Raw genomic sequence first — 144179 nt, 5'->3', positions numbered from 1 at the left:
AGAAGGTTCTGAGCATAATGTAGACCCTCGTTCCAAAACTGTAACTCCTGTTGGTGGAGACAATGAGGAAGATGATGATGAGACTGAGATACCTGATTGGAACGAAAACTTGACTTTTCGGTCAGGGCAGGAAGAGGTTGGCTCTGAGGACGACGGGTGTGAGAACACACAGGATGATGATGACGAGGTTGGAGACCCCACTTACTGTCAACCCACAGGCCGCCAGTCCATGAGGTCAGCAGAGGAGGTGGAGGAGGATGCTAGTGATGAGTCTGACGACAAGGTTAGGTTGCTCCTTCCTGGACAGAGACGGAGTACTGGAAGCATGTCAACCACTGCATCCTCAACCCCAACTGTGCCTCTGAGCAGAAGTCGTGGTGGCTCTTCAGGTCGCACGGGCGCTAAGCCTTGCATAGCCTGGGCATTTTTTGACATTGCAAAGGATGACCCAACTCATGTTGTCTGTAAGATTTGTCAACAAAATTTCAGTAGAGGCCAAAAAATGACTAGCTTGAGTACTTCATGCATGAACCGTCACATGGATATGAGGCACAAGTTGCAGTGGGAAGCTCACTGTGCTACAATGCGGCCTAGTGGGCTGGGTCAACCACCGTCTACCCCATCAAGTGCATCCGTGTCCTCTTCATTCTCTGTGACTGTGGGGACAGCAGTCGCACATGGTTTTGGACGCAGACCTTCCACCTTTTTACCAGCAGCAGTCAGTGTGATTGGCAGGTCATCAGGACATTTGCAAGTGGAAACACCTACTGGTGTTGAGTGCTCTCCGACATTGAGACCACATTCTGATCAAGGCAACGTAACACCTCCACCTGCACCTTCCTCACAGACCAGCAGTTTGCCGGGGACACCCTACTCAACTCCGTCTAAGCACGGCAGACAGCCCTCAGTCCCTCAGATGTGGACAAGTAAAAGACCATTTCCTCCTAGCCATGACAAAGCTTAGAGGTTGAATTTCACCATCTGCAGAAATTCTGCCTTTCCACCTGGTGGACACAGAGGATTTTCGAGACCTTATGTCCATCGCAGTGCCCCAGTACCAGATGCCCAGTCGCCATTACTTCTTAAAGAAAGCTGTGCCTGTGCTACACCAGCATGTCGCACACAACATCACTACTTCATTGAGAAACTGTGTGTGTAACAGGGTGCATTTCACCACAGACACTTGGACGAGTAGACATGGACAGGGGCGTTACATGTTGGTGACTGGGCACTGGGTAACTATGGTGACATCAGGAGAAGGGGCTGCTGTCCAAGTCTTGCCATCCCCACGAGTTGCTCGTCGATCCTCTGTATCTAGAATTTCCTCCACTTCTTCTGCCTCCTCAACCTCCTCTCGGTCCTCCACCTGCACCCAAAGCCTGTCTGGTAATGCCACCCGCGTTATAACTGCGCGGAAGGAATCTTGCACACCTCCTTACTATGCGTCACCAGGGCTCAACGGCATCAGGCAGTGTTTACATTGAAATGTCTGGGAAATGTGAGTCACACAACTGAGGAGTTGTGGTCAGCTCTGGAGACCGCAGGATAAAGTAAGGTTCATTTTGACTTTTAATAGCAAATGGACAACAATGAGAGATTGCCTTTACAGACATTAGGATGTCTTACTCACTGATCCCTGTCTGTCCAAACATGTGTCGCATTATCCTCTGATGACGTACCGCAGGAGCCCAAACTTAGGCGATATGTTTGTGCATAGCTATTACATCCCTAGAAAGAAAAATCCCTTTAATTCCCGTGGTCCCCCCGTGGGTTGTTTCCCATATGGAAATTGTGTATCGTGCAAGAACATTTTACGGTCCTCCTCCTTTACTGTAGGTCACCACAGAACCCCTGGCCAATAATTCATTTAATCAACCCAAGTATATTGAGAATGTATTCAATTATTCTATTTTTTATCCTCAATATACTTGGGTTGATTAAATCAGTTAATCAAACCAAGTGGAAGTAGTGTATATGCATATGACATTATGTGTACTATATATACTGTGGTAGATTGACTCACTCGGCTTCATAAAGAGGTAGACACAGGAATCGTTTCCATTTAAAGTCTGGCTAGTTTATTGCAATCCATATAAACCATGTCACCAGAAACGTAATTACAGCCACAAGGTAAAACAAAACGTAACAAGTCCATACAAAAGTGCTGGTTAGCCCACCTGGCTTAGAGTCCAGCTTCTTAGTCCTTTTAGCAAAGGCATTCAAATCCAGGAGATCTGCAACCTCCACACAGACCACTCTGAAGTTCACAACTTCAGAATCACCCACCACCAAACTGGCACATAATGTAACAGTTAAATGTACGGTAATTTTTTCTCTGAGGAAGATAATCAGACTGATACATATATGGATAAAGAAAGTGACACTATGATTGACAATATTGAGATGTTGAATGAACAAAAAACCTTTTTTGGACTTAAAAGTATTAGAAAAGGAATCTTTTGAAAGCACAAGTTCACTTAATAATACTTTTCATACACGGAATCCTTCTTTCTATCCATTAAAATCAAGACCACATGTACTAGATCAATTCCAGGACTTGATAGAAAAGAATCTAGTAGATTTAAATAAAAGTATTTCTGAATCCATAACCTAACCAAAGTTGAGAGAAATACATTATGGAATTTGAATGAAAATCATGATTTGATAATTCGGCAATCAGATAAAGGGGGTACGATAGACCTATTAGATGCAGGTTTATATAAAAAATTAAATTTGTTGGATTTGGAAAATGAACAAGTTTATCAAAAATTAGATGTAGATCCCACTTTTGAATTTAACTTATTTTTAAATGACCTGCTGCACTAAGGATTGGATATGCATGTTTTAGATAAAAAGCTATTAGAATATCTTAAAGTTGATCATCCAATCATACCAATATATCATTCCTTTCACCAAATCCACAAAGGGGTTCTCCCCCATGAGACCGATAGTAGCGGGTATTGGTTCACTAGGAGGAAAATTAGGATCATGGGTAGATCATTATCTACAACCCTTAGCACAAAGTACTCCCAGCTACATAAGAGATTCTAAATATGTAACAAGCATTTTTGACTAATTTTTCGGGAGAGAAGATTATGCTTGGTTAACCTGTGATGTTGTGGGTTTATACCCATGTATTCCTCATCCTGTTGTGTTATCTAGTTTCTCCCATCATTTGAATACCTTTAGTGTTTATGATGATGAAGCAAAAAGTGTTTTGATATCTGCTGTGGACATAGTAACATAGTAACATAGTTAGTAAGGCCGAAAAAAGACATTTGTCCATCCAGTTCAGCCTATATTCCATCATAATAAATCCCCAGATCTACGTCCTTCTACAGAACCTAATTGTATGATACAATATTGTTCTGCTCCAGGAAGACATCCAGGCCTCTCTTGAACCCCTCGACTGAGTTCGCCATCACCACCTCCTCAGGCAAGCAATTCCAGATTCTCACTGCCCTAACAGTAAAGAATCCTCTTCTATGTTGGTGGAAAAACCTTCTCTCCTCCAGACGCAAAGAATGCCCCCTTGTGCCCGTCACCTTCCTTGGTATAAACAGATCCTCAGCGAGATATTTGTATTGTCCCCTTATATACTTATACATGGTTATTAGATCGCCCCTCAGTCGTCTTTTTTCTAGACTAAATAATCCTAATTTCGCTAATCTATCTGGGTATTGTAGTTCTCCCATCCCCTTTATTAATTTTGTTGCCCTCCTTTGTACTCTCTCTAGTTCCATTATATCCTTCCTGAGCACCGGTGCCCAAAACTGGACACAGTACTCCATGTGCGGTCTAACTAGGGATTTGTACAGAGGCAGTATAATGCTCTCATCATGTGTATCCAGACCTCTTTTAATGCACCCCATGATCCTGTTTGCCTTGGCAGCTGCTGCCTGGCACTGGCTGCTCCAGGTAAGTTTATCATTAACTAGGATCCCCAAGTCCTTCTCCCTGTCAGATTTACCCAGTGGTTTCCCATTCAGTGTGTAATGGTGACATTGATTCCTTCTTCCCATGTGTATAACCTTACATTTATCATTGTTAAACCTCATCTGCCACCTTTCAGCCCAAGTTTCCAACTTATCCAGATCCATCTGTAGCAGAATACTATCTTCTCTTGTATTAACTGCTTTACATAGTTTTGTATCATCTGCAAATATCGATATTTTACTGTGTAAACCTTCTACCAGATCATTAATGAATATGTTGAAGAGAACAGGTCCCAATACTGACCCCTGCGGTACCCCACTGGTCACAGCGACCCAGTTAGAGACTATACCATTTATAACCACCCTCTGCTTTCTATCACTAAGCCAGTTACTAACCCATTTACACACAATTTCCCCCAGACCAAGCATTCTCATTTTGTGTACCAACCTCTTGTGCGGCACGGTATCAAACGCTTTGGAAAAATCGAGATATACCACGTCCAATGACTCACCGTGGTCCAGCCTATAGCTTACCTCTTCATAAAAACTGATTAGATTGGTTTGACAGGAGCGATTTCTCATAAACCCATGCTGATATGGAGTTAAACAGTTATTCTCATTGAGATAATCCAGAATAACATCCCTCAGAAACCCTTCAAATATTTTACCAACAATAGAGGTTAGACTTACTGGCCTATAATTTCCAGGTTCACTTTTAGAGCCCTTTTTGAATATTGGCACCACATTTGCTATGCGCCAATCCTGCGGAACAGACCCTGTCGCTATAGAGTCCCTAAAAATAAGAAATAATGGTTTATCTATTACATTACTTAGTTCTCTTAGTACTCGTGGGTGTATGCCATCCGGACCCGGAGATTTATCTATTTTAATCTTATTTAGCCGGTTTCGCACCTCTTCTTGGGTTAGATTGGTGACCCTTAATATAGGGTTTTCATTGTTTCTTGGGATTTCACCTAGCATTTCATTTTCCACCGTGAATACCGTGGAGAAGAAGGTGTTTAATATGTTAGCTTTTTCCTCGTCATCTACAACTATTCTTTCCTCACTATTTTTTAAGGGGCCTATATTTTCAGTTTTTATTCTTTTACTATTGATATAGTTGAAGAACAGTTTGGGATTAGTTTTACTCTCCTTAGCAATGTGCTTCTCTGTTTCCTTTTTGACAGCTTTAATTAGTTTTTTAGATAAAGTATTTTTCTCCCTATAGTTTTTTAGAGCTTCAATGGTGCCATCCTGCTTTAGTAGTGCAAATGCTTTCTTTTTACTGTTAATTGCCTGTCTTACTTCTTTGTTTAGCCACATTGAGTTTTTCCTATTTCTAGTCCTTTTATTCCCACAAGGTATAAACCGCTTACACTGCCTATTTAGGATGTTCTTAAACATTTCCCATTTATTATCTGTATTCTTATTTCTGAGGATATTGTCCCAGTCTACCAGATTAAGGGCATCTCTAAGCTGGTCAAACTTTGCCTTCCTAAAGTTCAGTGTTTTTGTGACTCCCTGACAAGTCCCCCTAGTGAAAGACAGGTGAAACTGTACAATATTGTGGTCGCTATTTCCTAGATGCCCAACCACCTGCAGATTTGTTATTCTGTCAGGTCTATTAGATAGTATTAGGTCTAAAAGTGCTGCACCTCTGGTTGGATTCTGCACCAATTGTGAAAGATAATTTTTCTTGGTTATTAGCAGAAACCTGTTGCCTTTATGGGTTTCACAGGTTTCTGTTTCCCAGTTAATATCCGGGTAGTTAAAGTCCCCCATAACCAGGACCTCATTATGGGTTGCAGCTTCATCTATCTGCTTTAGAAGTAGACTTTCCATGGTTTCTGTTATATTTGGGGGTTTGTAACAGACCCCAATGAGAATTTTGTTACCATTTTTCCCTCCATGAATTTCGACCCATATGGACTCGACATCCTCATTTCCTTCGCTAATATCCTCCCTTAAAGTGGACTTTAGACAAGACTTTACATAGAGACAAACCCCTCCTCCTCTTCGATTTTTACGATCCTTTCTAAACAGACTGTAACCCTGTAAGTTAACTGCCCAGTCATAGCTTTCATCTAACCATGTCTCGGTTATTCCCACTATGTCAAAGTTACCTGTAGATATTTCTGCTTCTAGTTCTTCCATCTTGTTTGTCAGGCTTCTGGCGTTTGCGAGCATGCAGTTTAGAGGATTTTGTTTTGTTCCAATCTCCTCGCTGTGGATTGTTTTAGAAATGTTCTTACCTCCCTTCTGAGTATGTTTTCCTGGATCTTCTTTGTTCAAGTCTAATGTTTTTCTTCCCGTCCCCTCTTCTTCTAGTTTAACGCCCTCCTGATGAGTGTAGCGAGTCTTCTGGCGAATGTGTGTTTCCCAGGTTTGTTGAGGTGTAGTCCGTCTCTGGCGAGGAGTCCATCGTACAAGTAATTCACACCGTGGTCCAGGAATCCGAATCCTTGTTATCTGCACCATCGTCTTAGCCAGTTGTTTGCATCAAGGATCCTGTTCCATCTCCTGGTGCCATGCCCGTCTACTGGAAGGATAGAAGAAAAAACTACCTGTGCATCCAGTTCCTTTACTTTCTTCCCCAACTCTTCAAAGTCTTTGCAGATTGTCGGTAGGTCCTTCCTTTTTGCTTAATCATAATTACTTTAGCTTCGATAAAAAGTTTTTTTTTTTCAAAAGTCAGGTGTAAGTATGGGAGCCAAATTTTCACCTTCACTGGCTAATATAGTAATGTCAAGATGGGAGGAATGTTATATTTTTGATGAAAAGCATGACATCTGTAAGTATATTGTGTGGTATGGTCATTATATAGATGACGTCCTCCTGGTGTGGGGGGGGGGTACACAGGAGGAGGCCGTCAGATTTTGTGAACATATCAACTGTAATATTTTTAATCTCAAGTTCATCTCATCTTTTGAAAAAAATACAATTAATTTTTTAGACCTATGTTTATTTGGTAATATTCAAAACCATAAAGTGGAAATTTCCCCCTTTAGGGTATGTTTCCACGTGCAGGAAACGCTGCTTGTCTGACGCTGCATAGAGCCGCAGCGTCAGACACGCAGCGTCCAGATGTTACAGCATAGTGGAGGGGATTTAATGAAATCCCGTCTCCACTATGCGTGGTAACACGCACGCGGCGGCCCTGCGACTCCGGACATGCTGCGCGTCTTTTCAGATCGCAGCATGTCCGTATATCTTGCGGCGACGCTGCGTCGCCGCAAGATATAGCACAGGGCCCTATGGTGGGGAGCGATGATGCCGGATGTGTGCTGTGAACACATCCGGCATCATCGCGTCCCAGAAAGGGGGCGGGGCTTACCGCAGAGCGGCAAAGCCTCTCCGACGATACCGCCGGCCATCCTGAACATGGACACGCAGCCTAAGAAAACCTACTGTGAGTAACTCTGTTCTTAGGGCCAAATCCTGTCATCCATCTCACATTACTAAAAACATTCCCTATGGGGAGTTGATTAGAATCAGGAGAAATTGTACCGATAATCACAAATTCTGAACGGAAGTTGACAAAACTTGTGAGAGACTTGCAGCAAGAGGTTATCCTAAATGGAACCTGACTAGGCACGAAAAAGAATTTTTGACAGAGACCGCAAAAAATTACTAACATCGAACAAAAATGATAGGTCTAACTATAGTGATTATCAGAAAAACATAAATGTAGTTTTTAGTACCTCTTTCAGTTCACAATATGGTGACATTGTTAGAACTATTAAAAAATATGTACCTATACTAAATCAGGATGACAAACTTAAACAAATACTGTCAAATCTGCTATTAATTTTGAACCTAAAAAAGCCCCGACATTGGGCTCTATTTTGTCTCCTAGTCTCTATGTGAGCAACCAACAACAAAATACCAGTCATGCAAACTGGCTTCATGCCACAGGTTTTTTCAGGTGTGGAGCTAACCGCTGCAAAAATTGTGAATATGTAAAAAAAAAAAAAAAAAAAACAAATTCCGTTCTCTATTTAATCATTCACAATTTACCATACATGATTACATTAAAGGGAACCTGTCACCTGAATTTGGCGGGACCAGTTTTGGGTCATATGGGCGGAGTTTTCAGGTGTTTGATTCACCCTTTCCTTACCCGCTGGCTGCATGCTGGCCGCAATATTGGATTGAAGTTCATTCTCTGTCCTCCGTAGTACACGCCTGTGCAAGGTAATCTTGCTTTGCGCAGGCGTGTACTACGGAGGACAGAGAATGAACTTCAATCCAATATTCCGGCCAGCATGCAGCCAGTGGGTAAGGAAAGGGTGAATCAAACACCTGAAAACTCCGCCCATATGACCCAAAACTGGTCCCGCCAAATTCAGGTGACAGGTTCCCTTTAACTGCAATACGGAAAATGTTGTATATTTAATAGAATGCACTAAATGTCAGGTTCAATATATAGGATGCACTACATGTCCATTAAAAGTAAGAATCAGAAGACATTTATCAGATGCAGTGCATTCTAAAATACTCTGCTCAAAAAAATAAAGGAAACACTAAAATCCCACATCCTAGATATCACTGAATGAAATATTCCAGTTGTAAATCTTTATTCATTATATAGTGGAATGTGTTGAGAACAATAAAACCTAAAAATTATCAATGTAAATAACAACTAATATCCCACTGAGGTCTGGAGTTGGAATGATGCTCAAAATCATAGTGGAAAATGAAGTTACAGGCTGATCCAACTTCAGTGGAAATGCCTCAAGACAAGGAAATGATGCTCAGTAGTGTGTGTGGCCTCCATGTGCCTGTATGACCTCCCTACAATGCCTGGGCATGCTCCTGATGAGGCGGCGGATGGTCTCCTGAGAGATCTCCTCCCAGACCTGGAATAAAGCATCCGCCAACTCCTGGACAGTCTGTGGTGCAACGTGACATTGGTGGAAGGTGCGGGACATGATGTCCCAGATGTGTTCAATCAGATTCAGGTCTTGGGAACAGGCTGGCCAGTCCATATCTTCAATTACTTCATCTTGCAGTAACTGCTGACACACTCCAGCCACATGAGGTCTGGCATTGTCTTGCATTAGGAGGAACCAAGGGCCAACTGCACCAGCATATGGTCTCACAAGGGGTCTGAGGATCTCATTCGGTACCTAATGACAGTCAGGCTACCTCTGGTGAGCAGATGGAGGGCGGTGCGACCCTCCAAAGAAATGCCACCCCACACCATTACTGACGCACTGCCAAACCGGTCATGCTGAAGGATGTGGCAGGCAACAGATCGCTCTCAACGGTGTCTCCAGACTCTGTCCCGTCTGTCACATGTGCTCAGTGTAAACCTGCTTTCATCTGTGAAGAGAACAGGACGCCAGTGACGAATTTGCCAATCCTGGTGTTCTGTGGCAAACGTCAAGTGTCCTGCACAGTGTTGGGCTGTGAGCACAACCCCCATCTGTGGACATCGGGCACTCAGACCATCCTCATGGAGTTGGTTTCTAACCATTTGTGCACACACATGCACATATGTGGCCTGCTGGAGGTCATTTTGCAGGGCTCTGGCAGTGCTCCTCCTGTTCCTCCTTGCACAAAGGCTGAGGTAGCGGCTCTGCTGCTTGGTTCTTGCACTCCTACGGCCCCCTCCACGTCTCCTGGTGTACTGGCCTGTCTCCTGGTAGCGCCTCCAGCCTCTGGACACTACGCTGACAGACACAGCAAACCTTCTTGCCACAGCTCACATTGATGTGCCATCCTGGATGAGCTGCACTATCTGAGCCACTTGTGTGGGTTGTAGAGTCTGTCTCATGCTACCAAGAGTGTGAAAGCACCACCAACATTCAAAAGTGACCAAAACATCAGCCAGAAAGCATTGGTACTGAGATGTGGTCTGTGGTCCACACCTGCAGAACCACTTCTTTATTGAGTGTGTCTTGATAATTGCCTATAATTTCCATCTGTTGTCTATTCCATTTGCACAACAGCATGTGAAATTGATTGTCAAACAGTGTTGCTTCCTAAGTGGACAGTTTGATTTTACAGAAGTTTGATTTACTTGGAGTTATATTTTGTTGTTTAAGCCTTCCCTTTATTTTTTTGAGCAGTGTATTATCCTCTTCTGCGGTTTCAAGACACTTTGCCAGTGTGCACAAAGATAATGTGATCCATTTTAAATTCTGTAGTATTGAGAAGGTGCAAAAACAGCATAGAGGAGGAAATATACAACAGAAACTGTTAAATCGTAAGTCTTATTGGATGGTCATGCTTGAGACTCGTGTCCCACATGGTCTCAATGCGAGACAGGATTTAATCAAACAATATTGATTTATATATAGAAAAAAAATATTTTATTATATGTTATGAGAAACTGGAATTTTTATAAAAGCAATATGTTTGTAATGTGTCCTATTTTGGAAGTGTTGTCCTTATATTGTTTTCTAACGTCATTAGCATATACACACATGTTTTTAATTGTTTGTCCAATCACAATTGTAACCATAATATATAAGTGTGTTTTTTCTTTCTATAAGGTAGATCATGAGTAAGACTTTAGGGCTCCTTCACTGGTGTGCCTGCTGCATTATATGTATTCTATGGAGGTACATTATATTCTATGGGGAGGTTGGCAGTATTATATTCTGTGGGGGGTACATTATATTCTATGGGGAGGTTGGCTGTATTATATTCTATGGGGGTACATTATATTCTATGGGGAGGTTGGCTGCATTATATTCTATGGGGGTAAATTATATTCTATGGGGAGGTGGGCTGTATTATATTCTATGGGGGCTGCATTATGTTCTATGGGGGCTAGATTATATTGTATGGGGGGCTTCATTATACTATATGAGGAGGGTTACATTGCATTCTATGGAGGGGCTGCATTATATTCTATGGAGGGGCTGCATTATAATCTGTGGGGGTAAATTATATTCTATGGGGAGGTGGGCTGTATTATATTCTATGGGGGCTGCATTATAGTCTATGGGGAGGTGGGCTGTATTATATTCTGTGGGGGGGGTACATTATATTCTATGGGGAGGTTAGCTGTATTATATATGTTCTATGGGGGCTAGATAATATTGTATGGGGGCTTCATTATACTATATAAGGAGGGCTACATTGCATTCTATGGAGGGGCTGCATTATATTCTGGGGAGGTTGGCTGTATTATATTCTGTGGGGGGTGCATTATAGTCTATGGGGAGGTGGGCTGTATTATATTCTGTGGGGGGGTACATTATATTCTATGGGGAGGTTAGCTGTATTATATTGTATGGGGGCTTCATTATACTATATGAGGAGGGCTACATTGTATTCTATGGAGGGGCTGCATTATACTACGAGGGGGGCTGCATTATATTCTATGGTGGGTTAAATTATATTGTATGGCGGGGCTGCATTATACTCTGTGGCGTGGCTGCATTATACTCTGTGGGATGGCTGCATTATGCTCTATGGGGTGGCTGCATTATACTATATGTGGGCTGCATTGAGGACTACGGGGAATACATTATACTATATGAAGAACTATGGGGTGCATTATACTATGGGAAATTAAGTAAATTGTACTACATGGATGACTATGGTGGTGCATTATACTATATGAAGCACTATGAGGAGTGTATTAAGCTATATGGAGGACTGAGCAGTGTATTTTAATACTTGGAGGACTATGAGGAGGGAATTATACTATCTGGAGGACTGAGGAGTGTATTATACTATATGGAGGACTGAGGAGTGTATTATACTATGTGGAGGACTGAGCAGTGTATTTTAATATATGGAGGACTATGAGGAGTGTATTATACTATATGGAGGACTATGGGAAGTGTATTATACTATATGGAGGACTATGAGGAGTGTATTATACTATATGGAGGACTATGGGGAGTGTATTATACTATATGGAGGACTATAGGGAGTGTATTATACTAAACAAGCAAAACACAAGTCTTCCTTATCTTCAAAAACCTTTGTCCTTTATTGCAAACATCGTGATGTGGACATGGTTACAAAGGGCAGGACGGCTGCAGATCAAGCTGGTGTAATCAATAGCAAGGCCGTTTCGCGTATTGCATGCTTCAACGGGTCCAATAAGCAAAACAGCCGTCGTCCATTGATTACACTAGCTTGATCTGCAGCCGTCCTGCCCTTTGTAACCATGTCCACATCACGATGTTTGCAATAAAGGACAAAGGTTTTTAAAGTTAAGGAAGACTTGTGTGGTACGGCTAACTTCTTCTACTCCTGGATTGATTATACATGTTCTTTCAAGCAAGCACACCAATTTCCCATGGAGTTACCGCATGGGGTGTTGTCGACTCAGCTAGCCTGCTTCATCAGTGAGTATCCACCTTGCTCCTAGTGCCATTCAGTTTACTCTTGTTTCTTATTGAATAAACAAGCAAAATGCTGCATATTCATCGAGTGATTGGATTGTTTATGCAGAAATCATTGTTCTCAGCAGCACATCGCCGGTGTAAACTGCAAATATGCTGCTGATAACATTATACTGTATGTGGACAGATTGATCTAGTAGTGATTGTTCTGTTCCCATCATTCTTTCTCAGTTCGTGTACTGTGGCCAGGAAACAAGCATCGAACGACTTCAATATTGTCGATCACACTCGTTTAGCGGCCTGAACACAGCGCACGTAAATGCAACAGACATGCTTCTGTGTAATGTGCAATATGTTAGCATTTGGGGCCCCATTTCAAACTTTTGTCACCTGTAGAACCTGTTGCGGGAAGAGTCCCATCAGTTTGGCCCACATCTGTTCCAGAATTCAGCGGTCCTCCTTCAAGCCTCCAGGCGGATGTTCCAAAGTCATCATGATGGCTACGGTCCAGGGTTCCCCTTACATTGCTGCTAATTCTACGGCCTCTAGTTGTATCAGCTCTTCCAGCATTCCCTGACCTGAGCCACTTCACTTTTAGGCGAGAGGGTGAGATCATCTTCCCCGAGATTGATGCTCCACACTACCATGCTACCATCATGGACTGAGGCTAATATCTGAGCAACGAGGAGTCCCGAGGGTATCTGATCCACTACGGTTGGCTCAATCTTTATTTCCACCCCTTCAAGAAGCCTACAAGCTCGTACTAGCAACGTGAGCATGATCTGACCAGGTGATAGTAACACGGCTAGTTGAGTGCAAGGAAGTGGAGGCCTGACGGTCTCGGAGGCCTACTGCTACAGGCAACACGCATGAAAGAGACCTAACCAGGAGTGTTCACATTTCCAAAAATTATTGGCAGACACCACAAAAGTGGCATCAATTTCACCACAGTAGAAATAGTATAATAGGGACCAACAGGTCTTTCACTACACCCAATCCAGCAGATGAACACCCTATCAGCAGAGTTCACATTTCCAAAAATTACTGCCAGACACCACCAAAGTGGCATCAATTTCACCACAGTAGAAATAGTATAATAGGGACCGACAGGTCTTTTACTACACCCAATCCAGCTGATGGACACCCTACCAGGAGTGTTCACGTTTCAAAAAATTATTGGCAAACATCACCAAAGTGGCATCAATTCCAACACAGTAGAAATAGTAGAATAGGGACCGACAGGTCTTTCACTACACCCAATCCAGAAGATGGACACCCTACCAGGAGTGTTCACGTTTCCAAAAATTATTGGCATACACCACCAAAGTGGCATCAAATTCACCACAGTAGAAATAGTATAATAGGGACCAACAAGTCTTTCACTACACCCAATCCAGAGGATGGACACCCAAGTTCACATTTCCAAAAATTATTGGCTGACACCACTAAAGTGGCATCAATTTCACCACAGTAGAAATAGTATAATAGGGACCGACAGGTATTTCATTAAACCCAATCCAGCAGATGGACACCCTACAAGGTGTGTATACATTTAAAGAAATGAGGGCCTTACACCACAGAAGTGGCATCAATTTCACCACAGTAGAAATAGTCTAATAGGGACCAACAGGTCTTTGTCTACACCCAATCCAGCAGATGGACACTCTACAAGGAGTGTTCACATTTCCAAAAATTATTGGCATACACGGCCAAAGTGGCATCAATTTCAACACAGTAGAAATAGTAGAATAGGGACGCATGTCCAAAATGATGTCACCGCCCCCACCATGCGCATAAAAAATGCAAACGCATGCCAAAACGCATTTAAACGCATGCACACGCAGCATTTTTGTTTGCGTCATGCACAAGATGATGCGCAGGCGTAAGCATGCTTTTGCATGCTTTTTGACATGCGTTTGTGCATGCAGATGATATGCTGCGCACAGAAACTCTAATGTGAACCTAGCCTAAGACAGCTGTCTTTAATGCAGGTAACGAGTTGATTAGGAGAGTGTAACTGGTCTGTAGGGGCCAGAACTCTTAATGGTTGGTAGGGGATCAAATACTTATTTCTCACTGTAAAATGCAAATACATTTACATAATTTATACAATGTGATTTTCTGGATTTTATTTTTGATATTCTAGCTCTCAATGTTAAAATTAACCTCCCCTTATAATTATAGACTGTTCATGTCTTTGTCAGTGGGAAAAGTTATAAAATCAACAAGGGATCAAATGCTTATTTCCCCCACTGTATTAGTGAGTGAGTCCTGGTGGCCATTGTAGGACTGAGGGGCTAGATTATATTCTATGGGGGGCGGCTACATTATATTCAATGTGGGGCTGCATTATACCCTATGAGGGTCAACATTATATTCTATGGGGGGACTGCATTATACTTTGAGGGGGCTACATTATATTCTGGGGGGCTGCATTATATTCTATGAGGGGGCTGCATTATACTATATGAGGGCTGCACTATATTCTATGGGGGGATACTTTATATTCTATGAGGGGGCTGCATTATACTCTATGAGAGGGCTACCCCAACCCCTGCTACATACAGTAACTAAAACATGTACTACCTTATATTATACCCTGATATTAGCATGTTTTACCGCACAATTGGTGGTCTTGTATTTATTTCTACGTAGGCACATAGTGGGCCCCAAGAATGATTTTCTCTGGTGGGCTCAAGGTGCTCCAGTCTGACGCTGGTGCTCAATATTGCATAAACACAAATTAAGGAGTTTCTCTGAAGTTGTTTTTCATTGTCTTCAATCTAAATTCCAAGTTTGTTCTTCTGCAAATGTAAAATGTAACATACTTGCTATTTATTGTGTATCTTTGTAAATCCAATTTTCTTACTCACCTTAAAAGAATCAATTATGAATCTACCGTGTATGGCTACTGCTATCCATTTTCTTTGTCTGCCAGATGGCCACAGCTGGGAACATACTTTTGACGAGATGACAGAACAAGAATTTGAATTGTTGAAAAATTCCTTATTTTTCTGCACCTGAGCCCATCTGCAAGTCACATAAAATGCAACATATTCAGCACTTATCAACTAATTATGTTTTCAAAGTGTCTTCTAATTAATCGATAAGAAAGGTATATTACCTAGTCTATTACCATCATTCTCACCAGCTGGAGTAAGGAGTTCCCACTAAAGTTTTACAATGTCAGCAGCATGGTGCCCAATTCGTTTTTTATATACTGAAGTCCCTTTTCTTTTTTGTATTCTGATATTTGATGATGTTTTTCTACCAAATTCTTTAAAATAGAGCTAAATAAAAAATGCTTTTTATTTTCTCTTTTACAGTAGTGCAAAAATTCACAAACCCATTAAAAAGTAATTTGTTTCTCCAAAAAGGTGCTAATTTGAAATGAAGAGAGAAAATGATCCAGCTTCCAGGCTTGCAAAAATGTATTTGATTAAAAAATATTAATAGATTCCATCATGAGTGTAGACTCAGCTACGCGTTTCAAACATCCATTGCGCGCTTTAACAAAACTAAACGTGCTGAATGCAGAGTAATTTATACAACTATAAACCAATTGGAACACAGATGGCCAGTCACATGATACAGTGTCATAATTGAATAAAAGCACCATATGGAACTCTGCCAACAATGTCACATTTGGAAAAAGTCACATTTTATGAATCTGTCTAAAACATCTGAACAAGCAAAGTTATCAAAAAAGCATAAAAAAAATAAAAAAAAACAACTTAAAAAAAGGCACAAATCTTCTAGAGAATAAGGCACCTATTTAAAATCCACTACAAAAGATACAATTAGTCCAGACAACTGCAGAAGCAACAATGATGAACTGGAGCCTATGTGTTGCAATGGGACTAAAAGACAACCTTTCTTCATTTTAATCCATGGCTTAAAAATGGCCAAGTTTAGGAAAGATGACAATCCACATACTACCAGTTGTTAAACACAGCAGTCACTGTATGGTTTCTGAATCGGAGACTTTCTCTACATGTCTACACCCTTCTGTGGTGTATAAGGGAGGCCTGGGAGACAGGTATTTGGTAGATATGGCTTTTCCCAGGAGAACGGGGCTTCCTTGGACCTTGCTAACGTAGCAAGGCATAAAATATTTACAGCTGGTGACAGATCAACGTCAATAAGAGTGTAACTAAACAGATTTGTACTTTGACTGTTATCTCTTTTCATCTTTACTTTTTGCGCACTGGTTCTGTGACTACAGAATTTATTATGTTCACCCAAATATAATGCTAATCTAAAACAAGATAAACAGTGCTCCTACGACAAGCACGTCATTATTAAAATACTGCTGTTTTCTCAAAAAGTGTATTGGCTGTACTACTATGGAACTGGAATTCCCTGTTGTAATTTTAATTCATTAGGAAATCATTGAGAACCTCCAAACAAGCTCCGGATATACAAAAGTGCCGACAATGGTCTACTCTACATATATATGACAGCAGCAGTGGTATTGAGATATACCGTATATATACAGTATATATATACTGTATATACAGTCATGGCACCCTTGACATTGTTACAGAAAATTAAGTATTTCTCACAGAAAATTATTGCAATTACACATGATTTGGTATACTCACGTTTATTTCCTTTGTGTGTATTGGAACAACACAAAAAAATAGAGAAAAGGAGGTAAACTGGACATAATTTTACACAAAACCCCAAAAATGGTCTGGACAAAATTGTTGGCACCCTCAACTTAATATTTGGTTGCACATGCTTTGGAATAAATAACTGCAATCGCTTCCTATAAAGGTGAACAAGCTTCTTACACTTCTCAACTGGAATTTTGGACCATTCTTCTTTTCAAAACTACTCCAGGTCTTTCATGCTTGAAGGGCGCCTCCTCTCAACAGCAATTGTAAGATCTCTTCACGATTGTTCAATGGGATTTAGATCCAGTATAATTCCTGGCCACTTCAGAACTCTCCAGCGCTTTGTTTCCATCCGTTTCCAGGTGCTTCCTGAAGTATGTTTGGGGTCATTGTCCTGCTGGAAGACCCATTACCTAGGAAGCAAACATATCTTTCTGATGTTGGGCACTACACTGCGACTCCTTTGGTAATCTTCAGATTTCATGATTGCTTGCACACAGTCAAGGCACCCACAGTGCCAAAGGCAGCAAAACAACCACAAGACATCTTTGATCCTCCAACTTTTTTTTACTCTAGGTAGTGTTCCTTTCTTTGTAGGTCTCATTCCATTTTCAGTAAGCAGTAGAATGATATGGTCTACCAAAAAGCTCTATCTTGGTCTCATCTGCCCACAAAATGCTTTCCCAGAAGGACTTTGGCTTACTCAGGTACATTTTGGCAAACTGCAATCTAGCTATTTTATGTCAACAGTGAGGTCCTCCTCGGTTTCCTTCCATAGCATTCCATTCAAATATCAATGGATAGCTCGTGCCGCCACTGATGCACCCTGAGCCTGCAGGAGAGCTTAAACCAGACGCAATGATCTTTACATATATACAACAGCAGCAGTCTAGTAAGCAACAGTGGCAATAGTGGCATAATTTATACAACAGCAACAGTAGTGGTTTAGATCAGGGTTTTACAAGCCTTTTTCTATTCAGGACTCATCAGAGGATCAAAAATAATGCTCAGACCTTACAAATCAGACTTATTTGGTGCCTGAATCTCACATGTATTGAAAATCCATACTGAAATTACTAAAATGAAAAAAATTCTCAATGTTTCCTTTTCAGTCTTATACACACAAAACAACACAAAATAAGTAAACTATGTTGCTAAACAAAATATTGATATAGCCATAGAAAGACTGCATAATATGATAATTTCTTAGCTGGGTTCCATCAAAAATGGGTGGGCTTCACTCGTGAGGCCAGCCAGTTTTAGAAGCACTGATTTAGATATGTAACAATGGGAGCAATAGTCTAGATCGGACCAGGGCAAAGTGTGGCATGTGGGCCACATCCAGCCATCTGCTTCTTCACCAATCAGCCTGTGATACAGCTGATGCTCATACTGTATATAAAAGGCTATGTGGGGATCATGGTGTACATAGGGGGCTATGTGAAGCTCATACTGTATATTAGAGTCTATGCCAGAGCTCATGCAGTATTTAGGGGGTTACGTGGGCCACATGATGTATATCAGAGGCTACGTTGGGCACATGCTATATATCAGAGGTTACATGGGGCACATGCTGTATATATGAGGCTAAGTAGGGGCTCTTACGGTATATAGGGGGCTGTGTGTGGGCTCTTCTGGTATGTAGGGAGCTGTGTGTGGGCTCATATGGTACATTGGTACATAGGGGGCTGTGTTGAGGCTCGTATGGTATATGGGGGATGTCAGCATACTTAATTCTGCTCAATATTAAAGCATAGTTAGTATTAATATTAAATAATTAGAAGTAACATTTTAGTATTAATATTGAGCAGTACTGGTCTTGATATACATATGCAGTGCACCAGAGATCTGGTCGTTGCAGTATGACGCTCTGCCACTAAGGGGAGTGATGGTACATCTGATGGCACTAAAGGAGTTCTCCTGACCAGGTATCACCAGAACACATTACACTTCACACTCCGGCCACTAGGGGGAGAAAAAGGCTTTATTTATTGGGCCACTCCTCACACTGGTAAAACTAGGGGTTGGGGAGGAAGTTAGGCAGAAGCTGACTGGGTTGGATTCAGGCAACATCCCGTGGCAGGGGGTGTTGCAGGGAGAAGACACAGGGGGTCCCTGTCAGGCGTGGGAACCTGGCAGGTGCCTAGCGAACAGAACAGAACATAACGGAACCGCGCCTGCACTACCTTGCGGCGGTATCCTAAGAAAGAGACACGAAGGGAAGGATATTGTGGAACAGTGTAAACGAGATCAAGCACAAAGGAGAGCCAGTAGGAGTCGTGCCATGAGACCGAGGCAACATCCTACTGAGGCGCATAGCCGGTGGCCGGAACACCGCGGGAGTAACTGACTCTAGGCCTTACTTCGAATTCCACAGGACAGTTAATTATAGGTTGGCTGTCTACCTTAAATTTCCTAAGAAGACATAGGGGGCAACAGTGGGAGAGGGGCATCTCTAGCGTCCCGGAAGACCTCCAGGCCTTCCCGTCATACGGGTGCGTCCTAGCCATAACATACTGGGGGACGAGAAACTAGCAACATCTGGAACTAAAGAGAGAGAGAGAGTTGTAGAGAACGACGAACGAGAACAGCAGTTGTGAGGACTATTCCGAATGCTCAGCAGGGTAGGACTAGAACACAAACAGGCGCTAGTGGTAGGCAACGATTTCCATCTGTGAAGGAAACTCTGGAAGTGCCCATCGGACCGGCCAGTCTCTGATAGCCCTGTTAAACGTGCTATGGATTGAGGATCCTGAAGTCTGCAGTAAAGAGGTAAAGAGACTGCAACCCTGTGTCCTCGTTATTGACTGCACCTCACACCATCACCATCCACCGTACTGGGAAGCCCTGGGGACATACTTCACCTGTGGGAAGTTATACCATCCAGCTGCCATTCCATCACCCCAGCGGACCCCACAGCAGCGTCGGTCGCCCTGACCGAACACCACAGGTGGCGTCACGAACCCCTGACAGACTGCACCACCTTTATTGGACGCCCCTTAGCAGGGTCGCGGACCGGGTCTAGCCACCGTGACAGCCTCAGAACCGAACCAGAGAGGCCCGGTACTGAGAACTCGTGGCCCTGTGTCTGGGGGCGATCCACATAAATGGTAGGAATGATCAGTAAATGCACCAACTAAATGAGCACTCTGTGAATGACACAATAGAGGAGCGCTCTGTGAGTGGCAGAAAGGAGGAACGCTCTGTGAGTGACACAAAGGATAATCGCTCTGTGAGTGGCATAAAGGAGGAGCGCTCTGTGAGTGACACAAAGGATAATCACTCTGTGAGTGGCACAAAGGAGAAGCGCTCTCTGAGTGACACCAAGAAGGGGCACTCTATGAGTCAGGAGACTTTAAGCACAGGAAACCTGGTAAATTCATTTGTTTTATCTTAAACTGTGAATAAAATGCAAAATCTGTAGTAAAAGGAGGCAATAATCTAATGGACAGACACTGTACTCACAAATCTCATCTTTTGTGTGGGCCAGCTCTTGTGTTTTAAATTATACCCTCCATCCAAGCATGCCAATGGTGCCAGCAGTTGCCAACATTCGGGACTACTGTTTGTTATCTGATCTCAGCCCTCAAAATAAGGAGTTACATTGCCTTGCAAAAGTATTTGGCCCCCTGGAACTTTTCAACCTTTTCCCACATATCATGCTTCAAACATAAAGATACCAAATGCAAATTTTTGGTGAAGAATCAACAACAAGTGGAACACAATTGTGAAGTTGAACGAAATATATTGGTTATTTAAATTTTTTGTGGAAATTCAAAAACTGAAAAGTGGGGCGTGCAATATTAATCGGCCCCTTTATTTTTAGTGCAGCAAACTCACTCCAGAAGTTCATTGTGGATCTCTGAATAATCCAATGTTGTCATAAATGCCTAATGATGATAAATATAATCCACCTGTGTGTAATCAAGTCTCCGTATAAATGCACCTGCTCTGTGATAGTCTCAGGGTTCTGTTTGAAGCACAGAGAGCATCATGGTGTTAGAATGGCCAGGTGTTAGAATGGCCAAGTCAAAGTCCAGACCTCAATCCAATCGAGAATCTGTGGAAAGAGCTGAAAACTGCTGTTCACAAACGATCTCCATCCAACTACACTGAGCTCGAGCTGTTTGCCAAGGAAGAAGGGGCAAGAATTTCAGTCTCTCGATGTACAAAACTGATAGAGACATACCCCAAGCTGTAATTGCAGCAATAGGTAGGGCAACAAAGTATTAAGTTTAAGGGGCCAAATAATATTGCACGCCCTACTTTTCAGTTTTTGAATTTTTACAAAAATTTAAAATAACCAATACATTTTGTTCAACTTCACAATTGTGTTCCACTGGTTGCTGATTCTTCACCAAAAATTTACATTTGGTATCTTTATGTTTGAAGCATGATATGTGGAAAAAGGTGGAAAAGTTCAAGGGGGCCGAACACTTTCACAAGGCACTGTATCCTTTGTTGGCAATGACAGAGGTCAAACATTTTCTGTAAGTCTTCACAAGGTTGGCACACACTGTTGGTGATATGTTGACCCCCCATTCCTCCATGCAGATCGCCTCTAGACCAGTGATGTTTTGGGCCTGTCGCTGGGCAGCACGGACTTTCAACTCCTTTCAAAAGTTTTCTATGGGGTTGGTAATTTTCTGGATTTGTTTTCTCAATTTTGACTCTCATAGTTGTGGTCTACCTATGATGTCAATTACAGGCCTCTCTCATATTTTTAAGTGGGAGAACTTGCACAATTGATGGCTGACTGAATACTTTTTTTCCTCACTGTACTTGCCTGCCTGCTATTAGGTCACCTTATAGGCTTTGTCTGATCTTCTTGACCCTACTTTGTCTAATCTGTACCCGTTTGCATTTTCAACCTGTCTGTTAACCAGGAGCTGCACAGCTTGAACCTGTTCCAGTGGCCATCCTGTCTTCTTTCAAGAACCCACACAGTCCCAGTGCCAGTGGCCGACCTGACTTCTACCCTGAAGCTGCACAGTTTAAACCCATACCAGTGACCGTCCTGTCCTTTCTGGGACACAATCCGAAGCAGCATCTTTGACCCTTGGGGTCAGCTGCTACTATTCCAGACACTGCCTTGGAGTGGTACTTGGCAGCTACCTGCATCACAAGCCTGACCTCACCATCAGAGGATCCGTTGAATACCAGGTAGCAGCTTAGTTACGCCCCTCCAGGGTAAGCCCAGCTGTAGTGCAGTGGGTCCACGATCCACAGTCGTTAAGTTTGCTCAGGCCATGGACTCCGTTGGCCCCAATACCACTCCACTTTCCAAATTATATCAGGAAAGACTCGGCAACATGAGCTGCAGAATCAAATTCTGAACTATCTTCTGTCAGTTAACCCCCGCCTTAATGATCTGGCGCCAGCTGCCTCACCCGCTGCAGCATCTATTCAAAGTTTCTACCATCATGGCGGCTGTCATTCCTATGCCTTGACTTGATCTGCGTCTATCTGTCCCATCACGGTTTGGCGGCGATCCCAAACAATGACAAAGTTTCATCAACCCGTGCATGCTGCTTAACGAACCGTTAGCTTACCATGTCCCCTCTGACCGTTCCAAGGTGGCTTTTCTTATGTCCCATCTGGGAGGTTCTCTCGCTTGGCTCAACCCTCTATGGGAGAAGATGGATCTAGTGATCTCAGACCAACAGGCCTCCTAGGAGCGCTCTGCAAGTTCTTTGATGGGCTGAGCCATGTCACCTCAGCCGTATTCTCTCTTCTTAGACTATGTCGGTAGGTCAGTTTTCTATATGGTTCCGCACCTTGTCATCCAAGCTCAGCTGGAACAATGATGCTCTGGTAGCTGCCTTCCAGCTGGGATTGTCCCATCACTGTGATCCGTAAAGGTGCCAATTCCAAGGTTTGGACTCTAGAGGCTGAGAAGACGTTTATCTCCCTGAAACAGGCCTTCTCTAATGCTCCTGTGCCTCACAGACTCCAAATCAGGAAGCAATTGTTCATGGAGGTGGATGCATCTATTGGGAGCAAGTGTGGTTCTCATGCAAATATCTTCCTCCGGTTGAATGGTAACCTGCGGTTTCTTCTCCAAGATCTTCTCTGCCCGCGAAAGAAACTACTCTATTGGCAACCAAGAGTTGCTGACGATCGAGGTGGCTCTGGAGGTATGGTGTTATTTACATGAAGGAGCAGTTCATCCGGTTATCATAAACACCAACCATAAGAACCTGGCCTACCTGCAGTCTGTGCAAAGGCTGAATCAATGCCAAGCAGGTGGTCACTGTTCTTTGCCTGCTTTGACTTTGACTTACATTTTTGCCCAGCTGACAATAACGTCAAGGCAGATGCACTCTCTAGGTCTTATCTACTACCTGATCAAAAGGATGAATACTCCAGTATGGTGACTGTGCCTTTTGTGAACTTGTCTCGGATTCCTCCCGTGAAGACTTTAGTTATAGAATTGGATAAGTTTGCCGGGCAGAAGAAGACTACCAGAAGAAGAAAGATGTCCAGCTCCACCCAATCCGTGAAGGAAAAATTTCTTTACTCACAAACTTTACCATAGAGGGTACAAACTTCAGTACAAACCATATGGGTGTGAATCTCAACGCGTTACTGGAGACTAAGCTCCCTTAATCATGATTGATCATGCTCAGGAAAACCCGAGCAACGAGTATACTCGCTCATCACTAATTCAGACCCTTTGCTCAGGATTGAGTAGACGCACCCTTTTGAGCTAGTACAGCCATGAGTCTTCTTGGGAATGATGCAACATGTTTTTCACACCTGGATTTGGGGATCCTCTGCCATTCTTCCTTGCAGATCCTCTCCAGTTCCGTCAGGTTGTATGGTGAACGTTGGTGGACAGCCATTTTCAGGTCTCTCCAGAGATGCTCAATTGGATTTAGGTCAAGGCTCTCCCTGGGCCAGTCAAGAATGGCCACAGAGTTGTTAGGGTCATTGTGTTGTTGGAAGGTGAACCCTCGGCCAAGTCTGAGGTCCAGAGCGCTCTGGAAGAGGTTTTCATCCAGGATATCTCTGTACTTGGCCGCATTCATGCTTCGTTCAGTGACAACCAGCAAACTCTATGCGGGCTTTCATATGACTTGCACTGAGGAGAGGCTTCTGTCGGGCCACTCTGCCATAAAGACCTGACGGGTGGAGGGCTGCAGTGCTAGTTGACTTTGTGGAACTTTCTCCCATCTCCCTTCTGCATCAATGGAGCTCAGCCACAGTGATCTTGGGGTTCTTCTTTACCTCTCTCACCAAGACTCTTCTCCCTCGATTGCTCAGTTTGGCTGGTCTAGGAAGACTTATGGGGGTCCCAAACTTCTTCCATTTAAGGATTATGGAGGCCACTGTTACATAGTTATAGTTATTAAGGTTGAAGGAAGACTATATGTCCATCTAGTTCAACCCATAGCCTAACCTAACATGCCCTAACATGTTGATCCAGAGGAAGGCAAAAAAACCCCATGTGCAAAGAGTAAGCTCCACATTGGGGAAAAAAATTCCTTCCCGACTCCACATACGGCAATCAGACTAGTTCCCTGGATCAACGCCCTATCAAGGAATCTAGTGTATATACCCTGTAACATTATACTTTTCCAGAAAGGTATCCAGTCCCCTCTTAAATTTAAGTAATGAATCACTCATTACAACATCACACGGCAGAGAGTTCCATAGTCTCACTGCTCTTACAGTAAAGAATCCGTGTCTGTTATTATGCTTAAACCTTTTTTCCTCCAACCGCAGAGGATGCCCCCTTGTCCCTGTTTCAGGTCTATGATTACAAAGATCATCAGAAAGGTCTTTGTACTGTCCCCTCATATATTTATACATTAAAATGAGATCACCCCTTAGTCTTCGTTTTTCCAAACTAAATAGCCCCAAGTATAATAACCTATCTTGGTATTGTAGACCCCCCAGTCCTCTAATAACCTTGGTCGCTCTTCTCTGCACCCGCTCCAGTTCAGCTATGTCTTTCTTATACACCGGAGACCAGAACTGTGCACAGTATTCTAAGTGTGGTCGAACTAGTGACTTGTATAGAGGTAAAATTATATTCTCCTCATGAGCATCTATGCCTCTTTTAATGCATCCCATTATTTTATTTGCCTTTGTAGCAGCTGCCTGACACTGGCCACTGAATTTAAGTTTGTCATCCACCCATACACCCAGGTCTTTTTCATTGACGGTTTTGCCCAGAGTTTTAGAATTAAGCACATAATTATACATCTTATTACTTCTACCCAAGTGCATGACCTTACATTTATCCCCATTAAAGCTCATTTGCCATTTATCAGCCCAAGCTTCTAGTTTACATAAATCATCCTGTAATATAAAATTGTCCTCCTCTGTATTGATTACCCTGCAGAGTTTAGTGTCATCTGCAAATATTGAAATTCTACTCTGAATGCCCCCTACAAGGTCATTAATAAATATGTTAAAAAGAAGAGGGCCCAATACTGACCCCTGTGGTACCCCACTGCTAACCGCTACCCAGTCCGAGTGTGCTCCATTAATAACCACCCTTTGTTTCCTATCCCTGAGCCAGCTCTCAACCCACTTGCACATATTTTCCCCTATCCCCATTATTCTCATTTTATGTATCAACCTTTTGTGTGGCACCGTATCAAAAGCTTTTGAAAAGTCCATATACACTACATCCACTGGGTTCCCTTGGTCCAATCCGGAACTTACCTCTTCATAGAAACTGATCAAATTAGTCTGACATGAACGGTCCCTAGTAAACCCGTGCTGATACTGGGTCATGAGGTTATTCCTCTTCAGATACTCCAGTATAGCGTCCCTTAGAATGCCCTCCAGGATTTTACCCACAGTAGAGGTTAAGCTTACTGGCCTATAGTTTCCGAGGTCAGTTTTTGTTCCCTTTTTGAATATTGGCACCACATTTGCTATACGCCAGTCCTTTGGCACAAACCCTGTTATTATGGAGTCTTTAAAGATTAAAAATAATGGTCTATCAATGACTGTACTTAATTCCTGCAGTACTCGAGGGTGTATCCCATCCGGGCCCGGAGATTTGTCAATTTTAGTGATTTTTAGACGCCGCCGCACTTCCTGCTGGGTTAAGCAGGTGACATTTAATTGGGAATTTTTATCACTAGACATTTTGTCTGCCATGGGATTTTCTTGTGTAAATACTGATGAAAAAAAGTCATTTAGCATATTGGCTTTTTCCTCATCCTCATCCACCATCTCACCCAGACTATTTTTAAGGGGGCCAACACTATCATTTTTTAGTTTCTTACTATTTATGTAGTTAAAGAATATTTTAGGATTATTTTTACTCTCTCTGGCAATGAGTCTCTCTGTTTCAATCTTTGCTGCCTTGATTTGCTTTTTACAGAATTTATTTAATTTTCTGTATTTATTTAATGCCTCCTCACTACCTACTTCCTTTAATTCTCTAAATGCTTTCTTTTTGTCCCTTATTGCGCCCCTTACAGCTCTATTTAGCCATATTGGTTTCCTCCTATTTCTAATATGTTTATTCCCATACGGTATATACTGTGCACAGGTCCTATCCAGGATGCTAATAAACGTCTCCCATTTTCTCTGTGTATTTTTGTGTCTCAGGATATCGTCCCAGTTAATTGCACCAAGATCCTCTCTCATCCGTTGGAAATTTGCCCTCCTGAAGTTTAGTGTCCTTGTAACCCCTCTACTACACATCTTTTTAAAGGATACATGAAAACTTATTATTTTGTGATCGCTATTTCCCAAGTAACCCCCAACCCTTATATTTGATATGCGGTCTGGCCTGTTGGTTAATATTAGGTCTAGCAGTGCCCCCCTTCTTGTTGGGTCCTGAACCAGTTGTGAAAGGTAATTGTCTCTCATAATTGTCAAAAACCGATTACCTTTGCTGGAACTGCAGGTTTCTGTTCCCCAATCTATTTCAGGGTAGTTGAAGTCCCCCATAATAATGACTTCTCCTTGAGTCGCAGCTTCATCTATTTGCTTTACTAGGATATTCTCCATTGCTTCCATTATTTTTGGAGATTTATAACAAACCCCTATCAGTAATTTATTATTTTTTCCCCCTCCCCTTATCTCCACCCACAGGGATTCTACATTTTCATTAAATTCACCTATATTATCGCGCAGGATGGGTTTTAAGGATGATTTTACATATAGACACACCCCTCCCCCTCGCTTATCTGTACGGTCATTTCTGAACAGGCTATAGCCCTGCAAGTTAACAGCCCAGTCATGGCTCTCATCCAGCCACGTTTCAGATATCCCCACCATGTCATAATTATGCTCCAACAACATTAGTTCTAATTCGTCCATTTTGTTGGCGAGGCTTCTGGCATTAGTATACATGCACTTTATGTTCCTCTCTGTACTTCTATTTCTTAAATTATTAACTGTTCTGACCCCACCCCCCATGCCACCGCCACCCCCAACTTCCTTATTTGTGCCCAGGACTCTGTCTGCACTATCTTCTCCTCCTATAAAATGAATACCCTCCCCCCCAATTCCTAGTTTAAACACTCCTCCAACCTTCTAGCCATTCTCTCCCCCAGCACAGCTGCACCCTCCCCATTGAGGTGCAGCCCGTCCCTAGCGTAGAGCCTGTAGCCAACTGAGAAGTCGGCCCAGTTCTGCAGGAACCCAAACCCCTCTTTCCTACACCAATTCTTGAGCCACTTATTAACCTCCCTAATCTCCCGTTGCCTCTCTGGCGTGGCACGTGGTACCGGCAGTATTTCGGAAAATACCACGTTGGAGGTCCTTGCTTTCAGCTTGCAGCCTAATTCCCTGAAATCATCTTTAAGGACCTTCCACCTACCTCTAACTTTGTCATTAGTGCCAATGTGCACCATGACCGCTGGGACCTCACCAGCCCCTCCCAATAATCTGTCCACCCGATCAGCGATGTGTCGGACTCGAGCGCCAGGTAGGCAGCACACCGTTCGACGATCCCTGTCTTTGTGACAGATTGCCCTATCTGTTCCCCTAATAATTGAGTCGCCCACTACCAGCACCTGTCTGGCCTGCCCTGCTCTCCTATTTCCCTCCTTACTGGAGCAGTCACTCCTCCGGCTTTCAGAGGACATGCCTGGCTGCAGCAGTGCTACCCCTGTACTGGCACCCCCCTCATCTGCCAACTTAGCAAACTTATTGGGGTGTTCCAGATCAGGACTAGCCTCCCTGGCACTCTTCCCTCTACCCCGCTTCCTAACTGTCACCCAGCTTGCTACTTCATTGTCCTGCAGCTCCATCCCACCATCCCCCCCTCATCTGTCCCATTGAGCGTCTGCTCCGTGAGCAGAAGACTCCTCTCCATGTTGTCTATGGATCTCAGTGTTGCCAGCTGCACATTTAGAGTCAGAATCTGGGTTTCCAAATGCACAACGTGCTCACATCTCGCACAGCAGTATGCACCCTCGATCGGCTGCTCAAGGACTGCATACATGTGGCAAGATGTGCACTGGATGGCATTAACAATCGTGGAGCACATTTCCTAATGGGGATTGCACCAGACAGAACAGTTCAATAAAAAAAATAAATAAATACAAAGAATTAATAAAAATCAGACAGCAATTCAGTAATTCCTCCCCTGAAAACTCCCTGACTCCAAAGTCACTGAATCACAAGTCACACTTACCGCCGTCCACACTTACACTCAGCTCGCTCACACTCGCTCTGCTGAAGATTTATAGAGATTTTTTTTTTTTTTTTTTTCCTAGTTCCCCTCAACAGCAATCAACCTTGCTGTTCAAATGCACTTCCAAAGGAACCTTGAGTACTTAAGAAATTCTGTTGTAACCTTGGCCAGATCTGTGCCTTGCCACAATTCTGTCTCTGAGCTCCTTGGCCAGTTCCTTTGACCTCATGATTTTCATTTGGTCTAACATGCACTGTGAGCTGTGAGGTCTTATATAGACAAGTGTGTATTTTTTCAAATCAAGTCCTATCAGTTTAATTAAACACAGCTGAATGCCAATGAAGGAGTAGAACCATCTCAAGGAGGAGCACAAGGAAATGGACAGCATGTGACTTAAATATGAGTGTCTGAGCAAAGGGTCTGAATACCTACGACCAGGGGTGTCAAACTGCATTCCTCTAGGGCCGCAAACCATGCGTGTTTTCAAGATTTGCTTAGCTTTGCACAAGGTGCTGTAATCATTATGTGTTTAGGTGATTAAATTATCACCTGTGCAGTACAAGGAAATCCTGAAAACATGACCTGTTTGCAGCCCTTGAGGATTGCAGTTTGACACCTCTGCCTACGACCATCTGATATTTCAGTTTTTCTTTTTTATTAAATTTGCAAAAAAAATTTCAGTCAAGCTTAATATATGCAAAACAAATTGTACTTTTGAATGACACTACTTTTACCACATAGCATACTGGAAAACAGGAGAAAAATTCCAAGTGTGCTGAAATTGTGAATAAAACGCAATTCTAACAAAGTATTTGGGGAATTGTTTTTACTGAATACATTGTGTGGTAAAAGTTACCTCGGAATATAATTCTCATCAATACGATTATGGCGATACCAAAAATGTCCCATTTTCATTATTTTAGTGGTGAAAAAAAAAATCAGTTTTGCTGACATTTTCTTAGACCTGTAACATTTTTTATTTTTAAGTCGATAAAGCCGTGTGTGGGCTTATTTTTTGTGGGTCGAGACAACGCTTTATTCATACCATTTTGGTATACATATTTTTATCACTTGTCATTGCATTTTTATTGTATTGTAGAGACTAAAAAATTCCAAAAATTTAGATGTTTCTGAATTTTTTTCTATTTATGGTGTGTACGAATCGTGTTAATTATTTTTTGTATTTTGATAGATCTGACTTTTCTGAACGTGGCGAAACCACACTTGTACTTTATTTATTTTTTTTATTATCTTTATTGCTAATGGGGGAAAAGGTGGGTGATTTGAACTTTTATTTTTTATTTTTAAACTTTTTTTTAACTTTTCACTGTATTTATTGATTCTCTAAGGGGACATGAACCTGAGATTGTTTGATTTCTTGTGCTATATACAGTAATACCACAGCTTTGCTGCATATAGTAAAAATCACAATCTTCCTTGAAGCCCGGCCACAGGCAGGGTTTTAAGGGAACTCAGTAATGACAGTCACAGAGGTTTTCAACACATTGTTGGATGTCATAGAAACTAGAGATGGGTGGACCCATTGACATTCAGGTCCGAACTTTGTAAAAAAGTTTTGTTGGGGAACCAGAAAGATACCCGAACTTGATCCCGAACCCTGGTCACATGCAGCCGCATTCTCACGCTCAGCTCAGTATGATCTGGCTACCTCGTAACATTACTGATGTAAATGCTCAGCAATGTAACCAGGTGTAGCAGAGTTGATGTTCGCTGTGGAACATCATCATTATGGATTAACGGCGGACAGGTGAGGATTAGTTTGATTTTTTATTTTTATGTTGTAGATTGTGAGCCCTCGCGGGCAGAGTCCTCTCTCCTCCTGTACCAGTTGTGACTTGTATTGTTCAAGATTATTGTACTTGTTTTTATTATGTATGCCCCTCCTCACATGTAAAGTGCCATGGAATAAATGGCGCTATAATAATAATAATAATAATAATAATAATAATAATAATAATTAGGGAAAAAAGAGGATTTGCTGGGGAGTGTTTTGTTCAATTAAATACTTTTTTCTGTGTGTGCCTTTATTACTTTTTACTTACTTAGAAATTGGGATATCTGATGTCAGCTGACATTACAAAGCTGGCATCAAACTCATAATATTGCTTGTCAATGCACCAAGGCAAGCAGGAAGAGCCGAGCAAAGCTCCAGAATTGATGCATTTAATGAATGCGCCTTTTGTTTGGTGGCTGAAGGCTGATGTTATTACTCTAGGAGGGGGCCAATAGTCCTGGCCCCTTCCCAGCATAATAATATTAGCCCCGGCTGTCTGCTTCAGCTTGGCTGGCTATCAAAAATGAGGGGAATCCATACCGTTTTTTAAAATTGTTTAAATAATTTTAAAAAACGTTGCAAGTCCCCCCCTATTTTTAATAATCAGCAAAAGATAAACAGAATGCTGCGGGCTGATAGAAACTGGTTCACGACATGTGCCATACATGTACTGCACATATCGCATCTCTCCCTTTGATGTGGGCTCTGGCACTGAACCCACATCTTTCCCGGCACATGTCAGCTGTTTTGACCTGCAATATATGCTCCCTTAATGCATACGCTAAAAATTGACTCTACGCAAATAATTAATTTTTTTACAAAAGAAATACGAACGTCACCAAAAATATGACATACACTCCCCTAATGCACTACCTAAACTTTACTCAACGTAAATAATTATTTTTTTACAAAAGAAAAACAGACGTCACCAACAATGTGGTGTATGCTCCCCTAATGTACTACCTAAAACTTTACTCGATGCAAAAAATTATTTTTTTTTACAAAAAAATGGACATTACCAACAATGTGACATGCACTCGCCTAATGCACTACCTAAAACTTTACTCAAAGCAAATAATTATTTTTTTACAAAAGAAAAACGTATGTCACCAACAATGTGATGTACGCTCCCCTAATGCACTACCTAAAACTTTAGTCAACGCAAATAATTTTTTTATAAAAGAAAAACGGACGTCACCAACAATGTAAACTACGCTCCCCAAATGCACTAGAAGTTACTTGGCGATATGAAAAAAAAAGACACTACCTCTAAAAGTACGCTGTATGATTTTTCTTTTTTTCTAAAACAAGATCAGTCATCACTAACACTGTGACGCCAGCTATACTATCACGCTACCTCTAAAACTACGCTGTACTACTATTTTCTAAAAACCCAATTGGTTATCACTAACACTGTGATGCCGGCTACGCAATGTTAGGGCTAGCGGAACGCACCAAATAATTAGAGAAAAGGAATAAGGTGCATTCGCAGCCCGGGGTCCGCCGTGCAGAGATGGTACCTGCTGCTAAGCAATGAGGGACTATATGGCGGTACAATGAGGATACACACGGATTAGCTTCACCCTGTGTGAAAGAAGCGAACCCTGTTGCGTCACAGGGCCGCAGTACCGCACGTAACAAAACTAATAATTAAATAGCACGAGAGTGCGAACTGTGCCACTAACCACTCAGACTTGGGCTAAAGAAGCACTCTAATGGCGCGTGGCGCCATACTGGCGGTCACAGCAGTAGACGCTGTTTCGTGTGTTAACGCTGTGAGTTCAGCCGGGCGCTAGATTGCAGCCATACACCTTATGCGAACAGTCATACACAAGGGATGTTTTTTTTAAGGAACAACTTGCACGCATCAACACACACACGATTACAATTGTATACTAGCGCATGGCCATGCGGCCATGCAAACCTTTTATAGCTGCAGTATGTACAAGACCTTCCTAGAAGAACCAATGAGAGGCTGCCACAGAAGTTGAGCACCTTCAGGACCTTCCTGGAGGACCAATGGGATCTGCTGCAGTATCTGAGCATGTGACCCTCAATCTCCAACGGGAGATCTTGCCCTGGGCATGCTCAGAAGGGGAAAAGCAGGACTTTATTATTATTATTATTTATTTATATAGCACCATTAATTCCGTGGTGCTGTACATGAGAAAAAGTTACATACAGGGTTATAGATATTGTTTACAGTAAACAGGTTTACAGTGACAGACTGGTACAGAGGGGAGAGGACCCTGTCCTTGCGGACTTACATTCTATGGGATAGTGGGGAAGAGACGGAAGGTAGGGGTGAGGCGGCGGCGAGGCGGCGGCGGTGAGGTGGCGGTGAGGCTGAGGCGGTGGTGAGGCGGCGGTGAGGCGGCGGATCTGGCGGCGGTGAGGCAGCGGCTCTGGCGGCGGTGAGGTGGCGGCTCTGGCAGCGGTGAGGTGGCGGCTTGGTTATTGTAGGCTGTATGCTTTCCTGAAGAGATGGAATTTTAGGTTCCGTCTGAAGGATCTGAGGGTGGTGGATAATCAGACGTGTTGAGGCATGGAATTCCATAGGATGGGGGATATTCGGGAGAAATCTTGGAGGCGGTTGTGTGAGGAATGCATAAGTGTGGAGGAGAGTAGGAGGTCTTGGGAGGATCGAAGATTACGTGAGGGAAGATATTGGGAGATTAGTTCAGAGATATAGGGAGGGGTCAGGTTGTGAATGGCTTTGTAGATCAGTGTTAGTAGTTTGAACTGGATTCGTTGGGGAATTGGGAGCCAGTAGAGGGATTTGCAGAGGGGAGAAGCAGGGGAGGAGCCGGGCAGCAGAGTTAAGGACAGACTGGAGTGGTGCAAGAGAGTTAGCTGGGAGGCCACAGAGGAGGGTGTTGCAGTAATCAAGGCGGGAGATGATGAGAGCATGCACAAGAGTTTTGGTAGATTGTGGGCTGAGGAAGGAACGGATTCTAGCAATATTTTTGAATTGGAGGCGACAGGAGGTGGCAAGAGCTTGGACGTGAGGTTTGAAGGACAGGGCAGAGTCGAGAGTTATGCCGAGGCAGCGGATTTCAGGTGCGGGTGAGAGCGTGATGCCATTTACCATAATAGATAGATCAGGTAGGGGGGATACATGAGGTGGGGGAAAGATGATGAATTCGGTTTTGTCTACATTGAGTTTAAGGAAGCGAGAGGTGAAGAAGGAGGATATGGCTGACAGACATTTTGGGATTCTGGACAGCAGAGAGGTGACATCTGGGCCAGAGAGGTAGATCTGGGTGTCGTCCGTATACAGGTGGTAATGGAAGCCAGGGGGCTTTATGAATTGTCCTAGCCCAAGGGTATAGATGGAAAAAAGTAGGGGCCCTAGAACAGAGCCTTGAGGGACTCCAACAGAGAGAGGGCAGGATGAGGAGGTAGTGTGGGAGTGGGAAACGCTAAATGTGCGGTTGGATAGGTATGAGGCAATCCAGGATAGGGCAAGGTCTTTGATGCCAAGGGAAGAGAGAATCTGTAGCAGTAGGCAGTGATTGACTGTGTCGAAAGCAGAGGACAGGTCAAGAAGGAGGAGGATGGAGAACTGTCTGTTAGCTTTGGCTGTGACTAAAGGTACCTTCACACTAAACGACGCTGCAGCGATCCAGACAACGATCCGGATCGCTGCAGCGTCGCTCTTTGGTCGCTGGAGAGCTGTCACACAGACAGCTCTCCAGCGACTAGTGTTGAGCGATACCTTCCGATATCGGAAAGTATCGGTATCGGTTTGGATCGGCCGATATTCAAAAAATATCGGATATCGCCGATACCGATACCCGATCCCAATGCAAGTCAATGGGACCAAAATATCGGAATTAAAATAAACCCTTTCTTTCCTTGTAGGTTCATTCTACCTGAAGGAAAACAACTAAGAATAATGTAGGATGTATGGGGGAGGTGGCGGAGACATTAAAGGCAATGAGGATTAGTCCAATCAAATAGAATAGCATGTTTTTTTTTTTTTTTTAAAGAAGTTCGGATTGAAAAAGATATTGAGTATGTAAATTTTTTTTATTTTGTCAGATATTGATGTTTCACTATTCCACGCCCTTCCCCTTCTTTTTTTTCTTTTTTTTTTTTTTCTTTTCCCACACTTTCATCTTCATCATCATCAGCATCCTTGACATCAACTTCTTCACCTTATTCATCTTCTTCTTCATCTTCTACCTATTTTTTTTTTTATTACATTCTTCATATTCATTTTCTTCAACTATTATTATTCTTCCTATTCTACATATTCTTTTTATTCCACTGTTATTATTCTTCCTATTCTACTTCTTCATCATATTCTCATTTGTGACAGGCATTCCCGTAGTTGTTATCTATAAAAGTTGGAAGATTACACCTTCCGTTCTGCCAGTCACAAAAGTTACATTTGTCCGCGTTCAGTTTGGCCTGCAGCATCAGGCTTTATCCAGGGGCACCACGAGGAGGAACGGACTCACCCCCATACACTGCTTAGTCTTCTTCTGCATATAATTTAGATAATATCTTTTGCTCTGATATTAAGTCTTATGCTTAATGTTCTTCTGCTCTTTGTTCTGCAGCCTCTTGTTCTTCTGCTTCTCGGTCTTCCATGTTGTCGTCTCCAGGGTCTTCGTCTCCAGTGTCGTCATCTCCGCCGTCGTCGTCTCAGCCGTCGTCGTCTCCGCCGTCGTCGTCGTCATCGGGGTGGTCTTCCGGGTCGTCGTCATCGGGGTGGTCTTCCGGGTTGTCGACGTTAGGGTCTTCAACTTGGAAATGTAGCAGAAGGTACAAGAAGGCTGAGAAAATGCCAAGAACCAGCTGATGGAACTGGAACTCGGATGGCTACCCGAAGGTTCAAGAGCCTATGGAACTACCGAGGACCAGCTGACGTTACTGGAACCCGGTTACTAAGCAGGAGGTACCCGTGCTAAAAAGCACTACCAAGGACCGCCTGACGTTGGCGGAACTCGGATACCCAGAAGGAGGCACCTAAGCCAAAGGCTCTGCCCGGAACCAGATGACGTTACTGGAACCAGGATGGGGAGCAGAAGGTACAAGAGCAAAAGACACTGCCGAGAACCAGCTGACGGTACTGGAACCCGGATGGGTAGCCGAATGTCCAAGAGCCAATGGAACTACCAAGGACCAGCTGACGTTACTGGAACCCGGTTACTAAGCAGGAGGTACCCGTGCCTGAAAGCACTACCAAGGACCACCTGACATTGGTGGAACTTGGATACCCAGAAGGAGGCACCTAAGCCAAAGGCTCTGCCCGGAACCAGCTGACGGTACTGGAACCAGGATGGGGAGCAGAAGGTACAAGAGCAAAAGACACTGCCGAGAACCAGCTGACGGTGCTGGAACCAGGTGGTGGACCCGAAGGCCCACAGGAGAGGAGAGAACAGCTAGGCCGCGAGGCAGCCGCAGTTACCGAACCCCAACAGTCCTACAGGGGGAGCTGGGCCTACTGGCACTACAGAACCAGCCTTGACTACCAGTTCACGCAGCCCACATAGGAAGCTCCTAAACTGGAGGCACCCTGGAGTTGGCTAACTCGACCGCCCCACGACGGGGCAAGCATAGGCGTCTCAGTGAAGTTGACACAACCCGGAAACAGCTGACGGTGCTGAAACCAGGCTTGGCACGAGGGAGTACCTGTGACAAGAACACTGCCGAGAACCAGCTGGCGGTGCTGGAACCCGGATGCGTTGCCCCAGTGTGCAAGAGCCAATGGCACGACCGAGGACCAGCTGACGGTGCTGGAACCCGGTTACTAAGCTGTAGGTGCCCGCGCTTAAAAGCACTACCAAGGACCGCCTGGCGTTGGCGGAACTCGGATACCCAGGAGGAGGCACCTAAGCCAAAGGCTCGGCCCGGAACCAGCTGACGGTGCTGGAACCAGGTGGTGGACCCGAAGGCCCACAGGAGAGGAGAGAACAGCTAGGCCGCGAGGCAGCCGCAGTTACCGAACCCCAACAGTCCTACAGGGGGAGCTGGGCCTACTGGCACTACAGAACCAGCCTTGACTACCAGTTCACGCAGCCCACATAGGAAGCTCCTAAACTGGAGGCACCCTGGAGTTGGCTAACTCGACCGCCCCACGACGGGGCAAGCATAGGCGTCTCAGTGAAGTTGACACAACCCGGAAACAGCTGACGGTGCTGAAACCAGGCTTGGCACGAGGGAGTACCTGTGACAAGAACACTGCCGAGAACCAGCTGGCGGTGCTGGAACCCGGATGCGTTGCCCCAGTGTGCAAGAGCCAATGGCACGACCGAGGACCAGCTGACGGTGCTGGAACCCGGTTACTAAGCTGTAGGTGCCCGCGCTTAAAAGCACTACCAAGGACCGCCTGGCGTTGGCGGAACTCGGATACCCAGGAGGAGGCACCTTAGCCAAAGGCTCGGCCCGGAACCAGATGACGTTACTGGAACCAGGATGGGGAGCAGAAGGTACAAGAGCAAAAGACACTGCCGAGAACCAGCTGACGGTACTGGAACCCGGATGGGTAGCCGAATGTCCAAGAGCCAATGGAACTACCAAGGACCAGCTGACGTTACTGGAACCCGGTTACTAAGCAGGAGGTACCCGTGCCTGAAAGCACTACCAAGGACCACCTGACATTGGTGGAACTTGGATACCCAGAAGGAGGCACCTAAGCCAAAGGCTCTGCCCGGAACCAGCTGACGGTACTGGAACCAGGATGGGGAGCAGAAGGTACAAGAGCAAAAGACACTGCCGAGAACCAGCTGACGGTGCTGGAACCAGGTGGTGGACCCGAAGGCCCACAGGAGAGGAGAGAACAGCTAGGCCGCGAGGCAGCCGCAGTTACCGAACCCCAACAGTCCTACAGGGGGAGCTGGGCCTACTGGCACTACAGAACCAGCCTTGACTACCAGTTCACGCAGCCCACATAGGAAGCTCCTAAACTGGAGGCACCCTGGAGTTGGCTAACTCGACCGCCCCACGACGGGGCAAGCATAGGCGTCTCAGTGAAGTTGACACAACCCGGAAACAGCTGACGGTGCTGAAACCAGGCTTGGCACGAGGGAGTACCTGTGACAAGAACACTGCCGAGAACCAGCTGGCGGTGCTGGAACCCGGATGCGTTGCCCCAGTGTGCAAGAGCCAATGGCACGACCGAGGACCAGCTGACGGTGCTGGAACCCGGTTACTAAGCTGTAGGTGCCCGCGCTTAAAAGCACTACCAAGGACCGCCTGGCGTTGGCGGAACTCGGATACCCAGGAGGAGGCACCTAAGCCAAAGGCTCGGCCCGGAACCAGCTGACGGTGCTGGAACCAGGTGGTGGACCCGAAGGCCCACAGGAGAGGAGAGAACAGCTAGGCCGCGAGGCAGCCGCAGTTACCGAACCCCAACAGTCCTACAGGGGGAGCTGGGCCTACTGGCACTACAGAACCAGCCTTGACTACCAGTTCACGCAGCCCACATAGGAAGCTCCTAAACTGGAGGCACCCTGGAGTTGGCTAACTCGACCGCCCCACGACGGGGCAAGCATAGGCGTCTCAGTGAAGTTGACACAACCCGGAAACAGCTGACGGTGCTGAAACCAGGCTTGGCACGAGGGAGTACCTGTGACAAGAACACTGCTGAGAACCAGCTGGCGGTGCTGGAACCCGGATGCGTTGCCCCAGTGTGCAAGAGCCAATGGCACGACCGAGGACCAGCTGACGGTGCTGGAACCCGGTTACTAAGCTGTAGGTGCCCGCGCTTAAAAGCACTACCAAGGACCGCCTGGCGTTGGCGGAACTCGGATACCCAGGAGGAGGCACCTTAGCCAAAGGCTCGGCCCGGAACCAGCTGACGGTGCTGGAACCAGGTGGTGGACCCCAAGGCCCACAGGAGAGGAGAGAACAGCTAGGCCGCGAGGCAGCCGCAGTTACCGAACCCCAACAGTCCTACAGGGGGAGCTGGGCCTACTGGCACTACAGAACCAGCCTTGACTACCAGTTCACGCAGCCCACATAGGAAGCTCCTAAACTGGAGGCACCCTGGAGTTGGCTAACTCGACCGCCCCACGACGGGGCAAGCATAGGCGTCTCAGTGAAGTTGACACAACCCGGAAACAGCTGACGGTGCTGAAACCAGGCTTGGCACGAGGGAGTACCTGTGACAAGAACACTGCCGAGAACCAGCTGGCGGTGCTGGAACCCGGATGCGTTGCCCCAGTGTGCAAGAGCCAATGGCACGACCGAGGTCCAGCTGACGGTGCTGGAACCCGGTTACTAAGCTGTAGGTGCCCGCGCTTAAAAGCACTACCAAGGACCGCCTGGCGTTGGCGGAACTCGGATACCCAGGAGGAGGCACCTAAGCCAAAGGCTCGGCCCGGAACCAGCTGACGGTGCTGGAACCAGGTGGTGGACCCCAAGGCCCACAGGAGAGGAGAGAACAGCTAGGCCGCGAGGCAGCCGCAGTTACCGAACCCCAACAGTCCTACAGGGGGAGCTGGGCCTACTGGCACTACAGAACCAGCCTTGACTACCAGTTCACGCAGCCCACATAGGAAGCTCCTAAACTGGAGGCACCCTGGAGTTGGCTAACTCGACCGCCCCACGACGGGGCAAGCATAGGCGTCTCAGTGAAGTTGACACAACCCGGAAACAGCTGACGGTGCTGAAACCAGGCTTGGCACGAGGGAGTACCTGTGACAAGAACACTGCCGAGAACCAGCTGGCGGTGCTGGAACCCGGATGCGTTGCCCCAGTGTGCAAGAGCCAATGGCACGACCGAGGACCAGCTGACGGTGCTGGAACCCGGTTACTAAGCTGTAGGTGCCCGCGCTTAAAAGCACTACCAAGGACCGCCTGGCGTTGGTGGAACTCGGATACCCAGGAGGAGGCACCTTAGCCAAAGGCTCGGCCCGGAACCAGCTGACGGTGCTGGAACCAGGTGGTGGACCCCAAGGCCCACAGGAGAGGAGAGAACAGCTAGGCCGCGAGGCAGCCGCAGTTACCGAACCCCAACAGTCCTACAGGGGGAGCTGGGCCTACTGGCACTACAGAACCAGCCTTGACTACCAGTTCACGCAGCCCACATAGGAAGCTCCTAAACTGGAGGCACCCTGGAGTTGGCTAACTCGACCGCCCCACGACGGGGCAAGCATAGGCGTCTCAGTGAAGTTGACACAACCCGGAAACAGCTGACGGTGCTGAAACCAGGCTTGGCACGAGGGAGTACCTGTGACAAGAACACTGCCGAGAACCAGCTGGCGGTGCTGGAACCCGGATGCGTTGCCCCAGTGTGCAAGAGCCAATGGCACGACCGAGGACCAGCTGACGGTGCTGGAACCCGGTTACTAAGCTGTAGGTGCCCGCGCTTAAAAGCACTACCAAGGACCGCCTGGCGTTGGCGGAACTCGGATACCCAGGAGGAGGCACCTTAGCCAAAGGCTCGGCCCGGAACCAGCTGACGGTGCTGGAACCAGGTGGTGGACCCCAAGGCCCACAGGAGAGGAGAGAACAGCTAGGCCGCGAGGCAGCCGCAGTTACCGAACCCCAACAGTCCTACAGGGGGAGCTGGGCCTACTGGCACTACAGAACCAGCCTTGACTACCAGTTCACGCAGCCCACATAGGAAGCTCCTAAACTGGAGGCACCCTGGAGTTGGCTAACTCGACCGCCCCACGACGGGGCAAGCATAGGCGTCTCAGTGAAGTTGACACAACCCGGAAACAGCTGACGGTGCTGAAACCAGGCTTGGCACGAGGGAGTACCTGTGACAAGAACACTGCCGAGAACCAGCTGGCGGTGCTGGAACCCGGATGCGTTGCCTTGCCTATTAAAGATTGTCTTCCTAGAGCCCCAACTAGCGGTGTTGGAGCAAAGGGTAAGCAGGGGGAGATGAGTGTAGGCCGAAGCCTGCACTGGAGGCAGCTTTGTGTCTGCGTTGCGTTTGCAGGACACTTTGCCGGCTACACACTGGGGGAACAGCTGGCGTTGCTGAACCCCACTAACACAATGGCGTGTGTTTTTATCTGTGCAGCTAGCACTTGCGGGCAAAAACTTGCGATGTTAGAGCCCGTGTTGAAGCAGGAGGAGGAGGAGAGGAGCAGAGTGTAGGCCGAAGCCTAGTTGAACCAATTTCAAAGGAAACCTTTAACCCCCCCCTCAGGTGTTACAAAGTACAAGAGACACACCTTGTGCAGTATTAATGCTGCACAAGTGAAAGGTTGCTCTATTAATTTGTCTACTTGCACACGCTGAATGAAAGACATACACAATTTACCCCATTCTACAGTCAAACTGTAGTGGATGCGTGACTTGGTTTTTTGATGAGACGCAGCACAGGTGTCCAAAATAACGCCTTGGTGCTTGGCGCAGCTTCCTGAGCGTTGTTATTTGCTGTACAGGAGTCTGCGCTCTTGTGTTATCCCTTGGCAATGCCCTGTTAGCGCTGCCCATCTTATGACCTCATTTCATGTTGGCCGGTGCGGTTAACGATGGCCATAAATCCCAGACCCACAGTGTCTTTTCATAAAGCCACACTGCGGTGCTGGGATTCGTGGCCTTGAGCAGTAAATATTTTGGCCGCTCACACACGTCCTTACACCTGCTTCAGACTGGGCGGCCTCTGCTGATCCCTTCTCGCATGCCGCGGCCATGAGGCTGCACAGTCTGAAGAAGGCGGAAGGAGATGAGTTAAGACAGGCGAAGATATGCACTGCTCGTGCCCATCAATCACACCCTCGCAGTCAAAATAATTAAGACAACGAGGAGCATTTTATTCAGGCAGGGCGGACGAACAGGCGCAAGTAGCCAACCAATGATGTCAGAAGACGGGAAGCGCTACCAAGGGGGGTGCTGCGTATCATTAGAAAGGAAAGTCACACCTCAGGGACAGTGGAATGGTCTCAAAGAGACACATTTTGTACGTGTTGAGTTCCACGTGGGCAAGGAGAAAACGTCAGCCACCTTGTACAAATGCAGCAGTACTGCTGTACAAGGTGGCTGTTATACATAGAAACACCTGGGGGTGGTGGCCAGGCTCCCTTCAATTTCAGTTCATGTGCCTGCGTGGCGTTTGCAGGTCACGTTGCAAGCTGCACAGCAGGGGAACAGCTGGCGGTGCTGAACCCCACTAACACATTGGCTGGTGTTTTTCTCTGTGCAGCTAGCATGTCCGGGCAGAAACTGGCGTTGTTTGAGCCCAGGGTCAGCAGGAGGAGGAGAGGAGCAAAGTGTAGGCCGAAGCCTGCACTGGTGGCAGCTTTTGTTCTGTTGTGCCAGCGTGGCTTGTGCTGGACACGTTGCCGACTACACAGCAGGGGAACAGCTGGCGGTGCTGAACCCCACTAACACATTGGCTGGTGTTTTTCTCTGTGCAGCTAGCATGTCCGGGCAGAAACTGGCGTTGTTTGAGCCCAGGGTCAGCAGGAGGAGGAGAGGAGCAAAGTGTAGGCCGAAGCCTGCACTGGTGGCAGCTTTTGTTCTGTTGTGCCAGCGTGGCTTGTGCTGGACACGTTGCCGACTACACAGCAGGGGAACAGCTGGCGGTGCTGAACCCCACTAACACATTGGCTGGTGTTTTTCTCTGTGCAGCTAGCATTTCCGGGCAAAAACTAGCGGTGTTTGAGCCCAGGGTCAGCAGGAGGAGTAGAGGAGCAGAGTGTTGGCCAAAGCCTAGTTGAACCAATTTCAAAGGTTACCTTTAACCCCCCCCTCAGGTGTTGCAAGGTACAAGAGCCACACCTTGAACAGCATTATTGATGCACAAGTCAAAGGTTGCTCTATTTAATTTTGCTCCTTGCACACGCTGAATTAAACACGTACACTATTTAGCCCATTATACTGTCAAACAGTTGTGGAGGCGTGACTTGTCTTTTTAACGAGACGCAGCACAGGTGTCAAAATTTGCACCTAGGTACTGGGCGCAGATTCCTGAGCGTTGTTATTTGCTGTACAGGAGTCTGCGCTCTTGTGTTATCCCTTGGCAATACCCTGTTAGTGCAGGCCGTCTCATGACCTCATTTCATGTTGGCCGGTGCGGTTAACGATGGCCATAAATCCCAGACCCACAGTGGCTTTTCCTAAAGTCACACTGCGGTGCTGGGATTCGTGGCCTTGTGCAGTAAATATGTTCGCCGCTCACACACGTCCTTACACCTGCTTCAGACTGGGCGGCCTCTGCTGATCCCTTCTCGCATGCCGCGGCCATGAGGCTGCACAGTCTGAAGAAGGCGGAAGGAGATGAGTTAAGACAGGCGAAGATATGCACTGCTCGTGCCCATCAATCACACCCTCGCAGTCAAAATAATTAAGACAACGAGGAGCATTTTATTCAGGCAGGGCGGACGAACAGGCGCAAGTAGCCAACCAATGATGTCAGAAGACGGGAAGCGCTACCAAGGGGGGTGCTGCGTATCATTAGAAAGGAAAGTCACACCTCAGGGACAGTGGAATGGTCTCAAAGAGACACATTTTGTACGTGTTGAGTTCCACGTGGGCAAGGAGAAAACGTCAGCCACCTTGTACAAATGCAGCAGTACTGCTGTACAAGGTGGCTGTTATACATAGAAACACCTGGGGGTGGTGGCCAGGCTCCCTTCAATTTCAGTTCATGTGCCTGCGTGGCGTTTGCAGGTCACGTTGCAAGCTGCACAGCAGGGGAACAGCTGGCGGTGCTGAACCCCACTAACACATTGGCTGGTGTTTTTCTCTGTGCAGCTAGCATGTCCGGGCAGAAACTGGCGTTGTTTGAGCCCAGGGTCAGCAGGAGGAGGAGAGGAGCAAAGTGTAGGCCGAAGCCTGCACTGGTGGCAGCTTTTGTTCTGTTGTGCCAGCGTGGCTTGTGCTGGACACGTTGCCGACTACACAGCAGGGGAACAGCTGGCGGTGCTGAACCCCACTAACACATTGGCTGGTGTTTTTCTCTGTGCAGCTAGCATGTCCGGGCAGAAACTGGCGTTGTTTGAGCCCAGGGTCAGCAGGAGGAGGAGAGGAGCAAAGTGTAGGCCGAAGCCTGCACTGGTGGCAGCTTTTGTTCTGTTGTGCCAGCGTGGCTTGTGCTGGACACGTTGCCGACTACACAGCAGGGGAACAGCTGGCGGTGCTGAACCCCACTAACACATTGGCTGGTGTTTTTCTCTGTGCAGCTAGCATTTCCGGGCAAAAACTAGCGGTGTTTGAGCCCAGGGTCAGCAGGAGGAGTAGAGGAGCAGAGTGTTGGCCAAAGCCTAGTTGAACCAATTTCAAAGGTTACCTTTAACCCCCCCCTCAGGTGTTGCAAGGTACAAGAGCCACACCTTGAACAGCATTATTGATGCACAAGTCAAAGGTTGCTCTATTTAATTTTGCTCCTTGCACACGCTGAATTAAACACGTACACTATTTAGCCCATTATACTGTCAAACAGTTGTGGAGGCGTGACTTGTCTTTTTAACGAGACGCAGCACAGGTGTCAAAATTTGCACCTAGGTACTGGGCGCAGATTCCTGAGCGTTGTTATTTGCTGTACAGGAGTCTGCGCTCTTGTGTTATCCCTTGGCAATACCCTGTTAGTGCAGGCCGTCTCATGACCTCATTTCATGTTGGCCGGTGCGGTTAACGATGGCCATAAATCCCAGACCCACAGTGGCTTTTCCTAAAGTCACACTGCGGTGCTGGGATTCGTGGCCTTGTGCAGTAAATATGTTCGCCGCTCACACATGTCCTTACACCTGCTTCAGACTGGGCGGCCTCAGCTGATCCCTTATCGCATGCCGCGGCCATGAGGCCGCACAGTCAGAAGAAGGCGGAAGGAGGGGAGTGAAAACAGGGGAACATATGCACTGCTCGTGCCCATCAATCACACCCTCGCAGTCAAAATATATGAGACAACGGGGGGCGTTGTGTCGGGCAGGGGGGACGCACAGGCACAGCCAGCCAACCAATGATGTCAGGAGACGGGCAGCGCTAACAATGGGGGTGCTGCGTGTCATTAAAAAGGAAAGTCACACCTCAGGGACATTGTAATGGTCTGTAATGAGACACATTTTGTACTTGTTGAGTTCCACGTGTGCAAGGAGAAAAAGTCAGCCACCTTGTACAAATGCAGCAGTACTGCTGTACAAGGTGGCTGTTATACATAGAAACACCTGGGGGGGTGGGGGGCAGGCTCCCTTCAATTTCAGTTCATGTGCCTGCGTGGCGTTTGCAGGTCACGTTGCAAGCTACACAGCAGGGGAACAGCTGGCGTTGCTGAACCCCACTGACACATTGACTGGTGTTTTTCTCTGTGCAGATTGCATGTCCGGGCAAAAACTAGCGGTGTTAGAGCCCAGGGTCAGCAGGAGGAGGAGGAGAGGAGCAAAGTGTAGGCCGAAGCCTGCACTGGTGGCAGCTTTTGGTCGGTTGTGCCAGCGTGGCTTGTGCTGGACACGATGCCGGCTACACAGCGGGGGAACAGCTGGCGGTGCTGAACCCCACTAACACATTGGCTGGTGTTTTTCTCTGTGCAGCTAGCATGTCCGGGCAGAAACTGGCGTTGTTTGAGCCCAGGGTCAGCAGGAGGAGGAGAGGAGCAAAGTGTAGGCCGAAGCCTGCACTGGTGGCAGCTTTTGTTCTGTTGTGCCAGCGTGGCTTGTGCTGGACACGTTGCCGACTACACAGCAGGGGAACAGCTGGCGGTGCTGAACCCCACTAACACATTGGCTGGTGTTTTTCTCTGTGCAGCTAGCATTTCCGGGCAAAAACTAGCGGTGTTTGAGCCCAGGGTCAGCAGGAGGAGTAGAGGAGCAGAGTGTAGGCCGAAGCCTAGTTGAACCAATTTCAAAGGTTACCTTTAACCCCCCCCTCAGGTGTTGCAAGGTACAAGAGCCACACCTTGTGCAGCATTAATGCTGCACAAGTAAAAGGTTGCTCTATTTGTTTTGCTCCTTGCACACGGTGACTAAAACACGTACACTATTTAGCCCATTATACTGTCAAACAGTTGTGGAGGCGTGACTTGTCTTTTTAACGAGACGCAGCACAGGTGTCAAAATTTGCACCTAGGTACTGGGCGCAGATTCCTGAGCGTTGTTATTTGCTGTACAGGAGTCTGCGCTATTGTGATCCCTTGGCCATGCGCTGTGAGCGCTTCCTGTCTTCTGACCTCATTTCATGTCGGCCGTTGCGGTTAGCGATGGACATGAATCCCAGACCCACAGTGTGTTTTTAAAAAATCACACTGCGGTGCTGGGATTTGTGCCCTGGTGCACTAAATATGTTTGCCGCTCACACATGTCCTTACACCTGCTTCAGACTGGGCGGCCTCATCTGATCCCTTATCGCCTGCCGCGGCCATGAGGACACCCAGTCTGAAGAAGGCGGAAGGAGATGAGTGAACACAGGCAAACATATGCACTGCACATGCCCATCAATCACACCCTCGCTGTCCAAAAAAATAAGACACCGAGGGCCGTTGTTTCGAGCAGGGGAGATGCACAGGCGCAGCCAGCTAACCAATGATGTCAAAAGACGGGCAGCGCTAACAAGGGTGGTGCTGCGTGTCATTACAAAGGAAAGTCACACCTCAGGGACATTGTAATGGTCTCTAATGAGACACATTTTGTACGTGTTGAGTTCCACGTGGGCAAGGAGAAAAAGTCAGCCACCTCGTACAAATGCAGCAGTACTGCTGTACAAGGTGGCTGATATACATAGAAACACCTGTGGGTGGGGGGCAGGCTCCCTTCAATTTCAGTTCATGTGCCTGCGTGGCGTTTGCAGGTCACGTTGCAAGCTACACAGCAGGGGAACAGCTGGCGTTGCTGAACCCCACTGACACATTGACTGGTGTTTTTCTCTGTGCAGATTGCATGTCCGGGCAAAAACTAGCGGTGTTAGAGCCCAGGGTCAGCAGGAGGAGGAGGAGAGGAGCAAAGTGTAGGCCGAAGCCTGCACTGGTGGCAGCTTTTGGTCGGTTGTGCCAGCGTGGCTTGTGCTGGACACGATGCCGGCTACACAGCGGGGGAACAGCAGGCGGTGCTGAACCCCACTAACACATTGGCTGGTGTTTTTCTCTGTGCAGCTAGCATGTCCGGGCAGAAACTGGCGTTGTTTGAGCCCAGGGTCAGCAGGAGGAGGAGAGGAGCAAAGTGTAGGCCGAAGCCTGCACTGGTGGCAGCTTTTGTTCTGTTGTGCCAGCGTGGCTTGTGCTGGACACGTTGCCGACTACACAGCAGGGGAACAGCTGGCGGTGCTGAACCCCACTAACACATTGGCTGGTGTTTTTCTCTGTGCAGCTAGCATTTCCGGGCAAAAACTAGCGGTGTTTGAGCCCAGGGTCAGCAGGAGGAGTAGAGGAGCAGAGTGTAGGCCGAAGCCTAGTTGAACCAATTTCAAAGGTTACCTTTAACCCCCCCCTCAGGTGTTGCAAGGTACAAGAGCCACACCTTGTGCAGCATTAATGCTGCACAAGTAAAAGGTTGCTCTATTTGTTTTGCTCCTTGCACACGCTGACTAAAACACGTACACTATTTAGCCCATTATACTGTCAAACAGTTGTGGAGGCGTGACTTGTCTTTTTAACGAGACGCAGCACAGGTGTCAAAATTTGCACCTAGGTACTGGGCGCAGATTCCTGAGCTTTGTTATTTGCTGTACAGGAGTCTGCGCTATTGTGATCCCTTGGCCATGCGCTGTGAGCGCTTCCTGTCTTCTGACCTCATTTCATGTCGGCCGTTGCGGTTAGCGATGGACATGAATCCCAGACCCACAGTGTGTTTTCAAAAAATCACACTGCGTGGCTGGGATTCGTGGCCTTGTGCAGTAAATAGGTTTGCCGCTTACACATGTCCTTACACCTGCTCCAGACTGGGCGGCCTCAGCTGATCCCTTATCGCCTACCACGGCCAGGAGGCCGCACAGTCTGAAGAAGGCGGAAGGAGATGAGTTAAGACAGGCGAACATATGCACTGCTCGTGCCCATAAACCACACCCTCGCTGACAAAATAAATATGACAACGAGGGGCGTTGTTTCTAGCAGGGCGGATGCACAGGCGCAGCCAGCTAACCATGATGACAAAAGACGGGAAACGCTACCAAGGGGGGTGCTGCGTATCATTACAAAGGAAAGTCACACCTCAGGGACAGTGGAATGGTCTCAATGAGACACATTTTGTACGTGTTGAGTTCCACGTGGGCAAGGAGAAAAAGTCAGCCACCTTGTACAAATGCAGCAGTACTGCTGTACTAGGTGGCTGTTATACATAGAAACACCTGGGGGGGTGGGGCCAGGTTCCCTTTTAATTTCAGTTCCTGTGCCTGCATGGCGTTTGCAGGTCACGTTGCCGGCTACACAGCAGGGGAACAGCTGGCGTTGCTGAACCCCACTAACACATTGGCTGGTGTTTTTCTCTGTGCAGCTAGCACTTCCGGGCAAAAACTAGCGGTGTTTGAGCCCAGGGTCAGCAGGAGGAGGAGAGGAGCAGAGTGTAGGCCGAAGCCTGCACTGGTGGCAGCTTTTGTTCTGTTGTGCCAGCGTGGCTTGTGCTGGACACGTTGCCGACTACACAGCAGGGGAACAGCTGGCGGTGCTGAACCCCACTGACACATCACCTAGTGTTTTTTTCTGTGTAGACAACACTTCCAGGTGGCAACTGACAGTGTTGAAACCCAGGGAATCAAAGAGGAGCAGAGTGTAGGCCGAAGCCTGCAGTGGAGCAAGTTGAAAGGGAACCTTTAACCCCCCCCCCCCAGGCATTTGTTGCTGAAAGAGCCATCTTGTACAGCAGTAATACTGCACATGGAAAATGGTGGCTCCGAAAATTATGCTCCTTGCAAACGCTGAAGTACACACTCATATAATGTGTCCCCTCACACCGTCAAACCATCCCGGAAGTGGGACTTTCCTTTGTAATGTGACACAGCACAGCCGTCATTCCAACCCCCTTGGTGCCGGGCACCACCTCCTCAACGTTGTTTGGTTCTGTCACGGAGCCCGCACTGTAATGTTATCCCTTGGCCATGCACAGTTAGCGGTGCCCGTCTTCTGACATCATGTAGGTGTCAGGCTGGCAGTGCCTGTGCGTCCAAGCTGCCCGAGATCCAACCTTGCAGTGTCATCTAATGTAGTCCCACTGCGGGCCAGGGATCCATGGGCATGCGCAGTGCATATCATCGCCTCTCACTCACCTCCTTCCTGCTTCTTCAGACTGTGCGGCGTCACGGCCGTGGCATGCTATTAGGGATCAGCTGACGCCGCCTAGTCTGAAGAAGCGTGAAGAAGGGGAGTGAGAGGCTAGTATATGCACTGCGCATGGCCATGGATACCAGGCCCACTGTGGGATCACATTAGACGACACTGCGAGGTGTGATTTCGGGCAGCGTGGACGCACAGGCGCAGCCAGGACGACAACAAATGATGTCAGAGGACGGGCAGCGCAAACTGTGCATGGCCAAGGGATAACATAACAGCGCAGGGTCCATGACGGAATCAAACAACGCTAAGGAGGCAGCGCACGGTGCCAAGGGGGTAGCAATGACGGCTGTGCTGCGTCACATTACAAAGGAAAGTCCCACCTCCGGGACGGTTGGACGGTGTGAGGGGACACATTACATGAGTGTGTAGTTCAGCGTTTGCAAGGAGCATAATTTCAAGAGCGACCTTTCCCTTGTGCAGTATTAGTGCTGCACATGGTGGCTCTTTCAGTAACAAACGCCTAGGGGGGGGGGGGGGACAGGTCCCCTTACATTTTAGTTGTGCCAGCGTGGCGGTCGCATGACACGTTGCCGGATACACAGCTGGGGATCAGCTGACGTTACTGAACCCCAATAACAGAGGAGCGACTGTTGACTGTGCACACAGCACTTCCAGGCACCAACTGGCGGTGTTAGAGCCCAGGGACAGCAGGAGGAGCAGATTGGAGGTATTGCCGCACACACAGCTGGGGATCAGCTGACGTTACTGAACCCCAATAACAGAGGAGCGACTGTTGACTGTGCACACAGCACTTCCAGGCACCAACTGGCGGTGTTAGAGCCCAGGGACAGCAGGAGGAGCAGATTGGAGGTATTGCCGCACACACAGCTGGGGATCAGCTGACGTTACTGAACCCCAATAACAGAGGAGCGACTGTTGACTGTGCACACAGCACTTCCAGGCACCAACTGGCGGTGTTAGAGCCCAGGGACAGCAGGAGGAGCAGAGGAACAGAGTGTAGGCCGAAGCCTGATTGGAGCAAGTTGAAAGGAAACCTTTAACCCCCCCCCCAAGACGTTTGTAGCTGAAAGAGCCATGTTGTGCAGCACTAAGGATGCAAAAGGAAAAGGTTGCTCTTTTAATTATGCTCCTTGCAAACACCGAAGTAAACACTAAAAATGTGTCCCTTTATACCGTTAAACCGTTCCGGAGGTGCGAATTTCCTTCGTAATGGGACACAGCACAGCTGTCATTCCTATCCCCTTGATGCCGTGCGCTGCCTCCTCAGCGTTGTTTTAAGCTGCCACGGAGCCTGCGCTGTTCTGTTAGCCCTTGGCCATGCCCAATTAGCGCTGCCTGTCTTCTGACATAATTTGGTGTCAGGCTGTCAGTGCCTGTGCGTCCACGCTGCTCCAGATCCCACCTCGCAGTCTCATCTAACGTAATCCCACTGCGGGCCTTGGAACCATGGGCATGCACAGTGCATAACCTCGACTCTCACTCCCCTCCTTCCCTCTTCTTCAGACTGTGCGGTGTCACGGCCGTGGCATGCTAGGGATCAGCTGACGGCGCACAGTCTAAAGAAGGCGGAGGGAAATGAGCGAGAGCCCGAGGGGAAGATATGCACTGCGCATGCCCATGGATCCCAGGCCCGCAGTGTGACTCAATCAGAAGACACTGCGAGGCGGGATCTCGGGCACCGCGGCCGCACAGGCGCAGCCAGCCTGACACCAAATTATGTCAGAAGACAGGCAGCGCAAATAGGGCATGCCCAAGGGATAACAGAACAGCGCAGGCTCCGTGACAGCTTAAAACAACGCTGAGGAGGCAGCGCATGGCACCAAGGGGGTAGGAATGACGGCTGTGCTGCGTCACATTACGAAGGAAAGTCCCAGCTCCGGGACGGTATAACGGTATCAGTGAACACATTTTATAAGTGTTAAGTTCTGCGTGTGCAAAGAGCTAAAAAAAAAGAGCTACCTTTTCCTTGTGCAGCATTACTGCTGCACAAGATGGCTCTTTCAGTAACAAACGACGGGGGGGGGGGGGGGACAGGTTCCCTTACATTTAGGTTGTTGTGCCAGCGTGGCGGTCGCAGGACACATTGCCGGCTACACAGCTGGGGATCAGCTGACGTTACTGAAACCCAATAACACTGGGTCGTATGTTTTTACTGTGCAGCCTGCACTTCTGAGCCGCAACTGGCGGTGTTGGAGCCCAGGAATAGCAGTTCAGGTGGTAGAAAGATGAACACAGCAGGAGACCTGGATGACACCCAATTACTTAATCAGGCAGAGGAGTGGCAAATTCCTGCGAGATCCAGGCCTGGTTCATTTTCAGGAAAGTAAGCCGGTCAACGTTATCGGAGGATAGTCGCATGCGACGGTCTGTTAGTACACCACCTGCGGCACTAAAGACACGTTCCGATAAGACACTAGCCGCAGGGCAAGCCAGCACCTCCAATGCATACTGGCTTAGCTCTGGCCATGTATCCAGCTTAGAGACCCAAAACTTGAACGGGGAAGAGCCGTCTGGGAGTACAGTAAGAGGGCAAGCCATGTAGTCTGTCACCATCTGACGGAACCGTTGCCTCCTGCTGACTGGAGCCGCCGGTGATGGTGTAGACATTTGGGGCGGGCACACAAAAGTGTGCCAGAGTTGTGCCATACTGGGCTTGCCTTGGGCAGAGGCACTGCTTCTGCTCCCTCTTTGGGCAGAGCCTCCCCCACTGCCTCGACGCACTGAGCTGCTTTGTAAAGCACTAGCAGCACTCCTCTCAGTTGGACAGGAGAAGATGATGGAATTCACCAGTGTGTCGTGGTACTCCCGCAATTTACGCTCCCGGGTCAACGCAGGGATGAGGTTTTGGACGTTGTCCCGGTAGCGAGGATCGAGGAGGGTGAACACCCAATAATCAGGCATGTTGAGAATGTGGTCGATGCGGCGGTCGTTTCTCAGGCACTGCAGCATGAAATCCACCATGTGCTGCAGAGTGCCAACCGGCCCAGAAACGCTGTCCCCTGCTTGAGACATGATCTCTGCCCGCTCGTCATCACCCCACCCTCGCTGTACACACTGACCACTGGACAATTGTGTCGCTCCCTCCTCTGGACGGAGCTCTTCCTCCTCCATTGACTCCTCCTCATCCTCCTCACAAATTGGCCCCTGCGTACCCCTTTGTGAGGAACCACGTGGCGCTGACTCTCCAGAAGCTGATGGAAAAGGTGACTCCTCATCCTCCACCTCTTCCACCACATCATCCCTTAACCCTTGCAAAGTTTGCTGAAGCAGGCAGATAAGGGGGACAGTCATGCTGACTAGTGCATCATCTGCACTTGCCATCCGCGTGGAATAATCAAAAGGACGCAAAACCTGGCAGACGTCCTTCATAGTGGCCCACTCTGTGGTTGTGAAGTCTGATCGGCGCTGACTGCGACTTCTTTGCGCCTGATGCAGCTGGTACTCCATAACTGCTTGCTGCTGCTCACACAACCGCTCCAACATATGTAACGTGGAATTCCACCGGGTAGGTAGGTCACATATGATGCGGTGTTCCGGAAGGCGGAATCGGCGCTGCAGAGCAGCAATGCGGGATCTGGCCAAGCTGGAACGCCGCAAGTGAGCACACTCTAGGCGGACCTTGTGCAGCAGGGCATCAAGATCCGGATAGTCCCTCAGAAAACTCTGCACAACCAAATTGAGCACATGTGCCAGACATGGGATGTGAGTGAGGTTGCCAAGGGCCAAAGCTGCCACCAGATTTCGGCCATTGTCACACACTACCATGCCTGGCTGGAGATTCGCTGGCAGTAACCACACATCGCTCTCCTGCTTTATGGCATTCCAGAGCTCCTGCGCTGTGTGGCTTCGATGCCCCAATGAAACTAGTTTCAAGACGGCCTGCTGACGTTTGGCCACGGCTGTGCTCATGTCGGTCATAGGTAAACGTTCACGGGTCCATGTGGGGGTGGACTGTGACGGATCCTGCAGAGAGGAATCAGAGGAACTGGTGTAAGAGGAGGAGTCGATGCGTACAGACTGGATTCCTGCAATCCTTGGAGTGGGCAGGACACGTCCTGCGCCACTCGCACGATCTGTACCTGGCTCAACAACATTAACCCAATGGGCAGTGAGGGAAACATATCGCCCCTGTCCATGCTGACTGGTCCACGCATCGGTGGTGAGGTGGACCTTGCTACTGACGGCGTTCAGTAGCGCATGTTTTATGTTTGCCTCAACATGCCTGTGCAGGGCAGGGACAGCCTGCCTGCTGAAGTAAAAGCGGCTGGGCACCTTGTACTGTGGGACTGCCAATGCCATCAAGTCACGGAAGCTGTCAGTCTCCACCAGCCTGAACGAGAGCATTTCCAGGGACAACAGTTTGGCAATGCCTGCATTCAGAGCCTGTGCTCGGGGGTGGTTGGCCGAGAATGCCCGCCTTTTCTCCCATGCCTGTACTACCGATGGCTGTAGAGTAGACTGGGAGTGTGAGGATGACTGGGAAGGTGGTGCTGTGGGTGGAATTACACAAGGTCTCTGGGAGGAAGCCAAACCAGCTGTGCGTGAGCTGGAGGAAGAGGCAACACGAGCTGAAGAGGTGGTAGCTGCCGCTGTTGGTTGGCCTACATCTTCAGTGTGTTTCTGTAACTCCACCGCGTGCCTGGTCCGCACATGTTTCCACATATTTGTGGTATTGAGGTTGCTGACATTTTTCCCTCTTTTTACTTTATGATGACACAGCTTGCATTTGACAAAACAAATGTCATCTGCAACTGTGTCAAAAAAGGACCAGGCACTGCAAGTCTTGGGAGCGCCCTTTTTGGCTTTGGAAAGAGACAGGCTCCTAACGGGTGCCAAAGTGGAGGCTACAGGCTCCGCAGTCTTCCCCCTCCCTCTCCCTCTTTGGCCCGTAAGAGGAAGCTCTTCCTCTGAGCTGCTCCCACCACCTTCCTGTTCCTCACGCCACGATGGGTCAAGGACCTCATCATCTCCACTACCCTCTGCCACCAACTGCTCCTCCTGGGTAGTCTCAGCAGCACAGTACGCACGAGAAAGCGGCACCTGAGTTTCATCATCAGATGCGTACTGCGCTGTGGTCACCGGAGGCACTGGCCCACCTGCCTCTTCAGAGTCAGAGAGAAAAAGCTGTTGGGCATCACTGCACACTGCCTCTTCTTCCATTTCTCCAATGCTGCTTGGCTGGCCCCCTGTTTCCAAGCCAAGAGATTCAGAGAACAGAAGTAGAGACGGCTCCTGTCCTGGGCTCTCTGACTGCCTGGCCAATTTGGCAGGTGGTGAAGAGACAGATGGCTGCTCTCCAGTGCTCTGTGCCTGAGAGGATGTGGCACTAACTGAAGTCGATGCCGAGGCGTTAGCTGCCATCCACCCGACAACGGCTTCAATTTGGTCTTCACGCAGCAGCGGTGCACGGCGCTCTCCGACAAAGCTGCGCATGAAGGACTGTTCCCTGCTGAAACTGAGTGACGACGAGTCACCGGCGCCCGCAGCAGGCACAGAATCACCACGTCCTCTCCCTGCTCCTCTCCCTGCTCCGCGCCCACGCCCACGTGCCTTACTCCCTGCCCTCTTCATCTTGGTTGACAGATAAAGATAAGCAGAAAAGTACTAAGGCCTTAGTGTGCTTATTCCTGTAATGCTCCTCCTAACAGGTGTAAGAAACACTAATGTTGTAAATTGTGGACTAAACTTTATTATTTTTCAAATGTGGCCTACACAAGTGTAAGTTGTGTTTGGTGAACTTAACCTTTTTTTTGGTGCAGATCGGGCTACAGAGCTAGTTTAAATCACACGGAGACCGTGCAGACAGCCGTAAACGGCGCTGCAAGGCCAAGAAACCCTCCTCTAGGTTATCCTATATAGTGTTTTTCCACTATTTAGCTGGATACAAGTGGAAAGACACTAATAGGAATTTTTTTTTTCAAATTTTAAACTGGCTGCACTATTTGAAAAAAAGGAAATTGTTTTTCAAGGTATGAGGCAGTAACGCACCCTGAGCTGAATCCAACCGGCTATGGCTGCACACAGACTACAGGGCGAGCTGCGCTCACACAGAGACCGTGCAGACAGCCGTAAACGGCGCTGCAAGGCCCCCAAAAAAACCTCTAGGTTATCCTATGTAGTGTTTTTCCACAATTGAGCTGGAGACTGGTGGAAAGACACTAATAGGAATTTTTTTTTTTTTCAAATTTTAAACAGGCTGCACTATTTGAAAAAAAGGAAAATTTTTCTCAAGGTATGAGCCAGTAACGAACCCTGAGCTGAATCCAACCGGCTATGGCTGCACACAGACTACAGGGCGAGCTGGGCTCACACGGAGACCGTGCAGACAGCCGTAAACGGCGCTGCAAGGCCAAAAAACCCTCCTCTAGGTTATTCTTATATAGTGTTTTTCCACTATTTAGCTGGATACGAGTGGAAAGACACTAATAGGAATTTTTTTTTTCAAATTTTAAACAGGCTGCACTATTTGAAAAAAAGGAAAATTTTTCTCAAGGTATGAGCCAGTAACGAACCCTGAGCTGAATCCAACCGGCTATGGCTGCACACAGACTACAGGGCGAGCTGGGCTCACACGGAGACCGTGCAGACAGCCGTAAACGGCGCTGCAAGGCCCAAAAACCCCCCTCTAGGTTATCCTATGTAGTGTTTTTCCACAATAGAGCTGGAGACTGGTGGAAAAACACTAATAGGAAATTTGAGAAAAAATGTGCAGCAGGCTGCACTAAGAGCAAAAAAGAACAACTGTGTGAGGCAGTGTGAACCCCCCCTGAGCTGAATACAACCGGGTATATGGCTGCACACAGACTACAGAGTGAGCTGCACACACACACACACACACAGAGACCTTGCAGAACGCTGTTAAAACAGCGCTGCAAGGCAAGAGCAAGGTGAACAGTGAAGAACACACAGCGTTTTGCTAAATTAGCCTTTGGAAAGGAAAATAAAGCAATTAGCTAGCTCGACTGGCCCTCAGTTAGAACACAGCGTCCTGTCCCTAACTGAAATCACAGCAGAGTGAGCGCAAAATGGCGGCAGCGCTTTTTTATAGTGCAGAGTGACATCATTTCAGCAGCCAATCCCAGCCTTGCCAGTACTTACATGCCCACCATGCTAAACAGGATGTGCCCACACTTTCATTCATTCCTCATTGGCTGCTGCGTTCAATTTGAATTCTGGGAACTTCCGATTCCGGTATCCGATACGCGGGAAGTATCGGAATTCAGTATCGGAATTCCGATACCGCAAATATCGGCCGATACCCGATACTTGCGGTATCGGAATGCTCAACACTACCAGCGACCAACGATGCCGGTAACCAGGGTAAACATCGGGTTACTAAGCACAGGGCTGCGCTTAGTAACCCGATGTTTACCCTGGTTACCAGCGTAAAAGTAAAAAAAACAAACACTACATACTTACCTTCCGCTGTCTGTCCCCCGGCGTTCTGCTTCTCTGCCCTGTGTAAGCACAGCGGCCGGAAAGCAGAGCGGTGACGTCACCGCTGTGCTCTGCTTTCCGGCTGGCCGGTGCTTACACAGTGCAGAGAAGCACAGCGGGGGACAGACAGCGGAATGTAAGTATGTACTGTTTGTTTTTTTTACTTTTACGCTGTTAACCAGGGTAAACATCGGGTTACTAAGCGCGGCCCTGCGCTTAGTAACCCGATGTTTACCCTGGTTACCAGTGAAGACATCGCTGAATCGGCGTCACACACGCTGATTCAGCGATGTCTGCAGGGAGTCCAGTGACGAAATAAAGTGCTGGACTTTGTGCAGCGACCAACGACATCACAGCAGGATCCTGATCGCTGCTGCCTGTCAAACTGAACGATATCGCTAGCCAGGACGCTGCAACGTCACAGATCGCTAGCGATATCGTTCAGTGTGAAGGTACCCTAAGTCATTAGTAATTTTTGTCAGGGGAGTTTTAGTGGAGTGGTGGGGGCGGAAGCCAGATTGGAGGTTGTCAAGAAGAGAGTTAGATGAGAGGTGGGAGGAAAGTTGAGCATGGACATGCTGCTCAAGGAGTTTTGACGGGAGCAGTGATATGAGGCGATAGCTGGGCATAGCAGTTGGGTCAAGGTTAGTTTTTTTGAGGATGGGTGTGATGGTGGCATCTTTGAAGGCTTAGTCCCAAAAGCGTCTGCTTGCCGCTGCCCAGCACTGGCTTCAATGGCAGAAGCAGGAAAAGCAGCAGTAACCCTTTGCACAGAGTGAGAATGAGCAAGACACTGGGACCGACGTCTCCGCTGAGCAGGCTTCACTGCGGCTGATGCAGAATGAGAGACCGCAGCAGACATGGTTCGAGATTCCCCCTGTGCAGCGGCGGGAGCTCGACTCCTAACACACTACCTCTAAAACTATGCTGTACTAATTGCTATTAATATTTTCTAAAAAAAAAAAATTGGAAGTCACTTACACTGCGACATCCGCTACGCTAACTATCTTTAAAAAAAAAAGTCCCATGGCGCAGTTTCTGATCAGCATCGATACGTTATAAAAAATAACTTTTTTGATTTAAATAATCACAGTAAGATGTATTTAATAATTCTGGATATTAGAGCAGAGCAAAACGATAATGAATCTCAAATGATTCTCACATTACATATTGCCATTTAGTCCACTCTGACCTTTACCCCTTATGCTTAGCATCACAGCTCCTGTTCTGGCCAAGGTTTGGGAACAGTTCTTTTTACGTTCATACTGAGAACCAAGCAGGGCACAGTGTGGGAAAGTATCTTTCAGCCAGTGAGAAGCAGCCCTAGCCTCTTGACATGAAGTTTAGACTCCTAAATCTGCAGTGATCAAGCAGTGATGGGAAGGAGAGGACATAAGGGTGAAGACAGGTCTTCAAAGCTAAACGGTTTCACACAGGATGCAAATCACAGAAAGAGGCCGGAGACTACAAGTCGAAAGAGAGCTCTTCAGTGCCAAAGCTGCAAAGCTAACTGTACAGATAAACAATGTATGTACAAAAAGAATGTTTCCTAATGAATAACCTTTATATACTTTATGTTTTAAAAGAGAGGTCCAGTGAAGATAAATGTCCACCTATCCACAGGATAGGTGATAACTTAAAAATCAGTGAAGGTTGAACAGCTGGGACAGGAACTGATCGAGAGAACAGGGAACTTTTATCCCTGTTTGAAGGAAAAGGCAGTGTGTATGTTCGACCGCTGCTAAATTGGTTTCATTTGGGGCTACCAAGCGCTGCACTCGCGCTCTTCTGACAGCCTTAACTGCACACTGCCGCTGTCACGATTCGACTGACGAGTGACCTGTGACCAGGGGGCACCTTTCCTGGCCCTAACACTAGGGGGCACCCTAGCTTGCCCTGTTCCCCGGGATGCCCCCCCTCTGCCTTCAAACATGTCACCATCACACCCATCCTCAAAAAACCTAACCTTGACCCAACTGCTATGCCCAGCTATCGCCCCATATCACTGCTCCCATTTGCTTCCAAACTCCTTGAGCAGCATGTCCATACTCAACTTTCCTCCCACCTCTGATCTAACTCTCTCCTTGACAACCTCCAATATCGCTTCCGCCCCCACCACTCCACCGAAACTGCCCTCACCAAAATTACTAATGACTTACTCACAGCCAAAGCTAACAGACAGTTCTCCATCCTCCTCCTTCTCGACCTTTCCTCTGCCTTCAACACAGTCGACCGCTGCCTACTGCTACAGATTCTTTCTTCCCTTGGCATGAAAGACCTTGCCCTGTCCTGGATTGCCTCATACTTTCCAACTGCATATTTAGCATTTCCCACTCCCACACTACCTCCTCATCCTGCCCTCTCTCTGTTGGAGTCCCTCAAGGTTCTGTCCTGGAGCCCCTAATCTTTTCCATCTATACCCTTGGCCTAGGACAACTCATAAAGTCCCATGGCTTCCAGTAGCATTTTTATGTGGATGACCCACAGATCTACCTCTCTGGTCCAGATGTCACCTGTCTGCTGTCCAGAATCCTGGAGTGTTTATCATCCATATCCTCCTTCTTCACCTCTTGCTTCCTAAAACTCAATGTAAACAAAACCAAACTCATCATCTTTCCTCCATCTTGCGTATCTCCCCTACCGGACCTATCTATTATGGTAAACGGCATCACGCTCTCTCCTGCACCTGAAATCCGCTGCCTTGGAGTAACTCTCGACTCTGCCCTGTCCTTCAAACCACACGTCCAAACTCTTGCCACCTCCTGTTGCCTTCAACTCAAAAATATTTCCAGAATCTGTCCCTTCCTCTGCCCTCAATCTACTAAGACTCTTGTGCATGCCCTCATCAGCTCCCGCCTTGATTACTGCAACACCCTGCTCTGTGGCCTCCCCAATAACTCTCTTGCACCACTCCAGTCTGTCCTGAACTCTGCTGCCCGACTAATCCACCTCTCTCCTCGCTACTCCCCTGTTTCTCCCCTCTGCTAATCCCTCTACTGGCTCCCAATTCCCCAACGAATCCAGTTCAAACTATTAACACTGACCTACAAAGTCATCCACAACCTGTCCCCTCCCTATATCTCTGAACTAATCTCCCAATATCTTCCCTCACGTAATCTTCGATCTTCCCAAGACCTCCAACTTACCTCCACACTTATTCATTCCCCACACAACCGCCTCCAAGATTTCTCCTGAATATCCCCCATCCTCTGGAATTCTACTCCTCAACACGTCCGATTATCCACCACCCTCAGATCCTTCAGACAAAATCTGAAAACCCATCTCTTCAGGAAAGCTTACAGCCTGCAATAACCATTCTGCCGCCTCACCACCCCCTGACCTTCTGTCTCTTCCCCATTATCCCATAGAATGTAAGTCCGCAAGGACAGGGTACTGTCCCCTTGGTACCAGTCTGGCATCGTAAATTTGTTTACTGTAAACGATATTTATAACTTTGTATGTAACCCTTTCTCATGTACAGCACCACGGAATTAATGGTGCTATATATGTAAATAAATAATAATAATAATAATACTTCAGATGGCGAAGATGCCGAGGCCTCTGCCCTTGCTTTATCTCTTAGGCTGGGTTCACATTAGCGTTTCTGCGCACTGCGTACGATCCACATACATCCGCATGCGTCATGCATTCATATCTTTAACATGGTGCACGCAGGGACATGTATATGCATGCATCATTTCGCTGTGTGTGGCGGTGTCCAGCGAACGCAACATGTTGTATTTTTTGAGGCGTCAAATATTGCGCAATTGTCCACATGCAGATGATTGCAGATGTCTGTCTATGGGAACGCATTGCTATGCAAGGTCATGTGTATGCATGCGTTCGATACGCAATGCGTACTTCACACTAATCATGTCCAGGAAATAATGTCAACACCTACAAAATCACTGATGTATAAAAGGGAGTCTGGAGACAGGTAGTCCATTACTCTCAAGACTCTGGATGGAAGCGCAAGACTCAGGACAAGACTCTGGATGTAAGTATAGAAGCTTTGAAAATGTCTGTTGCTGCTGTCCTAGTGCTGCTGCAGTCCTGGTGCTGCCGCCTTCCTGTTTCTGCCGCCTTCCTTTTGCTGCTGCCTTCCTGGTGCTGCTGCCTTTTTGTTGCTGCCATCTTTCTGGTGCTGCCGTCCTGGTGCTGCTGGATGTAAGTATGGAAGCTTTGAAAATGTCTGTTTCTCTTTGCAGTCTGTACTCTGTATTAATTGTTTTCTTTTCCTTGTAGACTGCCCAGACCATAAACACCACCTCCCCTGCCTTTTCCCCGACACAAAGGACAAAACAATTTTATATTTAACATATAGCTTTATTGGAGAAAATATAACACAAATTCTCATCTTTTATAACAACCCTTCTTTTTTGGAGGGGTAAGGTCGCAGCTCTCTTTCAGTTAAACACTTGGAAGTTGTGGGGATATGCCGCCGGACTCCCGGCACGTTACCCGTCTTGTTCTTCCACCAACCGCTGCAACTTTTATCAACCTTTACAACCAAATACCATAACCAAACCATTAACCATTTATTAGAATTGAAAGCCACACAGGAGGGTGGGCAGCTCAATGACTCCACGTTCAAAGAGGCCAAAAACACCTCACCTTTTATATCAACCAGAAGTACCTAATTCCCCACCAGAAGTACTGCTGTCCAATCCACACCACCTACTAAAACCGGGAAAGGTGCTAACATTAACTCCTTCCCTGCGTGTCGGCAAAAAGGCAGGAGGTGTATCCATTATCTACCTGGCCGGCCAGTGAGGAGGTTCACGTCAAATAAACGCCGTGCCCCCAAAGACTGCCCAGACCATAAACACCACCTCCCCTGCCTTTTCCCTGACACAAAGGACAAATCAATTTTATATTTACCATATAACTTTATTGGAGAAAATATAACACAAATTCTCATCGTTTATAACAACCCTTCTTTTTTGGAGGGGTAAGGTCGGAGGTCTCTTTCAGTTAACCTCTTGGAAGTTGTGGGGATATGCCGCCGGACTCCCGGCACATGTTACCCATCTTGTTCTTCCGCCAAGGAGTAGCTATGACAACTCAGAGCTACGACCCTCCACCCAGAACAAACAAAGCCTCCTCAATCCCATCTTGTAAGCCAGCTAGAAAAATGTCCAAGCCAATGTCAGTCAAATGTACCCCATCTGCAAGCAACAACCTGGCATTATTTCCCTCTAACTGTCTGTGCCTTACTATAATACCACCCTTAAAATGTACAAAACGAGAAATTCGATGATTTACTGCCCTTCGTACTCTTTCAATACCCGCCCAATCGTGCGCTCTCTGCCAAATTACCCTTGGAATAATCTCGGACCAGACAAAGACAAATTGTGAGAAAAAAACAAGGAATTTATCTATATCTGCCCGCATCAGCTTCAGGAGCTCTGTCAACTGTATCGAACCCACATCATTACCCCCAGCATGCAAAACCAGGATAACTGTGTCGGTCACCATCCTCGATATTTGGACCACCTCAACCAAAACCTGCGACCACATTAATCCACGAATGCCTCTCCAATTTACATCGACATTGTGAAAACCAAGCGATCTCCCTCCAGGCCACAACTCTGCCCTCTGTTCGGCCCAAAACACGTAACAGCGACCCTGGATCCACACGCTAGTCCTGGAAAAACCTAGAATGAAAAGAAACACTGACATTTAAGTGCATAATAGAACTATTAATGCATTAACAAATCAGGTCTGATAGAACGAAAGAAACATGATGAACACCATCTACCTATCCTCATAATTTCGTCATCCCTAAGTCCCACTCGAGCCGCCTCAGTAGCCGCCCCAATTTGAAATGAGTCCCGAACTCACCATGAGGAAGCCCCAAAACCAATAAAATCCTTCCCAAAACCGCCAAAAACTGAAATCTGGTCAGTGGTGATCCGTCCTTATGCACAAAAAAGGAAGGACTATCCGGTCTTATTGCCAAATACTGTGTAACTCTGCCCTCTGTTCAGCCCAAAACACGTAAGAGTGACCCAGGATCCACACGCTAATCCTGGAAAAACTTAGAATGAAAAGAAACACTGACATTTATGTGCATAATAGAACTATTAATGCATTAACAAATCAGGTCTGATATAACGAAAGAAACATGACGAACACCATCTACCTATCATCATAATTTCGTCATCCCTAAAACCCGCTCGAGCCGCCTCAGTAGCTGCCCTTAATTCGAAATGAGTGAGTCCCGAACTCACCAGGAGGAAGCCCCAAAACCAATAAAATCCTTCGCAAAACCGCCAAAAACTAAAATCTGGTCAATGGTGATCCGTCCTTATGCACAAAAAAGGAAGGACTATCCGGTCTTATTGCCAAATACTGTGTAACCAAATGAATTGGACAAACCCAGCCAGCAATGGAAAACAAAGGAAACCATAGACCGTTACCTAAATAATCTGTTTTTGACCGCCGAATACGAATCTGGATGCTACCGTTGCGAAAGGAAACATCATTCTGCTGTAAGCCCCCAGGTTTTTGTGTAGAAACCACTGCCAACTCATTAATCCTTAATGCCCTGAAAAAAGCAATTCCAAACGCTGCCGAAAACAATACTGATTCAAAAATGGAACTGCATACCGATTTCGTGTTATCAATAATTTGCGCCAAAAGAGAAAAAATAACATTGGTCGTCTAACCACTTGTCGACCCCCAGAGCATTTCCAATCCTTTAAGGCCTGTCGCAAGGTAAAACTTTTTGTAACGTCCTCTCATCCCCTTAATTTAAAATGAAATGACAATCCTGACCACCTCTTCCTAGCCACCGCTGTCGATGACCCTCCGGCATGTAAATGTTGTAAATAGGCCTCTGTCGCCTCCAACCTCGCTCCCCTGGATGTGTCAACTGGGCGATTATTTGCAAAACTCCACCATTCCTGCCACGCCTTACCATATGCATTCCAAGTTGAGGGAGCCACCGATGCCCGAACCAAAGGCTTTAGGAGGTTCCCGACACCTCTCATAGGAATTCTGGGCATGGAATTCCCTGTTGACGGTCAGCTGGAGCGAGATCCCGAAACTTCTAAAAATCAAAATGTGAAAGGGAATCAGCCATAACATTTTGAATACCTGGAACATGCCGAGAGCGGAACCATATATTCAAATGTAAGCATTTCAATACTAGGAACCGTATCAGCTTGATCACTGGAATAGACGAAGAAGACAAGTGATTTACCGCATGCACCACACTTTCATTGTCCGACCAATAACAAATACGTTTATTATGCAACTGCTCCCCCAAATGACTACCGCCACCATCAATGGAAATAACTCTAGGAGAGTAAGATTTCTTGTCCACCCATTCATGAACCACTTATTTGGCCACCGTTCCGCACACCACTGGTCGTGGAAGATGACACCAAAACCCACGGACCCAGCTGCATCCGCAAAAAGGGAAATGTCCTGACCCATCTTCTCTTCACTTTGGAAACAAGTACAACCATTATAATTCAACAGAAAACTCCTCCATACTTTAAGGTCTTCAATCAAGGGAAGGCCAAGCCTTATCCTATGGTGTGGAAGCCTAATCCCTCGGGTGGCCATCGCCAAACGACGGGAAAAAATTCTTCCCCTAGGCAGCACACGACACGCAAAAGCCAATAAACCCAAGAGGGTTTGCATTTGAACAAGGGTCACCTTTTTTATGGACAGAAAACCATCATTTTTTTCTATTAACTTAGCAATTTTTTCGGAAGGCAATCGAAGCACCTTGTTAACAGAATCAATTTCAATACCTAGAAAACATAAGCAGGTAACCGGACCCACCGTCTTTTCTTCCGATAGCGGAACCCGAAAAAGCTTCATTAATTGACAAAATTTAAATAGCACTTTCTCACAAAGATCTGAACCTGCCGAACCTACAAACAGAAAATCATCCAAATAATGCGTAATCCAATTGGAACCTGTCTCGAATTTAACTACCCATTCAAGAAAACAACTAAATAATTCAAAATACCTATATGAAATGAAACATCCCATGGGAAGGCAAGTATCATAATAATAGTTTTCATCGACGAAACATCCCAGAAGATGATAACAATCTGGATGAACTGGAAGAAGTTGAAAAGCCGACGCAATATCAGACTTAGCCATTAATGCCTCTGGTCCCGCTTGACGCAAGAGCATTAATGTGTGATCAAAGGAAGCATAGGTCACTGAGGTCTCTTCCGTACTAATTTCATCATTCACCGAATAACCCTTCGGGTGTGAAAGATGATGTATTAATCTGAACTCCCCCGGCTCTTTTTTTGGAACTACGCCTAGGGGGATACCCTTAGATTAAAAAAGGGGGTGACGAAAAAGGTCCAATCATGCACCCGAGCGCCACTTCCTTTGCAATTTTCTCTGTCAAGACTACCGGAAGCTCCCTAGCTGATTTTAAATTGGAAGAAAAAATTATTCTTTGACAAAATTGAACAGTATAAAGAAACCAAACGTGAATCCCACTCGCAATTGACCAGCTGCATGTTTGTTATGATATTTACTTAGCCACGGCTCCATCGCGTTGACGCTCAATGGAGTCCTTACTCTCTTGTTAGGAGTTAGTTATTGAAAGAGTGGACTTTGAGGCGGGACAAGGGCATTTTGTGACTGCATGTGGTCCCCCGCATACTGAGCACTCGTGCTTGTACTTACATAGTCCATAAAATTTGACACAGGGATCACCAATGACATTATACACAGGAGCTCTGTGTATAGTGCATAGCATACAGGTAATACAGTGATCACCGGTGACATTATACACAGGAGCTTTTTTTTATAGTGTATAGTGTACAGGTAATGCAGGAATCACACCCCGATGCACGTTTCGGACTGTGTTCTTCATCACACACCCCCTGACAAAGGACACAGTCCGAAAAGCGCATCAGGGTGTGCGCCGCACTGGAGCCCTCCTCCATCCAGGTAACATACTTACAGTGGATACAGAAAGTATTCAGACCCCTTTAAATTTTTCACTCTTTGTTTCATTGCAGCCATTTGGTAAATTAAAAAAAGTTCATTTTTTCACATTAATGTACACACTGCACCCCATCTTAACTGAAAAAAACAGAAATGTAGAAATTTTTACAAATTTAATATATAAGAAAAAATGAAAAATCACATGGTCATACGTATTCAGACCCTTTTCTCAGACACTCATATTTAAGTCACATGCTGTCCAGTTCCCGTTGAGATGGTTCTACTCCTTCATTGGAGGCCAGTTGTGTTTAATTGAACTGATAGGACTTGATTTGGAAAGGCACACACCTGTCTATATAAGACATCACAGCTCATAGTACATGTCAGACCAAATTAAAATCATGAGGTCAAAGAAACTGGCGAAGGAGCTCAGAGACAGAATTGTGGCAAGGCACAGATCTGGCCAAGGTTACAACAGAATGTCTGCAGAATTAAAAGTTCTTAAGAGCACAGTGGCCACCATAATCCTTAAATGGAAGCAGTTTGGGAGCACTAGAAGTCTTCCTAGACCTGGCCACCCAGCCAAACTGAGCAATCATGGGAGAAGAGCATTGGTGAGAGAGGTAAATAACAACCTCAAGATCACTGTGGCTGAGCTCCATTGATGCAGAAGGGAGATGGGAGAAAGTTCCACAAAGACAACTATCACAGCAGCCCTCCACCCGTTGGGCCTTTAAGGCAGAGTTGCCCGACAGAAGCCTCTCCTCTGTGCAAAACATATGAAAGCCCGCATAGAGTTTGCTAAAAAACATATGAAGGACTCCCAGACTATGAGAAATAAGATTCTCTGGTCTGATGAGATGAAGATCGACCTTTTTGGTGATAATTATAAGTGGTATATGTGGAGAAAACCAGGCACTGCTCATCACCTGCCCAATACAATCCCAACAGTAAAACATGGTGATGGCAGCATCATGCTATGGGGGTGTTTTTCAGCTGCAGGGACAGGACGACTGATTGCCACTGAAGGAAACATGAATACGGGCAAGTACAGAGATCCTGGATGAAAACCTCTTCCAGAGTGCTCTGGACCTCAGACTTGGCCGAAGGTTCACCTTCTAACAACACAATGACCCTAAGCACACAGCTAAAATAACAAAGGAGTGGCTTCAGAACAACTCTGGGATCATTCTTGACTGGCCCAGCCACAGCCCTGACCTAAACCCAATTGAGCATCTCTGGAGACACCTGAATATGGCTGTCCACCAACATTCACCATCCAACCTGATGGAACTGGAGAGGATCTGCAAGGAAGAATGGCAGAGGATCCCAAAATCCAGGTGTGAAAAACTTGTTGCATCATTCCCAAGAAGACTCATGGCTGTACTAGCTCAAAAGGTGCTTCCACTCAATACTGAGCAAAGGATTCTGAATACTTATTACCATGTGATATTTCAGCTTTTCTTTTTTAATACATTTGCAAAAATTACTACATTTCTATATTTTTTTAGCCAAGATGGGGTGCAGAGTGTACATTAATGAGAAAAAAATGAACTTTTTTGAATGTAACCAAATGGCTGCAGTGAAACAAAGAGTTAAGAATTTAAAGGGGTGTGAATACTTTCTGTACCCACTGTATATATCTTCACTGTGCCAGTGTACCCTCGGCTTAATGCAGCCGCAGCTCCACAGCAACTGTTTTGATCTCTTCCCCCATTTCCTTTTTTGCCATGAAGGCTCTATTTGCACTTTATCTATTTACTCTTTTGATCCTACATTATAGATGTTTACTGCTATCCAACTCAACTACTCAACTCCAAACAGATGGAAATTATTGACAATTATCAAGACACACTCAATAAAGGAATGGTTCTGCAGGTGGGGACCACAGACCACATCTCAGTACCAATGCTTTCTGGCTGATGTTTTGGTCATTTTTGAATGTTGGTTGTGCTTTCACACTTGTGGTAGCATGAGACAGACTCTACAACCCACACAAGTGGCTCAGGTAGTGCAACTTATCCAGGATGGCACATCAATGCGAGCTGTGGCAAGAAGGTTTGCTGTGTCTGTCAGCGTAATGTCCAGAGGCTGGAGGCGCTACCAGGAGAAAGGCCAGTACACCAGAAGACGTGAAGGGGCCATAGGAGGACAACAACCCAGCAGCAGGACTTTGTGCAAGGAGGAACAGGAGGAGCACTGCCAGAGCCTTGCAAAATGAACTCCAGCAGGTCACAAATGTGCATGTGTCTGCACAAATGGTTAGAAACCGACTCCATGAGGATGGTCTGAGTGCCCGACGTCCACAGATGGGGGTTGTGCTCACAGCCCAACACCATGCAGGACGCTTGGCATTTGCCACAGAACACTAGGATTGGCAAATTCACCACTGGCGCTCTGTACTCTTCACAGATCAAAGCAGGTTCACACTGAGCACATGTGACAGATGTGACAGAGTCTGGAGACGCCGTGCAGAGCAATCTGCTGCTGCAACATACTTCAGCATGACCAGTTTGGCAGTGGGTCAGTAATAGTGTGGGGTGGCATTTCTTTGGAGGGCCGCACCGCCCTCCATGTGCTTACCAGAGGTAGCCTGACTGCCATTAGGTACCGAGATGAGAGCTTCAGACCCCTTGTGAGACCATATGCTGGTGTGGTTGAACCTGAGTTCCTCCTAATGCAGGACAACGCCAGACCTCATGTGGCTGGAGTTTGTCAGCAGTTCCTGCAAGATGAAGGCATTAAAGCTATGGACTGGCCCACCCGTTCCCCAGGCCTGAATCCAATTGAACACATCTGGGACATTATTTCTCACACCATCCACCAACGTCACGTTACACCACAGACTGTCCAGGAATTGGTGGATGCTTTAGTCCAGGTCTGGGAGGAGATCCCTCAGGAAACCATCCACCGCCTCATTAGGAGCATGCCCAGGCATTGTAGGGAGGTCATACAGGCACTTGGCGGCCACACACACTGCTGAGCATCATTTCCTTGTCTTGAGGCATTTCCACTGAAGTTGGATCAGCCTGTAATTTGATTTTCCACTTTGATTATGAGTATCATTCCAAATTCAGACCTCCATGAGATATTAATTTTGATTTACATTGATAATTTTTATGTTTTATTCTTCTCAACACATTCCACTATGTAATGAATAAAGATTTGCAACTGGAATATTTAATTCAGTGAAATCTAGGATGTGGGATTTTAGTGTTCCCTTAATTTTTTTGAGCAGTGTATATTCTTTGTATACACTGAAGCACATTGTATATATATTTTTAAAAAATTGATGTATGACTTATTACTTATTAATATATATATGTACTGCATAAGATCCACAATTTGATATACCGTACATACTCGAGTATAAGCCGACCCCCCTAATTTTGCCACAAAAAACTGGGAAAACTTATTGACTCGAGTATAATCCTAGGGTGGAAATGCAGTATTTACCGGTGAATTTCAAAAATAAAAATAGATCATTCTTGCCCCATAGCTGTGCCATATAGTGCTCTGCACCATTCATTATTGCCCCATAGCTGTGCCATATAGTGCTCTGCACCGTTCATATTTCCCCATAGCTGTGCCATATAGTGCTCTGCACCATTCATATTTCCCCATAGCTGTGCCATATAGTGCTCTGCACCGTTCATATTGCCCCATAGCTGTGCCATATAGTGCTCTGCACTGTTCATTATTGCCCCATAGCTGTGCCATATAGTGCTCTGCACTGTTCATTATTGCCCCATAGCTGTGCCATATAATGCTCTGCACCGTTCATTATTGCCCCATAGCTGTGCCATTTAGTGCTCTGCACCGTTCATATTTCCCCATAGCTCTGCCATATAGTGCTCTGCACCGTTCATATTTCCCCATAGCTCTGCCATATAGTGCTCTGCACCGTTCATTATTGCCCCATAGCTGTGCCATATAGTGCTCTGCACCGTTCATATTGCCCCATAGCTCTGCCATATAGTGCTCTGCACCGTTCATATTTCCCCATAGCTGTGCCATATAGTGCTCTGCACCGTTCATATTGCCCCATAGCTCTGCCATATAGTGCTCTGCACTGTTCATATTTCCCCATAGCTGTGCCCCATATAGTGCTCTGCACCGTTCATATTTCATAGATGCTCCACATATATCTGTGCCATTGCTGCTGCTGCTGCAATAAAAAAAAAATGCCATACTCACCTTTCTTGATTGCAGCTCCCAGCGTCTGGTCCCGGCGTCTCTCCGCTCTGACTGATCAGGCAGAGGGCGCCGCACACACTATATGCGTCATCGCGCCCACTGACCTGCACAGTCAGTGCAGATAGACGCCGGTAAGATGGAGCGGTGTTGTGAATTCTGTGGCAGAGCTCCCTCCTGTGGTCACAAGTGGTACTTCGGCTGATTCTCTCTGTGAGCTTCCGTTGGTGGAGGAGAGTGGTACTGCGGCTTCTGAGTTTCCTTCCTCAGGTGATGTGGGGAAGTCGTTAGGTGCTGCTCTATTTAACTCCACCTAGTGCTTTGATCCTGGCCTCCAGTCAATGTTCTAGTATAGGACTTGCTTCCACCTGGATCGTTCCTGTGGCCTGCTGCTCTGCATAGCTAAGTTCCGCTTTTGTTATTTTGTTTGCTGTTTTTTTCTGTCCAGCTTGCTTATTTGGTTTTTCTTGCTTGCTGGAAGCTCTGGGACGCAGAGGGTGTACCTCCGTGCCGTTAGTCGGTACGGAGGGCCTTTTTGCCCCCTTTGCGTGGTTGTTTGTAGGGTTTTGTGTTGACCGCAAAGTTACCTTTCCTATCCTTGCTCTGTTCAGAAAGTCGGGCCTCACTTTGCTAAATCTATTTCATCTCTACGTTTGTCTTTTCATCTTAACTCCCAGTCATTATATGTGGGGGCTGCCTTTTCCTTTGGGGTATTTCTCTGAGGCAAGGTAGGCTTATTTTCTATCTTCAGGCTAGCTAGTTTCTCAGGCTGTGCCGAGTTGCATAGGGAGCGTTAGGCGCAATCCACGGCTGCCTCTAGTGTGGTTGGAGAGGATTAGGGATTGCGGTCAGCAGAGTTCCCACGTCTCAGAGCTCGTTCTATGTTTTTGGGTTATTGTCAGGTCACTGTATGTGCTCTGACTTCTATGTCCATTGTGGTACTGAATTACCTTATCATAACAGTACTGGAGGCCCAAAGTACTAATGATTCTCAATAGAGGGAAAAAAGAAGTTCTGAGACCATTTTTTTTTCTCTGCACTGTGTTTTGCCTTTTTTTTCCCCTAGACATTTGGGTGGTTCAGGACACAGGTGTAGCGATGGACATTAAAGGTCTGTCTTCATGTGTGGATCAGCTCACGGCAAGAGTACAAAATATTCAAGACTTTGTGGTTCAGAATTCTATGTTAGAACCAAGAATTCCTATTCCTGATTTGTTTTTTGGAGATAGAACTAAATTTCTGAGTTTCAAAAATAATTGTAAACTATTTCTGGCTTTGAAACCTCGCTCCTCTGGTGACCCAGTTCAACAAGTTAGGATCATTATTTCTTTTTTACGTGGTGACCCTCAGGACTGGGCATTTTCTCTTGCGCCAGGAGATCCTGCATTAAGTAATATTGATGCGTTTTTCCTGGCGCTCGGATTGCTGTACGATGAACCTAATTCAGTGGATCAGGCAGAGAAAAATTGGCTGGCTCTGTGTCAGGGTCAGGATGAGATAGAGGTATATTGTCAGAAATTTAGAAAGTGGTCCGTACTCACTCAATGGAATGAAGGTGCGCTCGAAGCTATTTTCAGAAAGGGTATCTCTGAAGCCCTTAAGGATGTCATGGTGGGATTTCCTATGCCTGCTGGTCTGAATGAGTCTATGTCTTTGGCCATTCAGATCGGTCGACGCTTGCGTGAGCGTAAATCTGTTCACCATTTGGCGGTATTATCTGAGCATAAACCTGGGCCTATGCAGTGCGATAGGACTTTGACCAGAGTTGAACGGCAAGAACACAGACGTCTGAATGGGCTGTGTTTCTACTGTGGTGATTCCACTCATGCTATCTCTGATTGTCCTAAGCGCACTAAGCGGTTCGCTAGGTCTGCCACCATTGGTACGGTACAGTCAAAATTTCTTTTGTCCGTTACCTTGATCTGCTCTTTGTCATCTTATTCTGTCATGGCATTTGTGGATTCAGGCGCTGCCCTGAATTTGATGGACTTGGAGTATGCTAGGCGTTGTGGGTTTTTCTTGGAGCCCTTGCAGTGTCCTATTCCATTGAGAGGAATTGATGCTACGCCTTTAGCCAAGAATAAGCCTCAGTACTGGACCCAGCTGACCATGTGCATGGCTCCTGCACATCAGGAGGTTATTCGCTTTCTGGTGTTGCATAATCTGCATGATGTGGTCGTGTTGGGGTTGCCATGGCTACAAGTCCATAATCCAGTGTTAGATTGGAAATCCATGTCTGTGTCCAGCTGGGGTTGTCAGGGGGTACATGGTGATGTCCCATTTCTGTCTATTTCGTCATCCACCCCTTCTGAGGTTCCAGAGTTCTTATCTGATTACCGGGATGTATTTGATGAGCCCAAGTCCGATACCCTACCTCCGCATAGGGATTGTAATTGTGCTATCGATTTGATTCCTGGTAGTAAATTCCCAAAAGGTCGACTGTTTAATTTATCTGTGCCTGAGCACGCCGCTATGCGGAGTTACGTGAAGGAGTCCTTGGAGAAGGGGCATATTCGCCCGTCATCGTCGCCATTAGGAGCAGGGTTCTTTTTTGTGGCCAAGAAGGATGGTTCGCTGAGACCTTGTATAGATTACCGCCTTCTAAAAAAGATCACGGTTAAATTTCAGTACCCCTTGCCGCTGTTATCTGATTTGTTTGCTCGGATTAAGGGGGCTAGTTGGTTCACCAAGATAGATCTTCGTGGTGCGTATAATCTTGTGCGTATTAAGCGAGGCGATGAATGGAAAACTGCATTTAATACGCCCGAGGGCCATTTTGAGTACCTAGTGATGCCATTCGGACTTGCCAATGCTCCATCAGTGTTTCAGTCCTTTATGCATGGCATCTTCCGAGAGTACCTGGATAAATTCCTGATTGTATACTTGGATGATATTTTGATCTTCTCGGATGATTGGGAGTCACATGTGAAGCAGGTCAGAACGGTGTTTCAGGTCCTGCGTGCTAATTCTTTGTTTGTGAAGGGATCAAAGTGTCTCTTTGGTGTTCAGAAGGTTTCATTTTTGGGGTTCATTTTTTCCCCTTCTACTATCGAGATGGACCCTGTTAAGGTCCAAGCCATCCATGATTGGACTCAGCCGACATCTCTGAAAAGTCTGCAAAAGTTCCTGGGCTTTGCTAATTTTTATCGTTGCTTCATCTGCAATTTTTCTAGTATTGCTAAACCATTGACCGATTTGACCAAGAAAGGTGCTGATGTGGTCAATTGGTCTTCTGCTGCTGTGGAAGCTTTTCAAGAGTTGAAGCGTCGTTTTTCTTCTGCCCCTGTGTTGTGTCAACCAGATGTTTCGCTTCCATTCCAGGTCGAGGTTGATGCTTCTGAGATTGGAGCAGGGGCTGTTTTGTCGCAGAGAAGTTCTGATTGCTCGGTGATGAAACCATGCACCTTCTTTTCCAGGAAGTTTTCGCCTGCTGAGCGAAATTATGATGTTGGCAATCGAGAGTTGCTGGCCATGAAGTGGGCATTCGAGGAGTGGCGTCATTGGCTTGAAGGAGCTAAGCATCGCGTGGTGGTCTTGACTGATCATAAGAACTTGACTTATCTCGAGTCTGCCAAGCGGTTGAATCCTAGACAGGCTCGTTGGTCGCTGTTTTTTGCCCGTTTTGACTTTGTGGTTTCGTACCTTCCGGGTTCTAAAAATGTGAAGGCGGATGCCCTGTCTAGGGGTTTTGTGCCCGACTCTCCGGGTTTATCTGAGCCGGCGGGAATTCTCAAAGAGGGAGTAATTGTGTCTGCCATCTCCCCTGATTTGCGGCGGGTGCTGCAAAAATTTCAGGCTAATAAACCTGATCGTTGCCCAGCGGAGAAACTGTTTGTCCCTGATAGATGGACAAATAAAGTTATCTCTGAGGTTCATTGTTCGGTGTTGGCTGGTCATCCTGGAATCTTTGGTACCAGAGAGTTAGTAGCTAGATCCTTTTGGTGGCCATCTCTGTCGCAGGATGTGCGTTCTTTTGTGCAGTCCTGTGGGATTTGTGCTCGGGCTAAGCCCTGCTGTTCTCGTGCCAGTGGGTTGCTTTTGCCCTTGCCGGTCCCGAAGAGGCCTTGGACACATATCTCTATGGATTTTATTTCAGATCTTCCCGTCTCTCAAAAGATGTCAGTCATTTGGGTGGTTTGTGATCGCTTCTCTAAGATGGTCCATTTGGTGCCCTTGTCTAAATTACCTTCCTCCTCTGATTTGGTGCCATTGTTCTTCCAGCATGTGGTTCGTTTACATGGCATTCCAGAGAATATCGTTTCTGACAGAGGTTCCCAGTTTGTTTCGAGGTTTTGGCGAGCCTTTTGTGCTAGGATGGGCATTGACTTGTCTTTTTCCTCGGCTTTCCATCCTCAGACTAATGGCCAGACCGAACGAACCAATCAGACCTTGGAAACATATCTGAGATGCTTTGTTTCTGCTGATCAGGATGACTGGGTGTCCTTTTTGCCTTTGGCTGAGTTCGCCCTTAATAATCGGGCCAGCTCGGCTACCTTGGTTTCGCCGTTTTTCTGCAACTCTGGGTTCCATCCTCGTTTCTCTTCAGGGCAGGTTGAGTCTTCGGACTGTCCTGGTGTGGATACTGTGGTGGACAGGTTGCAGCAGATTTGGACTCATGTGGTGGACAATTTGACCTTGTCCCAGGAGAAGGCTCAACGTTTCGCTAATCGCAGACGCTGTGTGGGTTCCCGACTTCGTGTTGGGGATTTGGTTTGGTTGTCTTCTCGTCATATTCCTATGAAGGTTTCCTCTCCTAAGTTTAAACCTCGTTTCATTGGTCCGTATAGGATTTCTGAGGTTCTTAATCCTGTATCTTTTCATTTGACCCTTCCAGATTCTTTTTCCATCCATAACGTATTCCATAGGTCTTTGTTGCGGAGATACGTGGCACCTATGGTTCCATCTGTTGATCCTCCTGCCCCGGTTTTGGTGGAGGGGGAGTTGGAGTATATTGTGGAGAAGATTTTGGATTCTCGTGTTTCAAGACGGAAACTCCAGTATCTGGTTAAGTGGAAGGGTTATGCTCAGGAAGATAATTCCTGGGTCTTTGCCTCTGATGTCCATGCTCCCGATCTTGTTCATGCCTTTCATATGGCTCATCCTGGTCGTCCTGGGGGCTCTGGTGAGGGTTCGGTGACCCCTCCTCAAGGGGGGGGGGTACTGTTGTGAATTCTGTGGCAGAGCTCCCTCCTGTGGTCACAAGTGGTACTTCGGCTGATTCTCTCTGTGAGCTTCCGTTGGTGGAGGAGAGTGGTACTGCGGCTTCTGAGTTTCCTTCCTTAGGTGATGTGGGGATGTCGTTAGGTGCTGCTCTATTTAACTCCACCTAGTGCTTTGATCCTGGCCTCCCGTCAATGTTCTAGTATAGGACTTGCTTCCTCCTGGATCGTTCCTGTGGCCTGCTGCTCTGCATAGCTAAGTTCCGCTTTTGTTATTTTGTTTGCTGTTTTTTTCTGTCCAGCTTGCTTATTTGGTTTTTCTTGCTTGCTGGAAGCTCTGGGACGCAGAGGGTGTACCTCCGTGCTGTTAGTCGGTACGGAGGGTCTTTTTGCCCCCTTTGCGTGGTTGTTTGTAGGGTTTTGTGTTGACCGCAAAGTTACCTTTCCTATCCTCGCTCTGTTCAGAAAGTCGGGCCTCACTTTGCTAAATCTATTTCATCTCTACGTTTGTCTTTTCATCTTAACTCACAGTCATATGTGGGGGCTGCCTTTTCCTTTGGGGTATTTCTCTGAGGCAAGGTAGGCTTATTTTCTATCTTCAGGCTAGCTAGTTTCTCAGGCTGTGCCGAATTGCATAGGGAGCGTTAGGCGCAATCCACGGCTGCCTCTAGTGTGGTTGGAGAGGATTAGGGATTGCGGTCAGCAGAGTTCCCACGTCTCAGAGCTCGTTCTATGTTTTTGGGTTATTGTCAGGTCACTGTATGTGCTCTGACTTCTATGTCCATTGTGGTACTGAATTACCTTATCATAACAGAGCGGCGCCCGGCGGCTGGAACGTGGACAGGTAAATATGCGATACTTACCTGGTCCCGGCGTCCGGCTCCTTCCCCCGGACAGCTGGTCTTCGGTGCCGCAGCTTCTTCCTCTATCAGCGGTCACCTATGGGAGGTGGAGCCGCTTATTCATTTCTTTAATGAGCGGTCCCACGTGACCGCTGAACAGTGGAAGAACTGCAGCACCGAAGACCATGGGACAGGCGGGGAGCGTCAGGATCGCTGGAAGTAGGTAAGTATGCCTCAGCGCCCTCACCCCCTCACCCGCCGACCCTGCCACCCACCTTGACTCGAGTATAAGCCGAGAGGGGCACTTTCAGCCCAAAAATTTGGTCTGAAAATCTCGGCTTATACTCGAGTATATACGGTATATATTTCTATGCACATTGTAGCACATAGTACTATAAGAAATATATATTTAAAATCTGACTATACTATATATACTGTTACCTGGGAGGTGGCCTTTTTAAATTAAAATTTATTTTATATTGCATTGTATTTTAATGGTGTGGGCACCTCTTTTATGCGGTGCTACTCTTTACCATTTCTGTCAATAAAGGTATTTTATCTTTATACGTTCTTGTCCTGTATTATCTTGGATCACATGTTCGGCTCCTCTTATTGGTTTCCACAAATTCATCCAGCCAGCAGATGTATACAACCTATTCTATAAGGAAATAGATACACCGATTTATTTAGCTGGATTTATATTTACTGCTGTGTCCAGTACTTGTCTTATAGTATAGCATAATAATAATAATCTTTATTTTTATATAACGCTAACATATTCCACAGCGCTTTACACAAATTATCATCGCTGTCCATGAAGGGGCTCACAATCTAAATTCCCTATCATATATAAATAGCCACTTCCCCCACCCAATAAATAAATCTTCTACGTCCCCACTCTGTACCTCCCGCTCCCCCGATTATTTATATTTACATGCCCCCCTCCTCCCCAATTTATTATGTCATGTCCTGTTTCTCCCCACCTTACACTCAATTCATCATATTCATCATAATTTGCTGTACCCCATCCTCAATTCCTTATCACTTGCTGTACCCCACCCTTAATACATCATTATTTGCTTTCCCCCACCCTCAATTCATTATCATTTGCTGTACTCCACTGCTCCTCCCTCAATTCATCATTATTTGCTCCTCCACATCCCCACTCTCAAGTCATCATTTGCTCTCCTCAACCTCATCTTCAATTCATCATTTGCTGTCCACCATTCCCCACCCTCAATTCATCATTTGCCGTCCCCCACCATTGATTCATCATTTACTGTCCCATGACCCACACCCTCAATTCATCATTTGCTGTCTGCCACCCTCAATTCATCAATTGTTGTCCCCTGTCCCCACCATCAATGCATTATCATTTGATGTACACCACCCTCAGTTCATCATTATTTTCTCCCTCCATGCCCCCACCAGTGCACAATATTTCATTATACCCTGGGGCCCGGTGAGCAGAAGAACAAGAGGGGGTCCAGGCCCCCCTATGTATTTCCTTTCACCGGGCCCAATACTCCACTAAGAGAAGTAATGCCCTGATAGCTGCTCTGACTGCCACCACCATATTTCACTATGGACATAGTGTTCTTTGGGTAATGCGCTGTGTTGGTTTGAAACCAGACATAGCATTTACCTTGATGACAAAAAAGTGATTTTACCTCTTTGGTTCATCAGGACTCAGTAGCGTCCCCTATATTAGGCACTATGTTATTTATTTTTTATTATACATGTTTTTATATGTTATCCCAAATAAAGATTTAATAATTTTTAATAATATGGTTCTCTTTGGTACTCGGGCTGATACAGTTCTGGCCTGAGTTGGGTTGCTTATATTGAATACTGTGTTGTCACAGATTCCCATAACTTCTCGATGACCCCACAGCACTTCCTTTAGACTTAATAAGAAGAGGTCTTAAAGTGTTGGCTGTTCCACAGCAATGGTATCATATGCAGATGTGTACACTTTTATAAAGTCCTTACTAGAAAGGCTGGTTTCAAGTGCCAGAGAGGGAGTTACTTCCAGGTCAATGTGGCATCCTGCAGTTTTGCTCCCAAGAACCTTTATCTTTATGACTAAGGGTGTGGATGAAACGCATCATAGATGTTCATATTAGGACAACACTTAAAGGGAACCTGTCACCCCGAAATTCGCGGGTGAGGTAAGCCCACCGGCATCAGGGGCTTATCTACAGCATTCTGTAATGCTGTAGATAAGCCCCCGATGTTACCTAAAAGAGGAGAAAAAGATGTTAGATTATACTCACCCAGGGGCGGTCCCACTGCTGGTCAGGTCAAACGGGCGTCTCCAGTCCGCTGCGGCGCCTCCCATCTTCATTACACGACGTCCTCTTCTGATCTTCAGCCATGGCTCTGGCGCAGGCGTACTTTGCTCTGCCCTGTTGAGGGCAGACAAAGTACTGCAGTGCGCAGGCGCCGGGCCTCTGACCTTTCCGGCGCCTGCGCACTGCAGTACTATCCTCTGCCCTCAACAGGGCAGAGCAAAGTACGCCTGCGCCGGAGCCGTGGCTGAAGATCAGAAGAGGACGTCTTGTAATGAAGATGGGAGGCGCCGCAGCGGACCAGAGACTCCCATCCGACCTGACCAGCAGCGGGACCGCCCCTGGGTGAGTATAATATAACGTCTTTTTCTCCTCTTTTAGGTAACATCGGGGGCTTATCTACAGCATTACAGAATGCTGTAGATAAGCCCCTGATGCCGGTGGGCTTACCTTACCCGCGATTTTCGGGGTGACAGGTTCCCTTTAAAGAAAATCAACTTTTAAAATTCCCCATAGAAGTGACAACTCTTCTCTTCCTTTTTTGCCTACAACTTCTGATTGGTGGCGCTCTGACATCTGGCACCACAGCTGAGTAGCTGGGAATGAAACTAAGCAGCAATATATGGCACAACTACTATCAAAAGTATGGAACTGTACCTGTCAACAATGAAATAGATCGGCTGCCAAGATTTACACCCTGAACTGATATCAACAGCCTCTCCTAAAGAGGCTATCAAAACTGTGGTTGATTGATCAGTATGGTTGATGACTTATCAGTATACTATTTCTCCACTGAAATATCTAGTGATATATTTGTTCTTACATGAAAATCCTGTTGCATAAAACATGACGTTTGTCATTTCAGCAATGTTTGCTTGCGTCCTTCGTTGGCAATGATGATGATAAATGGGGCTACTGGGGCTTCCCTCAACCCATTTACTGTTTGGTTGCAAAGGACATTTCCTCTACTACTGTTGACCTTTTTTCTGTCTATTCCCAGGAGTGTGAGATTTTGACGTTATGTTTTAAAACTGGTTAAAGGTTAAACCCAGATTTAAAGACCCAAGATTGGATGAGAAGCAGGAACAGCCAAGTCCCACCAATCGCATGCAGTTGGTTAAAGCCAGTAACTTGTATATAAGAGAGAGTGTGGACAGAAAATCCAAACAGCAGAGGTTAGAGAGAAAGACATAGATGTAGAGACAAGAATAAATGTGACAGGCCAAGGGAGAAAAGCTCAGTGAGATACAGTAGATAGAAAAGCTAGAAGAGAGGACACGGAGGCAGAAGGCTAGGAGAACTCTATTAAGATATACAAGTTTCTCTAGGACTAGAAGAATTTGCCATCCATTACCATGCAAGTATTCCTATTTGCTTTCTTCATGGCATCCTGCGCAGGACTCAGAAGGTAAGTCCACTAGGTCATAATTTTGGGTTTCATATCATTTTGGAAGGTGTTGTCAATCATTTACAAATATACATAGTACACCCAGTGTATGTGCCTGAAACACTTTGCCTGCACAAATGTCACAGTATATCGTATGCTGCACATTATATCCCATTGTGATAAATCACACATTGTTTTGTGTATATTTTTTCTGGGATCCCTAAAATTTGCAGTTGAACATATGCCAAAAAAAGACAAAGGTTATTGTAAATGTCTGGTCCTTAAAAGCCCCTAAATAAGTTTTGCTTATTTGTTGGTAGGATTTCCTGCTGTATATGCCAAACACAATGTGAATAGAGCCTTCATTTAACACTTAGTTCACCTATATGAAGCCATAAATAGTTAAAATACTGTGCACGGCGGTTACCAAGCTCTGGGGGAGTACGCTAGTCACCGGCCGGGACAGCGTCTACTATATACCAACCTTTCAGCGCATGAGTGAAGGACCTTTCCGCATGTCAGCACTGGACACAGATTTCCTTTTCTTTGATATTAAGGTAAACACATCTTGTTAATCACAGTCCTGTATGGTGAACCTTGTTTATGACATTTCCCAGTATTTTAACTATTTATGGCTTCATATAGGTGAACTTAGCGCAAATATCACATATAGTTTTCTTTGATTAACCCATTCTGGGACGATTGGGAGTGATTTCATCCATATATTTGCTGCTTATTCACCTGGAGCAACTAAGCAGCGCCGTATGGTTCATTTTTAGACATATTCATTTAACACTTGATCTGTGTTTTACTGAAAATAAAATGATACACATACTGATGTACATTGACTTACAACTGTACACACAATGTCTAATACCAGAGTAATATTATGAAAATTATTATGGCTGCTTAAAGGAAATCTGGCAGTAGATGAATTTTAGCCAAACCACTGGCAGAATAAATCAGCGTCTGGCGACATGATTGTAGACGGGGAAGTGTTAGGCCATGTGCACACGTTCAGTATTTTTTGCGTTTTTTCACGTTTATAAAAACGTGATAAAACGCGAAAAAAAAACCCTTACATATGCCTCCTATTATTTACAGTGTACTCCGCATTTCTTGTGCAAATGTTGCATTTTTTTCCACTAAAAAATCGCATTGTGGAAAAAAAGCAACATGTTTATTAAATTTGCGGAATTGCGGGGATTCCGCACACCTAGGAAAGCATTGATCTGCTTACTTTCCGCATGGGGCTGTGCACACCATGCGGGAAGTAAGCAGATCATGTGCGGTTGGTACCCAGGGTGGAGGAGAGGAGACTCTCCTCCACGGACTGGGCACCATATAATTGGTAAAAAAAAAAGAATTAAAATAAAAAATAGTGATATACTCACCTTCGATGGCCCCGGAGTCTTCCCGCCTCTCAGTGGTGCACGCTGCCGCTTCCGTTCCTATAGATGGTGTGTGTGAAGGTCCTGCGATGACATCGCCGTCTTGTGATTGGTCGCGTGACCGCTCACGTGACTGCGACGTCATTGAAGGTCCTGCACACACACACCATCTATAGGAACGGACGCCGCTGAGGAGATCGGCTGTCTGCAGGTGAGTATAACCATTTTTTTATTTTTTTTTTATTATTTTTAAACATTCTATCTTTTACTATTGATGCTGCATAAGCTGCATCTATAGTAAAAAATTGGTCACACTTGTCAAACACTGTGTTTGACAAGTGTGACCAACCTGTCAGTCAGTTTTCCAAGCGATGCTACAGATCGCTTGGAAAACTTTAGCATTCTGCAAGCTAATTTCGCTTGCAAAATGCTAAAAAAGCGAAAAAAAAACAGGAAAAAAACGCAAAAAAAAATGCGGATTTCTTGCAGAAAATTTCCAGTTTTCTTCAGGAAATTTCTGCAAGAAATCCTGACGTGTGCACATACCCTTACTGTGAAGCATTGCAGCGTTTCAGAGAAAACATAGTTTGATAAGCTGTTCGGGGACGAGTCTGGTGCGTTTTACAGGTTTTACTTAGCTATCTACACCAGAGGTGTCAAACTGCATTCCTCGAGGGCCGCAAACAGGTCATGTTTTCAGGATTTCCTTAGCTTTGCACAAGGTGCTGGAATCATTCTGTGCAGGTGATTAAATTATCACCTGTGCAATACAAGGAAATCCTGAAAACATGACCTGTTTGCGGCCCTCGAGGAATGCAGTTTGACACCTCTGATCTACATACTTAGGGTATGTGTCCACGTTCAGGATTGCATCAGGATTTGGTCAGGATTTTACTCAGGTAAAATCCTGACCAAATCTGCACCTGAGGTCACTGGCAGGTCACCTGCGTTGTCCTTGCGTTCTTTCTGCAATGTAAGGACATGCTGCATTCTTAAAAGACGTGCCGCATGTCCGTTTCCGCGGGTCTGCCGCCTGGGTCTTTTAATGCATAGTGGAGATGGGATTTCATGAAATCCCCTCCGCTATGCTGTAACATCTGGACGCTGCGTGTTTGACGCTGCGGCTCTACACAGCGTCAAGCACGCAGTGTTTCCTGAACGTGGAAACGTACCCTCAGGTGACACCTGTCGATTAACTGGAACAGGGCAGTGAGAAGCAGTCTGGGTCCGCACTGGACTAGTCAGGTCAGTCTAAATAGTGCCCAGTGTTTCATAGAAAGACATATCTGGCTTCAATGTGTCGGCGGCGCAGTTATGGCCGCCGCTCTGTTGGTGACTGAACTTGCACCAGCACCGCCCCTGTGACTGATACGCCCCTATCAGGACTGATACAATAGCTCATTTTCCTCATTTCTAGCAGGATCTACTTTATTGATCCAATTTAAAAACATTTTATAAAAAGTATGTTTTAGATAACTTTAATACAACTGGCCAATAATATTTGACAATCTGGCACTTATCAGGGTTAGTTAATACCAAGTTAATAGAATTATACTGTATAAGGGAAAAAGGAGGAATCGTACAAAGCTAACACTATGTAGGGATCATTTTATAAGACAATGATAAGAGGTTGAATTTGTATCTTCATTACTTTGTACTTAAGGGGAATCTGTCAGCAGGTTCTTGTTATATAATCTGAGAACAGCATGATATGGGAGCAGAGACCCTGATTCCAGAGATGTATCACTTATTAGGCTGTGTGCTGTTGTTTCAATGCAATCAGCATTTTATCAGCAGGAGATTAATACTACATGACTACAGCTCACACACAACTCAATCAGGCTAATCTGTGTAACCACACCATGGATTAGCAGGTTGCTCATAATGCACAGTGTACACAGGAAGCTGCCAGTCAGGGGTCGGGGTAGGATTATACACACATATATAGGCACATACACATATATGCAGGCACATACACACATACCATATACAGCATGCAGGCACATACATACTTATACACAGGCAGATACACATACCACATATACAGTATACACACATATATGAGTGTATACACACACATGTGTGCACATGCCAGATTATACTATATATATCTATGTGCCTGTATATATATATATATATATATATATATACTGTGTTCCAAATTATTATGCAAATTGGATTTAAGTGTCATTAAGATTTAATTGTTTTGTTTTTCAAATAAACTCATGGATGGTATTGTGTCTCAGGGCTCAATGGATCACTGAAGTCAATCTAAACACATGTGATAATTAGTTTTCCAGGTGATTCTAATTAAAGGAAAACTACTTAAAGATTATGTTCCCCATTATTAAGTAGGCCACAGGTTTCAAGTAATATGGGAACTAAAAAGGATCTCTCTGCTGCTGAAAAGCATTAAATATTGCAATGCCTTGGACAAGGTATGAAAACATTAGATATTCCATGAAAACTTAAGAGTGGTCATCATACTGTGAAGAGATTTGTGACTGAAACAGAGCACAGACAGAGTTCATGCAGATAAAGGCATAATGAGGAAGGTTTCTGCCAGAGAAATTCATGGGATTAAAGGCCCCTTCACATTAAGCGACGCTGCAGCGATACAGACAACGATCCGGATCGCTGCAGCGTCGCTGTTTGGTCGCTGGAGAGCTGTCACACAGACCGCTCTCCAGCGACCAACGATGCTGGTAACCAGGGTAAACATCGGGTAACTAAGCGCAGGGCCGCGCTTAGTAACCCAATGTTTACCCTGGTTACCTTCCTAAAAGTAAAAAAAACAAACACTACATACTTACCTACAGCCGTCTGTCCTCCAGCGCTGTGCTCTGCTCTCCTCCTGTACTGTCTGTGTGAGCACAGCGGCCGGAAAGCAGAGCGGTGACGTCACCGCTCTGCTTTCCGGCTGACCGACGCTCACAGCCAGTGCAGGAGGAGTGCAGAGCACAGCGCTGGAGGACAGACGGCTGTAGGTAAGTATGTAGTGTTTGTTTTTTTTACTTTTAGGAAGGTAACCAGGGTAAACATCGGGTTACTAAGCGCGGCCCTGCGCTTAGTTACCCGATGTTTACCCTGGTTACCAGTGAAGACATCGCTGGATCGGTGTCACACACGCCGATCCAGCGATGTCCACGGGAGATCCAGCGACGAAATAAAGTTCTGGACTTTATTCAGCGACCAACGATCTCCCAGCAGGGGCCTGATCGTTGGTCGCTGTCACACATAACGATTTTATTAACGATATCGTTGCTACGTCACAAAAAGCAACGATATCGTTAACAATATCGTTATGTGTGAAGGTACCTTAAGAGAGCAGCTGCCAAAATACCATTACAAAGCAGCAAACAGTTATTTGAAGCTGCTGGTGCCTCTGGAGTCCCTCGAACCTCAAGATGTATGATCCTTCAAAGGCTTGCTGTGGTGCATAAACCTAATATTCAGCCACCCTTAAACAGTGTTCACAAGCAGAAATGGTTAAAGTAGCCCCAGACATACATGAACACTAATTTCCAAATAGTCTTGTTTACTGATGAGTGTCAAGCAACCCTGGATGGTCCAGATGGATGGAGTAGTGGATGGTTGGTGGATTGCCACCATTTCCCAACAAGGCTGCAACGTCAGCAAGGAGGTGGAGGAGTCACATTATGGGCCAGAATCATGGGGAAACAGCTGGTAGGACGCTTTAAGGTTCTTGAAGGTGTGAAAATGACCTCTACAAAGTATTTAGAGTTTCCGACTGACAACTTTCTTCCAGGGTCTAAAAAGCAGAAACGTTTATTAACCCTTCAGGTGTTTCACAGGAATTTTTGGAATGTTTAAATAAAAATGAACATTTAACTTTTTTTTCACAAAAAAGTTACTTCAGCTCTAATTTGTTTTATTTTACCAAGGGTAACAGGAGAAAATGGACCCCAAAAGTTGTGGTACAATTTTTCCTGAGTACGCTGATACCCCATATGTGGGGGTAAATCACTGTTTGGGCACATGGCAGAGCTCGGAAGCGAAGGAGCGCCATTTGACTGGAATTGAGATGGGACGCCATGTTGCGTTTGGAGAGCCCCTGATATGCCTAAACATTGAAACCCCCCACAAGTGACACCATTTTGGAAAGTAGACCTCCTAAGGAACTTATCTAGATGTGTGGTGAGCACTTTGACCCATTAAGTGATTCACAGAAGTTTATAATGCAGAGCCGTAAAAATAAAAAATCATATTTTTTCAAAAAAATTATCTTTTTGCCCCCAATTTTTTATTTTCCCAAGGGTAAAAGAAGAAATTGGACCCCAAAAGTTGTTGTACAATTTGTCCTGAGTACGCTGATACCCCATATGTGGCGGTAAACCACTGTTTGGACGCTTGGCAGAGCTCGGAAGGGAAGGAGCACCATTTGACTTTTCAATGCAAAATTGACTGGAATTGAGATGGGAACTTATCTAGATGTGTTGTGAGAACTTTGAACCCCCAAGTGTTTCACTACAGTTTATAATGCAGAGCCGTGAAAATAAAAAATCCTTTTTTTTCCACAGAAATTATTTTTTAGCCCCCAGTTTTGTATTTTTCCAAGGGTAACACTTGAAATTGAACCCCCACAAATGACCCCATATTGGAAACTAGACCCTCCAAGGAACTTATCTAGATGTGTTGTGAGAACTTAGAACCCCCAAGTGTTTCACTATAGTTTATAACGCAGAGTCATGAAAATAAAAAATCCTTTTTTCCACAAAAATTATTTTTTAGCCCCCAGTTTTGTATTTTTCCAAGGGTAACAGTTGAAATTGAACCCAAAAGTTGTTGTCCAATTTGTCCTGAGTACGCTGGTACCCCATATGTGGGGAGGAACCACCGTTTGGGCGCATGGCAGAGCTTGGAAGGGAAGGAGCGCCATTTGGAATGCAGACTTAGATGGATTGGTCTGCAGGCGTCACGCTGCATTTGCAGAGCCCCTGATGTAACTAAACAGTAGAAACTCCCCACAAGTGATTGCATATTGGAAACTAGACCCCCCCCAAGGAATTTATCTAGATGTGTTGTGAGAACTTTGAAACCCCAAGTGTTTCACTACAGTTTATAACGCAGAGCCGTGAAAATAAAAAATCTTTTTTTTCCGCAAAAATTATTTTTTAGCCCCCAGGTTTGTATTTTCCCAAGGGTAACAGGAGAAATTGGACCCCAAAAGTTGTTGTCCAATGTGTTCTGAGTACGTTGATACCCCATATGTTGGGGTAAACCCCTGTTTGGGCTCAAGGGAGAGCTCGGAAGGGAAGGAGCACTGTTTTGCTTTTTCAACGCAGAATTGGCTAGAATTGAGATCGGACGCCATGTCGCGTTTGGAGAGCCTCTGATGTGCCTAAACAGTGGAAACCCCCCAATTATAACTGAAACCAAACACACCCCTAACCCTAATCTCAATGGTAACCCTAACCACACCCCTAACCCTGACACACCCCTAACCCTAATCCCAACCCTATTCCCAACCGTAAATGTAATCCAAACCCTAACCCTAACTTTAGCCCCAACCCTAACCCTAACTTTAGCCCCAACCCTAACTGTAGCCCTAACCCTAGCCCCAACCCTAACCCTAGCCCTAACCCTAGCCCTAACCTTAACCCTAGCCCTAGCCCTAACCCTAGCCCTAAACCTAACCCTAGCCCTAACCCTAGCCCTAATGGGAAAATGGAAATAAATACATTTTTAAAATTTTTAATTTTTTCCTAACTAAGGGGGTGATGAAGGGGGGTTTGATTTACTTTTATAGCGGGTTTTCTAGCGGATTTTTGTGATTGGCAGCCGTCACACACTAAAAGACGCTTTTAATTGCAAAAAAATATTTTTTGCGTTACCACATTTTGAGAGCTATAATTTTTCCATATTTTGGTCCACAGAGTCATGTGAGGTCTTGTTTTTTGCGGGACGAGTTGTCATTTTTATTGGTAACATTTTCGGACACGTGACATTTTTTGATCGCTTTTTATTCCGATTTTTGTGAATCAGAATGACCAAAAACCAGCTATTCATGAATTTCTTTTGGGGGAGGCGTTTATACCGTTCCGCGTTTGGTAAAATTGATAAAGCAGTTTTATTCTTCGGGTCAGTACGATTACAGCGATACCTCATTTATATCATTTTTTTATGTTTTGGCGCTTTTATACGATAAAAACTATTTTATAGAAAAAATAATTATTTTTGCATCGCTTTATTCTCAGGACTATAACTTTTTTATTTTTTTGCTGATGATGCTGTATGGTGACTAGTTTTTTGCACGACAAGATGACGCTTTCAGTGGTACCATGGTTATTTATATCTGTCTTTTTGATCGCGTGTTATTCCACTTTTTGTTCGGCGGTATGAAAATAAAGTGTTGTTTTTTGCCTCGTTTTTTTTTTTCTTACGGTGTTTACTGAAGGGGTTAACTAGTGGGCCAGTTTTATAGGTCGGGGCGTTACGGACGCGGCGATACTAAATATGTGTACTTTTATTGTTTTTTTTATTTATTTAGATAAAGAAATGTATTTATGGGAATAATTTTTTTTTTTTTCATTACTTAGGAATATTTTTTTTTATTTTTTTTTACACATTTGGAATTTTTTTTTAACTTTTTTACTTTGCCCCAGGGGGGGACATCACAGATCGGTGATCTGATAGTTTGCACCGCACTCTGTCAGATCACCGATCTGACTTACAGCGCTGCAGGCTTCACAGTGCCTGCTCTGAGCAGGCTCTGTGAAGCCACCTCCCTCCCTGCAGGACCCGCATGCCGCGGCCATTTTGGATCCGGGCCTGGAGCAGGGAGGGAGGTGAGCAGACCCTCGCAGCAACGCGATCACATCGCATTGCTGCGGGGGGCTCAGGGAAGCCCGCAGGTAGCCCCCTCCCTGCGCGATGCTTCCCTGTACCGCCGGCACATCGCGATCATGTTTGATCATGGTGTGCCGGGGGTTAATGTGCCGGGAGCGGTCCGTGACTGCTCCTGGCACATAGTGTCGGATGTCAGCTGCGATAGGCAGCTGACACCCGGCTGCGATCGACCGCGCTCCACCCGTGAGCGCGGCCGATCGCGTATGACGTACTATCCCGTTGGTGGTCATAGGGGACCACCCCACCTCGACGGGATAGTACGTCTAATGTCAGAAAGGGGTTAAAGTGGTGCTAACATATTGCTCGATCACACAGAAACATTTTGCTTGTGCTTTCATGCGCTGAGTTCAGGCCATTAAACGAGCCTGATCGACAATATTGAAGTTGTTTGACGCTTGTTTCCTGGCCTCTTTATACTGGCTGAGGTATAATGATGGGGACAGAACGATCACTATTAGATCAATCTTTCCCCATACAGTATCATGTTATCAGCAGCATATCTGCAGTTTTCATTGGGCGATGTGCTGGTGAGAACAATGATTTTTATTTCAGCATAAACAATCCAATCACTTGATGAATAAACAGCACTTTGCTCTTTTAGTACAAGGCACCCCATAGTCCTCCACATAGTATAACGCACATCCCATAGTCTTCCATATAGTATAATGTACCCTATAGTCCTCCATATATTCTAATGTGCCCCATAGTCCTCCATATAGTATAATGTGCTCCACAGTCCTTCAGATAGCATAATACACTCCACATAGTCCTCCATATAGTATAATACAATCCCCATAGTTCTCCATATAGTATATTGCTCTCAACATAGTCCTCAATATAGTCTAATGCATACCTCATAGTCCTCCATACAGTATAATGCACCTCATAGTCCTCTATATAGTATAATGTGCTCCGCATAGTCCTGTATATGGTATAATACACTCCTTATAGTACTCAATATAGTATTATGCATGCCATAGTCCTACATATTGTATAATGTACCCCACATATTGTATAATGCAATACACTCCCCATAGTAAAATGCATCCCATAGTCCTTGATATAGTACAATGCACCACCCATAATGCTCCATACAGTATAATGCACTCCTCATAGTCCTCCATACAGTATAATGCACTCCTCATAGTCCTCCATACAGTATAATGCACTCCCCACAATCCTCCATACAGATTAATGCATCCCATAGATCTCTGTTATGGCTGGCAATCAGGCAACACAGCGTGCAGTAATCAGCGCACATACAGAGATCTGGCAATAACCAAAAACAATAGGACGAGCTCTGAGACGTGGAATCTCTGTAGACTGCAGTACCTGATCTATCCTCACACAACTATAAGCAGCAGTGGATTGCGCCTATCACTACCTATGCAACTCGACACTGCCTGAGGAGCTGACTAGCCTGAAGATAGAAATACAAGCCTGACTTACCTCAGAGAAATACCCCAAAGGAATAGGCAGCCCCCCACATATAATGACTGTTAGCAAGATGAAAAGACAAACGTAGGAATGAAATAGATTCAGCAAAGTGAGGCCCGATATTCTAGACAGAGCGAGGATAGCAAAGAGAACTATGCAGTCTACAAAAAACCCTAAAACGAAAACCACGCAAAGGGGCAAAAAGACCCACCGTGCCGAACTAACAGCACGGCGGTGCACTCCTTTGCTTCTCAGAGCTTCCAGCAAAAGTTAATAGCAAGCTGGACAGAAAAAACAGAAAACAAACTAGAAGCACTTATCTAGCAGAGCAGCAGGCCCAAGGAAAGATGCAGTAGCTCAGATCCAACACTGGAACATTGACAAGGAGCAAGGAAGACAGACTCAGGTGGAGCTAAATAGCAAGGCAGCCAACGAGCTCACCAAAACACCTGAGGGAGGAAGCCCAGAGACTGCAATACCATTTGTGACCACAGAAGTGAATTCAGCCACAGAATTCACAACAGTACCCCCCCCCTTGAGGAGGGGTCACCGAACCCTCACCAGAACCCCCAGGCCGACCAGGATGAGCCACATGAAAGGCACGAACAAGATCTGGGGCATGGACATCAGAGGCAAAAACCCAGGAATTATCTTCCTGAGCATAACCCTTCCATTTGACCAGATACTGGAGTTTCCGTCTAGAGACACGAGAATCCAAAATCTTCTCCACAATATACTCCAATTCCCCCTCCACCAAAACAGGGGCAGGAGGCTCCACAGATGGAACCATAGGTGCCACGTATCTCCTCAACAACGACCTATGGAATACATTATGTATGGAAAAGGAGTCTGGGAGGATCAGACGAAAAGACACCGGATTGAGAATCTCAGAAATCCTATACGGACCAATAAAACGAGGTTTAAATTTAGGAGAGGAAACCTTCATAGGAATATGACGAGAAGATAACCAAACCAGATCCCCAACACGAAGTCGGGGTCCCACACGGCGTCTGCGATTAGCGAAAAGCTGAGCCTTCTCCTGGGACAAGGTCAAATTGTCCACTACCTGAGTCCAGATCTGCTGCAACCTGTCCACCACAGAATCCACACCAGGACAGTCCGAAGACTCAACCTGTCCTGAAGAGAAACGAGGATGGAACCCAGAATTGCAGAAAAATGGAGAGACCAAGGTAGCCGAGCTGGCCCGATTATTAAGGGCGAACTCAGCCAACGGCAAAAATGACACCCAATCATCCTGGTCAGCGGAAACAAAACATCTCAGATATGTTTCCAAGGTCTGATTGGTTCGTTCGGTCTGGCCATTAGTCTGAGGATGGAAGGCCGAGGAGAAAGATAGGTCAATGCCCATCCTACCACAAAAGGCTCGCCAGAACCTCGAGACAAACTGGGAACCTCTGTCAGAAACAATATTCTCAGGAATGCCATGTAAACGAACCACATGCTGGAAGAACAAAGGCACCAAATCAGAGGAGGAAGGCAATTTAACCAAGGCACCAGATGGACCATTTTAGAAAAGCGATCACAGACCACCCAAATGACCGACATTTTTTGAGAAACGGGAAGGTCAGAAATGAAATCCATCGAAATATGTGTCCAAGGCCTCTTCGGGACCGGCAAGGGCAAAAGCAACCCACTGGCACGTAAACAGCAGGGCTTAGCCCTAGCACAAATTCCACAGGACTGCACAAAAGCACGCACATCCCGCAACAGAGATGGCCACCAGAAGGATCTAGCAACCAACTCCCTGGTACCAAAGATTCCTGGATGACCGGCCAGCACCGAACAATGAAGTTCAGAGATAACTTTACTAGTCCACCTATCAGGGACGAACAGTTTCTCGGCCGGACAACGATCAGGTTTATTAGCCTGAAATTTCTGCAACACTCTCCGCAAATCAGGGGAGATGGCAGACACAATGACTCCTTCCTTGAGGATACTCGCCGGCTCAGATAACCCCGGAGAGTCGGGCACCAAACTCCTAGACAGAGCATCCGCCTTCACATTTTTAGAGCCCGGAAGGTATGAAATCACAAAATCAAAACGAGCAAAAAATAACGACCAACGGGCCTGTCTAGGATTCAAGCGCTTGGCAGACTCAAGATAAGTAAGGTTCTTATGGTCAGTCAAAACCACCACGCGATGCTTAGCACCCTCAAGCCAATGACGCCACTCCTCGAATGCCCACTTCATGGCCAGCAACTCTCGGTTGCCCACATCATAATTACGCTCAGCAGCAGAAAATTTCCTGGAAAAGAAAGCACATGGTTTGAACACTGAGCAACCAGAACCTCTCTGTGACAAAACCGCCCCTGCACCAATCTCAGAAGCATCAACCTCGACCTGGAACGGAAGAGAAACATCAGGTTGACACAACACAGGGGCACAGCAAAAACGACGCTTCAACTCCTGAAAAGCTTCCACGGCAGCAGAAGACCAATTAACCAAATCAGCACCCTTCTTGGTCAAATCGGTCAATGGTCTGGCAATGCTAGAAAAATTACAGATGAAGCGACGATAAAAATTAGCAAAGCCCAGGAATTTCTGCAGACTTTTTAGAGATGTCGGCTGAGTCCAATCCTGGATGGCCTGAACCTTAACCGGATCCATCTCGATAGTAGAAGGGGAAAAGATGAACCCCAAAAATGAAACTTTCTGCACACCGAAGAGACACTTTGATCCCTTCACGAACAAGGAATTAGCACGCAGTACCTGGAAAACCATTCTGACTTGCTTCACATGAGACTCCCAATCATCTGAGAAGATCAAAATGTCATCCAAGTAAACAATCAAGAATTTATCCAGATACTCACGGAAAATGTCATGCATAAAAGACTGAAAAACAGATGGAGCATTGGCAAGTCCGAACGGCATCACCAGATACTCAAAATGACCCTCGGGCGTATTAAATGCCGTTTTCCATTCATCTCCCTGCCTGATTCTCACCAGATTATACGCACCACGAAGATCAATCTTAGTAAACCAACTAGCCCCCTTAATCCGAGCAAACAAGTCAGAAATCAATGGCAAGGGATACTGAAACTTAACAGTGATCTTATTAAGAAGGCGGTAATCAATACACGGTCTTAGCGAACCATCCTTCTTGGCTACAAAAAAGAACCCTGCTCCCAATGGTGACGACGATGGGCGAATATGTCCCTTCTCCAGGGACTCCTTCACATAACTGCGCATAGCGGTGTGTTCAGGTACGGACAAATTAAATAAACGACCCTTAGGGAATTTACTACCAGGAATCAAATCGATAGCACAATCACAATTCCTATGCGGAGGTAGGGCATCAGACTTGGACTCTTCAAATACATCCTGAAAGTCCGACAAGAACTCTGGGATGTCAGAAGGAATGGATGACGAAATAGACAAAAATGGAACATCACCATGTACTCCCTGACAACCCCAGCTGGTTACCGACATAGAGTTCCAATCCAATACTGGATTATGGGTTTGTAGCCATGGCAACCCCAACACGACCACATCATGCAAATTATGCAGTACCAGAAAGCGAATAACTTCCTGATGTGCAGGAGCAATGCACATGGTCAGCTGGGCCCAGTACTGAGGCTTATTCTTGGCCAAAGGTGTAGCATCAATTCCTCTCAACGGAATAGGACACCGCAAAGGCTCCAAGAAAAATCCACAACGTTTAGCATAATCCAAATCCATCAGATTCAGGGCAGCGCCTGAATCCACAAACGCCATGACAGAATACGATGACAAAGAGCACATTAAGGTAATGGACAAAAGGAATTTGGACTGTACAGTACCAATAACGGCAGAGCTATCGAACCGCCTAGTGCGTTTAGGACAATTAGAAATAGCATGAGTAGAATCACCACAATAGAAACACAGTCTGTTCAGACGTCTGTGTTCTTGCCGTTCTACTTTAGTCATAGTCCTGTCGCACTGCATAGGCTCAGGTTTACTCCCAGACAATACCGCCAGATGGTGCACAGATTTACGCTCGCGCAAGCGACGACCGATCTGAATGGCCAAGGACATAGACTCATTCAAACCAGCAGGCATAGGAAATCCCACCATTACATCCTTAAGAGCTTCAGAGAGACCCTTTCTGAACAAAGCCGCTAGTGCAGATTCATTCCACAGAGTGAGTACTGACCACTTCCTAAATTTCTGACAATATACTTCTACATCATCCTGACCCTGGCATAAAGCCAGCAGATTTTTCTCAGCCTGATCCACTGAATTAGGCTCATCTTAAAGCAATCCCAGCGCCTGGAAAAATGCATCAACATTACTCAATGCAGAATCTCCTGGTGCAAGAGAAAACGCCCAGTCCTGTGGGTCGCCGCGCAAAAAAGAAATAATAATCAAAACCGGTTGAATAGGATTACCAGAAGAATGAGGTTTCAAGGCCAAAAATAGCTTACAATTATTTCTGAAGCTCAGGAACTTAGTTCTGTCACCAAAAAACAAATCAGGAATCGGAATTCTTGGTTCTAGCATCGATTTCTGATCAATAGTATCTTGAATCTTTTGTACATTTACAACGAGATTATCCATTGAGGAGCACAGAGCCTGAATATCCATGTCCACAGCTGTGTCCTGAAGCACTCTAATGTCTAGGGGAAAAAAAAGACTGAAGACAGAGCTAAGAAAAAAAAATGCTGTCAGGATTTCTTTTTTCCCTCTATTGGGAATCATTGGTTTGGCTCCTTGTACTGTTATGGCTGGCAATCAGGCAACACAGCGTGCAGTAATCAGCGCACATACAGAGATCTGGCAATAACCAAAAACAATAGGACGAGCTCTGAGACGTGGAATCTCTGTAGACTGCAGTACCTGATCTATCCTCACACAACTATAAGCAGCAGTGGATTGCGCCTATCACTACCTATGCAACTCGACACTGCCTGAGGAGCTGACTAGCCTGAAGATAGAAATACAAGCCTGACTTACCTCAGAGAAATACCCCAAAGGAATAGGCAGCCCCCCACATATAATGACTGTTAGCAAGATGAAAAGACAAACGTAGGAATGAAATAGATTCAGCAAAGTGAGGCCCGATATTCTAGACAGAGCGAGGATAGCAAAGAGAACTATGCAGTCTACAAAAAACCCTAAAACGAAAACCACGCAAAGGGGCAAAAAGACCCACCGTGCCGAACTAACAGCACGGCGGTGCACTCCTTTGCTTCTCAGAGCTTCCAGCAAAAGTTAATAGCAAGCTGGACAGAAAAAACAGAAAACAAACTAGAAGCACTTATCTAGCAGAGCAGCAGGCCCAAGGAAAGATGCAGTAGCTCAGATCCAACACTGGAACATTGACAAGGAGCAAGGAAGACAGACTCAGGTGGAGCTAAATAGCAAGGCAGCAAACGAGCTCACCAAAACACCTGAGGGAGGAAGCCCAGAGACTGCAATACCACTTGTGACCACAGAAGTGAATTCAGCCACAGAATTCACAACAGATCTCCATACAGTTTAATGCAGCCCCCATATAGTACAGATAGTATAATGCACCACATAGTCCTTGATAGAATATAATGCAGCCCCCATATAGTACACATAGAGTAATGCTCTCCACATAGTTCTTGACTGAGTATTATGCAGCCCCATAAGTACATACAGTATGTACAGCCCATTGTCCATTATAAAATATAATGCAGCCCCCATATAGTACATATATTATAATACACTCCCTATAGTCCTTGATTGATTAAAATGCAGTCCCATAGAGTACATATAGCATAATGCAGCCCCCATAGTCCTCTATGATGCATCACCATAAAGTATGATGCAGCCCCATAGAATGTGATGCAGCCCCATATAGTATAATGCAGCCTCCATATATTATAATACAGACCTATAGAGTGTAATTCAGCCCTCCATAGAGTATAATGCAGCCACATAGATTATAATGCAGCCCCACATAGTATAATGCTTCCCCCAACAGAGTGTAATGCAGCCCTCATAGAGTATGATGCTGCCTCATATAGTATAATACAGCCTCATTGAGTACAATGCAGCCCTATAGAGTATAATGACGCCCTCAAAGGGTATAATGAAACTCCCCATATAGTAGAATGTAGCCCCATAGAGTACATATAGTATAATGCAGCCCCATATAGTCTCATACAGCCCCATAGAGAATAATGCAGCCCCATAGAGTATAATTCAGCCCCATAGAGTATAATTCAGCCCCATACAGAACATATAGTATAATGCAGCCCCCATAGAGTATGATGCAACCCCAATATAGTATAATGCAGCCCCTATATAGTATAATGCAGTCCCCACAGAGTATAATTCAGGGGGAGTATAATTTGGGGGTCGCATAGGTGGATCCCGTTCGATGTGCCCTGTCCTGGTGCCTTGTATTGGTAAGTGTAGCTATGTGATACTTTCTTCTCTAAATGCCACTGGGCATTGTCAATGTATTGGTGCATTTATACTTATGCACCTATAGCGGCACACTTTAACCGTTTTCTTGCACACTGGCTCCATGGACGGTGCACACCGGGGGTTGCCCACTTATGTATTATTTTAAACCATCCTTGAGCACTGTATTTTGTCGTTACTATGACATTATTTATATTTATGCTTTGTATTTATACATGTAATTTAATAAAGTATTGATATTTTTTCTGATTATCCTTATGCTCCTTGTGTACTCCTTATCTACAGAGTATAATTCAGCCCCATAGAGTATAATTCAGCCCCATACAGAACATATAGTATAATGCAGCCCCCATAGAGTATGATGCAGCCCCGATATAGTATAATGTAGCCCCATATAGTATAATGCAGCCCCATTGACTACAATGCAGCCTTATAGAGTATAGTGCAGCTCCTAAAAGGGTATAATGCAGCCCCCCATAGAGTTCAATGCAGCTCTATAGAGTATATATAGTATAATGCAGCCCCCATAGAGTATGATGCAGCCACCATATGGTATAATGCAGCCCCATATAATATAATGCAGTCCCCATAGAGTATAATGCAGCTTCCAATAGAGTGTAATGCAACCCCCATAGAGTATAATTCAGCCCATAGTGTGCATATAATATAATGCAGCCCCAACAGAGTATGATGCAGCCCCCATATAGTATAACGCAGCCCCCATAGAGTATAATGCAGCCCCCATTGAGTATAATGCAGCCTTATAGTACTGCAGTATTATAGCTACCATGCTATCACTGATTTAAAAAAAAAATACAGTACTCATCTCTCCCCGTTCCCTCACTGCTTCGGTCTCTGCAGCTTGTCTCCTCAGCAGCTATACTGCCAGCACACGCAATGAAGTGATGTCTGCTGTGTCAGACGTCAGACGCGGGGGGAGAATGATGGGAGAGGGAGCACAACCTGACGCACTCTCCTCCATCATTGCTTTCAACTGTATCAACATCTGTGATGCTGATACAGTTGAATGCATGATGTGGGGGTGGGGACAGGGGGCCCCATTGACTCATAGACCACATAGTGGCCACGTGGTGTGCCGCTATTAGCAGCATGACATTGGCTGGGGAGACATGGGGTCCCTAGGCAAATGCCTAGTTTGACTGCCCCTAACACCAGCCCTGATCCCACCCACCCATCTACGCTGTCAGTGATTGGGTGCGCTCAGACTTCTGTATTACTTGAGAGATGATCACATCACAATCCTTGGACTGGCCTTCGGCTCTCCTGATCTGAAAATGACAGCCTGAAAGAAATACATGATGTTATGCTCAGGTCAAAAGAGACCACAGCTAGTCCGAGTATTGCGATGCGATCCTCGCCTGATTAATGCAGCAGTCTGAGTGCACCCTATCTCTGACACTGGTGCAGAGGGATGGGCGGGATTATGGGTGGGGAAGGGGTGAATATTCGCTTTAGATTTACGTACACTTGACTACCCGATGTGCGAATATGAATTTTCTTACAGCAAAAAAATTGGGCAACATATAGCAATAAACATTCCATTTCTTCAAAGGGCTGTCAAGTCCTATTTTGGGATACTATTAGTATACTACACAAAAATCATCTGACAGATTCCCTTTAATAACTGTTGTTGTATAAAATTAGACATCATATGGATAACAATACAAATGAAAAATAGTCTATTTCTGAACGAAAAACTATTTTTTATACGCAGGTGAGAACACAACTTAAAATTAAGTGTGATAATTAACAAACAGCCATCTAAAATCCTCATCTTCTTGCTATCCTGTCTTATTCTAGAAATTGATTTTTAGGATAAAGTATCTGAATTTTTTGTCTGGACAAAGTAGACTCTTTTGTGTAATGGAACTTCTGCAAAGAACACACTATGTGCATAGTAAGGTATTTATATCTCTAAACTGAATGATAATATTGACTTAGTGGTAAGAAAACAGATCTGTCTCCCCTATGCTACTGTATTTATAAAAATAGACCTAGCAAAATACAGAAGCAGGGATACTTGATTCTTCAAAGTATGAGGCACAAATGTTGAATCATTTACATTTCTTTTCAAATACACAATATTATAGCATTACGTAAGTCAGCACCATTAGCCAGCACATGAGACAGAAAAAATACAAAATAAGACTTTTTTTTTGCTTTAAAACTTAATATTTAAATGTGAATTGTTGTTTCAGCATATAGATAATGGCAAGATATACATTTTGTAATACCCTTCTTTGCATACATTTCTTTTGGGTTTTAAGATCTCTTCTTGAAGTTGTAAATGGGAACATTTATTATTTATTGCAAATGTCTACACATCTGTCCAGATTATATGCCCAAAACATGACCAGGAAAGGTTGGCAACAGGCTATGTTTTCTATGACCTTCAATAAAAACAAGTGTTTGGGCATTTTTGTTCATTTGAAGTCCTTGAACAATCACTTGAGGTTACATACTGCTGTAAACGACGGGTCAGCCGTGGTCGAGTGCCGCATCCACGCCACACTAAAGAAAAATGAGGATTCTGGCTGAGTGTGTGCTTTTATCTTAGTGATACACCATTGCAGACCGCATGCTGTTGCTTGTCCTGGCAGGTCTGGACCCAAGGAGGTAGAGATGAATGAAGGAGACCAAAGTCCAAAAATAAACTTTTCTTTACTGAACAAACTGATAAGCAGGGCCGGACTGGCCATCGGGCACTTCTGGCAAATGCCAGAAGGGCCGGTGCCAGTCGTGGGCCGCTCGATCCGCCTCCCCCCGCCGCCGCCGACTCACCCCGCTGTTGGGTCTGTGTGCAGTGACCGGCACTCCCTATAGTCCTCCTCACAGCCACTGTGGTGGCCTTACTCCAGTAATTACAGTAGGCGCTTCTACACAGGTCACTACGGTGCATCCGAGGGATGGTGCGCAGCTATGTTTTGTATTACGGCTACGGGCCTGCTCAGGTCACATGACTCGAGATGGCGGCTGAAATCCACTCCCGCTCTCCCCACGGCCCTGTTCTCCTCACCAAAATACCCGGGCACCGGGAACACGTGACCTCTGCTTGCCTCATCCCGTGAGAGGACGGTGTCATCACCGCTAGCGAAGATCGGTAATTATACTTCTAGCTGAGGGGTCGGAATAATAATAATGTAGGGTGACGGCTGTTGTCCTGCATCACCTGGTGATGTCACAGGTGGAGTGCGCGGGGCTCGGCAGCTTTGCCGTCGCATGTGGGCTGTGCTGTATATACCACTGTGCGGGCTGTGCTGGATATACCACTGTGCGGGCTGTGCTGTATATACCACTGTGCGGGCTGTGCTGTATATACCACTGTGCGGGCTGTGCCGTATATACCACTGTGCGGGCTGTGCTGGATATACCACTGTGCGGGCTGTGCTGTATATACCACTGTGTGGGCTGTGCTGGATATACCACTGTGCGGGCTATGCTGTATATACCACTGTGTGGGCTGTGCTGGATATACCACTGTGCGGGCTGTGCTGGATATACCACTGTGTGGGCTGTGCTAGATATACCACTGTGCGGGATGTGCTAGATATACCACTGTGTGGGCTGTGCTGGATATACCACTGTGTGGGCTGTGCTGGATATACCACTGTGCGGGCTGTGCTGTATATACCACTGTGCGGCTGTGCTGGATATACTACTGTGTGTGCTGTGCTGTATATACTACTGTGTGGGCTGTGCTGTATATACTACTGTGTGGGCTGTGCTGTATATACTACTGTTTGGGCTGTGCTGTATATACTACTGTTTGGGCTGTGCTGTATATACTACTGTGTGGGCTGTGTTGTATACTGCTGTGTGGGCTGTGTTATCTACTATGCGGGCTGTGCTACATACTATGCGGGCTTTGCTATATACTATGGGGAGTATATTATCTTCTATGGGGAGGCCATGTTATGTACTATGTGGCTGTGGTATATACTTGTTATGATCTGGTGGTTTAGGAACAACATGAGACAAGCTCTGAAGGAGGTGGTATCTGTACTGACCGCAGACCCTGAACCTAGCAGCGCAACTAGAAATAGCCGTGGGGGGTACCTGACGCTCCCTAGACCCCTCGGCACAGCCTAAGATCTAACTTCCCCTAAAGATGGAAACAGGAAACCTATCTTGCCTCAGAGAAAATCCCCAAAGGAAAGATAGCCCCCCACAAATATTGACGGTGAGAGGAGGGGAAAATAACATACGCCGAGATGAAATCAGATTTTAGCATAGGAGGCCAGTCTAGCTTGATAGATTGGACAGGAAAGGATACTGTGCGGTCAGTATAAAAACTACAAAACAATCCACACAGAGTTTACAAAATCTCCACACCTGACTAAAGGTGTGGAGGGTAAATCTGCTTCCCAGAGCTTCCAGCTAACAGAAAAAATCCATAATGACAAGCTGGACAAAAATAGAATGCACAGAACAATAAATCCACAACATGTGGACTGAAATGAGCAAAGCCAGAACTTATCTTTGCAGAACTGGTCAGGAAACCAGGAGAATCCAAGCAGAGATGTGAATCCAGCCAGAGAACATTGACAAGTGGCATAGGCTGAAGACTAGAGCCAGGTTAAATAGCAGAGCCAGGAGAGACGATTAGTGAAAGCAGCTGCTAAAGCTAAACCCAAGGAGCGGCAGTTCCACTCAAAACCACCAGAGGGAGCCCAAGGGCAGAATTCACAAAAGTGCCATTTACAACCATCGGAGGGAGCCCAAGAACGGAATTCACAACATATACTGTTGTGGGGGTATATTCTATTCTATGGGGGGGGTTGGGTTATATACTATATTATGGGGAGGTTGGCTGTATTATATTCTATGGGGTTACATTATACTCTGTGGGGTGGCTGCATTATACTCTGTGGGGTGGCTGCATTATACTGTGGGGTGGCTGCATTATACTCTGTAGGGTGGTGGCTACATTATACTATATGTGGGCTACATTATACTGTATCGAGGACTATGGGGAATACGTTATACTATATGAAGAACTATGGGGTGCATTATACTATGGGAAGTGAATTGTACTACATGGATGACTATGGCGGTGCAATAAACTATATGGCGCACTATGAGGAGTGTATTATGCTATATGGAGGACTATGAGGAGTGTAATACTATATGGAGGAATTGCAGTGTATTTTAATATATGGAGGACTATAGGGAGTGTATTATACTATATGGAGGACTGTGGGGTGTATTTTACTAAACAAGTAAAATGCTGCATATTCAGATTGTTTTTGCAGGAACAAAAATCATTGTTCTCAGCAGCACATTGCCGCTGTAAACTGTACATGTGCTGCTTATAACATGATACTGTATGGGGATCGGTTAGTGATCTATTAGTGATCGTTCTGTCCCATCATTCTTTCTCTGAGGGTGGAAAGAGGCCGGGAAACAAGTGTTGAACAACTTCAGTATTGTCGATCAAACTCATTTAGCGGCCTGAACTCAGCGCTTGTAAATACAACCGAAATGCTTCTGTGTGATGTGCAATATGTTAGCATTTTGGGCCCCATTTTAAACTTTGCCTAGGGCCTCACTTTGACTAAAACCGGCCCTGCCTACAAGTGTGCAAAGATATTATACAGTCACCATGTGACAAGTGGGCCTGTGTAACTTCAAATGCCAGGGCTGAATTTTAGTCCCAGTCCGGCCCTGCTGATAAGTATACACATCAGATAGCATGCACAACACTTAAACAATACATTATCTGCACAATCTAGACAGGAACATCACGGTTACACATTGTCGTATATTACTTCCTTTACATGTTACATAAGTTCAGCATACTGTTATGGGAATTTCCAACTTCCCGTTGTTTGAGGACCTCGCAGGCTGAGGTACGTTGCTTCGACTCCTTATTACTATTCTCAAAGTCCATTTGATGTGGGCCACACCTTCCTTGGTGTGCCACTGCATCTTCAGTTACCCGTAGGAGAACTTGTGTCCCAGATTGGTTATTTTCTCCTCTATGACCCTCAGATCTAGCTACACTTTCGCTTCTTAGCTAGTATAGGTAATTAATGTTTGCTGTATGCCCCACTTACCTGAGATATGGAATCTGCAACACCCCAGGTAACCTGTTGCGGTGATGTTGCCTTCCTTTCTGGGAGGGTGATATCATGCTTGGAGGCAATGGGAATTTCCTTCACCATGTAATGCACCCACAGGCAACACATTCTGAATCCAGGCCAGGAGGGGGAGCTCAGGACCCGGATTCAGGGGAGCTTCCCTCAAATATGGATGTCCTGGTCTGGAGGAGGAGCTAGCCAGTCTGAGAGAGAGAGTGGAGGGAGACATGGAGTCTTTTTGTTATTTATTTATTTATAGCGCAGTACCCTTCTGATAAATACTCTAAGATGAGTACAATGTGATTTTTTATTTTATTCTTAATTTTACACTTGAATACAGCTCTCAACATTGTCCCCTGCTAGCACTGATCACAGGCAGAGCAGGGGACAATGATGTGAGCAGTCTGTAGCCCCCAGCACTGGGAAACAGCACTAACAGTACCGCTGATTCCCAGGTCCAAGTACGTGTCACACTGATGACATATGGATGTCATCAGTGTGGACGTGTGGGGGACATTTTGCAGACCGTGCTGCTGGTAAAAAAAAACACACACGGTACATGGAAACACACTGACATGTGCACAGATCCATTCACTTAGTAACATAGTAACATAGTTAGTAAGGCCGAAAAAAGACATTTGTCCATCCAGTTCAGCCTATATTCCATCATAATAAATACCCAGATCTACGTCCTTCTACAGAACCTAATAATTGTATGATACAATATTGTTCTGCTCCAGGAAGACATCCAGGCCTCTCTTGAACACCTCGACTGAGTTCGCCATCACCACCTCCTCAGGCAAGCAATTCCAGATTCTCACTGCCCTAACAGTAAAGAATCCTCTTCTATGTTGGTGGAAAAACCTTCTCTCCTCCAGACGCAAAGAATGCCCCCTTGTGCCCGTCACCTTCCTTGGTATAAACAGATCCTCAGCGAGATATTTGTATTGTCCCCTTATATACTTATACATGGTTATTAGATCGCCCCTCAGTCGTCTTTTTTCTAGACTAAATAATCCTAATTTCGCTAATCTATCTGGGTATTGTAGTTCTCCCATCCCCTTTATTAATTTTGTTGCCCTCCTTTGTACTCTCTCTAGTTCCATTATATCCTTCCTGAGCACCGGTGCCCAAAACTGGACACAGTACTCCATGTGCGGTCTAACTAGGGATTTGTACAGAGGCAGTATAATGCTCTCATCATGTGTATCCAGACCTCTTTTAATGCACCCCATGATCCTGTTTGCCTTGGCAGCTGCTGCCTGGCACTGGCTGCTCCAGGTAAGTTTATCATTAACTAGGATCCCCAAGTCCTTCTCCCTGTCAGATTTACCCAGTGGTTTCCCGTTCAGTGTGTAATGGTGATATTGATTCCCTCTTCCCATGTGTATAACCTTACATTTATCATTGTTAAACCTCATCTGCCACCTTTCAGCCCAAGTTTCCAACTTATCCAGATCCATCTGTAGCAGAATACTATCTTCTCTTGTATTAACTGCTTTACATAGTTTTGTATCATCTGCAAATATCGATATTTTACTGTGTAAACCTTCTACCAGATCATTAATGAATATGTTGAAGAGAACAGGTCCCAATACTGACCCCTGCGGTACCCCACTGGTCACAGCGACCCAGTTAGAGACTATACCATTTATAACCACCCTCTGCTTTCTATCACTAAGCCAGTTACTAACCCATTTACACACATTTTCCCCCAGACCAAGCATTCTCATTTTGTGTACCAACCTCTTGTGCGGCACGGTATCAAATGCTTTGGAAAAATCGAGATATACCACGTCCAATGACTCACCGTGGTCCAGTCTATAGCTTACCTCTTCATAAAAACTGATTAGATTGGTTTGACAGGAGCGATTTCTCATAAACCCATGCTGATATGGAGTTAAACAGTTATTCTCATTGAGATAATCCAGAATAACATCCCTCAGAAACCCTTCAAATATTTTACCAACAATAGAGGTTAGACTTACTGGCCTATAATTTCCAGGTTCACTTTTAGAGCCCTTTTTGAATATTGGCACCACATTTGCTATGCGCCAGTCCTGCGGAACAGACCCTGTCGCTATAGAGTCACTAAAAATAAGAAATAATGGTTTATCTATTACATTACTTAGTTCTCTTAGTACTCGTGGGTGTATGCCATCCGGACCCGGAGATTTATCTATTTTAATCTTATTTAGCCGGTTTCGCACCTCTTCTTGGGTTAGATTGGTGACCCTTAATATAGGGTTTTCATTGTTTCTTGGGATTTCACCTAGCATTTCATTTTCCACCGTGAATACCGTGGAGAAGAAGGTGTTTAATATGTTAGCTTTTTCCTCGTCATCTACAACCATTCTTTCCTCACTATTTTTTAAGGGGCCTACATTTTCAGTTTTTATTCTTTTACTATTGATATAGTTGAAGAACAGTTTGGGATTAGTTTTACTCTCCTTAGCAATGTGCTTCTCTGTATCCTTTTTGGCAGCTTTAATTAGTTTTTTAGATAAAGTATTTTTCTCCCTATAGTTTTTTAGAGCTTCAATGGTGCCATCCTGCTTTAGTAGTGCAAATGCTTTCTTTTTACTGTTAATTGCCTGTCTTACTTCTTTGTTTAGCCACATTGGGTTTTTCCTATTTCTAGTCCTTTTATTCCCACAAGGTATAAACCGCTTACACTGCCTATTTAGGATGTTCTTAAACATTTCCCATTTATTATCTGTATTCTCATTTCTGAGGATATTGTCCCAGTCTACCAGATTAAGGGCATCTCTAAGCTGTTCAAACTTTGCCTTCCTAAAGTTCAATGTTTTTGTGACTCCCTGACAAGTCCCCCTAGTGAAAGACAGGTGAAACTGCACAATATTGTGGTCGCTATTTCCTAAATGCCCAACCACCTGCAGATTTGTTATTCTGTCAGGTCTATTAGATAGTATTAGGTCTAAAAGTGCTGCTCCTCTGGTTGGATTCTGCACCAATTGTGAAAGATAATTTTTCTTGGTTATTAGCAGAAACCTGTTGCCTTTATGGGTTTCACAGGTTTCTGTTTCCCAGTTAATATCCGGGTAGTTAAAGTCCCCCATAACCAGGACCTCATTATGGGTTACAGCTTCATCTATCTGCTTTAGAAGTAGACTTTCCATGCTTTCTGTTATATTTGGGGGTTTGTAACAGACCCCAATGAGAATTTTGTTACCATTTTTCCCTCCATGAATTTCAACCCATATGGACTCGACATCCTCATTCCCTTCGCTAATATCCTCCCTTAAAGTGGACTTTAGACAAGACTTTGAATGGACTAGACAAGACTTGAATGGATCTATGTGTTTAAATGTCTCTGGTACATGTGAAAACTGTCACCGCACATATTGGACACACTGATGAGAAGGTCTTAACCCCTTAGGCTTCTTTCACACTAGCGTCGGAATCTCCTCGTCGCAATACGTCGGGGAGAGATTCCGACGCTAGCGTTTGTTGCATTGCACAATGGAGGCAGCGGATGCATTTTTCCGGCGCATCCGCTGCCCCATTGTAAGGTGCGGGGAGGTGGGGGCGGAGTTCCGGCCGCGCATGCGCGGTCGGAAAAAGCGGTCCGTCGGGAGAAAAAAACGTTGCATGTAGGGTTTTTTTCTCCCGACGGTCCGCCAAAGCACGACGCATTCGTTGCAAGACGGATGCGAAGTGTGCAAATCCGTCGCAAATGCGTCGTCAATACAAGTGTATGGGGAAAAAACGCATCCTGCAAGCACTTTTGCAGGATGCGTTTTTTCTGCAAAACGACGCATTGTGACGGATTTAAAAAAACGCTAGTGTGAAAGTAGCCTTACTGACATCGGACGAGATAGTACGTCTGATGTCAGTATCCCTCGCTTTGATGTGGGCTCCGGAGGTAAGCCCACCTCAAAGCTGGGACACATCAGCATGCCAAAAGTTTAAAAAAATAAAAATAAAAAAAGTTTTTAAAAATATAACAAAAATGAAAAAAACATAAATGTTCAAATCACCCCCCTTTGCTCCATTCAAAATAAAACAATAAAAATAAAATCAAACATATGTATATTTGGTATCGCCACGTTCAGAATTGCCCAATCTATCAATAAAAAAGGACTAAACTGATCGCTAATCGGCGTAGCGAGAAAAAAAATCAAAATGCCAGAGTTAAGTTTTTTTGGTCGCCGCGACATTGCATTAAAATGTAATGATGGGTGATCAAATGATCATATCTGCACAGAAATGGTAGCATTCTTAAAAACGACAGCTTGACAAGCAAAAAATAAGCTCTCACACAACCCGAAATCATGAAAAATGGAGACGCTACGGGTCTTGGAAAATGGCACAATTTTTTCTTTTTGTTAAGCAAATTGTAGAATTTTTTTCACCACTTAGACACCAAACATGTCTAGGTTATTTTTTATCTATGAACTTCTAATGACCTGGAAAATCAAAATGGCAGGTTAGTTTTAGCATTTAGTGAACCTTACAAAAAAGCCAAACAAAAAACAAGTGTGGGACTTTTTTTGCAATTTCACCGTACTTGGAATATTGTTCCCGATTTCTGTTACACGACATGGTAAAACCAATGGTATTGTTCAAAAGTACAACTCATCCTGCAAAAAATAGGCCCTCACATGGCCATATTGACGGAAAAATAAAAAAGTTATGGCTCTGGAAAGAAGGGGAGCCGAAAATGCAAAACTGAAAAAAGCTCCAGTCATGAAGGAGTTAAATAGAACAGTAGAAACTAGTGTCAGGCACCTGATATTAAGCAAATAATATCATGGAATGCTTCTAAATAGTCCTAGATGCCTATTGAAAATAGTTACATTATCCATGGAGTGTTGTGTGCAGTTTTGAACACCTGTGTACAAGAAAGAACTACAAGGGATCAGATTCTGGCAAACGCCGTAGGTAATGGAATGCAGTCTACAGTACCCAATCAAATTCTCAAAATTGTGGATGCTCAGTTTTTTTATATTCAGTACTGCAAATATGACAGCCTCTATATTTATCGGTAAAGAGGTTTTTTTTATGTAAGAGCACTGACAATATGGAACTCTCCACCATATGATGCTATAGTGATTAATTAGTTCCAGAATTTAAAAAGTGGTCTTGATTGATATCTTTCTTGTAATACATAGTATGTCTTGTACTGGAAAATGATCCAGACATTCATTCTAGTCATGATCCCTAGTCATATTTGCTGCTTGTTTGTTGTTTTGATGAGTAGAACTTTCTCATTTTTTTGATGTTCTAAATAATTTGTACATGTTTATCTTAAAATGAAGAATTGCATTCAGCCAGTTTTAAAGAAAGTCTGTCAGTAATCCCAAAAACTCAAACCGTAAATATGGTCATGCAGGTCTGTATGCAAGTGTATATTTGTTGACAACTTTAATATATTTCTATCGGTTGATGATTTGCTCAGTAATTAGCATTTTAATGTATATGCAAATAAAGCATTAAGTGCACTGGGTGTAACAAAGCACTTAAGGAGCCACTGCTTTATGAGGTTTTTTCCCCCCAAGTATGAGCCTCTTTAGCTTTATTGATAGGTTACTGTCTGATTCATTGCTTGATGCCTAATTTATTTTATCGGAGTGTGCTTATTGTTCTACACTTCTTTCACCCATCCATGGTAACTTGAAGGGAACCTGTCATGTCTCTAAAGCTATTAACCTGCAATATGGTTAGCAGCCATGCTACAAGGGCGTCTAATGGGAGGAAATTAACTTTTTTCTTCCAGGCAACTTCTGGCCTTCAGTCACATTAGTGTTTTGTCCCGACTGATACGCTACAGACACGACTATCAGACAGGGCATGCCTTCAGCTGTCCTTCACTTTGTACTGAGCAGTAACTGAAGCTGTGCTACCATGCCTCTATGACTGTAAGGCCGGCGTCACACTAGAGAGTTTTACGGACGTATGAGAGGTGCAAAAAATACGCATTGCCCACGGACCAATGTTTCTTTATGGGGCAGCTCCTATCTGCCGTATATTTCTCAGCTGTATTTAGGGGCGTAGAAAATTGCAGCATGCTGCGTTTGTCAGAGTATTGCGCAAAATATCCACCAATGAAAGTCTATGGGGGCGAGAAAAATACGGATTACACATGGACCATCAGAGTGACTTGCGAGAAATACGTACCGGTGTTCTATAGAAAAGCCAACAATTCAGCGCGGTGTACAGTAAAATCACACTGACAGGTTAGAATAGAATAGATGAATAAATGTCTACACATAGAGTAGGTATATACAGTCATGGCCAAAAGTATTGACACCCCTGCAATTCTGTCAGATAATACTCATTTTCTTCCTGAAAAGGACTGCAAACACAAATTATTTGGTATTATTATCTTCATTTAATTTGTCTTAAATGAAAAAACACAAAAGAGAATGAGGCAAAAAGCAAAACATTGATCATTTCACACAAAACTCCAAAAATGGGCCAGAAAAAAGTATTGACACCCTCAGCCTAATACTTGGTTGCACAACCTTTAGCCAAAATAACTGCGACCAACCACTTCCGGTAACCATCAATGAGTTTCTTACAATGCTCTGCTGGAATTTTAGACCATTCTTCTTTGGCAAACTGCTCCAGGTCCCTGATATTTGAAGGGTGCCTTCTCCAAACTGCCATTTTTAGATCTCTCCACAGGTGTTCTATGGGATTCAGGTCTGGACTCATTGCTGGCCACCTTAGAAGTCTCCAGTGCTTTCTCTCAAACCATTTTCTAGTGCTTTTTGGGTCATTGTCCTGCTGGAAGACCCATGACCTCTGAGGGAGACCCAGCTTTCTCACACTGGGCCCTACATTATGCTACAAAATTTGTTGGTAGTCTTCAGACTTCATAATGCCATGCACACGGTCAAGCAGTCCAGTGCCAGAGGTAGCAAAACAACCCCAAAACATCAGGGAACCTCCGCCATGTTTGACTGTAGGGACCGTGTTCTTTTCTTTGAATGCCTCTTTTTTTCTCCTGTAAACTCTATGTTGATGCCTTTGCCCAAAAAGCTCTACTTTTGTCTCATCTGACCAGAGAACATTCTTCCAAAACGTTTTAGGCTTTTTCAGGTACGTTTTGGCAAACTCCAGCCTGGCTTTTTTATGTCTCGGGGTAAGAAGTGGGGTCTTCCTGGGTCTCCTACCGTACAATCCCTTTTCATTCAGATGCCGACGGATAGTACAGGTTGACACTGTTGTACCCTCGGACTGCAGGGCAGCTTGAACTTGTTTGGATGTTAGTCGAGGTTCTTTATCCAACATCCGCACAATCTTGCGTTGAAATGTCTTGTCAATTTTTCTTTTCCGGCCACATCTAGGGAGGTTAGCCACAGTGCCATGGGCTTTAAACTTCTTGATGACACTGCGCACGGTAGACACAGGAACATTCAGGTCTTTGGAGATGGACTTGTAGCCTTGCGATTGCTCATGCTTCCTCACAATTTAGTTTCTCAAGTCCTCAGACAGTTCTTTGGTCTACTTTCTTTTCTCCATGCTCAATGTGGTACATACAAGGACACAGGACAGAGGTTGAGTCAACTTTAATCCATGTCAACTGGCTGCAAGTGTGAATTAGTTATTGCCAACAGGTGCCACAGGTAAGTTACAGGTGCTGTTAATTACACAAATTAGAGAAGCATCACATGATTTTTCCAACAGTGCCAATACTTTTGTCCACCCCCTTTTTATGTTTGGTGCGGAATTATATCCAATTTGGCTTTAGGACAATTCTTTTTGTGTTTTTTCATTTAAAACAAATTAAATGAAGATAATAATACCAAATAATTTGTGTTTGCAATCATTTTCAGGAAGAAAATGAGTATTATCTGACAGAATTGCAGGGGTGTCAATACTTTTGGCCATGACTGTATATATATATGTCATTGAGACACACACACATATATATATGTGTCTGACCATCTTAGAAATTGCATTTTTAAATTGCAGTTTTTTAATTGCTATGAATTAGACTAGAATTCCATGGGGCATTTGAGCATTCATCACTGCTGTACTTTCATCATCCTCATCACCACCTGTATCCTCTAATCAAGCTGTTTTGTCTACCCACAGGTATGCTGCTGTCCATCTACTCTGCCTTTCCTGCAATGTGTGTTTATGTGAACTGCATATAATTCCCACCTGGTATGCTGCTGTCCATCTACTCTGCCTTTCCTGCAATGTGTGTTTATGTGAACTGCATATAATTCCCACCTGGTATGCTGCTGTCCATCTACTCTGCCTTTCCTGCAATGTGTGTTTATGTGAACTGCATATAATTCCCACCTGGTATGCTGCTGTCCATCTACTCTGCCTTTCCTGCAATGTGTGTTTATGTGAACTGCATATAATTCCCACCTGGTATGCTGCTGTCCATCTACTTTGCCTTTCCTGCAATGTGTGTTTATGTGAACTGCATATAATTCCCACCTGGTATGCTGCTGTCCATCTACTCTGCCTTTCCTGCAATGTGTGTTTATGTGAACTGCATATAATTCCCACCTGGTATGCTTTGCTTACCCATTGTTTTCTATCCATTCATATTTCACCTCCCTTGCTTCTTGCTTGCATACCTGAGTGGCCATCTACCCCACCCCCTCTTTATGACCTGGCTTAACTGTGAACATGTGCTCTAGACACAAACGCCCACATCCTCCCTCTCAGCTGTGAGCCCTTAGGTGCCCATAAATTCATAGCCATGAGTCTGACCAGACGTGTCTGACCATCTTAGAAATTGCATTTTTAAATTGCAGTTTTTTAATTGCTATGAATTAGACTAGAATTCCATGGGGCATTTGAGCATTCATCACTGCTGTACTTTCATCATCCTCATCACCACCTGTATCCTCTAATCAAGCTGTTTTGTCTACCCACAGGTATGCTGCTGTCCATCTACTCTGCCTTTCCTGCAATGTGTGTTTATGTGAACTGCATATAATTCCCACCTGGTATGCTGCTGTCCATCTACTCTGCCTTTCCTGCAATGTGTGTTTATGTGAACTGCATATAATTCCCACCTGGTATGCTGCTGTCCATCTACTCTGCCTTTCCTGCAATGTGTGTTTATGTGAACTGCATATAATTCCCACCTGGTATGCTGCTGTCCATCTACTCTGCCTTTCCTGCAATGTGTGTTTATGTGAACTGCATATAATTCCCACCTGGTATGCTGCTGTCCATCTACTCTGCCTTTCCTGCAATGTGTGTTTATGTGAACTGCATATAATTCCCACCTGGTATGCTTTGCTTACCCATTGTTTTCTATCCATTCATATTTCACCTCCCTTGCTTCTTGCTTGTGTTAAGTCCTTCTCAGTCCCTGGCTTACTAGAGGTAGGGATCCTGAGTAAATGACACGCAAACAAGGTATTGTGTGATCATATACAGGGGAAGCCCAGGAGCACATCTCTCTCTCTGGGCTTTGCCCTCCCTTTATATAGAAAAGAATTATTCTTTTACAGACATGCGCACAAGCGCTCATATTTCACTATCTCTTACATAAACAATCTATACCAGTCTTTATCAGTAGAAAGTTACATCATCTGGAAGGTGAATGAAAGGCTGCTATTGAAAGAAGGAATGCACACATGATTACTTCCATAAAAGGAAATGTCAAGTCAGCAGAAATGTATCTTGTTGTAAGCGAGATTTCTCAGGAAGAAGATAAGATGGATTCCTTTAGTTCAGTCTGATCTCCACAATTCCCCCCTTTGACATTTTCTTTTATTTATTTTATTACCACAGGGCCAAAGACAAAGCCTTTATTTGGTATTACACATGTACATGCTTGTATTCAATAAGAGAATCAAATCTAGTATTAATTCATCCGTTTAACTCTCGCAACCTTTTCTTTGTTTTGCAATAAGTACAGATATTACAAAGGGATAGCAAAATAAGCGCAATAATCAGTATTAGCAAAGGATAACATAAGAGAAGAAGGAAAAAAAACTTTATACTCTTGCATCTATTACACAAAGTTTATCTGTGCATACTGAGATACTCTTGAGCACAATCTGGAATAGTACGTATATGACTACAATAATCATAACTATATGTATTATGCTCTGCATAATCCCAGCAACCCACCCACCGATTCCTCTGAACCAGTTGGCTGGGTTAAGAAAAGAAAAGGTATCTGACCACCAGCTATCCTTATTCTGGTCATTGTCTTTGTCATACTGATCTCTGAGTCGTTGTACGTCCTTTAATTTAAATGTCATACTCATAGTACTATTCGGGTCTATATAATGACAGCAGGTGGGTCCGATGATTTGACACATACCCCCTTGTGAGGCAGTTAGGTAATCCAATACCAGGGTATGTTGGTTAGTGACTATTATAAGCTGATTCTGTACAGCTATACTAGTGTTTAGTATATCCAATATATCCCAGATCTGATCATCTAGATAATCCGTGGCTCTAACTAATTTATCCCACATCTGTGTTAACATAGGATAAATAAAAATGGTACTAGCAATTTTGTTAGGAATTCCCATTTGTACTATATGTGGCCTCCCCGAGGGACGTGGTGAGTTATCTGCAGCTCTTTTATACAGTGTGTGCTTGGGCACGGCTTGCATATTCACTTGTTTATTTGAAATTATGAATGTAGCCGGGGTTAGGCGTCCTAATGTACAAGTACCCTTTATACCTACGGGAAGCCATTTATATGCTCCTTCTCCGCATATCCAAAATGTACCTTCAGGCAGATCCCATAGAGCTGAGTGCTGCAATACCAATCTGTGAGCCAAGTCCACAAATCTAGATACATTCTGAAGCATACACCAAGAGGGTTTTTGTCCCAAGGGGCTACAGTACCCGGCTGCGGGATTCCCACATACAGGCATTCCTTTGATATACTCATCGGATTTATTACAAACCAGGTTCCCCAGCTTACTTGTACAACTGTTTGCATCACCTTGGGGGAACAATTTAGAATGTTTCCATTTTCTATTATGTATGTATCTTTCCAATACTACAGGTTTGAAAGCATCAGAGGGGGGGACGGTTGTACTGAAACTAAGCTGTAGATTTTCTGTGGGGACCTGTCCTAAATTAGTTAATCCAGTCTTATTTCTAGGTACCCATTTTCCTCCCCTAAATGCTAAATATTGTAGATGTGTGTTACTCCCTGAGAGATTACCCTGCCACCAAGGAAATTCTACCCATCCCACAATTGGTATGGCGATTGTAGTATTCCACAGCCTAGCATTACCAATTTGGTTGTTGGCCAGGTTGTCTGAACAATTAGGCCAAGCGAATATTTCTTCTGCTAATACGGGAACTGCTAGAAAAGGTATACTTGTGGCTGATACCGGCGAATGGGTACAGATCCAACAATCTGTCAGGGTTTGTGTATTGTTTAACAAGTCATGCACTAATTTTCTATGATGTTGTACGAATCTATTGTTCAAAGGGGCTAGAGAATTCAGTCTATCCCACGCCTCCGTTGAGGTTATCATTATTAACATCAATATCATGAGTTTATACTGCTTTTCTTGCAATGGCTTGCATGTATCCATGATGCCTTTCCTTCAAGCTTGACTGATGTAGGTGTTGTCAACAGGACTTGGAAGGGTCCGTCAAACCTTGGTTCTAGAGCCTTTCTGGTGTGTCTTTTTACATAGACTTGATCACCTGGTTCCAACTTGTGACTTCCTTCTGTGTTGTCAGGATCTGGAAGGGAAGCAAAAACTTGTGCATGCACCTTAGTTAATTGTTTCTGAAGATTTTGCACATAAGAAGTCAATGACTCAATATTTAACACAAGTTGCTGTGGAAAATAACATCCTAAATTGGCAGTCCTGCCAAACAAAATTTCATATGGAGACAGTTTAGTCTTACCCCTTGGGGTATTGCGTATTGAGTAAAGGGCCAGTGGAAGGCATTCTGTCCAAGGCTTTCCTGTTTCAGCCATGGCTTTCTGTATTTTTAATTTTAAAGTTCCATTCATGCGTTCCACCTTACCAGAACTTTGAGGATGGTACGGAGTGTGTAACTGACTTTCAACACCCAACATTTTCAGTACATTTTGAAATATTTCTCCAGTGAAATGAGTACCCCTATCTGACTCGATCACTTCAGGGAGACCGTAACGGGGTATCAGTTCGGCAACTAGCTTTACAGCAGTGTTTTTAGCTGAAGCCTTCCGAACTGGATAGGCCTCTGGCCACCCCGAGAACATGTCCACACATACCAACACATACTCATACCCATTACTTTTTGGCAGCTGGATAAAGTCTATTTGTAATCGCTGAAACGGGTAGAGAGGTCGGACATGGTGCTTCATAGGGGTCTTTGCTGTCTGTCCGGGATTATGTGTCAGGCATATAGCGCATGCAGCACAATAGTCTCTTGCATAGTTGCCAAAACCTGGAGCCAACCAGACTTGCTTTGCCAGTAGTGTCATTGCATTTGCAGACACATGAGTAGGGTGGTGCAGTCCACCAACTACAATCGGATACCAGGCTCTAGGTAGACATATTAGTCCATCTTTCTTCCAAATTCCCGCTTGTTCTTCTGCCCCTTCCTTTTTCCACCTGTCCCTCTCCTCTTCTCCTGCATCTTCCTGTGCTTGTCTCAGTCTATCTTCAGTATTTTCTGTGGGGTTTACAGTATGAACCTGTTGTAAGGGTTTGACAGCTGCTGCTTTGGCTGCTTTATCAGCCCTATCATTTCCCCTAGATTCCCTAGTGTCGAGTCTCACATGTGCAGCTACCTTGATTACTGCTACTTCTTTTGTTTCTTGTGCAGCCTCTAAGATCTGTTTGATCAGAGAAGCATGTTTTACAGGTTGTCCTGACGCTGTCATGTAACCTCTAGCTCTCCAGATTACTCCAAAATCAAACACAATACCATGTGCATACCTAGAATCAGTGTATATATTAGCTGTCTGGTTCTCAGCTATTTTAAGAGCTTCAATCAATGCTGTTAGTTCTGCTTCTTGTGCAGACTGTTTCGGTGGAAGTGGTTCTGCTTTGAGAGTTTCAGATTCTGACACAACTGCATACCCTGTATGGAAGTTACCTGTGTCATCTGCAAACCTACTACCATCTATAAACAGCTCTAAATCTGGATTTTGAAGTGGTGTTTCGGATACATTGGGTAAGCCTACCGTTTCTTGTAAAATGAGCTCTGTACAATCATGTGTGTCTGTAGGGAAAAAATTTGCGTGTGGATCAGTGTCCTTATTCCCCCCTTCAGACTCGAGAGGTAGCAGTGTAGCTATATTGAGAGTCTGAAGCCTAGCAAATGTGATAGTAGAGGGGAGCAACAAAGAACACTGTAGCCGCAAATGTCTGGCCATGGAAATGTGTTTTGGTTGGACCTGGTTTAATATCCCATAAACATCATGTGTAGTTTGAACTGTGAGTGGATACTCTAGGACAATTTCTGATGCTTTGTCCAACAATAGTGAGACAGCAACAACTACACGTACACAGGTTGGCGCTGCTCTAGCTACGGGATCTAACCTTGCTGAAAGATATGCAATTGGTCTTTGTTTCCCTGCATGCTTCTGGGTAAGAACTCCTGTAGCATGGGAATCAACTTCTGCAGCCATAAGCTGAAACGGTTTGGTGTAGTCTGGTAGCCCTAACGCTGGAGCTGAAACAAGGGCATCTTTTAATTGTTGGAACGAAATCTGACCTTCTTTTGTCAACATGTAAGGTTCACTTTTTACACAGTCATACAGTGGTTGCATTAGTTGACTGGCATGTATAATCCATTGTCTACAATGAGACACTATTCCTAAAAATGCTCGTAGCTGTTTATGATTTCTAGGCTCATTCATCTGTCTTATTGCTTCAGTTCTTTGAGGTGTAAGATGCTTTTTACCTTGAGAAATGCAATGACCTAAAAAGACCACTTTGGTCTGACAAACTTGTAGCTTTTGTCTATTCACTTTACACCCTTCTTTTTCTAAAAAACATAGTAAACTCACAGTGGACCTTTCTGCAGTTTCTAGATCTGGGCAGCAAAGTAGTAGGTCATCCACATACTGCAAAATTACTACCTGTGGTTCGGGTTCAAACCTCTGAAGGACTGTTTGTAGGGCATTTGAATAAAGAGTAGGGGAGTGTATCATTCCCTGTGGAAGGCGTGTCCACGCCAACTGTTTGCCCTTAAATGTAAATGCAAACAAATGCCAACTATCTTGGTGTAAAGGAACCGAGAAAAATGCATTTGAAAGATCTATTACAGTAAATACTTGAGAACTGGCTGGTATCTATGATAGTAACGTATGAGGATTGGGTACAACTGGGGTGATTGGATCTAGAACTTTGTTTATTTCTCTTAAATCATGTACCATATGATATTTGGGCATAGAACTCTTATCAAGAGTTCTCTTTTTGACTGGATACAGAGGAGTGTTAGCAGGTGATTGTATCTCTACCAAAACTCCTTTCTCTTTATATCCCTCTATCTGTTTTGTAATCGCTAGTTCCTGCTGGGCACTCACAGGGTATTGTCTGAGCTGTGGGAGAACAGTTCCTGGTTGCACAGATAGTTTTACAGGAGAGATATGCAATAGTCCCACATCGGTGTCACCCTGTGCCCACAGTGTTTCTGGGACCATTGAGAGGTCTAGATCTGTGGTGTACTCTTTTTCTTCAGCATAATCCTCAAAAGCCTGAATTCTAACATATTGTTCTAATGTTTCTGCATCATCAGGGATAGTCAGTATAACTGTGCCATCTTCCCTAAAATTGATGTTAGCTTCTAATTTCTTTAGGACATCAGTTCCTAACAAACATGTTGGGGCACCTCTGGCATACAAAAATCTGGATGCAAAACATTTAGGTCCTAATGAGACCTCTAGGGGCACAGTATATGGCAGTGTTCGAATTACCCCATCATAACCCTCAGCAAAAGTTGTTTGTTCTGAAATATCTTCCGGATTCGGAAGAAAATCTTGATTCAAAATTGAGGAAGTTGCACCTGTATCTATCAAGAATGGAATCTCTCTCCCCCCCACATTCACCTGTATCATAGGTCTTCTAGCTGGTAGGGAAGTTTGTAACACATCGAGTCAATCTGAATCTGGTATGGGACCATCTATGATGGTAGATTTCTGCTGGTTGTCCGTTTGGGGAGGGTTATTTCTGGGAACAAATTTGCCTGACTTTATATCTGCCAACTTCTTCCTGCACTCTCTTTGGAAATGACCTGGCTTTTTACAGTAGTGGCAAGGAAAGTTGTGTCTCACTCTTCCTCCTGTATTAGCTTGTGCTATTCTAACAGGCTTACGATTCTCTCTCATATCCATGACTATTCCTAAACATCGTTGTTTCACAATATTTGGTTGTTCAATTGTTCTCCAATCTGGAGTAGAGGATTTAAATTTTTCTCTGATTTTCGGATCTAGCCCCTCTATTAATTGTTTTGTAAAAAGTCTCCTTACTGAAGCATCAGTCAAATCCAATCCTTCATCCCTAAAGCTATTTTCTAATTCTTGACTATATTCTTCAATACTTTGCCCAAATTTCTGCATAATCACACCCGTAGATCCCCTTTCCCTCTGTTTTTCTCTCATGAAAATTATTAATGCCTCTGTGAACTGGGTACCTGATGCTTCTGTCTGTAAGGCACCCCCTTCTGCCACTGGTCTATTGGGCTGTAGGTGTGTCAATAATTCCTGAAAAAGTCCGGGGGACATTTTCATTCTACATAATTCTTCCCCGTCCGCCCAGACCCCAGCATGAGTCTGCATGATTTGTTGTATGTATTGTGCAAATCGGATGGGATATTGAGTGGGATCAGGCGCATTATGCAGGAGGGACATACCTTCAGCAGGGGACCAAGGAAAATACTGTCGGGTCTGGTGATATCTAGTTCCCATTACCCCGTCAGCACCAGGTTCCCTAAAGGGTCTTGGTACTACCCTAACAGGGGCAAGTACAGCGCCATGTCTAGGTGTACCACAGACTAGGCAATCATTTCTCCAATCTGGATTTTGTTGTCCACAGTGTGAACATACCCATCCTCCTACCCCACCAAGATTGGGATACAAGGCTGGAAATTGTTTTCCTCCTTCTGCTCCTCCAGATGGTACAAATGATTGGGCTTTTGGATCTAGGTAAGGTGGTGGGATTATGTCACAACTTTTTCCCTTCCCCATAATCCATTTGGAAGTGTCTGGATCATACTTCCAATTCTCCTCTTTAGCTGTTTTTGAGACCTCTATCATACAGTGTATGATTTCTTCCCACCCATTGTCTTTGATAATTCCACCTCGTTCTTTACTCAGTTTTTCCCATTCTGTACTGAACATAAGTGCTTCTGAAATTCCCAATTTTTCTCTTACCCTTCTAATCTGACTTCTGACTGTCTTCCCACATCTTTCCTGTATGATATCTGCTGCTTCCACTTGTCCTAAGACGGTTTTTGTCTGTTTATTTCCCATTTTTCTTTCTTTTTTTTTTTTTTTTCAATATTAGCTATTTCTACCCCAGGTGACGTTTGGACAATCACTTATCCTAGGTGATGTCTCGTTGCCTTCTCTCCTAGGGAGCTAAAATATTGAAGGGCTGATCTGCTCCATTCTTTCTAATGTGCAGAATGTACTTAAGTGCTATTATGCACGCAAACAGACCAAGCAGCACCATACAGATCACAAAACTTTCTGTGTCAGTTAGCATACTTGTCCCAGGCTCATGGACCCGCGTCCTGGGCTCATTCTATCAAACCTTATCCAGAAATGAAGGAGGTTAAGCACTTAAATGAGAGTCAAGCATGGGCGGAGGTCTCCCCGAAAGGACGCAACCACATGACCCAGTTAGGCTGACTTCCGTGTATAAGGCTTATACCCCAACTATTTCGGCTTATTTTTCTACGCACTTTTGCTCTTCTTTCACAACATACCACAACCTTCACACTGTTCACACACTGCCAGGGACAGGACTCATAAATCTATACAATATAGTAACCCGAGTTTTATAGGTATCTACTCACTACTAGACTAACCCAGCGTGACACGGCTCATAGAGATCTTTCGGATAATACAAGGCAGATAAAAGAGAACTAATAATGTCTCTTACCTGGCCAGGTTTTTCAGTTCATTTGCCGTCCATTATCCCAGATCTCCATTGTCCGTATCTGCAGGTGAATCTCGAGCAAATACTCTCATCTCGGGTCCCTGTTCGGTGCGCCAAAGAAATGTTAAGTCCTTCTCAGTCCCTGGCTTACTAGAGGTAGGGATCCTGAGTAAATGACACGCAAACAAGGTATTGTGTGATCATATACAAGGGAAGCCCAGGAGCACATCTCTCTCTCTGGGCTTTGCCCTCCCTTTATATAGAAAAGAATTATTCTTTTACAGACATGCGCACAAGCGCTCATATTTCACTATCTCTTACATAAACAATCTATACCAGTCTTTATCAGTAGAAAGTTACATCATCTGGAAGGTGAATGAAAGGCTGCTATTGAAAGAAGGAATGCACACATGATTACTTCCATAAAAGTAAATGTCAAGTCAGCAGAAATGTATCTTGTTGTAAGCGAGATTTCTCAGGAAGAAGATAAGATGGATTCCTTTAGTTCAGTCTGATCTCCACACTTGCATACCTGAGTGGCCATCTACCCCACCCCCTCTTTATGACCTGGCTTAACTGTGAACATGTGCTCTAGACACACACGCCCACATCCTCCCTCTCAGCTGTGAGCCCTTAGGTGCCCATAAATTCATAGCCATGAGTCTGACCAGACGTGTCTGACCATCTTAGAAATTGCATTTTTAAATTGCAGTTTTTTAATTGCTATGAATTAGACTAGAATTGGACTGGAATTGACTGGAAGGTAAAGGAATAGAAAACCACTATAATGTTTCGGTTTCTTTTCACATTCACCCCCATACTACTCTATTTCTTCCTATCTCCTGTAGTCCCTCCACCCAGTAAAGAACTAGTCATTTCTCCCTCCATCCTCCCCAGTCATCTCACCTCCTCCACAGAACTATTCCTCCACATACAATCCTTTCTCGCCAGGCACACACGGCCACATCATGACCTATCCAGCTCACACCTTCTAACGCTCTGTCTGCTGCTCCTCATTGCTGGCGACATATCCCCAAATCCTGGCCCTCCTCATCACATCCCCACACTCATTTGTAATCCCCTGCCACGATCCTCTACACGTCCTCGCAACCACAGTAACCTCATACCCATTCATCCTGCCCCCACTCCCCCAATTTCCCTATCTGGAGCACTATGGAACGCACGCTCTGTCTGCAATAAACTTCCATTTATCCATGACCTCTTTATCAATAACAAACTCTCCTTCCTCGGCATCACTGAAACCTGGCTCACCCCTTCTGACACAGCCTCCCCTGCGGCACTCTCTTACGGTGGCTTCCACCTTTCTCACACACCCCGCCCCAGCAGCAAGCATGGCGGAGGAGTTGGTTTTCTCCTGTCAGATAACTGCTCCTTCACCCCAATCCCACTGCCACCCTCTGTTATCCTCCCTTCCTTTGAGGTGCACTCTGTGCGCATCTACTCCCCCTCCAACCTCCAACTGGCTGTCATCTACCGTCCCCCAGGGCCAGCCACCACCTTCTTCGACCACTTCACCAGCTGGCTACTCCACTTCCTCGCCGCCGACATCCCCACTATCATCATGGGCGACTTCAACATCCCCATTGACACTTCCCTCTCAGCTGCCACTAAACTTCTATCTCTCACTTCCTCCTTTGGCCTCACTCAATGGTCTTCTACAGCCACCCACAAAGATGGTCACACACTGGACCTCATTCTCACCCGCCTCTGCTCCCTATCTAACCTCTCAAACTCACCTCTTCCTCTTTCTGACCACAACCTACTTACATTCTCTTCCCTTTCCACTCCTTGTCTACAACCCCCACCCCACAAACTCTCACACCCTCGCAGAAATCTTAAACACCTTGATCTTCACTCACTCTCTGAATCCCTCCTCCCTCTCACAGACATAAGCTCCCTACACAATGCGGATGATGCTGCCACTCTATATAACACCACAATAGCTGCAGCTTTGGAATCTCTTGCCCCTCTCACACATACCAAAGCTCGCAAAATCAACAGACAACCCTGGCACACCAGCATGACAAAAGAACTGAGGCGAGCTTCCAGAGCTGCTGAGCGCAGATGGAAAAGATCCCACTCCATCGAGCACTTCATCGCATTCAAACAGTCCCTCACTGCTTTCAAAACCATGCTCGCCACAGCAAAACAAACCTACTTCTCATCTCTCATATCCTCCCTGTCTCACAACCCCAAACAGTTATTCAACACCTTCAACTCTCTCCTCCGTCCCCCAGCACCTCCTCCCTCCCCACTCATCTCAGCTGAAGACTTCGCCTCATTTTTCAAGCAGAAAATTGAGAACATCAGAGACAATTTTAGTAAACAACCCCCAGAACCCTTCCTCCCAACTACCCAGCCCTCCACCTCCAAAACCAACTTCTCCACCATTACAGAAGACGGACTCTCCACTCTACTCTCAAGATCGCATCTCACCACCTGTGCACTTGACCCACTCCCATCCCACTTCATCCCAAACCTCACCACAGTCTTCATCCCAACCCTAACCCATCTCTTTAACCTATCACTAACAACTGGCATTTTCCCCTCAAGCTTTAAACATGCCACAATCACACCTATCCTCAAAAAGCCCTCTCTTGACCCATCCTCTGTATCTAGCTATCGCCCTATATCACTTCTCCCCTTTGCCTCAAAACTACTGGAACAACATGTCCATATTGAACTGTCCTCCCATCTATCTTCCTGCTCCTTCTTCGACCGCTTTCAATCAGGCTTCCGGTCACACCACTCCACTGAAACTGCCCTAACTAAGGTCACCAATGACCTATTAACCGCCAAGAGCAAGCGACACTACTCTGTCCTCCTCCTCCTGGACCTGTCCTCTGCCTTTGACACAGTGGACCATTCCCTGCTGCTGCAGACCCTCTCATCCCTTGGCATCACAGAATTGGCCCTATCCTGGATCTCATCATACCTAACTGACCGTACATTCAGCGTCTCCCACTCACACACCACCTCCTCACCTCGCCCCCTATCTGTCGGAGTCCCGCAAGGTTCAGTTCTAGGACCCCTGCTCTTCTCCATCTACACCTTTGGCCTGGGACAGCTCATAGAATCTCACGGCTTTCAGTATCATCTCTATGCTGACGACACACAGATCTACATCTCTGGACCAGATATCACCTCCCTACTAACCAGAATCCCTCAATGTCTGTCTGCTATTTCATCCTTCTTCTCCACTAGATTTCTAAAACTTAACATGGACAAAACAGAATTCATCATCTTTCCCCCATCTCACGCGATCTCCCCAACGAACCTATCCATTACAGTAAACGGCTGCCCACTCTCCCCAGCCCCACAAGCCCGCTGTCTTGGGGTAATCCTTGACACTGATCTCTCCTTTAAACCACATATCCAAACCCTTTCCACTTCCTGCCGCCTCCAACTCAAAAATATTTCACGGATCCGCACATTCCTAAACCAAGAATCTGCAAAAACCCTAGTCCATGCCCTCATCATCTCTCGCCTTGACTACTGTAACCTCCTGCTCTGTGGCCTCCCCTCTAACACTCTTGCACCCCTCCAATCTATTCTAAACTCTGCTGCCCGACTAATCCACCTGTCCCCCCGCTATTCCCCGGCCTCTCCCCTCTGTCAATCCCTGCACTGGCTCCCCATCACCCAGAGACTCCAGTACAAAAGCCTAACCATGACATATAAAGCCATCCACAACCTGTCTCCTCCATACATCTGTGACCTCGTCTCCCGGTACTTTCCTGCACGCAACCTCCGATCCTCACAAGATCTCCTTCTCTACTCCCCTATTATCTCCTCTTCCCACAATCGCATACAAGATTTCTCTCGTGCATCCCCCCTACTCTGGAATGCTCTACCACAACATATCAGACTCTCGCCTACCATCGAAACCTTCAAAAAGAACCTGAAGACCCACCTCTTCCGACAAGCCTACAACCTGCAGTAACCACCGATTGACCAAACCGCTGCACGGCCAGCTCTACCCTCACCTACTGTATCCTCACCCATCCCTTGTAGATTGTGAGCCCTCGCGGGCAGGGTCCTCTCTCCTCCTGTACCAGTTGTGACTTGTATTTTTCAAGATTATTGTACTTGTTTTATTATGTATACCCCTCCTCACATGTAAAGCGCCATGGAATAAATGGCGCTATAATAATAAATAATAATAATAATAATAATAATATATATATTTAATACAGCACTAGATAGCAGAAACTCTGATAATTCAATTGCCGGCTTTTGCTATCTCCTTCCCAAACCCGACAGGATATAAGACATGGTTTACATGCAGTAAACCATTTAATATCCCTTATTATTTTACATATTCCTCACTACTAACAAGAGAAACTGGACCCCAAAAGTTGTTGTCAGTTAGTCCTGAGTACGCTGATACCCCATATGTGGGGGTAATCCACTGTTTGGGCGCATGGCAGAGCTCAGAAGGGAGGGAGCACCATTTGACTTTTTGAGTGCAAAATTGGCTGTCACGTTTGGAGACCCCCTGATGTACCTAGACAGTGGAAACTCCCTAATTCTAACTCCAACTGTAACCTCAACACACCCCTAACGCTAATCCCAACCCAATCCATAACCCTAATCAAAACCCTAACGCCAAAACACCCCTAACCCTAATCCCAACCCTAACCCTAATCAAATCCCTAAGCCCAACACACCCCTAGTAATTTCAACCCTAACTTCAAAACTAACCCTAATCCCAACCCTAACCTTAACCCTAATCCCAAACCTAACCCTAATCCCAAACGTAACTCAAATGCCAACCCTAACCCTAATGCCAACCCTAACCCTAATACCAATCCTAACCCTAATCCCAACTCTAACCCTAACTTTAGCCCAACCCTAACCCTATCTTAAGCCCCAACCCTAACCCTAACTTTAGCCCCAACCCTAACCTTAGCCCTAACCCTAGCCCTAACTTTAGCACCAACCCTAACCCTAACTTTAGCCCCAACCCTAACTTTAGCACCAACCCTAACCCTAGCCCTAACCCTAACTTTAGCCCCAACCCTAACCCTAACTTTAGTCCCTAACCCTAGCCCTAACCCTATCTTTAACCCCAACCCTAACCCTAACTTTAGCACCAACCCCAACCCTAGCCTTAACTTTAGCTCCAACCCTAACCCTAACTTCAGCCCCAGCCCTAACCCTAACTTTAGCCCCAAACCTAACCCTAATTGGAAAATAGAAATACATCCTTTTTTTAATTTTATTATTTTCTCCTAACTAATGGGGTGATAGGGGGGGGGGTATTTAATATTTTTTTAATTTTGATCACTGTGATAGGATCTCAGTGACCAAATAAAACAAGAGGAAGAATCTTCCTCTGCCGGTGGGCAAATCACGGCAGGCGCACTGCGCATGCGCCTGCCATTTTCTTCCCGGAGGAAGAAGCCGGAGGCCAGGAGGGGACGCAAGAGGACCCAGGGACATTGGTAAGTATACCAGGGTCCACGATCCCCCTATTTCTCTGTCCTCTGATGTGCGATCGGAGAATGACACGCCACTTTTTTTTTCTTTCTCTTTTTGTGGTTGCCGGTAAATGGTTAATTACCAGCGATCGCAAAAACAGGGATCAGTAAAAACCGACCCCTATTATGTTCTTTGGGGTCTCGACTACCCCCGGCAGCCAAGACCCCGAAGATCCGCCGGGTGCCGGCTGGCAGGCACACTGCACCCGCCTTTTTTCCCGGATAAAGATGGCGGCGCCCATTGGGAGCCACAAGGAGCATCGGGGGAGACGGGTGAGTATCGGGGGGATATTGGGGACCCCATTTCTCTGTCCTCTGATGTGCGATCACATCGGAGGACAGAGAATTTAAATGGGAAATCGCGTTTTTGGGGTTTTTTTGCAGCCCCCGGTAAACGGTTAATTACCGGCGATCGGAACCCTGGGGTCGGTAAAAACCGACCTGAATCATGTTCTCTGGGGTCTCGGCTACCCCTGGCAATTGAGACCCCAGAGAAAATCCGACTCTGGGGGGCTCTGTACACTTTTTCCACAGCGCCGTTAATTAACGGCGCTGTGGTTTAAGTACCCTTAACTGCCGCAGTTAAAAGGCGTATCGGCGGTCGTTAAGGGGTTAACATTGTCCTTTGAAGGTAAATTATACGGCTAATGTTGCAATCATTGATAGAAAACATCAGCATTGGTTTAATGGGAAATAATGAAAGCCCAAAGGCTCTAGAAAATATTGCAGGAATTATATATATTGTATATAGGTAGTTAAAGTGATGAACAAGTGTGCTCATTACTCGAGATTTCCGAGCATGCTCGGGTGTTCTCCAAGTATCTTGGCTGTGCTTGTAGATTATGTTTGAGTCCCCGCAGCTGCATGATTTGCGGCTGTTAGACAACCTGAACATATGCAGGAATTGCCTGTTTGTAAGGGAATGCCCACATGTATTCAGGCTGCCTAGCAGCCGCAAATCATGCAGCTGCGGGGACTCAAACATAATATACAAACACGCCCAATATACTTGGTGAACACCCGAGCATGCTCGGAAAACTCGAGCACACTCGCCCATCACTAGTAGTTAATCAATATAATTCTCACTTATTTGAAACAATTCAGCAAGCAATATGAGAATATAAAATAAAATGTAACTTTTATTTTAATCGATTGAAATGTCTTTTTTTTCACACTTATAAAATCAAAGCCTATTGTACCCCAGCAGACAGAGCGTTGATACTGGGAATAAATATCTGCCAAAGCACAAACACAATTATTTAGTACTCATGTATAGACTCAGGTGATGAGCCAATCACATGCCCCTCCGTTTTGTTTTTTTTGATGCAATACAAATGGAAGTTGCAGCCACGGGATTTCTCCTCTTATGGTCCAAACTCAGATATTCTTTATGGATTTGCTACCTAAGTGCCATTAACCATCTGTGCGTTGCTAAAGATAACAACATGGTTGTTAGGTATGGAAGTGATATTAGATTTGATAATCAATCACGCACAAAAAGTTATTTTCCAACTACAAATTCAGATATCCATCTATTAATCTAATATATAATTGCCTAGAATACTACTTCCTGCAATTTGTGCCAACTTCCTGTCCGGAGCTAATGTCCGGAGCTAATGTCCGGAGCTAATGTCCGGAGATAAGTGACGTCAACAGTGTCCAGTGTCTGATTGGTTGCCGTCTGCTGCGAGCGTCCAATCAGAAACGTGCCGTACTGTGACACACTCCGCCCACCATTTTGGTGTGATTTTTGAATTTTTAACTCACAGCAAGTTTCTACTGCGTGGAGGCGGGCCCAGTGACGTTGCTCTTCAAGCTCCTGCCGAATTTCGTCAAAAAAATGATAATACCATTTACCAAAACTATATATATTTAGTTGTGAAGTGGTTCAGTGACATTTTCACACCAATTTTGAACTTTTGTTTGGTGTTTTCTCCATATACTGCCTATTATTCACTGACTGTTATACTGAGAGACTGCCGTTTATTAACCTCTTCTTTGCCACATTGGGTATATTGCTCTATTATTTGCCACATAAGGACATTGTCCATTATTGCCCAGCAATTTCTTAAATAACAAGAATTGTCAAGAGCTGGTAAGTGCAGCCATTTTTTGTTCTTTCTTACTATTATTTATTAATTGTATTATTCTTACATTTGAATAAAGTATATATGGATTCTAGACTCCCGATTCTTTAGAATCGGGCTGCCATCTAGTCTACTATATAAAGCTGAATGTGTGTATGTGTGTGTGTATATGTGTGTGTGTGTGTGTGTGTGTATGTCCGGGTTTGGCATCTGCACCGTCGCAGCTACAGCCACAAAATTTTGCACAGTCACACGTCTGGACCCCGAGAGCGTCATAGGCTATATTGTGAGGAGAAATTTTAACCCCGCGTGTTCCAATTCACCAAACAATTTTGCCCCTATCTACATAATGGGGAAAAAAAGTGAAAGGAAAAGTGTTGGAAGCGTCGCAGCTACAGCAACAAAATTTTGCACAGTCACACGTCTGAACCCTGAGAGCGTCATAGGCTATGTTGTGAGGTGAAATTTTAATCCCGTGCTTTCCAATTCACCAAACAATTTTGCCCCTATCTACATAATGGGGAAAAAGTGAAAGGAAAAGTGTTGGAGGCAAATTGACAGCTGCCAGATGTGAACAAGGGGGACTTAAAGAATGAGAGCGATGGCGCAAAAGAGTATATACCGTACAGTTGCTAAGGTGGGGCCCCGACATGAGATACTCACCACACATGGGGATATGAACACACACACAAAATGCGCCACACACTACCACGTGCTTGAACACATATACCACCCTCAGTGTTATGGCTGGCAATCAGGCAACACAGCGTGCAGTAATCAGCGCACATACAGAGATCTGGCAATAACCAAAAACAATAGGACGAGCTCTGAGACGTGGAATCTCTGTAGACTGCAGTACCTGATCTATCCTCACACAACTAATAGCAGCAGTGGATTGCGCCTATCAACTACCTATGCAACTCGGCACTGCCTGAGGAGCTGACTAGCCTGAAGATAGAAATACAAGCCTGACTTACCTCAGAGAAATACCCCAAAGGAATAGGCAGCCCCCCACATATAATGACTGTTAGCAAGATGAAAAGACAAACGTAGGAATGAAATAGATTCAGCAAAGTGAGGCCCGATATTCTAGACAGAGCGAGGATAGCAAAGAGAACTATGCAGTCTACAAAAAACCCTAAAACGAAAACCACGCAAAGGGGCAAAAAAGACCCACCGTGCCGAACTAACAGCACGGCGGTGCACCCCTTTGCTTCTCAGAGCTTCCAGCAAAAGTTAATAGCAAGCTGGACAGAAAAAACAGTAAACAAACTAGAAGCACTTATCTAGCAGAGCAGCAGGCCCAAGGAAAGATGCAGTAGCTCAGATCCAACACTGGAACATTGACAAGGAGCAAGGAAGACAGACTCAGGTGGAGCTAAATAGCAAGGCAGCCAACGAGCTCACCAAAACACCTGAGGGAGGAAGCCCAGAGACTGCAATACCACTTGTGACCACAGAAGTGAACTCAGCCACAGAATTCACAACAGTACCCCCCCCTTGAGGAGGGGTCACCGAACCCTCACCAGAACCCCCAGGCCGACCAGGATGAGCCACATGAAAGGCACGAACAAGATCTGGGGCATGGACATCAGAGGCAAAAACCCAGGAATTATCTTCCTGAGCATAACCCTTCCATTTGACCAGATACTGGAGTTTCCGTCTAGAGACACGAGAATCCAAAATCTTCTCCACAATATACTCCAATTCCCCCTCCACCAAAACAGGGGCAGGAGGCTCCACAGATGGAACCATAGGTGCCACGTATCTCCTCAACAACGACCTATGGAATACATTATGTATGGAAAAGGAGTCTGGGAGGGTCAGACGAAAAGACACCGGATTGAGAATCTCAGAAATCCTATACGGACCAATAAAACGAGGTTTAAATTTAGGAGAGGAAACCTTCATAGGAATATGACGAGAAGATAACCAAACCAGATCCCCAACACGAAGTCGGGGTCCCACACGGCGTCTGCGATTAGCGAAAAGCTGAGCCTTCTCCTGGGACAAGGTCAAATTGTCCACTACCTGAGTCCAGATCTGCTGCAACCTGTCCACCACATAATCCACACCAGGACAGTCCGAAGACTCAACCTGTCCTGAAGAGAAACGAGGATGGAACCCAGAATTACAGAAAAATGGAGAGACCAAGGTAGCCGAGCTGGCCCGATTATTAAGGGCGAACTCAGCCAACGGCAAAAATGACACCCAATCATCCTGGTCAGCGGAAACAAAACATCTCAGATATGTTTCCAAGGTCTGATTGGTTCGTTCGGTCTGGCCATTAGTCTGAGGATGGAAGGCCGAGGAAAAAGATAGGTCAATGCCCATCCTACCACAAAAGGCTCGCCAGAACCTCGAGACAAACTGGGAACCTCTGTCAGAAACAATATTCTCAGGAATGCCATGTAAACGAACCACATGCTGGAAGAACAAAGGCACCAAATCAGAGGAGGAAGGCAATTTAACCAAGGGCACCAGATGGACCATTTTAGAAAAGCGATCACAGACCACCCAAATGACCGACATTTTTTGAGAAACGGGAAGGTCAGAAATGAAATCCATTGAAATATGTGTCCAAGGCCTCTTCGGGACCGGCAAGGGCAAAAGCAACCCACTGGCACGTGAACAGCAGGGCTTAGCCCTAGCACAAATTCCACAGGACTGCACAAAAGCACGCACATCCCGTGACAGAGATGGCCACCAGAGTACCAAACTCCCTGGTACCAACTCCCTGGTACCAAAGATTCCTGGATGACCGGCCAGCACCGAACAATGAAGTTCAGAGATAACTTTACTAGTCCACCTATCAGGGACGAACAGTTTCTCGGCCGGACAACGATCAGGTTTATTAGCCTGAAATTTCTGCAACACTCTCCGCAAATCAGGGGAGATGGCAGACACAATGACTCCTTCCTTGAGGATACTCGCCGGCTCAGATAACCCCGGAGAGTCGGGCACAAAACTCCTAGACAGAGCATCCGCCTTCACATTTTTAGAGCCCGGAAGGTATGAAATCACAAAATCAAAACGAGCAAAAAATAACGACCAACGGGCCTGTCTAGGATTCAAGCGCTTGGCAGACTCAAGATAAGTAAGGTTCTTATGATCAGTCAAAACCACCACGCGATGCTTAGCACCCTCAAGCCAATGACGCCACTCCTCGAATGCCCACTTCATGGCCAGCAACTCTCGGTTGCCCACATCATAATTACGCTCAGCAGCAGAAAATTTCCTGGAAAAGAAAGCACATGGTTTGAACACTGAGCAACCAGAACCTCTCTGTGACAAAACCGCCCCTGCACCAATCTCAGAAGCATCAACCTCGACCTGGAACGGAAGAGAAACATCAGGTTGACACAACACAGGGGCACAGCAAAAACGACGCTTCAACTCCTGAAAAGCTTCCACGGCAGCAGAAGACCAATTAACCAAATCAGCACCCTTCTTGGTCAAATCGGTCAATGGTCTGGCAATGCTAGAAAAATTACAGATGAAGCGACGATAAAAATTAGCAAAGCCCAGGAATTTCTGCAGACTTTTTAGAGATGTCGGCTGAGTCCAATCCTGGATGGCCTGAACCTTAACCGGATCCATCTCGATAGTAGAAGGGGAAAAGATGAACCCCAAAAATGAAACTTTCTGCACACCGAAGAGACACTTTGATCCCTTCACGAACAAGGAATTAGCACGCAGTACCTGGAAAACCATTCTGACTTGCTTCACATGAGACTCCCAATCATCTGAGAAGATCAAAATGTCATCCAAGTAAACAATCAAGAATTTATCCAGATACTCACGGAAAATGTCATGCATAAAAGACTGAAAAACAGATGGAGCATTGGCAAGTCCGAACGGCATCACCAGATACTCAAAATGACCCTCGGGCGTATTAAATGCCGTTTTCCATTCATCTCCCTGCCTGATTCTCACCAGATTATACGCACCACGAAGATCAATCTTAGTAAACCAACTAGCCCCCTTAATCCGAGCAAACAAGTCAGAAATCAATGGCAAGGGATACTGAAACTTAACAGTGATCTTATTAAGAAGGCGGTAATCAATACACGGTCTTAGCGAACCATCCTTCTTGGCTACAAAAAAGAACCCTGCTCCCAATGGTGACGACGATGGGCGAATATGTCCCTTCTCCAGGGACTCCTTCACATAACTGCGCATAGCGGTGTGTTCAGGTACGGACAAATTAAATAAACGACCCTTAGGGAATTTACTACCAGGAATCAAATCGATAGCACAATCACAATTCCTATGCGGAGGTAGGGCATCAGACTTGGACTCTTCAAATACATCCTGAAAGTCCGACAAGAACTCTGGGATGTCAGAAGGAATGGATGACGAAATAGACAAAAATGGAACATCACCATGTACTCCCTGACAACCCCAGCTGGTTACCGACATAGAGTTCCAATCCAATACTGGATTATGGGTTTGTAGCCATGGCAACCCCAACACGACCACATCATGCAAATTATGCAGTACCAAAAAGCGAATAACTTCCTGATGTACAGGAGCCATGCACATGGTCAGCTGGGCCCAGTACTGAGGCTTATTCTTGGCCAAAGGTGTAGCATCAATTCCTCTCAACGGAATAGGACACCGCAAAGGCTCCAAGAAAAATCCACAACGTTTAGCATAATCCAAATCCATCAGATTCAGGGCAGCGCCTGAATCCACAAACGCCATGACAGAATATGATGACAAAGAGCACATTAAGGTAATGGACAAAAGGAATTTGGACTGTACAGTACCAATAACGGCAGAGCTATCGAACCGCCTAGTGCGTTTAGGACAATTAGAAATAGCATGAGTAGAATCACCACAATAGAAACACAGTCTGTTCAGACGTCTGTGTTCGTGCCGTTCTACTTTAGTCATAGTCCTGTCGCACTGCATAGGCTCAGGCTTACTCTCAGACAATACCGCCAGATGGTGCACAGATTTACGCTCGCGCAAGCGACGACCGATCTGAATGGCCAAGGACATAGACTCATTCAAACCAGCAGGCATAGGAAATCCCACCATTACATCCTTAAGAGCTTCAGAGAGACCCTTTCTGAACAAAGCCGCTAGTGCAGATTCATTCCACAGAGTGAGTACTGACCATTTCCTAAATTTCTGACAATATACTTCTACATCATCCTGACCCTGGCATAAAGCCAGCAGATTTTTCTCAGCTTGATCCACTGAATTAGGCTCATCGTAAAGCAATCCCAGCGCCTGGAAAAATGCATCAACATTACTCAATGCAGAATCTCCTGGTGCAAGAGAAAACGCCCAGTCCTGTGGGTCGCTGCGCAAAAAAGAAATAATAATCAAAACCTGTTGAATAGGATTACCAGAAGAATGAGGTTTCAAGGCCAAAAATAGCTTACAATTATTTCTGAAGCTCAGGAACTTAGTTCTGTCACCAAAAAACAAATCAGGAATCGGAATTCTTGGTTCTAGCATCGATTTCTGATCAATAGTATCTTGAATCTTTTGTACATTTACAACGAGATTATCCATTGAGGAGCACAGAGCCTGAATATCCATGTCCACAGCTGTGTCCTGAAGCACTCTAATGTCTAGGGGAAAAAAAAGACTGAAGACAGAGCTAAGAAAAAAAAATGATGTCAGGATTTCTTTTTTCCCTCTATTGGAAATCATTGGATGGCTCCTTGTACTGTTATGGCTGGCAATCAGGCAACACAGCGTGCAGTAATCAGCGCACATACAGAGATCTGGCAATAACCAAAAACAATAGGACGAGCTCTGAGACGTGGAATCTCTGTAGACTGCAGTACCTGATCTATCCTCACACAACTAATAGCAGCAGTGGATTGCGCCTATCAACTACCTATGCAACTCGGCACTGCCTGAGGAGCTGACTAGCCTGAAGATAGAAATACAAGCCTGACTTACCTCAGAGAAATACCCCAAAGGAATAGGCAGCCCCCCACATATAATGACTGTTAGCAAGATGAAAAGACAAACGTAGGAATGAAATAGATTCAGCAAAGTGAGGCCCGATATTCTAGACAGAGCGAGGATAGCAAAGAGAACTATGCAGTCTACAAAAAACCCTAAAACGAAAACCACGCAAAGGGGCAAAAAAGACCCACCGTGCCGAACTAACAGCACGGCGGTGCACCCCTTTGCTTCTCAGAGCTTCCAGCAAAAGTTAATAGCAAGCTGGACAGAAAAAACAGTAAACAAACTAGAAGCACTTATCTAGCAGAGCAGCAGGCCCAAGGAAAGATGCAGTAGCTCAGATCCAACACTGGAACATTGACAAGGAGCAAGGAAGACAGACTCAGGTGGAGCTAAATAGCAAGGCAGCCAACGAGCTCACCAAAACACCTGAGGGAGGAAGCCCAGAGACTGCAATACCACTTGTGACCACAGAAGTGAACTCAGCCACAGAATTCACAACACCTCAGCACACATTTCACCACACATACACCAACCTCGCCACATAAAAGTCGAAACACAAAAGTCGCCACTCAAAACTCGCCACGCGCAAAACTCGCCACATGCAAAAACTAGGCTCACGTAAAACTCGCCACAAGTGCAAAACTCACCTCATGGAAATCTCGCCACACGCAAAACTTGCACACGCGGAAAAATTGCCACATGCACAAAATTTGCAACAAATGCAAAAGTTGCCTCACACAAAACTTGCACATACTCAAAAGGCACCAGACATAAAACTCACCACGCGCAAAACTCGCCATGCGCAAAACTTTCTGCACACAACTTGCTACACTAGCCTGTCACATGCAACTCGACACACAAAAAGTTGCTACACGCATGTTGCCACACACAACTCATCTCACAAAAGTCGCTACATGCATGTCCCCACACACAACTCAACACACACAACTTGACAAACGAAACTCGCCCTAAAACACACACAAGTCTGGTATTAGCCTTCAAAAATAAAAATCTGATTAATAAGCAGACAAACTACAAGAGCAACAAATGTACCATATAGGAAATACGGCAGCTGTCAGTCACATGACCTGTCTATTATGTGTATGTGTGAGCTAATATATACTGCCAGGGGGAGGGCTTCCTGTTGGCTGGGGATTTATCAGGCTGCCAATTTATCTTACAAATACTGAGGTAAAAATACTGAGCAAATAACGTGTTAACGAGGTCTAATACAGGAGGTCACACAGGTATATACTATATACAGGGGAGATGACACACAGATATATACTATATACAGGAGAGATAACACACAGGTATATACTATATAGAGGAGGAGATGACATACAGGTACATACTATATACAGGAGGAGATGACATACAGGTATATACTAAATACAGGAGGAGATGACACACGTATATACTATATACAGGAGCAGATTACCTACAGGTATATACTATATACAGGAGGAGATGACATACAGGTATATGCTATATATAGAAGATGACATACAGGTATATACTATATACAGGAGGAGATGACACACAGATATATACTATATACAGGGGAGATGACACACAGGTATATACTATATACAGGAGGAGATGACATACAGGTATATACTATATATAGAAGGAGATGACATACAGGTATATACTATATATAAGGGAGATGACAAACATGTATATACTGAGGTGAAAATGAGAGGTGTGAGGTGAAAATGAAAAGGTGTGAGTGCAAAATGAGAGGAGTGAGGGAAAATAGTGTAGTGATCGGAAAATGACAGATGTGAGGTCGAAATGACAAGTGTTAGGGGGGAATGAGAGGAGTGAGGGAGAAAATGAGACGTGTGAGGGAGAATATGAGAGCTGTGAGGGGGAAAATGAGAGGCGTGATGGGAAAATAAGAGAAGTGACGTGCTATAACTAACCACAGATATTTACTATGCCCAGGCAACGCCGGGCTCTTCAGCTAGTTGCTAATAAAATGATGAGTGCATCATATAGCAATTCTAGATCTCGCCTGTTTTATAGATCAAGCAGATACTCATAAAGTGATAAGCACATTATACAGTGAACATACATTTGATCATCCTTATTAAATGTATTAGAAAACTGCTAATAAAGTGATAAGTGCATCATATAACATATAATAATGAAAAGGAATGACCTCACCCGTCTGGTAGATCCATAAAGGTAGAACCAGTGTAGAGGAAGGGAATTTGATGACGTCTATCCCTTACGTCTGTCTGACCCTCAAATCCATTGAATCCATGCCTAACAAGGGCAGTCCACAGCTGACCCTTTGGCCCCCAAAAAGAAGGACCCGAATTTATTTCCCTAGAAAGTTTCCAACCGGTTTCCTTTAGGATTCATCAGGGGATTTGCTTTGTTTCAGAAAAATATCTTGGGGCATTTTTCACCCAATTAAGCAAAAAGATGTCAAAACTGGTCATCCATGCCTGCACTCCATACTCTCATGTAGAGTAACTTCATTTATGGACATCTATTGTTTGATTTCTTTGCCTGTGCAGATTGGATGGATTGTTACCGACATGTGGGGAGAATTTCATGTCAATAGCACCTTTAGAAATATATTTACTAAGAAAATCGGTGACGTGTTGAATACTTATTTCACCCACTGTGTATATTCTCTGTCTCAGAGGTCATGTATATGCCAAAACTACATACACGGAGCCTATACAGTAATCTGTAGTACAAAACCTACTAGAAATGATGTGGACTCACTGCTTTATTACCGGATTTGTCGAGGTTAAACCAAGAAGAAAAGTTTGAGGTAGTACAGGGTTCGTCACCCTTAAATTCCGTAAGGTGGTATGGACTTTCTCAGAGATGGTCCAAGGTCATTAACTCCATGGTATGCTCTGGTAGCAATGGCTGGCTGTAGATGGATAGATGTCATGGAATTATGGTTCCAAGGCAGTGGGCAGGATTTGTAGTCGGATGTGTGTAAAGGAGTGGAAGATCGCTCAGTCACCCCCTGAAGCTTGAAAGGCTGTTACTTGTTGACATGCATTGTGTCAAGTATCTAGTCTTTATACTGGTGCTTCTATTATGACTTTATGCTCAATGTAATATACAATAGACCGTAATTATAGTCCATGTTTCCTATGCTGGACACTGTAGAAGGAGGTTTTGGCACCATGTATTGGTCTTTATAGGTATTTGAGGTATGGCTGGGCATTAATTGTGTATAAAGAAGCATCTGGAAGAAGGGAAGTGGTGTCTCTATATTGTCCCCTAGGTGTTTATTTAGTACACTAATTGTTCAAGTGTTCAGTGTGGAGCCCATATGGAGAATGTGACAGTCTAGGTTGCACAGTATGTGTTAAAGAAAGTAACTGGGTTGAAGACTGATTACTAAAAATAATAAAGTCGCTACCTAATTTACATCAGAGCCTAATGTTGCAATCATTGATAGAAAACATTAGCATTGGTTTAATGGGAAATAATGAAAGACCAAAGGCTCTAGAAAATATTGCAGGAATTATACATATATAGGTAGTTATTAGTGATGAGCGAGTGTGCTCGTTACTCGAGTTTTCCGAGCATGCTCGGGTGTTCTCTGAGTATCATGGGCGTGCTCGTATATTATGTTTGAGTCCCTGCAGCTGCATGATTTTCGGCTGCTAGACAACCTGAACACATGCAAGGATTGCCTGTTTGTAAAGGAATGCCCACATGTATTCAGGCTGTCATCTTTTCCTGAAATTCTGTGCCTTTTATCTTCACATATACATTTGATTATTGTGACCAAAGAGTTCTATTTTAACCTCATTGGTCCACAGGACTTGTTTCAAAATGCATCAGGCTTGTTTAGATGTTTTTGCATACCTCTGATGCTGAATTTTATAGTGAGGACGCAGGAGAGGTTTTCCTCTGATGACTCTTCCATGACAGCCATATTTATGCAGGTGTCTCTGAACAGTAGAACAATGAACCACAACTCCAGGGTCTGCTAAATCTTTCTGAATCTTTTGCAGTTAGCTTTCACTGAAATTTTCTTTGGTCTTCCAGATCTTATCTTGACCTCCACTATTCCTGTTAACTGCCATTTCATTCAAAATGTTGAATAAATGCTGAAAGAAATGCCATGCTGCAATAAGGATCTCGACAGCACCCAATATAGCATAGCCACCTTCTTTTATGTCCCTAAAGCCCCACTTGTAATGTCCCCATTACCAGATACTCTTGTAATGTCCCCATAATTAGCCCCTATTGTAATGTACCCACAGCCAGCCTCTCTTGTAATGTCCCTATTACCAGCCTCTTATGTCCCCATAGCCAGCCCCACTTGTAATGTCCCCATAGCCAGCTCCTTAGGTCCATATACAGTACAGACCAAAAGTTTGGACACACCTTCTCATTTAAAGATTTTTCTGTATTTTCATGACTATGAAAATTGTGCATTCACACTGAAGGCAACAAAACTATGAATTAACACATGTGGAATTATATACTTAACAAAAAAGTGTGAAACAACTGAAAATATGTCTTATATTCTAGGTTCTTCAAAGTAGCCACCTTTTGCTTTGATGACTGCTTTGCACACTCTTGGCATTCTCTTGATGAGATTCAAGAGGTCGTCACCGGGAATGGTCTTCCAACAATTTAGAAGGAGTTTCCAGAGATACTTAGCACTTGTTGACCCTTTTGCCTTCACTCTGTGGTCCAGCTCACCCCAAACCATCTCGATTGGGTTCAGGTCTGGTGACTGTGGAGGCCAGGTCATCTGGCATAGCACCCCATCACTCTCCTTCTTGGTCAAATAGCCCTTACACAGCCTGGAGGTGTGTTTGTGGTCATTGTCCTGTTGAAAAGTAAATGATGGTCCAACTAAACACAAACCGGATGGAATAGCATGCCGCTGCAAGATGCTGTGGTAGCCATGCTGGTTCAATATGCCTTCAATTTTGAATAAATCCCCAACAGTGTCACCGGCAAAGCACCCCCACACCATCACACCTCCTCCTCCATGATTCACGGTGGGAACCATGCATGTAGAGTCCATCCATTCACCTTTTCTGCGTTGTATAAAGACACGGTGGTTGAAACCAAAGATCTCAAATTTGGACTCCTCAGACCAAAGCACAGATTTCCACTGGTCTAATGTCCATTCCTTGTGTTCTTTAGCCCAAACAAGTCTCTTCTGCTTGTTGACTGTCCTTAGCAGTGGTTTCCTAGCAGCTATTTTACCATGAAGGCCTGCTGCACAAAGTCTCCTCTTAACAGTTGTTGTAGAGATGTGTCTGCTGCTAAAACTCTGTGTGGCATTGACCTGGTCTCTAATCTAAGCTGCTGTTAACCTGCGATTTCTGAGGCTGGTGACTCGGATAAACTTATCCTCAGAAGCAGAGGTGACTCTTAGTATTCCTTTCCTGGGGCGGTCCTCACGTGAGCCAGTTTCTTTGTAGTGCTTGATAGTTTTTGCCACTGCACTTGGGGACACTTTCAAAGTCTTCCCAATTTTTCAGACTAACTGACCTTCATTTCTTAAAGTAATGATGACCACTCGTTTTTCTTTACTTAGTTGCTTTTTTCTTGCCATAATACAAATTCTAACAGTCTATTCAGTAGGACTATCAGCTGTGTATCCACCAGACTTCTGCACAACACAACTGATGGTCCCAACCTCATTTATAAGGCAAGAAATCCCACTTAGGCTAGGTTCACATTGCGTTAGGGCACTCCGTTTAGCGCATACGCTAACGGACTGCGCTAACGCAATGTCCCAAAAGGGATCGCGTTTGCCAATCCCGCTAGCGCAGATGCCCGATCTGCGCTAGCGAGGAACGGACCTGTTATGACCAGGTGGTCAGGACAATAATGGACCTGGTGGTTAAGAGCACACGGAATGACCTGATAGTTACTGATAATAAAGGACGAGCTCTGGGACGTGGGAACTCTGCTGACCGCAATCCCTAATCCTATCAAACACACTAGAAATAGCCGTGGATTGCGCCTAACGCTCCCTATGCAACTCGGCACAGCCTGAAGATAGAAAAATAAAGCCTACCTTGCCTCAGAGAAATTCCCCAAAGGAAAAGGCAGCCCCCCACATATAATGACTGTGAGTAAAGATGAAAATACAAACACAGAGATGAAATAGATTTAGCAAAGTGAGGCCCGACTTACTGAACAGACCGAGGATAGGAAAGGTTACTTTGCGGTCAGCACAAAAACCTACAAAAAGACCACGCAGAGAGCGCAAAAAAGACCCTCCGCACTGACTCACGGTGCGGAGGCGCTCCCTCTGCGTCCCAGAGCTTCCAGCAAGCAAGAAAACAAAAAATAGCAAGCTGGACAGAAAAATAGCAAACCAAAGAAATACAAGCTGGAACTTAGCTTCTGCTGGGAAGACAGGTCACAAGAACGATCCAGGAGTGAACTAGACCAATACTGGAACATTGACAGGTGGCATGGAGCAAAGATCTAAGTGGAGTAAATAGAGCAGCCAGCTAACGAATTAACCTCGTCACCTGTGGAAGGAAACTCAGAAACACCCACCAGAGGAAGTCCATGGACAGAACCAGCCGAAGTACCATTCATGACCACAGGAGGGAGCCCGACAACAGAATTCACAACAGTACCCCCCCCTTGAGGAGGGGTCACCGAACCCTCACCAGAGCCCCCAGGCCGACCAGGATAAGCCAAATGAAAGGCACGAACCAGATCGGCAGCATGAACATCAGAGGCAAAAACCCAGGAATTATCTTCCTGACCATAACCCTTCCACTTGACCAGGTACTGGAGTTTCCGTCTCGAAACACGAGAATCCAAAATCTTCTCCACCACATACTCCAACTCCCCCTCAACCAACACCGGGGCAGGAGGATCAACGGATGGAACCACAGGCGCCACGTATCTCTGCAATAACGACCTATGGAACACATTATGGATGGCAAAAGAAGCAGGAAGGGCCAAACGAAATGACACAGGATTGATAACCTCAGAAATCTTATACGGACCAATGAAACGAGGCTTAAACTTAGGAGAGGAAACCTTCATAGGAACATAACGAGACGACAACCAAATCCCCAACACGAAGTCGGGGACCCACACAGCGCCGGCGGTTAGCGAAACGTTGAGCCTTCTCCTGGGACAATGTCAAATTGTCCACCACATGAGTCCAAATCTGCTGCAACCTATCCACCACAGAATCTACACCAGGACAGTCCGAAGACTCAACCTGCCCTGAAGAGAAACGAGGATGGAAACCAGAATTGCAAAAAAACGGCGAAACCAAAGTAGCCGAGCTGGCCCGATTATAAGGGCGAACTCAGCCAACGGCAAAAAGGACACCCAATCATCCTGATCAGCAGAAACAAAGCATCTCAGATATGTTTCCAAAGTTTGATTAGTTCGTTCGGTTTGGCCATTTGTCTGAGGATGGAAAGCCGAGGAAAAAGACAAATCAATGCCCATCCTAGCACAAAAGGATCGCCAAAACCTCGAAACAAACTGGGAACCTCTGTCAGAAACGATGTTCTCCGGGATACCATGTAAACGAACCACATGCTGGAAAAATAATGGCACCAAATCAGAGGAGGAAGGCAATTTAGACAAAGGTACCAAATGGACCATCTTAGAAAAGCGATCACAAACCACCCAAATGACTGACATCTTTTGAGAGACGGGGAGATCCGAAATAAAATCCATAGAAATATGCGTCCAGGGCCTCTTCGGGACCGGCAAGGGCAAAAGCAACCCACTGGCACGAGAACAGCAGGGCTTAGCCCGAGCACAAGTCCCACAGGACTGCACAAAAGAACGCACATCCCGTGACAAAGACGGCCACCAGAAGGATCTAGCCACCAAATCTCTGGTACCAAAGATTCCAGGATGCCTAGCCAACACTGAACAATGAATCTCAGAGATAACTCTACTAGTCCATCTATCAGGGACAAACAGTTTCTCCGCTGGGCAACGGTCAGGTCTATCAGCCTGAAATTTTTGCAGCACCCGTCGCAAATCAGGGGAGATGGCAGACAAAATTACCCCTCTTTGAGAATACCCGCCGGCTCAGGAACACCCGGAGAGTCAGGCACAAAACTCCTTGACAGGGCATCAGCCTTCACATTCTTAGAGCCCGGAAGGTATGAAACCACAAAATCAAAACGGGAGAAAAATAACGACCATCGAGCCTGTCTCAGATTCAACCGTTTGGCAGACTCAAGATAAGTCAAATTCTTGTGATCTGTCAAGACCACCACGCGATGCTTGGCTCCTTCCAGCCAATGACGCGTCTCCTCGAATGCCCACTTCATGGCCAACAACTCACGATTACCAACATCATAGTTACGCTCAGCAGGCGAAAACTTTCTAGAAAAGAAAGCACATGGCTTCATCACCGAGCCATCAGAACTTCTTTGCGACAAAACAGCCCCTGCTCCAATCTCAGAAGCATCAACCTCAACCTGAAACGGGAGCGAAACATCTGGCTGGCACAACACAGGGGCAGAAGAAAAACGACGCTTCAACTCCTGAAAAGCCTCTACAGCCGCAGAAGACCAATTGACCACATCAGCACCCTTCTTGGTCAAATCAGTCAACGGTTTAGCAACAGTAGAAAAATTAGCGATGAAGCGCCGATAAAAATTAGCAAAGCCCAGGAACTTCTGCAGGCTCTTCACAGATGTCGGCTGAGTCCAATCGTAAATGGCCTGGACTTTAACAGGGTCCATCTCGATAGTAGAAGGGGAAAAAATTAACCCCAAAAATGAAACCTTCTGAACTCCAAAGAGACACTTTGACCCCTTCACAAACAAGGAATTCGCACGAAGGACCTGGAACACCATTCTGACCTGCTTCACATGAGACTCCCAATCATCCGAAAAGACCAAAATATCATCCAAATACACAATCAGGAATTTATCCAGGTACTCTCAGAAGATGTCATGCATAAAGGACTGAAATACTGATGGAGCATTGGAAAGTCCGAATGGCATAACCAGGTACTCAAAATGGCCCTCGGGCGTATTAAATGCTGTTTTCCATTCATCGCCTTGTTTAATACGCACAAGATTATACGCCCCTCGAAGATCTATCTTGGTGAACCAACTAGCCCCTTTAATACGAGCAAACAAATCAGACAGCAACGGCAAAGGATACTGAAATTTGACTTTAATTTTATTAAGAAGGCGGTAATCAATACAAGGTCTCAAAGAACCATCCTTCTTGGCCACAAAAAAGAACCCTGCTCCTAACGGTGATGACGACGGGCGAATATGGCCTTTCTCCAAGGATTCCTTTATATAACTCCGCATAGCGGCGTGTTCTGGCACAGATAAATTGAACAATCGGCCCTTAGGAAACTTACTACCAGGAATCAAATTACCGTATATACTCGAGTATAAGCCGACCCGAGTATAAGCCGACCCCCCTAATTTTGCCACAAAAAACTGGGAAAACTTATTGACTCGAGTATAAGCCTAGGGTGGAAATGCAGCATTTACCGGTGAATTTCAAAAATAAAAATAGATCATTATTTCCCCATAGCTGTGCCATATAGTGCTCTGCACCGTTCATATTTCCCCATAGGTGTGAACCATATAGTGCTCTGCACCGTTCATTGTGCCCCCTAGCTGTGCCATATACGGTGCTCTGCACCGTTCATTGTGCCCCATAGATGTGCCATATACGGTGCTCTGCACCGTTCACTGTGCCCCATAGCTGTGCCATATACGGTGCTCTGCACCGTTCACTGTGCCCCATAGCTGTGCTGTGCCATATACGGTGCTCTGCACCGTTCACTGTGCCCCATAGCTGTGCCATATACGGTGCTCTGCACCGTTCACTGTGCCCCATAGCTGTGCTGTGCCATATACGGTGCTCTGCACCGTTCACTGTGCCCCATAGCTGTGCTGTGCCATATACGGTGCTCTGCACCGTTCACTGTGCCCCATAGATGTTCCACATAAATTTGTGCCGCCGCTGCCGCAATAAAGAAAAAAAAACACATACTCACCTCCCTTGATTGCAGCTCCCGGCGTCTCGTTCCGGCGCCTCCATCTTCCCGGCGTCTCTGCTCTGACTGATCAGGCAGAGGGCGCCGCGCACACTATATGCGTCATCGCGCCCTCTGCCTGAACAGTCAGAGCGCAGAGACGCCGGGAAGATGGAGGCGCCGGCCGGGAAGATGGATCGGCGCCCGGCGGCTGGAACGAGGACAGGTGAATATGCTATACTCACCTAGTCCTGGCGATCCTCGCGCTGTCCCCTCCTGTCTTCGGTGCCGCAGCTTCTTTCTCTATCAGCGGTCACCGGCACCGCTGATTAGAGAAATGAATATGCGGCTCCGCCCCTATGGGAGGTGGAGCCGCTTATTCATTTCTGTAATGAGCGGTCCCACGTGACCGCTGAAGAGAGGAAGAAACTGCAGCGCCGAAGCCCGTGGGACGGCAGGGACAGCGCGAGGATCGCTGGGACTAGGTAAGTATACCTCAGCGCCCTCACCCCCTCACCCGCCGACCCCACCGCTACCGTGACTCGAGTATAAGCCGAGGGGGGCACTTTCAGCCCAAAAATTTGGGCTGAAAATCTCGGCTTATACTCGAGTATATACGGTAATTGCACAATCGCAATCCCTATGAGGAGGTAGGGCACTAGCTTTGGGCTCATCAAATACATCCCGATAATCCGACAAAAACTCTGGAACTTCAGAAGGAGTGGAAGACGAAATAGACAAAAATGGAACATCACCATGTACCCCCTGGCAACCCCAGCTGGACACAGACAAAGATTTCCAGTCCAATACTGGATTATGAACCTGTAGCCATGGCAACCCCAAAACGACCACATCATGCAGATTATGCAACACCAGAAAGCGGATATCCTCCTGATGTGCAGGAGCCATGCACATGGTCAATTGGGTCCAGTACTGAGGCTTATTCTTGGCCAAAGGCGTAGCATCAATTCCTCTCAATGGAATAGGATACTGCAAGGGCTCCAAGAAAAAACCACAGCGCCTAGCAAACTCCAAGTCCATCAAATTCAGGGCAGCGCCTGAATCCACAAATGCCATAACAGAATAGGATGACAAAGAGCAAATCAGAGTAACAGACAATAGAAATTTAGACTGTACCGTACCAATGGTGGCAGACCTAGCGAACCGCTTAGTGCGCTTAGGACAATCGGAGATAGCATGAGTGGAATCACCACAGTAAAAACACAGCCCATTCCGACGTCTGTGTTCTTGCCGTTCAGCTCTGGTCAAAGTCCTATCACATTGCATAGGCTCAGGCCCATGCTCAGATAGTACCGCCAAATGGTGCACAGCTTTACGCTCATGCAAGCGTCGATCGATCTGAATGGCCAAGGACATAGATTCATTCAGACCAGCAGTCATGGGAAACCCCACCATGACATCCTTAAGGGCTTCAGAGAGACCCTTTCTGAAGATTGCTGCCAGGGCACATTCATTCCACTGAGTGAGCACAGACCACTTTCTAAACTTCTGACAATATATCTCCGCTTCATCCTGACCCTGACACAGAGCCAGCAAGATTTTCTCTGCCTGATCCACTGAATTAGGTTCGTCATAAAGCTATCCAAGCGCCAGGAAAAACGCATCAACATCACGCAATGCCGGATCTCCTGGCGCAAGGGAAAACGCCCAGTCTTGAGGGTCACCACGTAACAAAGAACTAATGATCTTTACTTGTTGAACAGGGTCACCTGAGGAGCGAGGTTTCAAGGCAAGAAACAATTTACAATTATTTTTGAAATTCAAGAACTTAGATCTATCACCAAAAAACAAATCAGGAATTGGAATCCTAGGCTCTGACATCGGATTCTGAACCACAAAATCTTGAATGTTTTGTATCCTTGTAGTGAGATTATCCATCCAAGAGGACAGACCTTGAATGTCCATGTTTACACCAGTGTCCTGAACCACCAAGAGGTAAAGGGGAAAAGAGAGACAAAACACACTGCAAAGAAAAAAAAATGGTCTCAGAACTTCTCTTATCCCTCTATTAAGATGCATTAGTACTTTGGGACACCTGTACTGTTATGACCTGGTGGTCAGGACAATAATGGACCTGGTGGTTAAGAGCACACGGAATGACCTGATAGTTACTGATAATAAAGGACGAGCTCTGGGACGTGGGAACTCTGCTGACTGCAATCCCTAATCCTATCACACACACTAGAAATAGCCGTGGATTGCGCCTAACGCTCCCTATGCAACTCGGCACAGCCTAAGGAACTAGCTAGCCCTGAAGATAGAAAAATAAAGCCTACCTTGCCTCAGAGAAATTTCCCAAAGGAAAAGGCAGCCCCCCACATATAATGACTGTGAGTAAAGATGAAAATACAAACACAGAGATGAAATAGATTTAGCAAAGTGAGGCCCGACTTACTGAACAGACCGAGGATAGGAAAGGTTACTTTGCGGTCAGCACAAAAACCTACAAAAAGACCACGCAGAGAGCGCAAAAAAGACCCTCCGCACCGACTCACGGTGCGGAAGCGCTCCCTCTGCGTCCCAGAGCTTCCAGCAAGCAAGAAAACAAAAAATAGCAAGCTGGACAGAAAAATAGCAAACCAAAGAAATACAAGCTGGAACTTAGCTTCTGCTGGGAAGACAGGTCACAAGAACGATCCAGGAGTGAACTAGACCAATACTGGAACATTGACAGGTGGCATGGAGCAAAGATCTAAGTGGAGTAAATAGAGCAGCCAGCTAACGAATTAACCTCGTCACCTGTGGAAGGAAACTCAGAAACACCCACAAGAGGAAGTCCATGGACAGAACCAGCTGAA

Source organism: Ranitomeya imitator, chromosome 3 (assembly GCF_032444005.1).
Source record: "Ranitomeya imitator isolate aRanImi1 chromosome 3, aRanImi1.pri, whole genome shotgun sequence".
NCBI lineage: Eukaryota > Metazoa > Chordata > Amphibia > Anura > Dendrobatidae > Ranitomeya > Ranitomeya imitator.
This window is presented reverse-complemented; position numbering follows the sequence as displayed.